The sequence below is a fragment of the Xyrauchen texanus genome, chromosome 34 (genome assembly GCF_025860055.1).
Source record: "Xyrauchen texanus isolate HMW12.3.18 chromosome 34, RBS_HiC_50CHRs, whole genome shotgun sequence".
Taxonomy (NCBI): domain Eukaryota; kingdom Metazoa; phylum Chordata; class Actinopteri; order Cypriniformes; family Catostomidae; genus Xyrauchen; species Xyrauchen texanus.
In genome coordinates, this window is record NC_068309.1 from 27008912 (window position 1) to 27153090 (window position 144179).

Sequence of the window (144179 nt, forward strand, 5' to 3'; positions counted from 1 at the left end):
GGAGGGAGGGCATTCACTATTTGTGGAACAATCCAATACATGGGTAAATCTATAATAAAACAAGAAATGAAAACATATGTAGAATTCAATTGAATTATTCGTAGAATAGTATACTTAAATAGTCACTTGAAAATTCAAAATGAGTCATTAAATGTAATTTGTGGCTTAGTTAATGAAAAGATGTTTATGTCTAGATATGTTTTGAATGTAAACAAGATTCCTATGAAAATGTCGGTCTCTACAGCTCCTGAAGTCCTTGGTGGTGTCCCCTACAACCACTCTGCTGATTGGTGGTCTCTCGGCATCTCGGCTTTGCATTGGCCAAAGGCAAGGTGAGGTCACAAAGTGTGTCAAATGCACGTGACTGAACACTTTAATGTCTACAATGCCTGGTAGGTCAAGCAGTCTTTCTCTGCCTTGCTTTTCATATTTTTGAACATCTTATATTTTACAACCTATCATGGGAAAAATCTCACAAAGGGGAGAAAAAAATAGGAAATATCTAGCTTAAGATGCAAATTCACCCAAAAATGTAAATTATGTTTACTTACTCACCACATCTTTCTACCATGTCACCATTATCTTGTGTGGAAATGCTGACAGAATTTTCATTTTTATGTGACCTATACCTTTATTACCTACTAGAACTTGAATTAGAATCCAAATTTTATGTGTGTGTCTGTGTGAATGTTTTGTTTCTTTTCTTTTTTTTTTGCCAAGTCATTCTAACCCATCCCCCACCTTTTTGTCTCAGTTTCCTGTGTCTCCAGAGCCAGAACACTGTAGCATGCTGAGGAGTGTACATGGCTTCCCTTATGAGATGCCAAAAAACTTCTCTCCTGCTTTTTCTCTCCTCCTTACAGAGGTCAGCGCTGGACTCTTGCTGGGTTTATTCCCCAAAATGTTCAAACTGACTGTAAATTTGATAAGCTAACATTCTGGAACAATAGAAATCTGCTTTTAACTTTATAATGTGTTGTTAATCACAGTAGTAAATGCAGAAAGACAAATAATTACATAATCATCAATAGATGCTCTTCCAAGAGCAATGATCAATAATCATGTAGAGAGAGCGCTCAGTTTCACTCACACAAACGCAAACATTATCAGGTTAACACATATGAAATTAAAATAATGCAATAAACATAAACTAAATTACCTCAAATATAACACGGAACAGCCTATAGTACTTAACTGATATTAAAGATAAGAAGAAACATAACTATTCCCATAAAATATAATGAAATGTGATGGGTCACGCAGGGAATTCTGGGAACGGACCAATATGGTTTTTATCATAATTTTAACAATAATTTTCCATAAAACTTACATGTACTCTTTTGTTAAACATAATTTACAATTTTACTGTTAGTTAAACAGTAAAATTATCTTTTTACATCCATGCACACCCACAGCTCCAGATCTGTCCCCGACTCTTGCCAACATGGAACGAGTAGAAGCACTCATGCAAAAGCATGTACCTCAGGATGATGCTTCCAAAAGAGAGGTGTTTGTTTAAAGACCAGAGAGAAAAATGTCAGTTATTGCTTTGTGAATTAGTGTAAGACAGTTTATTTAGGAGTTAGAATGTCACGTTCATTTAAGATCAAAGAATCAAAGATTAAACACTTTTGAAGCATGTGGGGAAAGATGGAAACGATAATTGGGTTGTGAAATGTATTTTGCTTTTATTGAAGTAGTCTTGCATTACATTTACATCCTTACATTTTGTTTAGACATTTGGTGAAATGCGGTTCATAGTTCTTCGTGTCCTTTGACAATATTTTACTGTTTTGTCATCATTAATAAGCCAATATTGAATTTCTTTTCAACAGATACAGTACCACAAATTAAATTCTTTCCAGATTTTAAGGAAAAGCAACATCAAAATCTCAGGGACATATTTTAATCCTAAAGCAATCATTGCTCATGTGTGAAATGGTAATATCCAAAAAGTGGCTACCTATAGCTTTATATGACATGTATGCTCAGAACTGTGTATTTTCTCAGGTAATGTGCATTACGCACTTTTCCCATGTGTTTATTGCTGTTGCTGGTTGAATATATTTTTTTAAAAGATTGAGTTATGACTGACAAAGGATATGATACATACTATGGAAGTTTTTGTCCTGAAAGATACTGAAGAATTAGCTCAAGCATGTATTAAAATGTTTGTTTTGTACATTAAATGTAATTTATAAGAAGAAGCGTTGTGTCGACTGAAGTGACACTAGGGGCTTCTTTTGGGAGCCACGGTTACCTCTGATTTTGAGGAAAGGCCAATGAGAAATTGGCAAACAGAATTTGCATGTCCCTCCCCCGGACATACAGGTATAAAAGGAGGGAATCATCATGCATCTGTTAGTTAGATTCTTTATTAGGAGCCGAATTCACTACTGTTCACTCGCCTCTACAAGAAGCATTGCTGTTGGATCATACGGCGCGTTTCCAGCGGCTTTCTCTTCTCTGCATGCCAGTGCAGTCTATGCCCCTGGGCACTTCCACAGCGCTTCCTAAAAGAGCATATTCCTCTAAAAGAGTTCACATTGGTGTCGATTTGTCTTTTTAAAGATGTGTCTGAATAAAGATACCTTTCCACCTCTGTGTTGTTCCTCGATGTGGCAGATGACGATCACACCGAGGCAGTGTTTGTGGATGGCTCTTGTTCCCATTGTTAGAAATTGACCATGGCATTGTTGCGGTCGCGGCTTTCCTTTCTAAAAGGAAACGCCACTCCAGCCGTCCCCCGCGTTGCACCTTCTTCCCACTGGATTGAGGTCGACCCGGCTGACGATGGAGGCGATTTGTGAACTTCAGTGGGCACAGTTTCGCCGGGTACATCCCCCAAACACACACACACACACACTCGATTGCTTCCATCCGAGCCCGTAGTGAGACCGGCTCGCCTCAAGGACAGTCTTTCTCCTTCGGACCTCCCCAGGTGGATGATGACATCACCGCTGCATTGGAGAGCGGTGCAGCATCTGATGCAGAGGACTCAACTGGGCTGCCATCTTCGGGACTGCCCGCCCAGCCTGAGGCTGATGCACAGATGTTTGACATGCTTGCCCAGGCCACTGTGGGTGTTGGGCTGGACTGGAACCCTCTGTCCTCCCTCAACCCTCACGGCTATATGATTGGTTCCTCGGTTTTGAGTGCTGCCACAAAGCACGGACACTTGGCGGAATCGGCCTGTACTCCTCTCCAAGGCCTGTAGGATGACGTCGTTCCTGACGGCTAAAGCCTACAAAGCCTCCAGACAGGCCGCCACCACCTTGCATGCTTTGGCCATCCTGCAAGTCCACCAGGCCAAAGCACAGAAAGATCTGCACTTGGGTAGTCCTGACCTGTGCTGCAGTAATTGCGCTCAGCAACTGACCTCGCCCTCTGGGCCACGAAGGTCACACCACGGCCACCCTCGTTGTCGAGGAACGCCATATGTGGCTGAACTTGGTCGAGATGTGGGACACCGACAAGGCGCATTTCCTCAATGCCCCCATCTCCCAGTTTGGCCTATTCGGCGACACCATTTAAGACTTTGCCCAGCAGTTTTCGGCGGTGCAGAAGCAGACAGAGGCGATTCAACATATCATGCCTTGGCATAGTTCCACCTCGGTTAGAGCCCCATTTGATCACCTATTATGTCCCCCTGCGTCTACAAAACAACAGGTAGCTCCACCACAACCCGGGCCCAGCTCTAAAACCACGCGTAGAGCGCCTCGCAGGAAGCGGATGCCCCCCGTCTCCAGAACTTTTTCGACGACCCAGAAGGCTCCCAAGTGTTCCTGAGACAGGCGACTCAATGATTGAGAGGTCCACCCTGGAGCTCCTCTCTTATTAGGCAGGACCTACCACCATGCCACTTCCATGTGTGGCTTGTAAGCCCATGTGACGTATTTGCCACATGTTTGACCTCCAAAGCATGGGCAGGCTGTGGTCTCCGTGGGGGCTTTTCCCCCTGAAAGAATAGGATTGGAAAAGAATGCCTTTCCCGATGCATGTTATAGCTTAAATGGCCCCATCGATCTATGAGAGAGAACATAGAGAGTGAAAAGGAACCATGTTATGACGTTGTATGTGGCGTTGGGGGAAGGTTACGTGTAGTCTGATGCACCTGCTCTTTTGGCTCGCAACAGCTTGCTTTGCACCTGCATCAGCAACAGAAGTTCACGTAACACGGTTCAGTGTTGTGGCATTATTGAATGAGACCCCTAGTGTCACTTCAATCTACACAACGTCGAGTGAGTGACAGACGTGTAACGTCGATGGAGGGAACGAGACGTTGTGTCCCCCTTGCCACGACACTATAGCAAACTGCTGTAATGGCCGAAACTTATTCTCGGCTCCTCAGAATAAAACCTAACTAAAAGATGCATGATTCCCTCCTTTTATACCTCTATGTCCGGGGGTGGGACATGCAGATTCTGTTCGCCAATTTCTCATTGGCCTTTTCTCAAAATAAGAGGTAACCGTGGCTCCCAAAAAAGCCCCTATTGTCACTTCAATCAACACAACGTCTCGTTCCCTCCATCAGGGAACGGGGGTTACAATAGTAACCTAGACATTATACAGCATGTTATCCCAATGAGATGATAATTCTTATTTTTGACACCAATGATCCTTCATTCAAATCTAAGCAAAGAAAATGAAAGTAAATATTGTTTAAAAAAATGCCCTATTAAGTATATGGAGCCTCTTTGTTTATGCATATAACATATTTGTTTAATAGTTATAGTAGAACCAGCTATTGCAATGATTATTAAAATAGTTTGTGACAGTGTCATAGCACAGAGAAGGTTTAAAAAAACACAATGAGAATGCAAAGAGAATGTCCAAACAAACACCTTAAGTCTTTAAATATTTGTGAATTTTATTTGAATTACATATGTACTCCAAACAAATATTTTTCAGAGCATTAATAACAGCGTGGGAAGCCTTACAGAAGATGCCTCTCAAAGAAGATGTTTGAGACAGAAGTGACTTTAGTGATTTAGTATGCATCCCTTTGACAAGGTCTGTTGGTCTGTACTGCGTCACAAAGAGACCAACCCCTTAGCCAGTACTGCTCAGTGTACAATTAATTCCACTGGCATTTTCCTTTTATTTTGTTTTTGTTTCATAAGTAGTTTGATAAATTATTTAGTGTTGAAAACTATAAGAATGGTATCATTTCCATTTTTATTTAATATAAATAAAAAGATTGCATCAAATGCACAAAAAAGAAAAAACCTCTATACCATGGTGCTAGTCTATTTTGTGTTAGCTCTCTTACAAACATTAATGGCATTATTTTATTAAATTAAATATTTTCACTGGGATTTAGCTTTGCATACTGTAAAATTGTTTACATTGACTAACTAGCTAGTTATGCTATATCATTTTTTTCACTGATTTCTCAATTTTCAAAAAGCCTACGTGCTCCCACGCCACACCTCAAGCTTGGAAACGTACAATGTGATGGTGACGCTGACAGTAGCGTAGGAGGTTCACTTTAAAGGCTCATGAATATTTCATACTATTATAATAAGGTCGTGCACAAAGCCCCGCCCCCGGCAGCGTTGATTTTTCTGGGCGGTCACGTTGCGTTGCGGCATTGAAACGGAAGACTGTCGACTGCAAAGCTTCTTTTGCATCCCTCTCCTCAGACAACTCTCATTTCCTAAATAGGTATGTAAACTTAATGTTTTATAATATATACATATATATACGTGAATTAATTGTGTTATAGTGAATAAGTGATTTTGCCTTTTACAATTCTATATTTTAATGTAGAAACTAATCTTTTGATAAATTCCTTCTGAAATAGTATTTTCAAAAAGTGCATCTGTATTTATTTGCTTTGCATCAATCGAATATAAGTGAATATGTATCATCCGACAGGTGGTTGTGAGTTACAGTATCTAAGGCCTTCTCCTCCATCAATGAACAATAATAATTATGTCAGACTGTTTATAGCAGATGTCTCTCGTGCATTTAACTGTAAAACATTATTTATTTATTTTTTTACGATTCAGAAAGCATCCAAAGCCAGTGTGAATAGATAAACATAAATAAATCAATATTCATGGCGTTCAATGTCACCCTGAGCACGGGCTTCGACATCAGCATCATATCTCTTCCGCATATTTGGGCGGAGTAGAGACAACATACAAACCGAAAATGGCACTCAAAACTATCGGTCTATAATGCAAATACTGTAAATGCATCATTGTCGGAACTCCATATGAATCTATGGATTGATGCGGCTGATGACTGCAGAAGGGTGTGCGGTCGTTCGGCACGTAGGAACTTCCTAGATGAGACGGCAGATTAGCTTAGCCTAGCTCAAAACAGCCAAACATGATGAAAAATAACGTTATCTAGAGCGATTTGATAAGCTAATACACACTCTTAGTGGTCGTTCAATCAGATCTTATTGTTGTTTTAAAAACGCTAAACGCAGCAGAACGAAGGTGTCTCGAAACGCGTTTTTAATAGCTGAAGGTAAAATAACCTGACAAAGCGTCTAAAAAACGCAACGCTCCTGCGCGAGATGCTGGAGGAACAGCGATACGCGGCGCAACGGTCAGTCTAGCGCAATGTGCGCACTGTTCCTTACAACATGATGTTATCACTAATTATATACAGTGAAAGTTCGTCATTCTAATGTACATTTGGTCAAAACTGTCCTTCACACTTAATGTTTCCATTTATATTTCTAAAATATAATATTATCCCAAATCCCATTTATATTGTTAGCGACGCAACTAGAACGCTCCTGTCGTAACTGCACGTTCTGTCGCGTCACTTGCTTGCAGCGTCAACGGTTTGAAATGAATCAGGCGTGCTGTGTTCTCATCCTCTCTTGTGTTGTGTACGTGCTGATGGTGGTGTCCCCGTTCTGAGGATGTTAAACGAACTAAGCTGATGACGGAGACTAAAGCACATCAGTATGTACTGTTCTTTAAACGCTAGCCCATTGCACTGACAAAACACAACCTTTCTTTCTACATATGTACATATTTTCTCTTTTACATGACTATTCCATGACATGATCTATTTCTAAGCCTGCACTGAGCTGGCAAAGGGTTTGGTCTCTTTGTGACGCAGTACAGAGCAACAGACCTTGTCAAAGGGATGCATACTAAATCACTAAAGTCACTTCTGTCTCAAACATCTTCTTTGAGAGGCATCTTCTGTAAGGCTTCCCACGCCGTTATTAATGCTCTGAAAAACATTTGTTTGGAAAACCGGACAAGAATTAATGATGAAATATTTATTACACTGAGTTGTAGTCTTTTTCTACATTTCTTTTCACCTTATTGAAGTTGTATCTGACAAACCATGACCTTTAGTAAAAGGAATAGTTCGTCCAAAATGTTTAATTCTCTCATCATTTGCTCACACACATCCCAGATGTGTATGACTTTCTTTATTATGCAGAACACAAACAAAGATTTTTAGAAGAATATTTCAGCTCTGTAGACCCACACAATGCAAGTGAATGGTGACCAGAACTTTAAAGCTCCAAAATCCATATAAAGGCAGCATAAATGTAATCCATACGACTCCAGTGGTTTAATCCAAATCTTCAGAAGAATATGATAGGTGTGGGTGAAAAACAGATACTTATTTAAGTCCTGTTTTACTATAAATCTGCACTTTCTCATTCTTCTTTTGTTTTTGTCAATTCACATTCTCTGCATATCACCACCTACTGGGCAGGAAGGCTAATTTATGGTAAAAGGACTAAAATATTGATCTGTTTCTCACCCACACCTATCAAATCGCTTCTGAATATAAAGATTTAACCAGTGGGGTCATATGGATTACTTTTATGCTGACTTTATGTGCTTTTTGAACCTTCGAAGTTCTGGCTACGATTCACTTGCTTTGTATAGACCTACAGAGCTGAAATGTTCTTCTAAAAATCATTTTTTGTTTTCAGCAGAATCCATACACATCTGGGATGGCATGAGGGTGAGTAAATTATGAGAGAATAAACATTTTGGGGTGAACCCTTTAAGCTCCTCAGGTGCATTGTGATGTCACCATTTTACGAGCTGAAGCAGCTGTTTTTCACGACCATGATTGATTAAAGGCTGGTTAGCTCCTTCCATCTGACTATTTTCATTCTGGTTACCCAACGATCATTCCAGATTAATGCCTTACAACCATTAATTTGATCTACTATGTGATTTGTTTAAAAACAGTTAAGAATTAAGACCAACTTGGCTAAATAACACAAACGTGCATTGTCTAAACCATGATTCATCAAAATGTATTAGCTTGCATTATAATTGCTCATGGCTCTTTATAAATAATAAGACAACACTCAAACAATAGTTATTTGGCTAAACTTGATTCAATCATGGTCAGTGGTTCTACGTGTTTAAAATGAGTTTTCTTAACTTAAATTTACTATGTAATCTCTACATAAACACATTTTGTAGAAAGAACCTAGTTTAAATGGGTAAACACAACACAATTAAACGTGTCAATGTAACTCAGATAAATCTCTATTATTTATTTATGTACTGATTAGTGTTTGTGCAATTGTGTTGCTTTAAGTAAATTAAACGAGCAGCAAAAATATTTTTTTTGAGTGAATGTATTTTTTTTTCTTGTAAGCCGTTGATTAAACAGTATTTGCATTTGACTTCTCATATTGTGTTGTATAATAAACTGATATTGGCTGGTAGTCTAATGCTAAAGAATATACTGTATGTTTACATGCATAACAGTATGCATTCACATGCTTGACTGGGACTTTCCTACTATACCATATGTTACGTTTTAGTGACATTGTGTTGCAAGTAAAGGGCAGATGGAGGTCACTATGAGGGCCATTGTCAGTGGGCACCTCCTGGTCATCATAGGTCACTGACTGTGGTCATACTTTAAAATGACCTCCATTTTCCCTTTGTTTGCACTATCACTGAAATGTTATAATGCCATTCTTGCCTTTAGCATTGCTATTGAAAAAAGACTCCTACAGAACATGAGATTGATATTATGTTGTTGTTAGAAGAATGGTAAGAGCATGCCATAACGCATCCCTCATGAAACTGATGGGTATTTAGAATTTTATATTGAATTAATAGAGTGTCATCCATAGGCCATGTTTTTCAGTGGAAACTTCCACTGTTAAACTGAACCATTGAAGCGGACTCATTCACTCGGCTTGAGTTTCTTCAGAGATAAATCCCAGCTTTTAGGGATTGATGCATCCTGTCACCTTAAATAATACCATGATAAACCATCTGCTGGCTGAGCATAGAAATGACAGTTTTAGCCAGATCCCACAGTGGAGTGTGTCTTGTTAATTAATTTCGGTAACATATAAATGTAGGTTAATTAGCCAAAATGTAATTAACATGGCTCTGTGTTTAACTTATGTTTCGGGTTCAGTACAAGTTAAGCTCAGCCAGAGACTGTTAAGTCAGACACAAATCATTTGTATTCAAATTAAAACAAATGGGCGTCGGTCGCTGGTGTTTTGGAGACTTCGCGCCAATTGATTAAAAATTTGTTTATTGATTTACATATTGAACACAGAAAAAGAAAACATATATACACAGAATCAGCAATTAACCCCACTATTACCCTCCCAATCCCCAACCACACCCTGGCCCCCAACAACATCCCAGTGGTCATAATTGATTATAAACACACACATACACAAAATAAAAAATATATATATATATATATATATATATATATCACACATATTGACAACTATCTCTCTTTCCACTGCCAATACAAACTAGAGGGAGTCCAATAGAACCGATGTAAAATCTTGAATTGCATAATCTTGCATCTCTAGATACAGACTTGATGTTTTTTGGAATCCTAGCTCACACTCCCTCCTCCAATACAAAGTTAAATCTACTCCCATAATCTCTTGATTGAAGTTAAAGCCCCCCACAATCCAATCTGACCAGCAGAAAGGGGATTTATTAATACATAATTTTGGGTTCAGCCAAATGCTTGAGGCAACATTTTTAAAAGTGCGAATTAAACTCTGGACACTTTTGTCCATACCGAGTGCAAATGCGAGATAGTGGGGTGTAACTTAACTTCTCGTAACTTAACATTTGTTTGATAGAAAGGCTTTGCTATGGCGAAATAGAGGCAAAAACTTTTCAATACAAAACCAGGGAGGGGATCTCTCAAGTGGGAGTGACCAATGAGCCAAATGTCTGAGACCAAATGCATAATAATAAAACAAAATCTTGGGTAGGGCTAGCCCACCTTTGTCAATCAGCCTAAGCAGTTTACTGAAATTTAATCTGGGATGTTTACCATACTAAATGAAGGATTTCACTATGTTATCAAATTGAATTTTGGAATACAATTAATTTTAATAACATTAACCTTCTAAATCATCGATAAATGTAATTAACCCACCTGCCCACATCGCTCCAAAACCTTTTTATTAAAGGGTCAATATTACCTCCAAATTACACAAATTTGCTGGGAATAAAATACCCATATACTTAATGCCCTGTTTGGGCCACTGAAAGGCACTCGGCTGAAAAGCTGTGATCAGACAGTACGCTGTCAGAGCCAAAGCTTCAGATTTAGATCAATTAACTCTGTATCCAGAGAGCTTAGAAAAGGAATTAATAATTCTGTAGAGGCAAGGCATAGATCTAGTGGGGTCGGAGACGAATAATAAAATATCATCAGCATAAAGCAAAAGATAATCCACTTCCTTTCTTATCGCGGCTGTTAATGGTTCCAGGGCAAGGCAGAACAATAATGGGGAAAGAGGGCAACCCTGTCGGGTGCTGCTATCCATAGTAAAGTAATCTGAAAGTCTACCATATCAAACGCCTTTTCAGTGGCAATTGAGATGGCAGTGACCGGAGTCTGGTCATTCACCACTGATCACATGATATTGATAAAATGCCTAATGTTATCAGAAGAGCTACAGCCCACACCTACCTTATTATTGATGCTCCAGTCAGCCGGCACAATCTCATCATTGGTGACCTTGTCGCCCTAGGCGACCACCTACTTCGCCTATGCCTAGAAACGGCCTTGATCTGAAATATGTTGTTTGATCGTAATCTTGACTAACCATTTTGGAGATTTCATTCTTTACCCATTCAAGTAGATAGGAGCTATACTTTTATGCCCTTCTTCTACAGCTTGTATCCATAGAAAATATTTCCAAGAAAGGTAGCAAAGTGGACTGACTTTGTGTCATAATGTTGATTAGCACAAACAATTATTTTGACTCGTCGCCGGTAAACCCTGTAGTCTTGCAAACACACTCTAATTGGTAACTATCTGCTTTTTTCACACTAAAATCATGTTAAACTTTATAATGTTTAGCCTGTGTCTTGTGGCTATACTTTTGAAACTGTTTGTATTTTAACTTTTGAGGACTGGCCCCATTCACTTCCATTGTAAGCGCCTCACTGTAACCTCGATTTTTCTTGTTTTTAAAGAAAAGGAGGGATGAGTCGAAACAATTTTGCAGTATTCAACATTATGTCACAAATGCTGTCGATTGAGCTTAACATGTATTGAAACTGGAATATACCTTTAAGAGGTTAATGTTAATTAGCCTAGATTTAGTCTCTCTCATTCTGTTGTTTTTATTAATATTTACTCTATAATATATATATCATTGCTTAAACTGGCCCATTTGGGTCTCTGTGCATCCAACTGTGATTTTCATCAACAAAGGCCAGCCAGTTTGTGCCAGTTTCAGCTCATTCCATTGAGCACAGAGATGGGGGAGCACTGAACCAGGAAGTGTGAGAATGATCAATATGCAGCCATAGAAAGGATTTAGACAAGCAATAAATTGCACTGTCACTGTGAAATATGACAATCGATCATGTGACTCAGAGAAAGAAAATGCAGTTTAGAAAAGAAACTATGTTTAAAATAAAAAAGGATGCCCTTTAAAGGAAATGTGTTGTTAATAAAGTGTTCTAAAAACATGTATTAACAGATTCCCTCAGACACTGGGGAATGTCTAATGGGGATTGACAGCACCGATTAGATGAGCATTATTGCATAACCTCTCCTGCCACAATTTCCTGAATGAGATGTGTGGGGGTGGCAGCTGGGTGAAAATGCTCTGCTGACCTGGCAGCACTTTTGTCTGAGTTATTATGCAATCCAGCCTCATTGGAGAGCTGGAAGGGAGAGTGGCCAGGAATTTTAACCAAACCCTTTTAGATACCCTGAAAAATGGGACACATTTTTTGTTTATTCATAGCCAGCTGTTGAGGGTTTCCACAAGACCGCTTGTTTTTCCTTGGGTGACTTAGTTTCCTTAGATAAAAGACAAAGGTTTCTAAGCTGCTGGGAGCTCTGCCAGATTTCCAAGCAGGTCTTGATTTGCTTCCCATATCAACTTGGTTTGTTAAATCTCTTTATAAAGCTATCTGTATATTTTACTTAAAGCTGAAGTGTGTAATTTTTGCACCAAACAGAATAGAAGAATAATGATTGTTTAATGAGGTCGCCTGAGTAACCCCCATCTACCATTGGTTACATTAACAGTTAGTCCTGCTCCTAACTCATACCATTGGTTGAGATAATATTGCATTGTTGGGTTGATCTGGATGCTTAACAGAGCAATATTTTGAGAGGGCCATGGGGTTTAACATTTTTCAGCGAAATCAGCCTATTAAGCCTACAATTCCAATGTGGTTGATGAAATTACATCTGTGTCTCTGTCGCTCTTCAGTCACAGGTTGCTTTGAGCTGCAGACATCATGACGCACCAGTACCCCGCACTCACAACTGAGCAGAAAAAGGAGCTGCAGGACATCGCTCAGCGCATCGTAGCTTCTGGGAAGGGCATCCTCGCTGCAGATGAGTCCACAGGTCAGTGAGGGCTGCACCTTATATCAAAATAGCCCATTTAGTAATACAATAATAGTGTGGTATATACCAGGGTTTCTTCAAAAAAATTAAAGAAATTACACATAACCCCAAATTTTTCACATTGTAATCTGGCAATTACATAAGTGACGGCCATTCACTTTCAACAATGGCTATTCATTTTATGTAAAATTAAAATTTATTATGTAAATACTGCCACAGTAATTTGTACTTCTTTGAAAAATCTAAATGTGATTTAGACAGGAAAGCATGTTTTGTAATGTGTTTTTCAAGAATAATCATGTCAAACATGTAAAAATGATAGGAAAAGCTGAGTCTTGAGTGTTTTAATAACAGGAAATTACATACTAAATGGCGTTTACTGTATGAACACAAATAATCTATAAACTTTCAACTTGGCTCGCCCATGTTTAACATGATTTGCCGCTGCATCACTAAAAGAGAACTTACATCCTTGACTAGAAGTATAAATGTTTGTAAGTTCAATAGAAATTTTCCGCAGACCCCTACTGTAAACAGACCCCTAAGTTTGAGAAACACTTGTATAGAAAGCAGCCTGTTGTCTGCAATGAGCAAAACTCCCATGTTGGATTTCTACCAGTTCTTCTAACACAACATTATGTATATGTGCGTCTGTACAGGCAGCATGGCTAAGCGCCTGAACCCCATTGGCGTGGAAAACACAGAGGAGAACCGTCGTCTGTATCGCCAGATTCTTTTCTCTGCTGATGAGCGCATTGACAAGTGCATCGGTGGTGTTATCTTCTTTCACGAGACCCTCTACCAGAATGCTGATGATGGCACAAACTTTGCCAAATTGATCAAGGACAGGGGCATTATTGTGGGCATCAAGGTACAAGGCTGTTTTATTAGTTTGATTTGACCAGTTTAACAAATGCTACCATGATGTATAAATAATTTATAAATACTTAATATATGATTTTATTGTCCATGGTACGGGAATGAGATTGGGTGGGGGGTTAATGGTCCTCAGGTGTCAATTATATACATTATATACTGTATACTTAAAAAACCCGGTAGCATTGTAAGCATGTATAATAGCAGTGCTTATCAGGAGAAGAGAATAGAGTTTATAAATAACACAGCAGCCAGAGGATTAGGATTAGATGATCAGGTTAAAGGAGATTGTTCATGTTTTCCACAACAGTGCACTGTTATTTTTGCATGTGTTTTGTAATATACAATTGTAAACATTTTAAATATTCTTCCAAATGATTTTTATAGTTGCTTTTTATTTATGATAATAGGTTTATTAATTTTAAATATAAAACTAGAACTATGTGATATTTGATTATTGAGTCCTTGATAATGCTGCCATGGTACTTTCATCCTAAAGAAAGCCCTTTTCTCCTCCATTACAGGTTGACAAAGGTGTTGTCCCACTGGCAGGAACAAATGGCGAGACCACAACACAGGGTAAGCTTGGAGAATATTCACTGTTTAAACATTAGCTAAAAATTCTGATAACTATCACAGCGACAAGATTTGTTGTTGATGGTATACTTGTGTGTCTTCAGGACTTGATGGTTTGTCAGAACGTTGTGCTCAATATAAAAAAGATGGTGCAGACTTTGCCAAGTGGCGCTCTGTGTTAAAAATTAGTGAGACCACTCCCTCAGAGTTAGCAATCATGGAGAATGCCAACGTCTTGGCTCGCTATGCCAGTATCTGCCAGCAGGTGAGTTCCTTAAAACCTTCACACCGTACTATATCTTAAGGCAAGGACTCCTGTATGTTTGTCAGGATACTGTTGCAGTCAGAATATATATATATATTAGGGCTTTCCATAGATTAACATTTTTTATCGAATCAATTACATGTTGTCCCGATTAATTAATCGTGATTAATCGCATATACAAATATTTGCTGAGAAAGCCCCTCATATAACAATAATTCAATATATAATGATGAAATAATTATACATAGTTATCTTTAAATATACAAAAATTATATATACAGGTGAAACTCGAAAAATTAGAATATCGTGCAAAAGTTCATTAATTTCAGTAATTCAACTTAAAAGGTGAAACTAATATATTATATAGACTCATTACAAGCAAAGTAAGATATTTCAAGCCTTTATTTGATATAATTTTGATGATTATGGCTTACAGCTTATGAAAACCCCAAATTCAGAATCTCAGAAAATTAGAATATTACATGAAATCAATAAAAAAAAGGATTTTAAATACAGAAATGTCGGCCCTCTGAAAAGTATAATCATGCATATGTACTCAGTTCTTGGTTTGGGCCCCTTTTGCATTAATTACTGCCTCAATGCGGCGTGGCATGGATGCTATCAGCCTGTGGCACTGCTGAGGTGTTATGGAAGACCAAGATGCTTCAATAGCGGCCTTCAGCTCTTCTGCATTGTTTGGTCTCATGTCTCTCATCTTTCTCTTAGCAATGCCCCATAGATTCTCTATGGGGTTCAGGTCAGGCGAGTTTGCTGGCCAATCAAGCACAGTAATACCATGGTCATTGAACCAGGTTTTGGTACTTTTGGCAGTGTGGGCAGGTGCCAAGTCCTGCTGGAAAATGAAGTCAGCATCTCCATAAAGCTTGTCTGCTGAAGGAAGCATGAAGTGCTCTAAAATGTCCCGGTAGACGGCTGCGTTGACTCTGGACTTAATAATGCACAGTGGACCAACACCAGCCGATGACATGGCTCCCCAAACCAACACAGACTGTGGAAACTTCACACTGGACTTCAAGCATCTTGGATTGTGTGCCTCTCCATTCTTCCTCCAGACTCTGGGACCTTGGTTTCCAAATGAGATGCAAAATTTGCTCTCATCAGAAAAGAGGACTTTGGACCACTGAGCAACAGACCAGTTCTTTTTTTCTTTAGCCCAGGTAAGATGTTTGACATTTGAAGCCCATGTCCAGGACCCGTCTGTGTGTGGTGGCTCTTGATGCAGTAACTCCAGCCTCAGTCCACTCCTTGTGAAGCTCCCCACACATTTGAATGGCCTTTTCCTGACAATCCTCTCCAGGCTATGGTCATCCCTGCTGCTTGTGCACCTTTTTCTTCCACACTTTTCCCTTGCACTTAACTTTCTATTAATGTGCTTTGATACAGCACTTTGAGAACATCCAACTTCTTTTGCAATTACCTTTTGAGGCTTTCCCTCCTTGTGGAGGGTGTCAATGATGGTTTTCTGCACAACTGTCAGGTCAGCAGTCTTCCCCATGATTGTGAATTCAACTGAACCAGACTGAGAGACCATTTAAAGGCTCAGGAACCCTTTGCAGGTGTTTTGGATTAATTAGCTGATTAGAGTGTGACACTTTGAGCCTACAATACTGAACCTTTTCACAATATTCTAATTTTCTGAGATTCTGAATTTGGGGTTTTCATAAGCTGTAAGCCATAATCATCAAAATTATATCAAATAAAGGCTTGAAATATCTTACTTTGCTTGTAATGAGTCTATATAATATATTAGCTTCACCTTTTAAGTTGAATTACTGAAATTAATGAACATTTGCACGATATTCTAATTTTTCGAGTTTCACCTGTATATATAATTTTTGTATATTTAAAGATAACTATGTATAATTATTTCATCATTATATATTGAATTATTGTTATTGTTATTGTTATTGTTATTTATATTTTCAGCTAGTGAATGGAAATATAAATTTTAGACTCCCAAACATTTATTTTGCAAATAGAATAGAATAGAAGAACAGGGAGCTCTGCAACAGATGGCATGGTCATTATCAAGGACTCAATAATCAAATGGACAGAGGCCCCCACTGAATATTGAGTCAGTCTAGGATTACAAGAAGAGACCAAAGCAATTGCATAGATAGAAGAACTGTGGCAAATTCTCCAAGAAGCTTGGAGTATCCTATCTTCCAATTACCAAGTATAACTGTATCCAGGTGTACCTAGGAGAATTGGTGCTGTTTTAAAGGCAAAGGTAGTCACACCAAATATTGATTTAGCTTTTTTTATGTTCATTGGACTTTGTATAACATTTAATTGATAAATGAAAACTATTTATGGCATTATTTTTGAAGACATCCTCACTATTTAACATTTATCCGAAGTGCCTAAAACTTTTGCACAGTACTGTATATTGAATGAATAAACTGTATATAGTTTTAAAGTTAACACTAATTGAGCATGTTGTCTTAGCAAGTCTTTTTAAAAAGTAACATTCTCTGTTTGTTTTTTCAGAATGGCATTGTACCCATTGTGGAACCCGAGATTTTGCCTGATGGTGACCATGACTTGAAACGCTGCCAGTATGTTACAGAGAAGGTACATGAAAAGTGAGAGGAGGGAATTATAGAAAAAGTTACATCAAATGATGTAATACAGACTACACTTAAAATAATGGAGCGTCTGTTTTAATGGGCCACGGCCAGTTTTATAGTTACATTTACTCAATGACAAGACAAACTAGAAAGGTAAAGTTTGACAAAATATGATGTTGGCTTGACAAAGCTTTTTATGAAAGTTAGTTTTAAATAAATATTGAAGTTTGAAGGTTATGGATGGATGGATGGATGGATAGCATTGTAAGGCAGGTCGGTAGTCTTTTGTGTAAGTTTTTGACAGTTGGACTTTGAATTGGTCAAGATTACGATGAAGGAACATATTTAAAATCAGCAGTAAATCTGACAACACTGATATCATAAATTATGCTACTTAACTTCAGATTTCGCTAATTAACAAAATTTCACGGCTTGTATTGCTACTGCGCATGCACATTCTCGAGTTGATTGACAGGCGTTGTCTGTATCTAAAAGGTGATTGACTCTTTTACCTGTAAGGCGGGACTTCCTTTCTATATCCATTGACTGTTGGGTTTCCAATTTCTCAAGCCAACATAATGATAGCTACAGTAAGCCAAAGATTATTTAGCCAAATACTAAGCACTTGTATTAAAATGAGGGGGAGAAATTGAAACACCAAATATTGTGCATGTAGAAATGGAAGTACTGCCTTACAGGCAAAAGAGCCAGTCTTCTTTTATTGTAGATACAGACATTGCCTGTCATTCAACTCAAGAAAGCGCAGGTGCAGTAGCTGGACCAGCTTGGAAAATAGTGTTTTTTGCGTAATATGAGCCAAAGAATAAAAAATGTTGATACGACCATCAGATCGAGCACCGATCTGTGGAGAGTGAGGTCCGGGAAGATTGAGGAGTTAAGAATTTACACCTGCTAACACCTGTTTGTTTTCCGAGTAAGCCATGACATGGAGAAAAAATTAGAGATCATCCAAAACCTTGCTGGCATCCACCAGATGCAACATCAGGCCCTCCTGAACAGGGGGTACTCCAGCAGCATAGGGGATTTCCCTCTGGAGCAGACAAGAGACAAGTCTCTCAGGCACACCTTTGACCAAGTGAGAGTAATTGATGGTCAAAAGTTTCAGCCTGGTGTTGCGCTTCCCTATCCATACTTTTCAGTTATTAAAGATAGGTTGTATCGAGTGACACTGGATGCTCAAACAAAAGCAGATACAACCCAGTTGTTAATTCAGAAAAGCCACAGGGAAATGGTTTTCCAGGCGGCCCATTATAACCTGATGGCGGGACATTAAGGGCAAGATAAGACAGTGTGCTCTCTCATGGCCTGTTTTTATTCACCGGGCATGCGTGGAGATGTACGCACGTGGTGTGCTGCATGTCACGAATGTCAGTTGGTGAATCCACAGGCCACTCCAAAAGCGCTATTGCGCCCTCTTCTGTTGATCGAGGTCCTCTTTGAAAGAATTGACATGGACCTAATTGCGTATTAGAACGGACAACATGGGGAATCGCTTTGTATTAGTCTTGGTGAATTATGCAACCCGATACCCAGAAGCAGTGCCCCTGTGCAACATTTCAACCCGCAGTGTTGCAGAGGCACTGTTCAAAATGATCTCCCGAGGTGGGATTTGAAAGAGATCCTTAATGAACAGGGCACCTAGTTAATGTCACGTACACTATGCAAACTGTATGAACTATTTTGGATTAAGTCGATCCACACCAGCGTTTACCATCCTCAGATGGATTGACTGCTCGAACAATTTAATCGGACCCTTAAAAACAATTTAATCGGACCCTGTTATTTTCCGTACGAGAGGTCGTAGAATACCACATTGAGACAACCCCAGGGGTGGTGGTAAGTTCTCACCCCTATAGGTTACCGGAACACAAGAAAAAAAAGTGGTCCAGGAGAACTGCCGTCCATGCTTGATATGGGAATAATTGAGAGTCCCAAAGTGACTGGTCGGTCTGGTTTTGTGTGGACAATAGAAAAGTTAATGCAGTGTCTACATTTGATGCTTACCCAATGCCTCCCATTGACAAACTGCTCAATCGGTTAGGTGTGGCTTGCTTTTTTTCGACACTGGCAGATCCTGTTTACTCCCATTTCCCGAGATAAAAATTTATTTTCCACTCCGTTTGGCTCACTTCAATTTGTTACCCTTCAGTTCGGTTTGTTTGGGGCCCTGGCTATGTTTCAGTGACTCATGGACAAAATTCTCCGCCCGCACACTGCATATCTCCCTGTCTACCTGGATGATATAATTATTTATAGCAATGATTGGCAGTGACATGTCCTGCTTCGGAGGGCCGTTCTGAGATCGCTGATATGGGCTGGACTCACAGCAAACCCGAGGAAGTGTGCAATTGGACAGGTGAATGTACAGTATCTGGGTTTCCACTTGGGTCATGGAGAAGTGCATCCCCAAATAGGCACGACATTAACTATTGCTGTTTGTCCATGACCCAAGACCAAAAAGGAGGTGAGACAGTTCCTGGGGCTGGCTGGCTATTATCGTAGGTTTGTACTTAAATATTCAGATGTCACCAGCCCGCTGACTGGTCTCATTAAAAAGGGAGCACCAGGGGTCTGGGTAGCTGAGCGAGTATTGACACTGACTACCACCCTGAAGTCCTGAGTTCGAATCCAGGGCATTCTGAGCTACTTTAGCCAGGTGGTTGCTATAATGTGTGATTTTCGCTCTCAGTGGGGCGTGTGGTGAGTTGTGCTTGGATGCCGCGGAGAATAGCGTGGGCCTCTAAACGCGTTACGTCTCTGCGGTAACGCGCTTAACAAGCCACTTGATAAGATGTGCGGATTGACGTTTCAGGCACAGAGACAACTAAGATTCACTATGGTGGCATAGAAAGTCACTATGCCACCACAAGGACTTGCATTTGCGCAAATTGGTGAGAAAAGGGGAGAGAGAAAAAAAGGGAGCACCCTACCCCATCCAGTGGACGGAGCCATGCCAACAGGCATTTACACAAGTGAAAGCTGTACTCTGTGGCAGACCACTTTTGCATTCCCCAACTTCTCTCTCCCTTTGTTGTTGCAGACGGACGTGACGTACAGGGGGTTGGGGGCTATTTTTTTCCAGGTAGTGGAGGGGGAGGAGCGCCGCTTTGCTGTACATTAGTCGGAAACTCTCGGTGCGAGAGATAAAGTACAGCACGATAGAGAAAGAGTGCTTGAATCTCAAATGGGCGGTCCTCACATTCTGGTACTACCTGCTTGGGAGGATCTTCACCCTCGGTTCGGATCACGGCCCACTTCAGTGGCTCCACCGCATGAAGGATACCAACGTGTGGATCACTCGTTGTATCTGGCACTTCAGCTCTTTAAATTCAAGGTGGTCCACAGACCGGGGAAGCAGATGGCTGTGGCTGATTTTCTCTCTCAAAATGGGTGTTTGGACGGGAAGGCAGAGTAGTTAAGGATTTGCACCTGTGATAACATCTGTTTGTGTTCCCAGTTAGCCATGACATAAAAAGATATAAAAGGTTAGAGAGATAAAAGGGGAAGAGATGGCGGCAGAGAGAGATAGACCCAGAAACCAGTTTTGCTGAAAAGCAAACATTGAGTGTGTAATGAATACTGAAATGTATCAAAATAAAATATTTGGAACAAGACACATGATTTCCCGCTTCCTCTTTCCGAGAACTAAAAGGGATTTGTTACACCATTGTTGTCAGATATTCTTAAATCATAATCTTTTTGGTCTTTACACTTTCTAGTAGATAGGAGCTGTACTTTTATGCCACTTGTATCCTGAGAAAATATTGGCCCAGAAGCGTATCAAAGATGGCGGCTGAGTGGACTGATTTGTTTTGAAAGGGACTTTGAGTGAGCCCAGTATCCAACCACTATCTTCTTTTTCCCATTCATCCTCAGGTCCTTGCTGCCTGTTACAAGGCTCTGTCTGACCATCACGTGTATCTGGAAGGTACGCTTCTGAAACCCAACATGGTGACTGCTGGACACTCATGCCCCACCAAATATAGCAATCAAGAAATTGCTATGGCAACAGTGACAGCCTTGCGTCGTACCGTTCCCCCCGCAGTCACAGGTGAGTCACAATGATTGCCTCGGTTTAATGCAGAATGATTCATTGGCTGAAATTTAACTAATAAGTAGTAGTATGTAGTGATGTCACAATACAATTTCAGAAAAGCTGCATTATCCATTTTCTCTGCCCAGGTGTGACCTTCCTCTCTGGGGGTCAAAGTGAGGAGGAGGCCTCTATTAACCTGAACGCCATCAACACCTGCCCTCTGACAAAGCCCTGGGCCCTCACCTTCTCCTATGGACGTGCCCTGCAGGCCTCTTCCCTAAACGCCTGGCGCGGAGTCAAGGAAAATGAGAAGGCCGCCACAGAGGAGTTCATCAAGCGTGCGGAGGTCAGTTATTCAAATTGTTTCCTCTTAACACAATTTTATTAAACCTACTTACTTATAGTAGTTTTCTGCATATTGAATATAATCACATAGTCAATTAGCATTGAGAACATTAGAATACTAAATGTCAGAGCACTGACAATTTATTGGGCTTGCAGTAATAACAGATTAAGAAATTGTTAGACCACCACTGAGCTAGAATCATTGTTTAGTTATTTGTCAATGTAAGGCCTGTCTAAAACTACTGATTCAGAAAACTTATACTCACTTTTGCAACCTTTCCTCAGGCTAATAGCTTGGCTGCTCAGGGCAAGTATGTCTCCAGTGGAACTGGTGCGGCAGCAGGACAGTCCCTTTACGTGGCCAATCATGCCTACTAAACATCCTGGTTTCCAGCTTCTGCCAGCCAATAGTATAGTGAACAGCTGCTACCCTTCCTGTCACCAACCAATCACAGGCCTATGCTGTCTTCTGTACTGTAGGGTTGTCATTGCAATGTCTCATACTGTATCTGTTTAAAATGTATTAAACTTTAGAAATGGAAAGGAGACAAAGAAAGGCATGGTTTCATTCCATAATAAAGGAAAAACAGTATTTTTGTGGCCCAAGAGCTGGTTTTAAATTATGTATGTATATGTATGTTTTTCAAAATTCCAGAGACCACGGTTTTATTTAAAGTCCTATAAAAGTCAATACTTTCAGTGCAGTATGGCCTCATCAGTCCTCATAATGAAGACACACTGTCTTGTGTTGGTGATTTGATGACTGAAGTTACACTTTAGTGTGTCCCAACAGGCACAGTTTATCACATAGGGAAAGACACAGAAAATATATATTTGCTCAGTAGTCTTGGCATTCTCTTAGCATGATGGAATATCATGTTGTGTTGACATAATATTAATGCTTTGACTGGGCTGTATGTGTTTACTGAAGAAATTTAATATAAAATACTTACAACATAAGTTTGAAAGCATAGACCATTATTTTAAAATTGTGATCCGTTGTATTGTGTGCTTTAGTGTATCTTGCTCTCTCTCTCTATGACAGTGCACCATGAATAATTCAGTTCCATTGGTTATAAATCAGAGCTTCTGGGGAGGGGAGCAGTCACTGCTCTGTTGAACAAGTTGTGGTATTGTGATTTTGTGTTGTTCTCTAAGCACTTTGTGTGTCAGATAGTAAAAATAAAAATAAAATTAATGTGAAACTTCAGATCCTGTGCATTATTAACTCACACAGACAGTTCACATTCAAACTGCTCATCTTGTGTCATAACATACAGTTACACACACATATCAATTGAGAGTTTTTCTGAAACAGTCTTAGTGTGATCACTACACAACTGAATACACAGCTCTGCTGAAATTTGTAAATATGAAAGGGCATATCTCTTTTATATATATATATATATATACAGTATATATATATATATACAGTATATATTAGCATTACATTTGAAAACACTAGTATCATAAATTGTGTTTCCTTACCTCAGATTATGCTAAAAACACAATTTGGCCAGATCGTATAACAAATGAGCATGTGCGTTCTCAAGTCAATTGACTGCCGATATCTGTATCTCAAAGGTGATTGGATCTTTTTGTAAGGTGGGGCTTCTTTCTACATCCGTTGACCTGACTGGAGTCACTCAGCACACCCTGGATTTGAACTTGCGACTCCAGGTTTGGTAGTCAGCATCTTTATTTGCTGAGCTACCTAGGCCCATATCCATTTCATTTTATTATAAATACTTTGAATCCTATCCACCTTATTTTTCAGTGAAACTAGGGCATCGCAATTATCAACTGAATGTTGACTTCTGGTATCAGCCACTTCCAGATATTTTAGCGATACAAAAATACTAGATTATTCTGCTTTATATTACGGCTGGCAATAAATGTCGACAAATTATTTTCATTAATTACGATTTTCATAAACTCATTGGTTTGAACGCATATAGTTTTACATTTTGCCATCGTTTTATCACACTGTTGCTTAGGCAGAATTAATGAGAGATCAGATGCTGACACGGACAGTCCTCCATGTCTTCTGACACACCTCAACAAACTTTTTATCCCCTTTTCTCCCAATTTGGAATGCCCAATTCCCACTACTTAGTAGGTCCTCGTGGTGGCGCAAGTTACTCACCTCAATCCAGGTAGCAGAGGACAAGTCTCAGCATTTTAGCATTTATTTTGGATTTGTTTACTTTTCACTAAAACCTATTGTTATGCTCTGTCATGCAGGGTCCAATGCAGCTTCCTCAAACCCTGTTTTAAACTTCCTGCTGTATGTGCCAGGTGCCCACCACTCTCCTCTCCATGCCAAAAGGGAGGTGCCCTCCAATGGCTTTCACAGCCCCCGCTGGTGTGGCATCATAGTACTGTCTAGTGAACAAATATTCCCTCAAACCTCTAGGATACATGTTGGATCTGTTATTTTATCTGTTTTGCAGGGATCCCACAGTCATCGAAAACCTGGAAATATCAGAGAATTTTAAAAGTATGATTTACAGGCCTGGAAAAGTATTGGAAATTGATCATGGAAAAGTCATGGACATATCTATAATGAATATACCTTTTACTAATTTTGCATGGACAAAAAATATCTCATCAACTAGATTTCTTCCACTTGTAGAGTAAACCCAGTTTGTAAGATATTGTGATTTCTGATTTGTCAGTGAATCGTTCTTTTGAGTCAATAGCCAATTTTCAACTATCGGGTCAATGTGAGCCAGGGCTATCATCTGGTCAGTCGGGGCCAATACCCTCCAGTCGCAAGTCCAGAATTAATCTTCATTCCAACCATCGGGCCAATAGCCTCCCAGTGTTGCCCTAAAATCCATCCTTAATCTGCCACCCTGGTGCCAATGTCACACAACCCACCCATTTCACAAGCAAGATGGAAACTCAAGCTGAGGTTCAGTCTTTGGAGACTTGCTAGGCTTCAATATGAACAAGGATTTGTATTGAGCCCGCATCTTTTTTTCCTTTCCCAAACCTGTACCATTGTGCACTGGATACACAACTTGGCAAGTTAGGCGACAATTTACTTAATCACGTCTTTTTTTCGGCAGATGAATGTTGATCTGACGTTACGCATTTTCATCAGCCAAATATTCAGAAGAGCCCTGAATTCATTTACTGAGCAGTACTGACAATTCTTTGTTTATCTGTTGAGGTAAGCTGGTAGCTAGATATGAAAAATTGGGAAATAAGTGTCTTGGGTAGGGTGGCACCTGCTGTGTGTGTAAGGTCTCATGTAAGTTGGGACATAAAGTTCACACTAAGACTTGTTAATTGTTAGTTTGTTACTAAGTCAGTGCTTAATTTGGTTGCAAAATGTGATTTTGATTTCGACCATGGCATGATTGTTGGTGCCAGATGGGCTGGTTCATCCAGCTGGCACCAACAATCATGCCATGGTAGAAATCATTGAGATCAAAATTTTTCCCCCATTCTGATGGTTGATGTGAACATTAACTGAAGCTCCTGACCCGTATCTGAATGATTTTATGCACTGCTGCCACATGATTGGCTGATTAGATAATGTTGGTGCCAGATGGGCTGGTTTGAGTATTTCTGTAACTGCTGATCTCCTGTGATTTTCACACACAACAGTCTCTAGAGTTTACTCAGAATGGAGCCAAAAACAAAAAACATCCAGTGATCGGCAGTTCTGTGTACGGAAATGCCTTGTTGATGAGAGAGGTCAACTGACAACGTCTACGGTAACTCCGATAACTGCTCTGTACAATTTTGGTGAGAAGAATAGCATGTTAGAATGCTATTCTGAGATGCGGGTTGGCGGTGTTTTGGGGGCTTGAGGGGGAACTATGCAATATTAGGCAGGTGGTTTTAATGTTGTGGCTGATCTGTTTATATCATATGAAGTCTGTATTGGCAGCAGTTGTAATTAAATGAGTTTTTGTTTGAGTTTTTGTTTTTTCAAACTTTTTTATATCACTTTCTCTCCTTCATCCTGCTTTCAGGCTTCTGTTGTGAGTACAGCATACTCATCCTCCCCCAGGCTTTGTGCAGCAGAGTCCAGGCAGTGCTGGACTGGCTGACTGGGAGCTGGATCGGCTCTTTTTGGATAACATTGCACAGCAGGTAGGAGGTCCACATGGAGTTTATCACACACATCAAATAATTCTGGTGTACAATTTTGGAATATTCGTCCTCTATAAATTCTAAAATGTACAATTTAGCAATTTCTTCCACAGGTCTCTAGTGCAATGACGTCACTGCAGTCTGCTGTCGCAGAGCTAGAGGCTGGGAATTTGGTTTTGGACTCCAGCACAGCAGGGAAGCCATTTTGGCTTCAGAGAGTTTTCGAGCCTTTTTCGACCCCTCTCTTTTGCATCTCCTCTATTTTCCAGATGATCAGAAGTTTGCCATTTACATTCCTCTTTTCCTACCATGTGTGTGCCTTTTAAACTCTCACTGCTGAAAATTGTCAGCGAAGCTAGGAAAAAGCAAGCAGATAAACAACCAAAAATGACTTTTGTCTGGTGTATACACACTTGCACTTGCATAGAGTGTGCCTTTTGTTGTTGTTTTAAACACACTTGAACTGATTCAGCAAACTATATCAAAAGGTGATGTGTGGGGTACATTTTCTCAATATTTATTACACCTGGAGTCTAGCAGAGTCATCAATTGAAAAATTAGTTTAAAGTAACTTGTCAAGTAAAGTATGTCACTTATGTAATGATATGAAATATGTGTCTTGTTGAGTGTTTATTTGGCACACATTGGTGTATCTTTTATTTAAGGAATAGTTCACCCAAAAATGAAGATTCTTTCGTCATTTATTCATGCTAGATGATGCTAGGAAGTGAAATCGAGCTTGAAATCATGATTGCAAAGGAGACTGCTGATGTCAAGCTTTATTGTTATATTTTGGTCTGTTTTCACCTAAAAACATTTCAGAAGACTTGGATTAAAACAGTGGAGACCTAAGATATTCTTCAAAAAAATAATTGTTTGTGTTCTGCAGAAGAGAAAAGTCATGCACATCCGGGATGGTGAGTAATAATCATGAGAGTGAGTAATTAATGAGAACATATTCATTTTTGGGTGAACTATTCCTTTAAGGGAATCTTGGAATTAAAACAGTCTTCAAGGGAGCAACACAAATAATTAGTTTGTGTTAACAGTTATGAATGTCAGGGAATGTTGGATTGATGGGAGTTTTCAATATAAATAGGGTCATGACTCATGTATAGCAAGAGTTTTTAACTGAAATTAATGGGAACCTTTGGTCAGGGACGATGCCAGAATGTAAAATGTAATATGAATTTCTTTTGTAAAAATCCTTTTGCTCTGATGTTGACATAAGTTTCAACCTTAGCATACAGTTTTCTTAAATGTAACATGGTCTGATATAATGTTTTATGCTTATGTTAACATTTTTAATACTTATATTATTCTAAATCAAAATGTGAGGAGTGGATGAAAGTATTATTCATGGAGCTAACTACAGTTTATTTCCCCATTCGCACAGCTCATGCAGAGTGTGTTTATTTAGAATTAATTACAGATGTTTCAATGGCTGTGTCTCGTTTGGAAGGCTGCGTCCTCTGGAGGTCACATTTGTCGGCCGTATACGTCATCGAGGCTGTCTGGTTTCATTTTTTTACGTGTTTATTTTTTTTAATTTTTTATTGGGAATGCAATAAAGGTTAACAATTGTATAAATGTAAGTGCACATACATAAAAGTCATTGAAAATAGATAAAAAATAAGAAAAAGACAACAACAAAAAATATTACTGAATGTTCCCAGGATAACAAAAATAAAGCTTTGTCATACAAAATAAGATAGTGGCTTGTTGAAATACTGAATACCGGATTGATAGACAGTTTGATTAGAAATTGATAATAAACTAATAACCGATGTACTGCATTTTTAGTGTACATGGAATTATGACACATTCGGGACTAGCCTTTGATAGATGGATTTTTAACTTTGCATACCGTTTATCCTTAAATGCGAATGTTGTTGTTAAAATATAGATTGCCAGATATTTTAATGCACACAGAAAAAATAAAAGTGACTTCAAATTTAATATCTTACATATATTAAAGGTGCTATATGTAAGATTGACAACAAGCGTTTGAAATGGGTACTGCAGTTCAGCCCCGCCCCAGACTCGAAGCTCACCCGTCGGGGTGGAAATACTAGGCCTATTGGTGAGTGTGCAGTGGGCGGGATCACACAGGCCAAAACATAAACATAAATTCCAGCCCAGAATGGAAACTTCAAAGTAGAATATACTGGAAGTAGCATTGTTATCGGAGAAGCCAGTATTTCAACTTAGCATGTTTCCTATATCTCTAATGACATATTATGGTTATTTTATGACTTAGTAGCTACATTAAACATATTACATATAACACCTTTAATGTAAAGGAATATTCAGGGTTAAATACAAGTTAAGCTCAATCGACAGCATTCATGGCATAATGTTGATTACCTCAAAAACTTATTTTGACTCATCTCTCCTTTTCTTTAAAAAAACAAAAAGCATAAATTCAGGTTAGAGTGAAGTACTTACAATGGAAGTGAATGGGGCCAATTTCTGGAGGGCTTAAAAGCAGAAATGTTAAGCTTATCATTTTATAAAAGCGTTTACATTAATTATTTTGTTAAAACTCATGTATTATTTGAGTTGTTTAAATTGTCACTTTTACAGTAATTTTAGGAGTTGTTGACATTACATGGTCATGCATTAAATACTATAATTTTACACTGAGGTTAGTAAGCGATTTTAAGGTTCACACACAGGATGTTATTTACATGTGACAACTGCATTCTGCACAATTTGTACACCAATCTGACAAAGTTTCATGTCTCACGTCTGCATTCTGGGCAATGTGATGTGTGAATGTAGCCTAAAATCATGTTAACCCACATATTGTTTATGTCTTGTAGCTAAGTCATTCTACAGAATAGTCCACTTTTTAGGTAGCAAAATGCATGAAAATATATTCTATTTTAAAAAATAAGGTAACATTTAAGCCCCTTGGCTTTATGAATCCACAGAAATGCCGTACTTTTGCCACATGGTGTTACTTTATAGTTTTTGGAAAAAATACATCAAATAAAATACTTGATCAGTGTCAGTGGCTCTGGGATGAAGCAAATCATCTTTAGATCTTGGCCAGAAGAACCTCTATACCATGTCTGGCCATATACCTGACTAAAACAAACAATGATAACGAGTGCTATTTTATGCATAATAACTCCATGAACAGCTTTTACTAAAGCTTATTCACACAAACCTGTCACTAGTGTTACTGGTCATCACTGAGAAAAGGTAACACCAGTGACAATTTTCATGAAATATGGATTTTAAAAAATGGCAGCTGCAGTACCGCAAATCACATGTTGCTAATTATTCTGTACTCTAAAGCATGTCATTTAACCAATTTGTATTTTATTTTTTGGCCATTCCCTTGTAATAAAATAAGTTACCAGTGATGACACCTAAAAGACTCAAAGGAAATTATGAGACAAATGAGGCACTTTCTGACTATATAAAAAAGAGGCAGTAGACTTATAATGTACCTTTTGACACAACTTCAGCAAGTGGATGCATCAAATAGCAGGCCTAAGTGACGTACAAATCTGGATATTTTTTTCCAATCAAGGATGTTTTGTTAAGTGGTAACACCACTGACATGACTCCAGGGGAGAACTATTTCCATCATATTATATATCATATTTATTTCAGATCTTATTAAGTTATGTCATTAATTTAATAAATGTGATATTGGTATACATTATTACATTTTAAATGGGAGAGAAATGTATTTTTAAACTCAAAATTGCCCCCTAAAACCCAACATTTATGGTACTTGGAATTTTAAATAATTGACTAAAAACAAATATTGGATAATTTGTGGCTCAAATAGGTATAACTGTCCAAAGAACATCTTATATTAATAAAGCATGCAAATAAATTGTGCCTAAATAGTGGATTCGAGGTGTATGATTTCTGTGGACGTTTCTGTTGAATGACCCAGCAACTTTTGAAACAGTGTGTGTTTTAAGGTTTACGGATTGCCCCCATTCACTTCTATTGTAAGTGCCTCACTTTGACCCACATTTTTGTCTTTTTTAAAGAAAGGAGGGGCAAGTCAATATTATTTTTGTGGTAATCAATATTATGCCATAAATGCTGTCGGTTGAGCTTAACTTTTAATAATCCCGGAATATTTCTTTAAACGCAAATCACCTGCCGCAGCCGCACAACTGTCTGTCATGCACTTATTCTTCGTGCGGCTCCTCTGCGCAGGAGCGAGTTGTGCCGAGGGACGAAGCAACGGCGCCATATTTCGAGGGAATGTATTGTTTTTCATTTCTCGTCTTGGGAAATAAACTGTAGCTTTATTTGGTTAATTTATATCAACACTAATTGCTAATTCTTTTGTTTGACGGACACAGCAATTCTCTACGTTATCAGCGTAACTTCTCGTTAAATATGTCTGGTGTAATTCGAGGCCCTGCAGGGAACAACGACTGTCGGATTTACGTGGGTAATTTACCCCCTGATATTCGCACCAAGGACGTGGAGGATGTGTTTTACAAATACGGAGCCATTCGGGATATTGACCTGAAAAACAGAAGAGGAGGTCCGCCGTTTGCCTTCGTGGAGTTCGAGGATCCGAGGTAAATACACCAATCAAACCGTCTGGCCAGTATCTACGCGTCCAAATGCCTGTTTCGGCCCATTTACAGGTGTTGCTAAACCGATAGCCAATAATATATTTAAAATGTTACCGCTATGTGCTATACGTACTTATAATGCAAAAACTGATGTATTAGGTCAGGCCTGAGTTACGTACTCAAATAGGCGCGCGAATCTGTCAGCCAGGTCATATGCCTAGATAGACTACAGGGGTCCTGTCAGTGCTCATGTATTTCATTGTACTTTTTATGCAAATAGTTTATTTTAGTTATTGCATTTCTTTTTGCTTTTTGTGCAGTTCCCCTTTCTATGCATTCTTATTTTATTTTAGCATTGTAATCAAATTAAACAAATTAAAATGTCCATATTGTGATGAACAGTGAGGTTACTTGGAAGTCCACAATAAGTCAACTGATTGCTTTCTATCTTTGCAGAGATGCAGAGGATGCTGTATATGGACGAGATGGCTATGACTATGATGGCTATCGTCTTCGAGTGGAGTTCCCAAGGAGTGGCAGGGGAGGTGGTAGAGGTGGAGGTGGAGGGGGTGGTTGTGTTGGAGCTCCCAGAGGCAGATATGGCCCCCCATCCAGACGCTCTGAATACAGGGTCATAGTGTCAGGTGAGTGGACGGGTGGTATGTTGCGTTGTATTTTGTCTTGTATCAGGAATGTGTCTAACCTGTTACTCTTTATTATGACATCCAAATGTGCTTCTCTGTTGTTTTTCTTCCTCAAAATGATTCTTCCTGGAGTACCACTAACAGTACTTTTTTCATTTTTGGTTATTGGGATTTTGGTTGCACAATAATCTCTTTGTGGGATTTAATTTAATTTGGACTCTTGTAACCTCTGTCTGGTTTGCCCTTTCACAGGAAGGAAATACTGAGAATTGTTTTTAACACATTCAATACTATATATTGATTTTAAAAACTATACAGGGTTTCCGTGGGGCATTAAAAAGCATTAAATGTCATTAAATGGATTTTGTGAAAATGAAGGCCTTAAATAGCATTAAAAAGTATTAAATGTTATTCCTAAAGGCATTACAAATTTTAGATAGTTTTGAAAAAATAATATTACCAATTTGTTTTGAATATAGCCTTCACAATTAATAACTTGTATTTGCTGTCGCAAAATATGTTCATTGGTGTGATAATCACGCGGATCCAGTTTGGTAATTGCCTCCGGCCGGTGCAAAATTGACGTACCGCCGGATATTTGGACAGCGGCTGGCTTCGCCGTGACCGACAAAGTAACATCTTCAGCTACTACTACTACCACCACAACAACTGCTGCTGTAGTGACCACCGCTTCCTGCGGAGCCACTGCCGAAGGAAAATTTATCGAACTTTGACCAGCGTTTGTTTCGAATTCGACGCTGTAGGCAGAGGTGCAGCACCACTCATACGCATCAAATGAAGGTGTTTCTGAGTTGTTCCAGGGAATGTTTCCTGATTCGCAAATAGCCAAATCTTTCACCTGTGGAACGGACAAAACAAGCTACATTTTAAAATGTGGACTTGCCCCCTGATTTCTGCGATTTAACAATACTGGCTTCTGTAGCCTCAGCCAGGAAATTATACAGGATCTTCCTAGATGAAGAGAGGAGCAAGAGAGAGGGTGCCATGCGTGGACTTAAGAGAATAGCTTTGGAAGATGAGCTGAAAGAACTGAAAAAGAAAAGCGAGGTGTCGATTGAGATGTGCGCCAGCCTTCAGAATGATGTCGATCAACTAGCTGAGCAGGCCAAAAACAAATCTAACACACTCATGGCTGAAATGATTACAAAATCTAATACTATGAGGAGATACAAGCACAAATGCAATGACTTGAAAAATGTTGAGTCAGAGTTGGAACTAAAAGTGAGCGAACTAATGCAATGGATTAATTCTCTTATTTACACAAAGTTAAAACTGTAATTTCTATAGCACTTTCATACATTCATTTCCAGCCTTAAAAAGTTCAGAGTTTTTCCTTCACTGTCCAGACTGATAGAATTTGTGGTTATAGTTGAAGGAGGTCACGTGTATTCGATGGCAGTACAATTTACACAAACAGAAACATAATGGCTTTTTTTCCAGTCATGGACTGATTTTTCAGTATGCCTATAGCATTCAATATCTAGTTGATTGGTACTATGTTAAATTAAATTTGACACATCTGCAAATACATTTTTATATTTTAAGCTGTCTCCTGAGCCATTGCTAATTCAGATCAGAGTGATACAGTTTATTTAAATGATGTAGATTGTCTCAAATATCCAAGATTATCATCATTGTCAGATTGAATGGTTACAATTGGGACATGGGCTTTTTAAAAATGTATCGGTTTTTATATGTGTGTATATATATATATATATATATATATATATGTATGGGATTAAAAATGGCATTAAAAAGCATTAAATTATCCTGGAAAACCTGGAATTTTGCAATGCAGATTTCCAGTAATGGAAAAGTCATGGAAAATGAGAAAAAATATCTAAATGTCCTGGAAAATATTAATTTAACCATTTGAGTGTGTTGCTGGCAAGGTTTCTGTTATAAAGCACAAAAACATGGTAACGATCTGACTCAGAATAGGAGTCAAATACACATTTGTATAGTTTTTTTTCACTGCTGGCGGCTGCACATTGTGAAACAACATCAGCTGTTAAGGGTGCTTACACCCTCATGATTGATTACACCAGCAGCCATTGTGGTGCAGTCTCATGCATAAACAAACTGAATGACCTGGTACTTGTACCGATCGACTGAATGAGAGGGGGCATGTTTTTCATTTACTTCTGCATCGGCATGTTAGTCTACCTGGTTCATCATGGAGCAAAAAGGGCGGAATAGCTGTTAATGTGTAAAAGTGACTGATGTTTCTGCATGTTGAGGGGATGTCACATGACTTGTGTCAGTGCTGCCGAGTACATTGACGTCAGCACAACCTCATCTTCAAAGTTTTTTTCACACACATTTTGCCTCACAAATGATGTCTTTGAGAGTACAAAACTACTCAACTCATGTGAAATGCACTTTACAATGACGAAGGATCATCATTGAATCTCAAAATTATTGTTATTATGCTATTATTGTTGTCTTTTCTGATAGGTCATGTTCAGCAGTTTAAATACTGTAGGAAAATGATACAGTACATCTGCTTTGTTTTTATAATGCTTAAATTCTGCTTATGTCAGTAGATTTGACATGCACATTTTTATAATGTAGAAGGTAAGGACATTATTGAAACTCATTATTATTAGACTATTATTGTTGTCTTTTTAGATCAAAAGTTCACAAACTTGAGTGGAAATTATTGATCTGCTTTTTTATTATAATGCTTAAATACTATATAGTCTCTTGGCAGATTTCAGTTTTGAACATTTCAAATGATTCAATGACTTGCTCATAGCACTTTAAACTTTCATTTGTTCCCACCTAGTGACATCTGCAGAAGGATTCACTAAACTAATCAATTTCACTATGTAACACAATTTTTTTTTCCTGGGTAGTAAGTGTTATTTCTTAATTGCTTATGCCTCAAAAGTATAGAAAGTTGCTATTCCACACAAACTTTGCTTTTGTGACCAGGACAGTGATATTTTGAAATGTACCAATTTCCAATGAGAAAACGGGCACAGTCTTTTCATACACAATGTCAGAATAAACAACATAAGAATCCAAATTAACATGTATTTATACTAAAGTAATACATAAATGACTACAAAAGATTTAGAAGCGAGTAGTTTTTTTAAATTTACGATTCTACTGTAAATCACTTTCACGAATCAGCCCCCAAATGTAGTCTCCCATCACGTTCTCATTATACTGTGCTTGATAGCGCCATTCAAAGTCCAGTATATCCTATGAAAGCGCTCTCCTTGCTCCTCCGAGTGTGCTCCCATGTTCTCCTTGAATTTATCAAGATGAGCATCAAGGATATGGAGTTTGAGGGACATCCTACAGCCAATTGTGCCATAGTTCTTCACCAGAGCCTTAACAAGCTCCACATACTTTTTGACCTTGTGATTGCCCAGGAAGCCCCGAACCACTGCGACAGCTGTTCCAAGCTGCTTTCTCCTAACTAGTGAGCTTCTTGGGGAATTAATTGCACTCCAGGATCTTCTTTATCTTTGGTCTGATGTAAACACTGGTTTTGACCTTTGCCTCAGACAGCTTAGGGAAGAAGTCTTGATGGTACTTGAAGGCTGCCGACTCCTTATCTAGAGCTCTGGCAAATTGTTTCATAAGGCCCAATTTGATGTGGTGGTGGCATCTGCACCTTCCGGGGGGTCCAACAGTGGTTCCCACTTGACATTGTTCCTCCCCACAGAGAACTCTGTCCGTTGTGGCCAGTCCCAACTGTGGTAGTGTGCCTTGGTGTCCGTGTGTCCCAAAGGCAAAGATGGCAGGGAAACTTGGTAAACCTGCCTTGTAGACCCATCAGGAATGACACTATTTTGAAGTCTCCTATAAATTGATAGATAATTTATTGTCCTCAAAGAGGAAATGTGTTTCCACTGTCGGTGCGTAGCAAAACATAAACACAACAACACCATACATATTAAACAATCAAAACAATCACAAACAAAGAGGGACAAAAAAAAGACCTCCCAGCCTCATCATACTCATCATACTTCAAGGCGTCCAGCAAGGTCTTGATATGTATCCACTTAGGCTGCTGGAACTAAACTGAACTGGTGGGCTTAAGGCCCCTGTATTTATTCTACTATTTATATTACTGGAAATTTCTTGAAAGTTCTAGAAGTTACTCCAATTTTTTTCGGCACTGAATCTATTTGGAATGTTCTGGAAAATGGGTACATTTTTAAATATCACTGTCTTGATCACAAAAGCAAAGTTTGTGGGGAATAATAGCCATTTTCTATACTTTTGAGGCATAAGCAATTAGGAAATAACACACTACTCAGGAACCAAAACAATAAAAAAAAATGTTACACAGTGTTATTGAATCTGAACATATTTGTGAAACAGAAGCAAGCCACATCAAAATACCTTTATTTTTGCAGCTAATTCTACACAATTGTGCAGATAATTTTCTATATTGAATCATTAAAATAGCTTAAGTTGGTGCTTTTAGCTTATTCTTTAAAAAAAATAAAAAATAACCCCAGAAAACATGTCTGTGGAGTAGTGTCTCAACTTTTTGGACCCTCATGAGTTCACATCCCTGTGAGTTCTAAACTTTAGACGTTGATGACAGTCGGACCACTGATTTAAATCAAATAAATTCACACTGGGTTCATAGCGTAATGATTCGGCCTTAACATCTCGGAATGTGAATTAATTTTCTGTATTTCAACGATCAGAATCCGCTTATTCTGCGGTTACAACATGTAGTATGCAGAAAACATGGAATATAGTAAAAAAAAAAAAATGGCATTGGCAAAAAAATCGCAGAATGTCATGGAATATGACATACTGTATTAGGACGAAAATTTATGTTCGAATGTACATTTAAAATTGCGACATGTCCAAGTGTGATAATTTTTAGTTTTTTTAAAGTGTCTGATTTAATTGAATAAATAAATAATCTGCAAGTGATGCGTGCTTCAAAATCAATGTGTAAAGCCGGCCACTTATACTGAAAACACCTCATCATGATCATGTGTACACTTGTGTGTGTGTGTGTGTGTGAGATGACAGAGACAGATGAATTGCACAGCACATACAGATAATGTATTTAATTAAATTACTGCTTTATGGGGATTAATAATCACACTATGCCATGGAGCATACTGCTTATCTGGAGGTGAGAAACTACTATCAAAAACCTCACAGAAACGGCAAAATAAAAGCTCTATTTAAATGGACGCATGTGTATTTGCTTAAATATTACACTTGTTGGTGCATAAAATGTCCTATGAAAATTGTGGCTTGAAAAGAGTGGGAACCCTGTTATCGTATCAGCAAAAGCCAGTATCGGTCAACCCCTAATTCATATGCTTTTATATACTGGTACATAAACTAATTTTAATATGATGTGTATATGTATGTGGAAAACATGTCTTGAGTACTTTAAACTGGGAAATTCCCTGTTTTACTGATAAGCAGTGCTACAAGTTCTAAGGCCTTGTTGAATCTGTTCCTCAGCCGGTTTAATTAAAAGAATCTGTGATGTGTGATCTATTTTGAGATTGTGTGGGTTTGTTCTGTATGGGCATACAGTATTAATTTTTTGTTCAGGTCTTAAAAAAAATCGAAAGTCTTAAATTAGATTTGAAAATTCTGCAGCAATGCTGATTTGTGTTTGAATCTTTTTACTCAGGACTTCCTCCTAGTGGCAGCTGGCAGGACCTTAAGGATCACATGCGTGAAGCAGGTGATGTATGTTATGCTGACGTTTTCCGAGATGGCACCGGCGTTGTGGAGTTTGTGCGCAAAGAAGACATGACCTACGCTGTTCGAAAACTGGATAACACTAAGTTCCGGTCACATGAGGTAGGTTTGAGTTCTTCAGAGTAGACCGCCATTGGAAAGGACAGGACAGGGCATAGCTTAAGCATTTGGAAATATCAAGGTAAGCTTGATGTCAGAGACCCATGATGGTGCCACATGGACTAGGAGGATCCATGGAATGGATCTTTTGAATGTAAGTGATTTTTTCAGTAGGCCACATACAGAAAGAATTGTCAGTTATGTGATTTGGCACAGTGCTTGTAAATCTAAATAATCTTTTTCAGAATTATGAGTAATCTGTCAATTCTTAGTTCTTAGTTAGAAAGTGTTCCATTATGTGTTCTTCAGGGGGAGACGGCATACATCCGTGTAAAGGTTGATGGCCTGCGCAGCCCCAGTTATGGGCGCTCGCACTCTCACAGCAGGAGTCGCAGCCGGAGCAACAGCCGCAGTCACAGCTACTCTCCACGCCACAGCCGAGGATCTCCACGTTACTCGCCCCGCCACAGCCGCTCCCGTTCCCGCACCTAAACATCCACATCACAACTAGTTGGCTGGCCAAACTCATACACCCTGTGTCGCCCTCTATTAGACCCTCTGTTATACTTCATTGCTCTCTTGGCTTGTTTTGTCTCTCCACTTTACCCACTTTGCATTCCACTTTGGTTTGTTACAGAATGTCCAAACATTACATTTTTATTTGATTGTCATTTCGCTAATTGTAGTTAAGTGGATGTTTTCCGTTCTTTCTCATCCTTCCCTGTCAGTCCTTTTTTTTTGTTCTCTTCTATCCCATGACCCTATTTTGTGTGTTTGTCTTGCATTTACATTTAAACTGGATATTTATTCTCATCCCTTATATACTATATTTGAGACAATAAGGGGAAATGTTGAAATGCTTTAAGTATTTGTATGTTTAATTTGCTACTGTTATATTGTTAATGATGCTTCAATTTTGGCTTTTTCTGGGGTGGAAAGTTTTTTATTTTGTTGGACAACTGTTCTACTTTTACCTTTTCATGTCTTTCTATAGACAACAGAAGAGCAGGATTAAAGAAAGCATTGGAATAAAGGATTTTGAAGCACAGTTCATTCATATTAGGATAAAGCATTTTTGGAGGAGGAGGAGCAGGCATTTCATTTAAGGAAGCAATGGTATGACGACAATCGGCTTAGGCACCTATAAAACAAGGCAGTTTTTTTTTTTCTAAAGACTTTCAATAGTCTGGAATCTCATAGCTGAGTAACACATTAGTTTTGCTTTGCCATTTTTCCTTCCTTCACAACACCCCCTTCCCCTCTTTAAATATATATTTTTTTTCACGGGTCGCTGCTAAGCATGCATGTGTACTGTCTGGATGTTGCAAAGCTTGTGCATACATAAAGACGGCATTGTTTTATTTTTTGGCTATTTTGTCGGATATTAAATGGACTGTTGTCCATACTGCTGGGAATTGGGTTTATTAGAACCTTATGTAGATTTAGCAATAGATACCCAAGATAAACTTTTGAAATGTGCAGTTCTAATGTAAAATGTTTCAGGCAAAGTGTGTCTTTTTTGTTTTTATATGTTAGTTTGGCTTGTTTTTCCAATGAAGTAAGCTCAATTGAATGTGTTTAGGTGGTGCTCTAAATTTCTGCCACAGCATATCATAGTCTGGTATCCTTTTTATCATTTACAATATATAAAAAAACACACATATTAACATACTACTCCTAAAATCAACTTATTAAATGGTAGATAAACCAGAAGCTCTTAATTTAGCTGTGATTCTAACTTGTTACCTCCCTCTTTTTGATTTTGCTGGTATTCAAAGGTTTGGATTGGAGGAGGGGCTCACTGTGTCCCGATCCTTGGAGCCGAATCATTGGATCAGTTCAGGATCAGGAGCAGAATTAGGATTAGGATAAGGATGGATACATACATGGAGCGGGATCAAATTAACCGGGAGCGGGAACCATATGAAAAGAGGATCCCAACCCCAGCCCCACATCCCCCACCAAATCACAATTAAAGGAGTTAAACGCAGAAAAGGATATTTGACGTCTTAATTGGCTTCTTTAAAACCAAATTCTTTTTTCCGTGAGTCGTCAATGATGCGTGCAGAAAGGATCCAGGCGCTTCTTTTGTTTTGTGAGATGAGTTTTTCGAATTTGATAAGGAGCAGAGCAAGGAACCAGAAGGCTGGATCAGTTGCTTTGGATGGAATCCACATGAAGAGCGTGGTAAATAGAGGGTAATTATAGTGGGAGGGTGGGCTAATAGGGATATTTTAAGGGGATATTGTAGTTTATTTAGGGTTTCAAAAATACAAATTACTTATACATTTGTTGGCATTTGCTGTGTTGGTAGTGATGTTTCTTTTCCTCTATTCTTAGTATTTAGTGCGTCCTTTTCTCTCTTTCACCCTTCTATAAATAAAGAATGAATGTCCATTTAACTTGCCTGTTGTTTTCATTGCTTACTTTTTCTGAAAATCCATTTTACACTTTGCATTTTTTTTGTCTAGGATAATATGAAACTTTGACACAACAACAGTATACATAAATGAACGTGTCCATGAAAAATGTTGATCTAATACATACTGAATAAGGAAGTTATACAGATATGTTAATGAATAATCTGGGTACAATACAAATTAAGCATACAGTTGCACTATAATAATAACAAACATTTTTGGTTTGGAAATGTATCGGGCTCTGTACAAAATGGAAGGAGAGTTAATTGAATTTCTGAGGACTCGAGACGTTCCTTAAGGATCAAGTGAGAGACTTAAAGAGGATAAGGTAAAATAGCGTTAAGGACAGGGTTGCCAGATGCCAGCATGGTTTTCCAGCCTAAAACCTCGTCAAAAACCGCCCAAATTTGTTTTGGCTTGTTTCTCGCTATGGTTTCTCGTTTAAACACATGATAATCATTAACGAGTTTTAAAATTACCCATTGGTCCGTGTACTTTGCGTCCATTCGTTTTTCCTTTTTTAACCTGTAATCAAAAATTAACGGTTGTTGTATTTTTAAAACACAAAGTTGAACACCAAAATTTGAATTTGAACTGCAAATGCTGCAGTAAAAATATATATGTATGTATATATATATATATTGTATAATAAATATATAATATTTATTTTTATAAAATAAATTTAAAAAAATATATTGACGCATTGTTTATGACTTTTTGCCCCTTTATTAAACATTTAAAATATTCACAAATTAATATGGAAAAAATGTCCATATTAATTAATTCTAAGGCCAAACCCGGAAATTATATTTTTCCCGCAGTGCTGAATGAGAAGAGCCATGTCTCTGGAACAATACAGAGAGGTGATTTAGATTTTTGTTCTGTGCATCTGGAATGCACCTGTCTCGTCTTTCAGTATATCAGATAGTTCATCAACAGCATTAATGGCAGTGTGGCACGCAATGTACGTTGCTATCCGCAGTTCTCGTCGTTTCTGGTCATTGTTGTCAGGGTTACTGGACTCACCCACTCTGCTAACTGTCTGACCGTTGGCTGGCACCTTGCCTTATGCTTCTTGGTGGATACATGATCTTTAAGATCTTTTAAATGAGCACGGAAATCAGCGTTGCAGTATATACAGTGTGCCTGTCTTTCTTCTGCACCCGGTGCAATCTATGACTTTAAGTCTGGATCTCTTTCCCACTCTTTCCTGTAACTTTTTCTATATTTTGCCCACTTTGGCATATTGTCAGTGTCAGTCAGCTAGCTAAGTTTGAAAACCCCGCGCAATCTAGTGTGTTTGAGGGGAGGGCGGTGCCGGCGTGCGTGACGTGAGCTGAAGGGAGGGAGTCTGTTGTGAGTTTAGGGGGCACGTCAGCCAGACCTGTTGTGTGTGTGTGTGTGTGTGTGTGTGTGTGTGTGTGTGTGTGTGTGTGTGTGTGTGAGTGAGTGAGTGAGAGTAGGCTACTGAACAGAGAGTCGCCGAAAGAAGGATCTGAAGTACCGATCTTTCGGCTACAAAAACCCGCCGAACTGATCCGAAACCAGCCCAATTTTTATCCACCCGCCCAAACCCATTTTTGCCCGCAAAAAAGATTGCAAAACCGCCCAATTGGGCAACCCTGGTTAAGGAGGCCAAACATCAATTTGTATTACAATGTGTATCGTTAGCACACATGTGCATTTACTTTAAGGTAGGCGGTTTCTAATTGTCATAGTAATCATCGACCTTTCATTTTAGACTGACATAAGTGTCATTGCAATTATGACTGAAGCAGAACTTGGAAAATATATCGTTAGATATGGGGACCGTCTTGCAATCAGAGCTTTTTGCCGCCAAAGACTCGCGGCCTGCGAAACTTCCAAATCGACAGTCCTACAGAGATTAAGAGACATTTACATTTATGCATTTGGCAGACGCTTTTATCCAAAGCGACTTACAGTGCACTTATTACAGGGACAATCCCCCGGAGCAACCTGGAGTTTTGCTCAAGGACACAATGGTTGTGGCTGTGGGGTTAGAACCTGTGACCTTCTGATTAACAGCCCTGTGCTTTAGCCACTACGCCACCACCACTGAGACAAGATGCATGAGGGTAAAGGGGGCAGTACATCTAATAATTTATTTAAAAATGCATGTATGGGAAACAGACATGCATCTAAGGAGACCATTTCATAATGGAGAATTCCACCGAGTTCGACAGGGAGGAGGAACGCGACATCTGTCAGTCAAAAAGAAGACATCGGTTGAGGAATTAATGATGACGGGAAAAGATTATTTTTTTTCCTAAAGGGATTTCTTCGAAAGTTCCCGCTGAAAAGTACTCTTTTGATATGCGTGATTTCAGTCCGAAAACAATCCCATTAAGCAATACAGTAAATGAACTGTATGAGCAGAGTAAACTCAAAATGCTACGATTGTACGTTTGCACGACGGAAGTAGACCTAGGGTGCTCCTCATGTGATTTCATCAGACTCATCGTCCTCAGATTTTATGCCTGAAGAACTGGATAGAGAGCCAAGAATGGTAAATTGGCAATATGAAAACATCATTTAAAAAGGCATGTAGGCCTGTGTTGTACTGTAAGGCAATTGATGAGTTAAATTCAACTTAAAGTGATTTTTATAGTTGTTCATGGGAAGAATAAATGCTTCACTTACATCAGTTTGCAGTATTTAAATTACTGAAGGGTTTACTTAGAACTTTTATAATATTGTTATTGATTCTTTTAACAGACTAAGAGAACCAGAAGAACTGCAAAAAGAACAAGACAAGCCCTTCTTCAAACAAGTGACCCTGTGCCTGTCAGTCATTCAACACCCTCTGAGCAGAAGGATAGCAATTCTGCCAATCAAATTTCTGAAAAGGAAAATGGAGGAGCCTCTCTGTATCACCAAGATACTGACAGTTTGGATGATTTTAATGAAGATTCAGGGCATCGGTTGCTGTTTCCATTGATCTATCCCTGGAGGACTCAGAGATTCAGTTTGGAATTGTTCATGATCATTATCACATCCTGATTCCACTCTTCCCTGGACTACAGAGGATGGTGTGGGTCCTAGACAGGTATTTATATTCAGAGGCGGCGGCAGCCGATTTTGCCGGGGCTTCAACCCCTAATGTTTTGAGTGTAGCCCCGAATGTATTTTGAAAAGTTGACTGACAAATATGAAACTGGACAATAGCCTATGTAAACCCCCGAAATCATAAGTTGCCTTATTTCATTGTGCTTTGGCTTTGCACATACTGCATACAGCCTGTAAAAATAGACATAGGCATAATCTAGCCTATAGAATAAGTTTCTATGCTGTCGGTAGCCTATGGGTGACTCCGTTTCTTCCTCTCTGTTGAATATGCAGCAGGTAGGGGAGGAGCTTGCACAGTCGATGACATCATCTAACGTTACTTAACAGCAGTTAGCAGGAAAGACAGCAAAAATGAAGCAAATTAGGCTTTGGGGATTTTTTTGAAAGAAGTCAGTTGGTAAGAATTCACATTTGTTTTTGTCCTTAAAGTCTGAAGATCATCATCTGGCTGGCTTTCACCCACAGTAGGCTAAACGTGAAGAGGTCCACTACCGACACATGTTGTAGCCTCTAGCCTCCTTGTTAGCGCATTCGCCTCTCATGCCAGAAACGTTGGTGCGAGTCCCGTTCAGAGTGTATTTTCTTGTTTATCAGGTGTTGTTTTTGCTATGGATAACCAATAAACATTAGCATAAAATGTATGTGTGACTTGTTTTGTGATATTTGTTTGTAGTAAATATACACTTTGATTTGATTAAATGGTTTTGTAGAGTGTAGCAAAGATGAGCTACAGACTGAGGAGCAGCAGCTGTGCCAGAATCAGGCATGGAAACTGGTAACAATTAATCAGTCACTTTACTTTAAAGTTAAAAGTGAAACATTGTTTATCTCAATGATCTTAATGAAAGGATTTTGACAGATGAACATGGAGAATTATATACCGTTCGATGCCATAGTGTGTCAATGAACTTAGACTAAAGTCATTCATGTATTGCTTTAACTTAGGGTCTTATACATCATTTTGACTATTTATGTCAAAAAATATAAATTATTTATATTCAATAAATTTTACCTCACTTTACTCACTATAGTATAACTCTTTTGTGATGACTTTATTGTAATGTACATGAAAATTCAAGAATCATGATAGATCTTAGGGCAATCCCATTGATCTGCTCTTCCCAATACATTTTCTTCAATGGTATTGGTCTACAATTTGAAATATGTAGCACTTGATGAATTAGTTGTTTGAAGCTGATTTGCAATAAGTTATGTGCTGTATCTGTTCTTTTGCATCACAGATGATTCAGGGAGGAGAGAGGATGTTGAGGATAGTACTAGAGTGGAAGATTTAGGAACTGTAGAAACGGGCCCAGGCAAAACTCAAAGAATACCCTCTCACCAGCTTTGGACTACAGAGAGGTGGTTGCTAGTGTGAAAATAAAATTGTCTGGGCTAAGCCCCGGATGTCCTTCAATGCTGGAAATGCCTCTGGTTATATTTATAATAAATATAAAGAAAAAACTTTAAAGGAATGGTTTAACCAAAATGAAAATTCTTTCATAATTTACTCACCCACAGGTTGTTTCGAACTTGTATTTTTTTTTCCTTTTCTGTAGAGCACAATCTTGGTTCAATCTTGGTTGCTCCTTGTCATATAATTAAATTGAATGAGGACTTGGTCTGTCAAGATCCTTAGATTATCAGTGAATAACGACTTAATTTTGAGTCTATTCCTCACAAACTATTGTACCACTTCAGACAACTTGGAAAATAGAACAAAATTGATGGTGCTTTTATCATTCAATTTGTTTTGACAGACCGAGTCCCCGTTCGCTTTCATTATATGGAAATGAAATCTCCAGGTTGCTCTGGGGGGATTGTCCCTGTAATAAGTGCACTGTAAGTCGCTTTGGATAAAAGCGTCTGCCAAATGCATAAATGCATAATTCATTTAGCAGACACTTTTATCCAAAGCGACTTACATATGAGAACAATAAGCGATTTAACATAAGAAGTCAATAACATGAGAATGATGAGAGAATTTAAATTTTTTGGGTGAACTATATGACCTGTGAAACATTACATCTTATAATGCCAAATAAATTTTTTTGTTTAGTGCCAATGTGGGCTGATGCTTTACAACAACTATGTATTTAGGCTTTATAACAACTGACACAATAAATGTATAGTAATTGTTTTAGTATTAACATGACTCATGAGATGGATTGGATGTGTTTCTAGATGGTTTAAATAAAAGCCCACAGTCACACTGGCACTGTGTTCTTTAATGTTATCTACACACGTAATACAAATTTTCCCATTTTTAATCCTATTGGATCCACCATTAAATGGTCAACCCCCCAATTAGATGGAGCAATCTCTGAACACCACCTTATGACAGCATTAGAAGAAGCATCCAAGGGAGTGAAACAGATTAGATATGTGAAGATAAGATGGGCCAATGTTGTAAAAGATGTTTTGGAGATCTTCATGGACCCCCAAATACTGAAAATAGCCCTGCGAATTGAACTCACAAATGAAAACGCTCTTGATGATGATGGAGTGTCACGGGAACTGTACACAGCCTTCTGGGAAGATTTCCTTGCTCAGTGTGAGGGTGAGGAAGAACGAGTTCCAAGACTGCGGCCAGACTACTCAGAGAGAGTGGCAAGCTGTTGGAAGAGTGTGGGTGACAGGATATGCTGATCATGGTTTGATTCCTGTCAGGTTGTCTCCAGCATTTATATTGGCATGTTGACACTGTGGGTGAAGAGCTTCTGATGTCCTCCTTTTTAAAATATTTGTCTATCTCTGAGCAATCCGTGGTTGAAAAAGCAGTTCAAGGCAGCATGGATGAAAGTGCTGAAGAAGATTTACTTGACCTCTTCTCACGGATGGGCTCACACTGCCTCCAAAACAGAACATGCATTCTGCTATTTTGACAATGGCTCACAAAGTCCTGCTTCAAGAGCCCACATTTATAATTGACTGCTTCCGCTCCATTATGCCAAGTGGCATTCTGAATCTAACCACACAAAGCATTCTGGAAGCTTATAATTCAAAGAAAGCTACAAACAAGAAAGTGGCTCAAATGTTTAAGCCATCAAAAGATTTTCTGAACCAGCAGGAGCAACTTACCCTTAATCATTTGCAACGAAGAAGCCTAGACCAAAGAAAACTTGAGACCTTCTTACGGTTCTGTACAGGATCTACTGCCATGTGTAATGACAAAATTGAAGTCATGTTTAATGGATTATGTGCTCTTGGATGGAGTCCTGTTGCACACACATGCGGAGCAGTTCTCAACTTACCATGTACCTACAACTCATACCCAGAATTTCGTGCAGAGTTTGACCATGTGCTAACTGGAGATTGCTTTGCAATGGACATACTGTAATTGAAAAAATCAGTGACTGTAGCTCATTTAGTTAATTAAGCGTATTGATGCACTGTAAATGTATGTTTTTTTACTACCTTTTATTATTTTTATGAAAAGTAAAGCTTTCATTTCAGAGTTTCCATTTACATCCTAAGGATATGGAATCAAAATTGGCCTGTTTATATAAAACCTGAAACTCAATTCAACTGAATGTTTTTCGAGAAAATACTACTGTGTTTGAAATGAGTACAGTTACATATGATTTGTAATTCAATGTTTATTGGTTACAAGTCAGAATCATATCAAATAGTCATCCGTTGGACAGTTTTGTTTGTATACATAGACACAGAGAGTACCATCATTTTGTTTCACTGCATGAAGTTGATGAGATGTTGTATTGCTGTTTTGCAGAAGTGTTTTATAAATCAAAAGTTTTTAATGTTTTAGCCAAACAGTTGTTTAGCTATGAAAAGCTATGCCTGTTCAATTATAATGCAGTTCAAGACTCAGACAAGTTTCTTATGCACTTTGATTTGAATTCATACTGTGTATACTTGTCATTTATTTTATGTTATTAGAATTGACTGTAATGCAGCAAACACATGGTCGGGTCTGAGTAACCATGTTTGTAAATGCTGTCAGTTGATGCCAGCAGTGTATTGTCTGTTTTAACAGTATACTGTCAATAGAATTACCCCATTTTGTTCATAATCCACAAATCCCTTACTGTTTTTACACGGCATTTGAAACATTATTAAATAGCCTACATCCAAGGAAAACACAGTATCCAGAAATTAAAATTCTGACATTTACTCACCCCTGTGTTGTTCCTAAATCACAAGACTTTCTTTATTGTGTAGGGCACAAAAGGATATTTAAGGCAGAATGTTAGGGAATGACAGCCTCAGTCACCATTCACATTCACTGCATCAATATTCTTTACAATGAATGTGAATGGTGACTGATACTGTTAGTCCCTAACATTCTGCCTTTCATATCCTTTTGTGCCCTACACAATAAAGAAAGTCATGTGATTTAGGAATAACGTGAGAATGAGTAAATGAAGAATTTAGATTTTTGGGTGAATTATTAATTTAATAGTTTATGACTGTTGAAGTAACAAACAAGGGGCATTGCTCACAGGTACAATGTAATATGTAAATATTGACAAAGAAAGAGGCGTGGTTTCTTCCATTTTAAACTTTGAAATAATTGTAACAAATGTGAACACTTTCACAATAACATTACATAAGTATGAATATATACATTTTATATCTGGATCTCAGATAAAAAAACATGCAAAGCACAGGTTATAATGAGGTTCATATCTCATTCTTTAAATGCAAGTACAAGTCTATTGCTTGATTAGAGTCCTTTGGAAGATCAAAGTGTGTCTCAGCCATGACAGTATTACAAATGTCATAGACAGTAATGTCTTTGTATTGAAGGTCAAGTTTAAAATATATCTCTATAAATGAATGGGCATCCATGCTCTCAGTAGCTTTGAGTAAATGAATGATGGCAATGATGCAATCGGAAAAGAGCTATACACACTGGAAACTGTAACGCGTGCCCACAAGAAACGTTTCACGTGCGCACGCGAAAGTCTCTGTGATGTTTTTTTTTTTTTGCACAGGTCACATTAGGGGCTCCGTACTGTTCACATGTAGATGCTGCCTAGTATTTAAATTGATTCACTTTTTGAATTCACATAAGAGAGGATGAAGTTGTCCTTAGAAGCAATTTGTTTCATGACAAATGTGAACAAACAGTGTATGCAATATTTTAGGTAGGAAACACTTATAGCCACAAAATTCATTACAAGCTTGATGTGATATTTGCAGGCCTGTAGCTAGTGGGGAGAATGTGGTAGCGATTATAGGGGCCTAAAGGTCCAGGGAGACCCACAACAAATTTGAAATGTTATTATTTTAATAGGAAGGTGCCCAGAGCAATATATTTTCACAGGGCCCAGAATTCCTTGCTACGGCCCTGTTTATGTGGATAATACCTCATAGAGATCAATAACATGAGGATGAGTAAAACACCCTGCTCCAAATTGGGTAAATCCGCCTCAAAAGGGGGAACAACCGTGGCCGCCATGTTGAAGGGTTGTTCCAAACCGATGGACTCTTCAAAACGGCCGTTTCCATAGGGTTCAACTGATGGACACTTTAATGCCAAGCGGACCGGAACCAGAGAATATGTTACAAATCTGGAGGTTTGCAAAGTGTATTGTGTAAATTAAACAATTGCAACTACAATCTGGTTCTAAAAAAAAAAATCCATTCAACCCTTCGTCTTTTAAAGCTTTTTTCTTTTAAACTGGCTAATGTTTGTGTTTTACTGTAAATTCGCTGGGTCTGCTATTCTAAAGCAGTTTAAATAAAAGAATTATACAGAGTGGCATTTTATTTAATTAATAAATCCTTGTCCGTTTGTCTATTATTTTATTATTGTTATTATTAAAATAGATAAACACTACTTTTGCAACATGAAGCTTACATTTCTTAATAAAATCATAAAGATTTCGAAAGCAGTTAGTGAAGCAAAATCATGTGCCAATATTTCTGATGAGCTGCTGTTGATGTTTAATAGCGTCCGCCTTTGTGCGACGGAGCTGCTGCTTTGGCTTGGATAGATAAAGCTAAAGGGTGTTTCGAATTACCCTTTTTTTTTTTTTTTTTTATCTCTATGCCCCTCAGCCCTCTGAAACACTCTCTCTAGAGCGTAAACCCTTTGAAGGGATTAGGGCGTAGGGACAAAGGCATTATAGCAAGTCAGTCCACTGTCGGCCAGTTTGGAACAATCCCGGGAGACTATTTCCAGTCATGACAGTGCAGCTCCTATTTACTTGAACTGAGAAAGACCAAATTCTCCTAAACGGTTTGTCAAGATTACGATCAAATAACATATTTCAAATCAGCAATATATTTTTATAATATTGGAATAAAAAATTGTGCTTATTTACCTCATATTACGCTTAAACACGCAATTTCCCCGGCTTGTATAGCTAACGCGCATTAGCGAGTTGATTGACAGGTGATGTCTGAATCTAAAAGGTGATTGGCTCTTTTAATTTTAAGGCGGGACTTCTTTTCTACATCCGTTGGGCGTTCCATTTTCTCCCATTCATTTAAATGGAAGTGGCCCATCTCTGCTAAATACTCTCTGGTAGGGATGACTCCATCACCAGTTAGGACTGGTGCATTGTGGGATTAAATAAAACGCAGAGAGTGGGAAGCTAGTGGAAAACGCTTGTAACACGCTGGGCGAAGCCCGAACTCAACCAATCAAGAGAGCCGGTGCAGTGCGGTAGGCGGGGCACGTAGGGTATCGTGGCGTGCAGTTGGATGTAATTTACGAGTATAGCCGCATGGGACGAGTTACGAAAAAAATAGTGTTTAGTGAAGTCAAGCGTGAAGCACAGCGTCTCAAGAAAAAAAAGCCTGAGCAGTGTACAATCATCAAAAGAGGGTGAGCAAAATGCATTTTATTTACTATGCATTCTGCTACATAGCTTATGAGGAAACATTATGTATTTCATTATTTAAATGCCTTCAGACAAGTTTAATCTTTAGTCCACAATTCAAATGAAGCACTATGGATACACAGCGAGACGCTACCTGTCGCAATAATGATATGCAGATATGAGTCTTTTAAATCATCATTGAAATGCTGGAGTGTTGCTTGACAGTAATTAGGGCGGTGGCGTGAAATGAAAGTTAAAAGTGCTCGCCGTCTCGAGAGAATTACTGTTATGTAATTCTGTCAAAGATGACCATGGAAAGCAGATGCTGAGGACATCACAGGCGTATGTTGTTGACATGGCAGCGCTTGGGTGAAAGTTACAGTAATTTGGCATGTAAAAAATGGCTACAGCTTTGTTATGCAAAGTTATATCATCCTTCTGTGATTCCCTCTTCTTGACTTTATCAACAACAGATACCTTTACTGTGTGAATTATTAATTGACTTAACTTTCCTGCCCAATGAAATGTAATTCTTAACATTTGCTTTAAGGTCATCTTATTTATGAAACTGCATAACCTATATATGTATATGTTTAAATGCCATTCTACAGAATGCAAGTGATTTTAATGGCTTTGATGTAGAGAACATCTCCGTTGTACGTGCCATAAGGATACATTTGGTTTCATTTAAAAATAAATAAGATGGATAAAGTTCTGATTTCTACAATGTCTTGCTGGATGGATTTAATCAACCTTGTCCTCCTGGGCCCAGCTGTGAGTGCTTGAGAGTCTTTTGAAAAAAGAGCTGATTGAGGTGGCCTCCTTTTTGTCAAATTATGACTGCAAATTTCCTTTTTAGTAGATATGCACTAGTTCCTTAATAAGGTAAATGGAAAGGTAGATGACTCTGTAATCTCAGACAGGTCCCAGAGCTGACCTTTCTCATCTATGTTTGTAACTTAAAGAACAACTGTTTTTGACCTAAAGAACTGATTTATAAATACAATGGATTTTGGCTCAGCTTTATTTATTAAGCAAATTCTGTCTTTGGCTGAGTGCAAAAATTGCAGATCTTCCCTCTTGAGACTTCTCCTCTGCTGGTTTACTGTCTACACCACAGAATAAAACCCACAGAGCTCTGAGGTTGTAAGTGGTCAAAGATTGGTTTCGCTAATTCATTTACAGTTGCCGTGTTAGTAGCTCTGATAATATTCATGATTGTTCAGTATTTCAACATCCAATTTGCCATTGCCAACATGGATCTCAGAAGACCTATGATCAAGAATTGTTGCTGGAAAGTGTTACTAAGTTATCTCAAAAAGCTTAGATCTGTCAACAGTTAGACAAATTGTCTATAAATGGAGTTGAATTTAGTACTGTGGCTACTCCCCCTAGAAGTGGACGTCCAGCAAAGATGACTCAAAGGGCACACAGGAATGCTCAATGAGGTAAAAAGATCCCTAGAGTGACCGCTGAAGACTTGAAGAAATCATTGGAACTGGGTAACATCTCCGCTCATGAGTCTACTATATGGAAAACATTAAACAGGCATGGTGTCCATGGCAGTACACCATGAAGGAAGCCGCTGCTTTCCAATAAAAACATTTCTGCATGCCTGAAGTTTGCCAAAGACCACCTTTACACTACACAATGCTACTAGGAAAATGTTTTGTGGTTTGATGATATTAAGGATACTAATTGTTTTGGAAGAACACGCAGCAGCACGTATGCCATAAAAAGTGCACCAGATACCAACAAGAAAACATCATCCCAATGGTGAAGATATCCTGCAGGATAATGTCAGTGTGGCTGTGAAGCTCATTAGAAGCTGGGTGATGCAGCAGGACAATGATCCTAAACATAGAAGTAAATCAACTACAGATTGGGGTGGCTGTGGCTCAGGTGGTAGAGCAGGTTGGCCACTAATCGCAGGGATGGTGATTCAATTCCTGGCCCACAGGACACTCCACATGCCGAAGTGTCCTTGGGCAAGACACTGAACCCCAAGTTGCTCCCAATGGCAGGCTACCGCCTTGTATGGCAGCTCTGCTATCATTTGTGTGTGTGTGTGTATGCGTTTGTGTTCTTGGGTCAATTAGTCACAGTGTAAAGCGCTTTGAAAGCCGTTAAGGTTAAAAAAAAAGAGCTATATAAGTGCAGACCATTTACCATTGGCTTCAAATGAAGAAAATTCACCGTTTGTCCCAGTCAGAGCCCAGACCTTAACTATTTGAGATGCTGTGGAATGACCTCAAGAGAGCCTATTACACCAGACATCCTAAGAATATGGCTGAGCTGAAGAAGTTCTGTAAGGAAGAATAGTAGAAATTTTCTTCTGAACATTGTGCAGGTCTAATCTGCAGCTACCAGAAGCTTGGTTGAGGTTATTGCTGCCAAATGAGTATTCACCAGTAGTTAAATCCAAGGTTTGCTTACTTTTTTCCCACTGCACTGTTAATGTTTTATGGGATGTGTTCAATAAAGACATGAAAGATTATAATTGATTGTTGTTCGCTTGCACATTTTTTTTATGACGAATCGATGCAGAAAGCCAGCTAATACAAAAGGGCTCACATACTTTTTCTTGCCACAATACAATGGAAGTACACAGGGCAAGGTAATAAACATGCCACACAGCTTAATTATATAAATGATAAAATGAGACATGTAAAATAATACAAATAGCTTATTAACCTTGTTTGTGGAAAGTTATAACCAATATTTTAACTCCTGTCCTGGACATGTACAGCCAGTAAACCCTGTAACTTTTGCATAATGAATGAAAGGATATGAGAAATTGACTTTTCCAAAGTAACACAGGAATCATGTTTGTGATGAATAACTAAAGTAACTGTTGTAGGTTTATTTGCTTAGAGAAGTAGGCACACTGCAAAAATGACGGTCTGGGCAATTTTATTAAACTCAATTAATAAATGTTATTTTTTAAGGAATAATTGAAGCGCTTTAACAAAATGTGAGTTTCTCATTTCTGCTTTTTAACCCTCCAGAGTATCAAATGAGCTTCATGATGCTGGCATGTTCTTCTTTGTACCACAACTTTAAGTTATGGTTCGCAACTCCCTTTACAGTTTTTTTTTTTTTTCTTTTTTTTTTTTTTCTCTCTCTTTGTGTTCGTAGCCATCATGACTGACAGGAAGGCAGTAATAAAGAACGCTGATATGTCAGAGGACATGCAGCAGGATGCAGTGGATTGTGCCACACAGGCCATGGAGAAGTACAACATTGAAAAAGACATTGCTGCATATATCAAAAAGGTAACAAATAAAGTAATATGTAGCCAAAGGGCTTTTCCACAAACAGGGCCAACCATTCTGAGCATGGTAAGGCAACGGTTCCTGTAGCATTTCCACTTGAGCATGGTATGATTGAGCACTGTACGATTACAAACCATTCTCAGCCTGGATTTCGTGGCACAGTTAGCTAACCGTGCTCAATCTTGATGGAATGATTGAAACATCTCAAGATTGTCAATTTGCCAATGCCATTGCAACATAGGTTTTCTAGGTAGCTGGCCAAGTTCGCTAATATTTGGGTGTTGTTAAAATAAATTAGTGTATGTCTTGCATATCTTCAAGATTTTATGATGATGGTTTAACTAGTCTTGTACATAATTTCTCTGCACACCATTTTTTTCTCATTAAAACTAATTTAGATCATATTAATCGTACAATATAGAGTCTTTTAAGCTAGTCTGGGAATTTTTAACCTGTATGTGGGTTCGAGTCCGGTGGTATATACAAACCCCTCAACAAATGATGGTAAACCTCTTTCCTATATCTCTTTGCATTCCATTTTGTGACATGGGACATGTCTTTTAAGTAGTCCTAAAATTTGTAATGTGTGATCATCCTCCATAGCGCACTCACTCCAATGTTTACCTCTCACACCATTGCCAACTGATGTATTTGTTAGGTGTATTTCTGATTTCGTAGCACCACAGTGGAAAAAGAAACCATAACCGTGATAACTGGCCCGGATCAGCTCTGTTTAGCAACCAGAACTGTTTGGCCCAATGGTGAAAAAGAGGCTATAAGAGAGAGAGACCTTTGTTGGCTTAATTGATATTGTAAAAAGCAAACCAATGCTTTTACTTGGTTCTTGCAGATAGAGTCCTTTTTATAGATATCATGTACAGTTTTTTGAGAGTAGTGAGATATGAACTAATCTTTTGAGAGTACTTTACCAGAAACACAGAATTCTGTTTCCATAAGTGTTTTTTCTCTTATCTCTCAACAGGAGTTCGATAAGAAGTATAATCCGACATGGCATTGTATTGTGGGACGGAACTTTGGCAGTTACGTGACGCATGAAACAAAGCATTTCATTTACTTCTACTTGGGTCAAGTGGCCATTCTGCTGTTCAAATCAGGCTGAAGGAAACGCTGTTATTCATGAAAGCTGGAGGTCAGCTCCAAATCTGGACTGTGATGCACTGATGGGTTGAGCCACACTCAAACCTCACACACACACACACACACAAATTTAGATATAGAGGCTGTGCATAAATGCATGGACCATGTATAATATTTAATTTGTTATTTGTATATGTTGCAAAACAGTAACTTTTGCTTTCTGTAGTTGCACGAGATAAAGCAACAAGACCATTTTTGTTATTTTTTTTTCCAAGTCTAAATATGTTTTGCCCTGAAGTTGTACAAAATGCTTTGACTGCTGCCTTTAAATTACATTAAAGAACGATATGTCATACATCATGCAAGACGTTATTCTTTTTACCCAATTCAGTCACATCCATACGGGATCTCTTAAAAGTCTGTATAAGAGTTTGTTTGTTGTTTTGTATTGTAACCCTAGTTAGATGATGTAAACTTTATTTACTCTTTACATTTAATCAATAATGTAACAGTTGCTTCTTGCGAAGTGCAAATTCCTCTGGAGATGGAAGCACTTGCTGCATGTATATTTTTGCTGAGGCAAGGAGTATACTGGGTTAAATTAATAATGAACAGACATGTCTGGAAACACAGAGCCTTAAAGGGATACAATGCCTCTCAGATTTCAAGGATAAACATTTACTAAAGGCTTTGATGCATTTTGAGTTTTTTGAGAACCAAATATCTGCACTGATTTTCTTTAGCTTTGCCTAGGACATGCACTAATGAACAATGAGCACCCATAATTGGAATGGATACTGTCATGAGCTTATTACTCAGCAAATATTACAAGGAATGCTAGAAAGTCAACCAAGGGCCCCACTTCTGATGAGAAACTTTCAGATTGCCTTGTCATGTGCTCTCATGGATATACTTGTACTTTCAAATGTTCAACATCGCTTTGTTGTCCTGATGAATACCTTGGCAATAACATGTAACGTTACTATTAATCTGTATGCAGTTGACACACAATTTGGAAAAGCTAGTAGAGATGTTCACAAGTCTCTGATGCAGAGTCCATTTCAAGGGCAAGTTTGGGTAAAGTCTCGGATCTGAAGTCTTTTTTTCCACAAGTTAAAGTGAAGTCTTAAATGTCTTTGGTAAGAAATGTTGAATCCGTTTACGGGGGTTTTAAAACATGAGCGTATTATGTTCTGTAAAGCTGCTTAAGAAATGATGAGTATTGTGAAAATGCTATACAAATAAAAATTACTTGACCTCTATATGCTGTAGGTAAATTTTTTTAAACCCTGTTATAAAATATTTATTTTAATATATATACATATTATTTCTAGAGAGATTTCCTATAATATTGACACATATTTTCGCTGGAAAAAGCAACATATAATGCACGAGAGACTACTTTGTTTTTGTTGTTTTTTTCAATATACTTGCAATATTTGTCCTTGCAGCCATAAAGACTTGTTTCTAATTTTACTTAAAGACTAAATAAAATAAGACAAAAAAAAAAAAAAAAGACTTCAAATATACAAACGAACATTTCCGGTTGACCTAGGATGTGGATCGTAGTCGCCATAGTAAAGCCGCTATTTTGACCCCGTAAAGATGGCTGGTAAGTTAACATATTTGGATTCGAACTTAAGTTTTTCTTCTCATCGCAACACACTGGGATTTCAGCCTCCATCAACCTCACTCAATGCATCAAGGTTTACCTCTCCATCAAAGGCGCAACATGAGCTCAATGTGGAAGCGCAGGATCAGATCAGTCGCTGCTTTAATAAACTCAGATCACTGAGACCGTCTGAGAGCCAGACTCTCAAAACTGAGCTCAATCTACTGTTTGATCAGCTAATCTCAGAAAACTACACAATTTATGACAACATTAATCCAGAGGTATGGTTTATTTTCCTTAATAGAGTCACACTCACAAAAGGAAAGATTTTGTTTAGAGTTTAGTTTAGGTGTGTTTCAAAACCTAGTTAGCCCAACAAATTGTGTGCGTCACATAACGTTCGATTCAAACGTTCACTCGGCGCATTGGAAAGTTTCAATCGAACGTTCATTTGGCGCGTTCAAAAGTCGAATCGAACATTTAGTTGGACGCATTCAAAAGTTTGAATGGAACGTTCATTTGGCATGCTCAAAAAAGTTTGAATGGAACGTTCATTTGGCATGCTCAAAAAAGTTTGAATGGAACGTTCATTTGGCATGGTCAAAAAAGTTTGAATTGAACATTTTGATACCCAGAAATGCTGTCTAGTTTGGCAGCTCACTAGGTTTCCAGACATATCACTGGTGTCCCTCAGTCTTAACAGGAGAAAGCAAATAAAAAGTGTATTTGAAAATGTTGCAGTTCCTGGTATCAACACTCAGCAGTAGTTTTTAAATGTACAGTTAGAATCTTGTGGCATACATATGGACTGTGTGTCAGCCTTTTTAGCTGCCTACCTATGTATGTATGTATGTATGTGTGTGTGTGTATGTGTATGTGTGTATTATATATACACACACACACACACACACACAGTCTCGGTCAACATTCACTTTCAATATATATATAACATTCTGTCTAACATATTTTGTGTTCCACATAATACAAAGCCTCACACTGGTTTGGAACAACATGAGGGTAGAGAAATGATGAAAGAATATTAAATTATGGCTGAGCTATCGCTTGGCTGAGCTATCACTTTTTAAAGAGATAATTTTCATTTTGTGTAAACTATCTCATCATTTGCTCACCCTCAGGCCATCCCAGATGTGTATGACTTCCTTTCTTCTGCAGAACTCGGATAAAAAAAATAAAAATATTTTAGCTCTGTAGGACAAAATTTGTATGATCCAAAAAGCACAAAGTATAAAAGTAATCCATAAGACTCCAGTGGTTTAATCCATGTCTTCAGAAGTGATATGATAGGTGTGGGTGAGAAACGGATCAATATTTGTTATTTTTTGCTAGACATTCTTCTCCCTGTCCAGCTGGGGGCAATATGCATAGAAGAATGTTAATCACCAAAACACAAGAAGAAGAATGTAAAGGTGATCTGTTTCTCATCCACACATATCATATTGCTTTTGATGATACTGATTTAACCACTAGTCTTATGGATTACATTTATGCTGTATTATATTTTTTTGTTTAGCTTTAAAATGTTGCCACCCATTCACTTGCATTGTAGAGAAATTCTTCTAAAAATCTTAATTTAAATTCAGCAGAAGAAAGTAAGTCATACACATCTGGGGTTGCACTAGGGTGAGTAAATAATGAGAATTGTAATTTTTGAGTGAACTAGCCCTTTAAGGGCTCTTGTCAGATATGGATGAATTTGTTAATAAGAAGAGAGGTTTGGAAAAATTTCTAGTAAATATTACAGTGAAAATGTGATAATGTCCCACAAGGACATTATATATAATGCTGAAATATAATGCCGCCTTTCGCTATTTCATGGCTTTTAAAGTCCTGTGTGGATCCTTATTTCAGTGTAGTTACAGTTTTCAGTTCTGTACACCTGTCTGAAACCACCCCCTATCCGCTATATAGTGCACTATTTCGAGTTTTTGCTATTTTGTAGGAGTGTCTGAATTCTGAGTGAGCACTCATTCCCTACTTCTGTTCACTAATACTTACCCACAATGCACTCTAATTTCAAGTGTACATTTCAAGTACACTCGATGACCATTCATTTCCCACAATCCACCACGGGGAACACGTAAGAGCTGGGAGTTTACTGCTTCCTTCACTCCTGCAATGTTTTATTTCATGCTGAATGTAGTAAATTACTTTTTGACAAATCATTACTGGATTAAAATAACATATAGAGACAAAACATACAGATACATTTTAAAATGTGTTTACTCTTTATATTAACACACAGTATATATTAAAAATGACAAACAGAATGACGATTTATTGTATTAATATATTTTTATTTAATAAGGATAACAAATAAGGCCCAAGAATTTAAAAATTTAATAAATGACGTTTCTGCACCAGCTCCAGAGCTACGACACTCTCGTCCGAATTCACTCATTTCGTTCACTTACTGCTGAGATATAGTGCACTAACTGCCATTTACTCTATAGGAAATAGTGAATAAGTGAACGATTGCAGACACGGCCACTCTTCGCCACGATTGCCTCGTGCCCGCACATCTCACATGCATGCACCTCACTGTGCACGTGCAGAAATGCTGTCTGTTCGTGCTCCAGTTGTTGAGCAGTGATTTACACTCAACTTGGATGTTTACATGGATTTATACAGTTAATCCTCCTGAAGTAGTTTCCAGTACCTCCTAGAGGGCGCAGAGTAAATGCATAAATATTGCTAATGATATGCGGGACAAAGCACACTAATATAATGCTGCACTGATTTAAAAATGTACACTTAAAAACCGATAACATAAGAGCCCAGTTACAGAATCACCCTGAAAATGACCATCTCATTATACAGAAAAGCCAGCGTTAGATTTAGAGCCAAAACTTACCTCAGCGTGCTGCCCTCAGTTGGAGCTGTGACTTTAATCTTGAAATATCAGCTTGTCTTTGTGTTAAATGAAGGCATTGCATGACGAATCTATAATTTTTTCACTGTGTGGAGTGACAGTCTCATCACTCAAGTGGGAGCGTCTCATCACGCGCAGCTCTGAACTTCCGCTCTCGTAAAAGTCCCATTCAATAATCTCTCAATAAACTACACATTAATTCAAATTTTAACACAGTAATGTAACAACTGTAACGCCACACATTGTAAATAAGTAAAAGTAAAAAAAATATATTAGAAATGTACTTGAGTGAGAGTAAAAAGTACCCGAAACACAAAATTTATGTCACTGCCAATCAGAGGTGGGTAGTAACGAGTTAAATTTACTTGAGTAACTTTTTTGTGAAAACGTTTTGTTTTGAAAGCTTAAATTAAAAAGTTACTCAAGTAAATGTAACGCTTTACTACCCACCTCTAATTGGCAGTGACATACATTTTGTGTTTCGCATAGTTTTCTGCTTTAGTTGTTTTTGTGTTGATTCAAATTGTTTATAGATTATTGTCCAGAGTGATCAGATGCATTTAAAATAATTGCAAATAGCTTCCACGGACCGTCGCCTCCTGAGGAGTCAGCTACAGAATCGTGTCACCACCAATGCAGAGCTTGCTCAATATTGGCAGCAGGTTGATGTGAGTGCATCTGCACACACAGTGAGGCAAAGACTTTTGGACAATGGCCTGGTGTCAAGAAGGGCAGAAAAGAAGCCACTTCTCCAATAAAAACATCAAGGACAGACTGAAATTCTGCAGGAAGTACAAGGATTGGACAGCAGAAGACTGGTGCAAAGTTATTTTCTCTGATGAAGCCCCCTTCCGACTGTTTGGGACATCTGGAAAATTGATAGTCCGGAGAAGAAAGGTGAACACTACCATGAGTCCTGTGTCGTGCCAACAGTGAAGCATCCTGAGACCATCCATATGTGGGGTTGCTTTTCATTCAAGGGAGTGGGTTCTCTCACAATTCTGCCCAAAAACACTGCCATGAATAAAGAATGGTATCAAAACTTCCTGCAAGAGCAACTTCTCCCAACAATTTGGTGATGATTTTCCAACATGATGGAGCCCCATGTCTCAAGGCAAGAGTGATAATGAAGTGACTCTGAGATCATTACATTGAAATTTTGGATCCGTGGCCAGGCAACTCCCCGGATCTGAATCCCATTGAGAACCTATGGTCGATCCTCAAAAGGAGAGTGGACAAACAGAAGCCCACAAATTGTGATCAAATCTGAGCACTAATAAGGCAAGAATGGATCGCCATCAGTCAGGATTTGGAACAGAAGCTGATATCCAGCATGCCAGAGCGAATTGCAGAGGTTATGAAGAACAAGGGTCAACGCTGTAAATATTGACACTGCATAAATTGTGTGTTTTTGCCAATAAAAGCCTTTAAAACGTATGAAACGCTTATCATTGTTTTCCAGTATACCAAAGAAACATGTGAAAAAAATGATCTACAAATACTGAAGCAGCAAACTTTGCAAAACACAAAATGTATGTCACTGCCAATACTTTTGGCCACGGCTGTAGGTAGGCAGCTAACTTCGTGTTGAGCCTAGTTGTGTGATGACAGATATGGGCTTTGTCTCAAAACCTTGTGAGTATCCTACTTAGACCACAGGTTTGGGCATTATAGGAGCCTCACAAGTTTGATGCCCAAAATTATGTTAACTGACTAGGGCTGCGTTTCCCAAAAGCTTTGCAAGCTTAAGTTGATTGTAGAGACCATTGGCGCCAATGATTTACAGTCTACTTAGGCTTTTGATGCTTTTGGGAAATGCAGCCCTGGAATGCATTCTTCCATTACCATATCCTAGTAACAACACTTATTTTTACCTGATATGTCTGGTTTGCTGGTCTGTTTGCTGCTTTTAAAAGGGTTTTGGGCACCTGTCAGCTGGTCAGGCTTGGAGACCAGCTGTCAGAACCGATAAACCTGCTGAGAACCAGAGCTGGTACTGTCCTACCTAGACAGTATTTTGGGGCATCAAAAATGCTGTATATGTTGGCAGTTAAGTAGTTTCTGAGACACAGCCATGCTGTCATCTTCCTTAGGTCGTGTGCGAGCTGCTTGTGCAAGCGAGTCGCCTGGTTCCTCTGAGCCAAGAGCATCTGGTTATTAAACTGTGCCAATTGATTCATCAACTTCTAAACCAGTTACAGGTATGTTGTAATTCTATTGAATGCAATTGTGGTTTCATACTATATAAGGATAGTTCACCCAAAAATGAAAAATGTCATTATTTATTCACCCTAAAGTTCTTTCAAGCCCATATGGAGACTGAAGGCCCAGGTATACTTCATTTTTGCACGTTCCGGATCGCCTCGTGCCTGGTTGACCCACATTGCCTTTATTATTGAGTATAGCTTTTCTTACCACGAATGAACAGGAACGTGTTCGACGCACTTGCGCTTCAACTGCTTTGTGACACTTTTCATACAGTCAATGGCCAGTGCATGCGCAGACGATACGCACAGATGAGGATCTCATGTGCAAGTCAAGAAAATCTAGGCAGCGCGCGGTCACTTTCACTGCATATTTTTTCCATACAATAAAAGTGAATAGTGACTCATTCTTTTTGCCTATCATCTCCTTTTGTGTCTTCCACAGAAGAGCATCATACAAGTTTGAAATAACAGGAGGGTTAATAAATGATTACAGAATTTCCATTTTTGGGTGAGCTGTCCCTTTGAGTGTCACAATCATCTGAAAAGTATCCCATGTTGCTTTTCAATCGCAGGTAATAGTGGATGAACAAACGCTTGATATTCTGGTGTCGTACAGCACACACGCTCTGCGGACATGCAGCTCGTGGACTCACCCAGAGGTGCTGCTTGCCCTCTCATCACTGGTGTATGGCAATGGATGCAAGTGTCAGCGGGTAAGAGCAACAGACCTGGCAAATTTCAGTTAATCTAAGTGTGTATGTGCCTGATGCACAAAAATGTATGTTTATTTGGTTGCTAGCACCTTCCAGAGCTCCTTGGGCCAAGTGGTATTCTAGTGAGGTACGGTGACCCCAATCAGCCTGACATAGAGCTGCGTCGCTCTGCCGTGCATTGCTTGGCTAATCTGTGCCTCAGGTGAGCAGTGTCCAATGTCTAATATTTAAAGGAATAAAGTGATGGTTACCTTGATATTTCTTTTTTTTTAGGTATCGCACGTCTCATATTACTTCATATATACTTTTCACTCATATCGTTCACTCCTTGCCAAATATTTATTGGGGGGGACCTATTTATTAGGGGCAAAATGTTTTTTTTAATTGTTAATAATTTTTTTTTTAAATGTTAAATCTTTTTCAGACAATGAATATTAAAATGCTTTTTTTTTTTTTTTCTTCAATAAATATTGAAAAACTATCATAATTTTAAGCATGTAATAATTAATATTTTTATGATGGATTTTCATTATTTAAGATAAGAAGGCTAAAACAATAAATTATATGTATAAAAGCCATTTTAAAGCTAAAACGAAGCAGAAATAAATGAATTAAACAAATTCTGTGTGTCTACTAGTGTTCCTGGTCAGCCATGTTTGGATGAGCCATATAAAGGTGTATGTTATGGAATCCAGCTGCGGACACTACAGTACCCCAAACCGCCTAATGTGGAGAATATTGTCTTCTGTACAGTCAGTACTACATGTTTATTTGATGATATTATACGATTATTCAGTCATGTCAATTCGACTGATGTAAAAGGCTACTGTCAAACTGTTCAAATGTTTCTGTTTCAGTTGTTGCATAGTGCTCTGAAGGGAATGCAGTGTTTTCTCAGTGGGGGGAAATGGAAAGCTGTGCAGAACCAAGATCTAGGCACCTTATTGGCTGTGCTCAAGGTAAATATACAGTTCTGTATGTTCTTACAGCTATATATTTACAGATTGATTGTGCAATTTAAAAGAAATCTAAAGGGTTTTCATGGTCATGGAAAACTTAGAAGTATCAAAAACTCTAAAATTGTGGACTAAGTCATTGAAAAAATGTGTAGTGGAAATTTCTATATTGCTCTTTTAAATATTTTTTGTTATTTTCTTGTCTAGTCCTTTTCTAGATATTGCTTCTGTGTGTAGTAAAACTTGCTTACAAATCATTGTGTATTTTTGAGTTCTCTTCAATGAATCACCCGGACTGATTTACAAAATGTTCTAAATTATTCATTAGCGAATCGTTCTGAATATAAATGATTAAAAAAAATCCTTAACCAGTTATCTCAAAACACTTAAAGGCAAGTTCACCCAAAAATTGAAATTCTCTCATAATTTACTCACCCATATGCCATCACAGATGTGTATGACTTACCTTTCTTCTGCAGAACACAAAGATTTTTTAGAAGATTATTTCAGCTCTGTTGGCCCATACAATGCAAGTGAATGGTGGCCAGAAATTTGAAGTTCTAAAATGAATATAAAGGCAGCATAAAAGTAATCCATAAGACTCCAGTGATTAAATCCATGTCTTCAGAAGCGATGTGATAGGTGCGGATGAGAAACTGATCAATATTTACGTCCTTTTTTACTCTAAATCTCCACTTACACTTTCATATTCTTCTTCTTTTGTTTTTGGAGATTCACATTCTTCCTGCATATCGCCACCTACCGGGCAGGGAGGAAAAAAGCATGTTAAATACTGACCTGTTTCTCACCCACACCTATCATATTGCTTCTGAATATATGGATTTTACTACTGGAGATTTATGGATTACTTTTATGCTGCCTATATATGCATTTTGAAGCTTCAAAGTTCTGGCCACCATTTACTTGCATTGAAAGGGCCAACAGAGCTGAAATATTCTTCTAAAAATCTTTGTGTTCAGTTGGACTGCAACTAACGATTATTTTGATAATTGATTAATGTAATGATCATTAGAACAATTATTCGACGATTATTGCAATGGTTATTAACCGATTATTGTGCTTGTGCCCCTACTTAAAAGGTTGTATTAAACATACTTACTAACAATAAAGAGGAAAGAAAATCATCTTTTAAAAATATCTCTAAATGACATTCACTGAATTAAAGGGAAAAAATACTTTAAAGTTTAATTCAGTAAAGAAATTCACTGTAAAATAAACTATTATTATCAAGTGTTTTTGTTTGGTTTTCCATTTAAAATTGTCTAAAAATCCTTAAAACAAGATAAATTTACTTGAGAAGCAACATATAAGATATTTAGAGTTGCTTTAGGAGAATGTATCTTAAATATAAGTATATTTTGTATATATGTGTATTTCTTCACTTTGTTATGCTTCTGCGAGTGCAATAAATACAAAATATACTTGTATTCAAGATCTATTCTCTAAAAGCAAGTCAAAACATCTCATGCTGCTTCTCAGGTTAATGCATCTTTTTTTTTTTTTAAAGGATTTTTAGATATTTTAAAATATTTGTATTTTTAATATTATATTCAACTTTTCTCAGATATCAATTTTCTCTTCTTCAGTATAGCTCCTAAAGAAAATGTGCATTGTTTAATGATATTTATATTTGAAAACGAGCCAAAACAAATCATAAACGTATTTTGTTGCTGTGTATAATGGGGCGAAGACTCTCTCACCTTTCTGCTCACTTCAATCATCAACCTTTTAAGTCTGGTCACAAGCTGAATAATCGGTTAAGAGCTAATGATTAATTGTTGCAATGATCGCTGAATAGTCGAATAATCATTAAAAGAATCGTTAGTTGCAGCCCTATTGAAAAGTCATGGAAATGAATTGATCAAATCAGTAGTTTGACATTATTATTGGTCCTTTGTCAGAGATTCATGTTCCATGGCCTGCCGGGAATAAGTGTGGAGATGCCGCAGGTGTTGTATCCAGCTCCTCTCCCTCAGTATGAGACTATTTCCTCTGCAAAGCCTGAACCATCACAAGATTCGACTGCACAGAAAAAAACTCCAGGGGTAAGTTGCCAAATAATTTTAGCTAAAAAAGTTCAGAAGGTCATGGCAATAAGTGGACATGTCTCAAAAATACAGTATGAAAGTTGTTTGTAATTTGCACCCTGTAGTTGTATTTCTACTTTAGTCCCAGCAGAACAAGAAACGGAAGTCTCGTGGGAAAGGAAAGAAAGCTGGAGCTGAGGGGAAGAGGGATGGAGAGGAGGGAGAGGGTGATGAGCCTCTTAAATCTGGGGGAGGAGGAGTGGATCAAAGTGGCTGGTCACTTGGCTCCCAGTCCTCTAGTCTGAAATCTGCATTAGGGGTGACTCCTCATCTCTACCCTTCCTGGAAAAAAGGAAGCTCAGACTCAGAATTCTCAGACCCTGAGGGAGGAATGCAATCTAAACTCAGGTTTGACCCTGTGCACCATTAATGCCTTGAAAGCTTTCTTACCTTATTAGGTCAAATAAAACATTGACAAGTGGTAAATGACCTAGAAAATTGACACATAAATTGATGTATACACATATTTTGGCATGTATTTGTTTTGTTACAAAACAACGTTGCAGATTTATTTATTTATTTTACATGTTGTAAATGTGTACTACCATTACCAGTAGTGACACCTGCACATTCTTTATTGTTACTTTTTTCCACATTTTACACTAATATTAAAGTTACCAAAACTATAAAATAACACAAATGGAAGTAAAGGAATTTGGGGAGACCGGGGCTTGTTCTTTCTGGTCAGATTGTTTTCACATTTGTATTGGGGCAGGTTGTCACATGTGTAATAAATGTCTTAATTACAATATGTTTTGGCCAAAACAATGTTTTGATATTTTTGTTCATAAACTTTTCAATTTTGTTGCTTAATTGAATGAATAATTGTGTCCTTTTGTAATTGTATTACTTTTTATCTTTTGATGAAAATCCTATAATAGGCTGTTTAATGGAGGCATAGGTTTAAAGAGAGCTGTAGATTTGTTTTGGTTGTGAGAGAGAGGACTTGTTCCCCCGTCACGCCACAAAGTTCACATTAAATCTACAGCACTGTGATTGTGACAACTTGCCCCTTGTAATGTGGTCCTAAAATGTCAACGATTGTCCAGTGAACTGTATCTTGAACACAAATGTTGAAATTAAATGTTCAATAGCTTTTTGTAGACAAGATTTTACTGAATAGAAATTGACTGTCAAAAATAAACTTACTCTGAAAAATATTTTCTGGAGTAAAAAGTGTCACAACTTGCCCCTGTCTCCCCTATATATCGACCAAAATATAGAATCACTTTATTTGCTATTTAGCTTCTTAAAAGTTGCCTCTATTTTCTAGATTACATCTCTGCACACTCTTGGCATTCTCTCAACAAACTTTAAGAGGTGCCACCTTGGATGCTTTTAAAACAGTATTGAAAGTGTTTCCATGTATTCAAGGCACTTGTTAAGTGCTTTTACTTTACTAGCCGGTCAAACAAATCCTTAAAAAAAGATGAATGAAATTCATACATAGGCACAATTTGTTATTGTCCACTAAACTATTTTCAAGTATTGAAGCATAAGCCTTATTAGCCTTTAGATCCATAGGTTTGTAAGTAGAGGTCGACCAATAGTGGATTTTGGATACAGTAACAAAGGTGGTGAAAAGGCACATAACTGATTAATTGGCCAATTGTTTTTAAAATCGATTTATAGAACGTAAAAACAAATCTTGGTCTTTCCTTTCTGTGGCACAGACATGGTGTCAAAATGAAAACAAATCCCAGATGCACTTTATAGTACAACCAATAAGGAACCTGGAGAAAAAAATGAATAAAAAAAACTATTGGCACAGATTAATCTGTGAAGCCGATATTGGTCTCCCTCTCTTTGTTTGATCATCCGAAATGTAAAATAAGTCCAAGTGTGTCCAAACATTTGACTGGTAGTATATGTTTGTTTTGTTTGCCGTCTAGGCTGTATCAAGCACGTGTGCGGCAGAGTGCGCTGCAGTGTTTCCTGGCTGTGGTGAAGTGTGTTGAAAAACGAGTTCTTTACGGCTACTGGTCCTCCTTCATTCCAGACGCCCCATCGATTGGTGGCCCCTCTCCTCTTACACTTTTGACCATTGCCCTAAAAGACCCCTCCCCAAAGGTAACACAAGCTCACTGTTGTTGCCTTTTTTTTTTTTCTTTGCACCCAGTAACACTAAAGAATACGTACTGTTGCTATTTGGCCCCTTTTTCTCACAGGTGCGGGCAGGCTCTCTGCAGGTGCTGTCTGCTCTTCTTGAAGGTTCTCGACAGTTCCTCTCCATCGCTGAAGACACCAGTGCACCTCGCCAGGCCTTCACGCCCTTTTCTGCCACATTAGCTGCCAGCCTCCGAGAGCTTCACCGCTGCTTGCTGCTAGCGCTCCTCGCAGAGTCCTCGTGCCAGACACTCACTCAAGTCTTAAAGGTAATAGAAGACATTCAAATAATTCTTCCAAAATAATCACAGTAAAAATGTGAAATATTACTGAATTGGAAAACAAAAAATTAAATCTGCAAAAATATTTAAGTGTTCAAATGCATTTTGTTTGAATTTTGAACATTATACAATTGTTTTGTTTTTTAAGTGCAAAACAAAAAATGCTTTAAAATCTGTAACCTGGTTTCCATTACTTTTTTTTTTTGCGAAATTTGTCCCACTTCTACCTTTTTCCATTCAAATGGCATTTTATCGATTAAAAATGGTGTGCGTGATGTCATGCTTAAAAAAAAAAGCACTTTGTCACATAAGTTTTGGTTTATCACATCTTTCGACTTCCCAGATGTCCCTAATTTTTGTTTCCCAGAAGTTTGGGTAAAATGGGGAGAGTATTGAGACAATTCATTGAACTAATTGTCATTAATTGTCAGCTTCCTGTCATTTTAATTTCACAAATAAATGCAATCAGAAGAGGAGGAATTGCAATCAAAAGGGAACAGTTGCCCTTCTGAAAGGACTGTAATATTGGTCCTGATGTTGCGCCTATCGCAGGTTGCCAACTTACTTTTGAAAAAGTAAGCTAAACAATACATTTATAGAATTGGGCTCCTAGTATTGTGTAACTATTTTTAATTTAAAACATCTTTGTGCATAGAAATTATGTTTTTTGTATTGTGGGCTAATTCCATGACTGCCATCTATTATTTTGAATGGTGTGCAACAGCAATTTGAATAAATAAACTGATTGCTACCGTGATTAAATTAATTGCAAAGAGTGGCCATTCATCTGTTCTCTGTGCACTTGTTGATGAGAGATGCATGAGAGATATTTGTGTTGGCACTCTTGGAAGTGTCATGACGCAGATGTGTTTGCAGCATCGGAGGTGTGCAGATATGCTTTTAAGACCAATCCATAACAGTGCGAGTAATGCTTCACGTACAATAAATTGGCTTTCAAAGATGTATACCTTGTCGTCATGATTAACACAGGCTAACGATTGGGGGAAATTCTGTCTTGTGACACTATATTTTTGCGTTAATGTACATTTTTAGACAAAACATTTTCCAAACCAGTTTTTCTGCATCTTTTGAAGTATTGACATAGAATTTATGCGCTAGAGTTAAACGGAAAAATATGTCGACACTTCTGAAATTTTTGCGATAATTTGCGTTTCCATCAGCTATATCGGTAAAGATATTGTTACAAAAAACCTTGGATGGAAACATTGTTAATGACACTTTGTTTGATATCTAATGCAATGTCATTCATACATTTTTAAATGTAACAACCCTTGTGCGTCTATTTATAAGTTACTCAGAGTCCTTAGAGGACAAAAATGTCTGCGTCAAAAAACTGCCTTAATAATATTATATATTAATATTATTTTCCACTTTCATTTAGTTAATTTTTTTAACGAACATCGGCCCTGATCTTAACTACCAAAAATGCATTCATTTTAACCATTTATGGTAAATGGTAAATGGTCTGCACTTATATAGTGCTTTTATTAACCTTAGAGGTTACCAAAGCACTTTACACTGTGTCCCAGTCACCCATCCACAGTCACATTCACACACCAATGGCGTTTAATTGCCAGTTTGTTAATATAATGCCTCTGTTGTTTTTCCATATACTAAATGCTATGGGGAAATTTTGTTTTTGGATGAGCACATTCTGGGATATATAAAAAAAAAAAAAACTCTGTAAATATCATATATTCATATTATTTCACTTTTTTTAACGAACATCGGTCCTGATTATAACAACCAAATATTCATTCATTTTAAGGATTTGAACCCTTTAAATGCCAGTTTGTTTTCATACTGCCAATTGTTTTTTTACACACACACACACATTTCTTAATACACACATTAAAAACACACTGGGATCCAACACACATACACATTTTTAGCATAATTTATTCAATTGGCCTGCAGTGCTGTATAATACAGCAAATAGAAAATAGGGAAAAAAGTGCGTAATTGCTCCATTGGCTAAACATGAAAAAAATGGTGCCATCTGGTGGAAAATAGTTAAAATTAAAATTTTGGGGGGCCTGGGTAGCTCAGCGAGTATTGACGCTGACTACCACCCCTAGAGTCTCCTAAACAACCAAATTGGCCCGGTTGCTAGGGATGGTAGAGTCACATGGGGTAACCTCCTTGTGGTCACGATTAGTGGTTCTTGCTCCCAATGGGGTGCGTGGTAAGTTGTGTGTGGATCACCGAGAGTAGCATGTGTCTCCACATGCGGAGTCTCCGCCGTGTCATGCACAATGAGCCACGTGATAAGATGAACGGATTGACGGTTTCAGAAACTGAGACTTGTCCTCCTGGATTGAGGTGAGTAACCGTGCCACCATGAGGACCTACTTTGTAGTAGGGAATTGGGCATTCCAAATTGGGGAGAAAAGGGGATGACAATATAAAATAATTAATTTTAAAGCCAGGTCTCCAGAATGAAAGCATAATATCATAGAATTCATGATTGTATGCTTTAATGGCACTGGGACTGACACAGTTTTAATAGGTTTCAATGGGGACATTTTTGTCCTTAAGGTCCTGAGTGTAATAGATGTATTATAGGAACTGAGGTTGAACTATCAAAATTACCCAAAAAATACACACCTTTGGCAAAATTTATGCCATTGGCATTAACACAGCCAAAATATTAGAAAAAACTAAAATAAAAACGATACAAATGTCCAGAAGGTCGCACAAGGGTTAAGTATCCAATTACTTTTTTCAGCCACTGTATCCTTGTGGGTACTTTCCATTCACATATATTGTTCTTAATATAAGGAAATATAAATACCATCGGCTGACCGTGACCCTAAAATTCAACTTTTTAAATTTTTAGGTAAGAAATAAAACATTATTTAGTCCCTATTTCCGTCCTGTCCCCACAAGGTGCTTGGGTCAAATATTGCTATTCTTCTGGAACATGTTCAGAAGTTTTGTACCCATATGGCCAAAAAACCTGCTTCTATTGAGTGTGAATGATAGTTTGTGTTTTGTACTCCAGTGCCTTGCTCACCTGGTATTCAATGTGCCCTATAACCGTCTGAGACCAGGCCTGCTGAGCACACTGTGGAAACAGATCCGTCCGTATGTGCGCCACAGAGGTAATATTTAAAGAACATTACTCATCCAATCAACAGTGTTGAAATAAAGCAATTTTATAGAAGGCTTATTGCTTTGATTAAAATTGTGGAAACAACAATATGACACAAAAAGCTGCCAGTTCAGATATTTACCATTCTTACTCTCCTCCCTTATGTTAGATGTGAATGTACGTGTGTCCAGCCTCACTCTCTTTGGTGCATTAGTCTCAACTCAAGCTCCTCTCCCAGAGATCCAACTCCTACTTCAGCAACCAGAGTCCACATCCACCCTCAGCACCCCTGGTGTCGCCACACCTCAGGAGCTCTCTCAGAACTGGAGGCAGCCGGTTCGGAGAGATGGAGATGCCTTGCCATCTCCTAAAGGAGTTGAGGAGGTTCTGGAGGGGCCTTGCTGGCTGCTGCAGCTGTGCATTAGTCTGGTCACGCAGCCTCGCGAGGAAACCTGTTCGGATAGTGACGCTGGGGGGTCCAGTGCTGGATCGCTGGAACCTTCACCTGTTCGTCTTGAAGCTCTCCAGGTGATTGTTCTGTTGTGCACTTGCAAAGACGTCTACAGCCACAGCATATGTGACCTACTCCATTATTTTGAGTCATTTTGGTCCAGAAACCCATTTTTGGATTTATGACCTAAAGTAAAAAGGAATGTTTCTTGAGATATAATCATTTAAATGTTTGGATGACTTTCCTTTTTACTTTAGTGCAAAAAACTCAGTGACAAAATGATAGAGCAGGTCACATTTGTGTTTTTTAAAACTCTCTACGTTTCACTATTATTTTCTTTATTTTATAATGAATAATTTAAGAATTCTAAATTAATTAACCACCCCTGGAGTCGGAAGTTCAAATCCAGGGCGTGCTCTGTGACTCCAGTCAGGTCTCTTAAGCAATCAAATTGGTCTGGTTGCTAGTGAGGGTAGAGGCACATGGGGTAACCTCCTCGTGGTCACTATAATGTGATTTTCGCTCTCGGTGGGGCGCACGGTGAATTGTGCGTGGATGACGCAGAGAATGCCGTGGGCCTCCACACGCTATGTCTCTGCGGTAGCGCACTCAACAAGGCACGTGATAAGATGTGTGGAGCGACTGTCTCAGATGCAAAGGCAACTAAGATTCGTCCTCTGCCACCCAGATTGAGGCGAGTCACTACGCCACTATGAGGACTTGGAGTGTATTGGAAATTGGGTATTCCAAAGAACAGAAAAATAATTCAAAATTAAGGGCATAGTTCCATTTCAACTGTTTGTCTTTACCACAAGCTAGTCTCTGTTAACCTTCATTGAGCAATTATGCATCTGCATCTATCAAACCAATCGAAAATCATTTTGATTGTGTTTTTGTTTTTCTTTATTTTCATATAGAACTGAGAAGTTTAAATTGTCCAGCTGATTCTAAACTTTTTAAACTACATACAATTTATATTGTAACTTTTATATTTCAAACTTTTTTGTACACAATGTATAGCATACAATCATTTGTTATTTAATAAATACATTTGAATAAAATACAGGATTTAACAAAATATCCAATTAATCGATTTATTGAAGAAATAAACAAAGATTAATCAATTATAAAATAAATAAATAAAAAAAACGTTATTTGCAGGCATCCCTAGATCATTCTAACAGAAATACAGCAGTCCGTGGCCTCTTTTCCCTGGCTTGCTTGGGTTTGTGCGGTATCATTTCAATTTTGTGTGTAAATGCAAATATCAGAACTGAGAAGGACTGGTAAATTAAATTAGCCAGTCAATGCCGTCAATCGTGACCAAAGCCTTCGCAAAAATGTGTATTGAGTAGTCGGTCATGAAAACATAGCTTTTACCGAAAAATGTCTCTGGGGACTTATCGTATAATCTGACAAGCAACAATCGTCAAGTACAGAAAAACAATTGCTTAAAGAGGCGAGAGTACAGATGTTTATTCCTAATTGGTTGTGTGTGTGTTTATTCAAGGTGCTGGCTCATCTGGTGAAGGGTTACTTCTCATTGGCTGAGATGTCACTGTTGGAGTTGGGTCATCTCAGCGCACTCTGTCTCACAGAGCAGGACACTTCTGTGCAACTTCATGGCACTAAAGTAAATCTTTATATTTTTGTCCCTGCCTGTCTCATTAGGGATAACATTACTACCATTGCTAATACTTGGAATTTGGGATTAGTGGCCAGTAATGACTAGTACGTAACTGCCATTTTTTTCCAGATTTCCAGGTCTATTTTAACATTTCTGTGTCTTTTTCCAAGCTTCTGGAAGAACTGGGAACAGGAATTATTCAGCAATACAGAGCTGATGGTAGCACTCCACAAAGTGCCAGACGAGTGCCAGTGTCCCAGGTAAACAAAGGTTGTTTTGGTGTAGCACGATATTTTTAAAATTGAACTTTCTAAATGTATGTGAACATTATTTGCACAATGCAATTCCCAAACTTTCGAGTTGGTTCTAAACACTTGGTTGTGAATGATGTTGCAGACCAGTGCAATCTGCTAGGACTGTACAGCATCTTTCAAATACTGTGATCCAGAATAGAGGTCGGCCAATATGGATATGATGGAAAACTAATGTGGTGGAAAATGCAGATTACTGACTAATCGGCCATTCATTTTTAAAATCTTTTTTTATTGAATGTTATAAATCTTAATCTTTCTTACTATGAGGGCACAGACATTGCAAGTCCAAAATGAGTAAAATCCCAAATGCAGTTTATTGTTCAACCAATCCTTATCCATATAATAACCAGAAAACTTAAGATTTTCTGTAGAACTTTTAAATATAAAAAAGCCTGAAATACAACAAGGACTCTTATTTTAAAAACGGGACTAAAAACTGTTCATGAATAAAAATGGAAAACGAAAACGAACAACATTTATAGCAGAACATAACCGAAAACCGGAACAAAGTGATTTTCAAGTGTTCCGGAGTGAAAACTTTATTTTTAAATGCTTATAATCGGTTATAACCTGTTAATTTTGTTTCGATAATTTTTTCATTAAACTAAAGGCCAAAGGGTTTATCAAAGTAATATTTTGGTACTGCACCACTTCATGTTGAAAAAATGAAACATGTGCTTTGTTCCTAAAGGAAAATGCTGCTTCACACATTTCTTTGCCTAATTGCCCGTTGTGGATATCATATTCTTTTTAACAACTGTGTATAATTTATACTGTACATGCACAACTAATCCAGATACAAGGAAAATATTATTAGAGGTAAAAAGTACATTTAACAGTTTTTTTTTTTTTTCACTGAATTATTGTTGCTGTGTTTTGACTCTTGAAGCAGATCTGTACATACAATATTGCTGAATGTTAATTAACTGCTTGTTATGATTTCTATGCTGATAAATCCACCACACAGGAAACAAATTAATTGCTTATTTTCACTTATTTTGGTGAGACAAAGTGACTTATTTTGTTTTCTTTTAATAACCTAATTGTGATAATTGTGAAATAGTCCATAAAAAGTGATAATCTTGGCTCCATTACAATGCTCTATATGTAAATATTCACTGTATGTATTGTAGCCAATATGTTCACCAGATGAAGGGTTTTGGCCACAGAATAACACGAAAGAATCAAAAATAATGTATTGCCGACGATTTTTGCAGATAACTGAACTATCGGCACAGATTTATCGGTAAAACAGATATATCGGTCAATCTCTAATCCAGACACCTTAATCGTCTCTTTAACATGCCAAAAGTGTGTGACTGCACTATATGCCAGGTTATAACACTTCTTCTCCTTCATTTGACTAGATACTACTGCCATAATAAAAATGTAATGCTTTGTAATGTTTTGTAAATAAATTTTTAATTTACACATAGATGCATTTGCCTTCATTTAAATACTTGAGTAAAGGCGCAGCTCTATTCAGCGTTGATTGCACCTGCTTAAACTTGGTGCTTCATGAATATGATTCAGGTTTTTACACTAAAATGCAAACAACTGCTTGGTGAATTTGCCTCTCAATTTTTTAAAGGTGTAATTACGTTGGTCTGTTTTCCTTTCAGGTGGTTCAGTTCTGGTCAGAGGTCTTGGGTGGTCCGCTGATTGGAGCTTTACAGAATGAGCAGCATCCTACTCTGCAGACCAGCGCATGTGACACCCTCTCATCTATTTTACCACAGGCTTTCAGCCAGCTGCCTGTGAGTGTGTTTCCCTGTTTTTTTAGTGTCCATTAGTCTGTTATGGCATTAAATTGAAAGTTTGTGCTCTTTCATGACTCCTGTGTGTTGATGTGTGTGTGTATATATATATATCTGCAGGATAAGACACAGGTTCTGTGTATCACAATACTGCTGGGTCTGACGTACAGTGAGAACTCTGTTGTGAAAGCAGCCGCAGTTAGAGCACTGGGTGTTTACATCCTTTTTCCCTGCCTTAGAGAGGTACAGTGTCCACAAACTCAGAGATTGACTCTTATTTTAATCTGTATGATTACTCTTAAAGGGGCTGCATCATACACTTATTTTATCAACAATTTTTTTCCAATGAATTCCATGTACTGTATAATGATATTCAAGCCTTAAAGAAATGTTCTTGGTTCAATACAAGTTAAGCTCAGTCGACAGCATTTGTGACATAATGTTTATTACCATGAAAAACTGACTTTTCCCTCCTTTAATTTAAAAAAGCAAACATCAAGGTTACAGTGAGTCACTTACAATGGAAGTGAATGGGGACAGTTTTTGGAGGGTTTAAAGGCAAAAATTTGAAGTTTATAATTTTATAAATGCACTTACATGAATTCTTCTGTTAAAACTCATGTATTATTTCAGCTGTAAAGTTGTTGAAATTGTAATTTACCAGTATTGCAGGGCTTACGCATTACAATGGTAAGGGCAACAAAGTTTTAAAATTGTCTAACTTTACAAAGAAAAGGTTAGTAAGCGATTTTATAACACTAAAATCATGTTAACACACATATTGTTTATGTCTTTGGCTATACTTTTGAAAAAAATTAAAATTTTAACATTTATGGCTTGGCCCCATTAACTTCCATTATAAGTACATCACTGTAACCTAAATTTTAGCTTTTTTTACAAGTAGAAATAATTTTTTGTGGTGATCAATATTTTACAACAAATGCTATCAATTGAGCTTAACTTGTATTGAACCCGGAATATTCCTTTAATTTAGTTTTTAAGGACCATATTCCACCATGTCTCTGTCCTTACTGCTGCAATGCCTTTAAGTATCAGAACTCAAAACTTCCTCCTCACTGCAAAAAGAACATTTGTTGAAACCAAGCTGCCAAAACGTCTCATACTCCACTTTCTCCACATTGTGATGTCACACTGTGGTAGACATTTGCATCTGACTGCCTCCACAACAACACTTCATTGCCTACTTTACCTTATCACTTACAAAGCCAGCCAAGTAGCAGTGAGCAATGAGCTGGCAAGAAGAGAGCAGGTGTTAATAATCTCATCAATGACGAAAAAGTTTTTGACTTCATCCACGATAACGAAGATGCAATGATAAAGGCCATCGTGACGATAATTAAACGATTTTAATATAAAGCATACTGTTGATGAAAACATGACGAGATAAAACATGCCACATGCAATATAATATCTTTTCGTGAAGAATTCAGAGTACAGTAGTCTAACTTCTAAAATGTTGCTAATACTTCAGCCTATTCTTTATTATTTCAGGAGCTCAGGTTTTCCACAACAAGGACAGTACACAAATGAATATGTTTAATATATGTTTCCATTAGAAAATGTTTATACATTTTTTCTAAATGTTTGAATATTTGATTAGTTTGGTCTTTTACAGTTACAATTTTGTCCATTTTGCAAGTCGTCATTATCAACAAAAATTCATTTTAGTTTTGCATTTTCGTCTGTGTAAAACTGACTAAAATGAATGAATATGAAATGAAGAAATATTGACTACTTTTGAAGGACATTTTCATTAAAAGACTAAAACAATGACAAAAACAAAAAACTGAAGATATGAACACTGAGAGCAGGTCAGTCAAGAGCAGAGAGCCAATCATAACAGTGTTCGTTTACTGTCAAGTCTTAAAGGAGAAGCAGCAACAAAACCAAGTGTTTTTGACAGAGGATCAGAATGAGGGTGGAAAATTATCATGTTTTTTTTGTGCAAGAAAACTTTACTTATATTATAAGTTAACCTTAAGGAACATTTTAGGGCACAAATTAAGGGCATGTCATCACCCTTTAAAATGTAAACATGTAATTGTTTAGTTTCAAAAGATCAAGGGAGAGTCTTATTTAATCACCTCTTTTAATAGCTATTCTTTGCTAAATATTGTTTTTAAATGACAATGTATCACTAGATTGCCCTTTATTTAGCCAACATAAAACCCTTCTAACCAGATTTAATCATGAAGAATCAGACTGATAATTGTAATTTTTTTCCGGATACAGGATGTGATGTTTGTGGCAGACACCGCTAATGCCATCCTCACTGCTCTGGATGATCGCTCTCCCAATGTCCGTGCTAAAGCAGCCTGGTCACTCGGCAACCTCACAGACACACTCATCGTCAACATGTGAGACAAGCGTTCACATTGCATTTATGTGTTTGTGAGCTGAGGCGGGCAGAATAATCATTCTCCTCTCTGCTCCTCAGGCAGTCAGTGGGGCTGGAGTTTCAGGAAGAGTTCTCTGGTATGCTGCTGCTGAATATGCTCCGATCAGCCACCAAAGCCTCAGGAGATAAAGACAGGGTATGTTGAATTGCATGTGTAAGTCACTTTGGATAAAAGTGTCTGCTCAATGATGAATGACCTTGTGAAATCAAGATTGTCTATATGTTAGTGTACTTGTGGACTTTATCAGAATTCGCTTTTAGCAGATCATTTTTAGATATACTTGACATGGTCATAGCATATTCAAAAGATTTCTAAAGCATTTTATTCAACACTTCTACAAGGATGAAGGCTGAATCTAGAAATTTTCATTACATGCCAATACTAATTATATAAATGTTGGAGATTCCAAACAAAGGAAACAAAAGGCACCTATTAATAATGTATCATAGACTAATTCTTTGTGATAATGGATTGTAAACATTGGAAGGGATTTGCGTGTTATAGGTAAAGAGCAATGCAGTGCGTGCACTGGGGAATCTGCTTCACTTCCTGCAGCCAGTGCACTTGGGCAAGCCGGTGTTTGAGCAGCCTCTTCAGGAGGCCATGAGGGCTCTAATCGACACGGTCAGAGGGGACGCAACCATGAAAGTGCGCTGGAATGCCTGCTATGCACTCGGCAATGCCTTCAGAAATAACAACCTGCCTCTGGGTGAGTGCAGACACACAAAATAAATATTTTTGCTTAATGATCAGATGCACAATTTTCACTTGGCATTAAATGGCTTTGAAAAAAATTTGTAGAATTAAATTGAAAGAAGGTCCCGAGCCACATCTAGGGACTAAAATATCATAATGATTTGTGGGTGGACACATTTGACATGGGCCAGTAAACAACTGCCCAAACACCTTAGCAAATGCATAGCAACACCTTGTGGCAACCACCAAGAACACCCTAGCGACCACATAGCAATGTGCTAAACGCCACTTTAGAACATGTTAGCAACTGTGCTAAAGACCAATCAGAATACCTTTAGCAAGTAACACCCTGGCAACCACCAGAACACTTTAGCAACTGCATAGCAACACTCTGGCACCCACCCAGAATACCCTAAAAACCACATAGCAATGTGCTAAACACAATGCAGAATACCTTTAGTAAGGAACACCCTAGCAACCTCCAGAACACCTTAGCAACCACATAGCAAAGTGTTAAAAATCACTCAAAACACCTTAGCAACTACTTCTAAAGTTTTGGAATTGGCATCATTTTATAAATAGAGTATTAAGCTACTATTCATGTTAACAAATGTTTAACAAGCAAAAAAGGCCACTTACATATCACATACAGTACACTGATGACCCAAAACTTTATGATCACCGGCCTTATATGCTGCTGGTCCTCTGCATGCTGCCAAAACAGCGCCGACACAATGAGGCATGGACTCTACAAGACCCCTGAAGGTCTCCTTTGGTATCTGGCACCAAGACATTTGCGGCAGATCCGTCAAGTACTGTTAGTTGCGAGGTGGAACTGCTGTGGATCAGACTTGTTGGTCTAGCACATCCCACAAATGCTCAATCAGATTGAAATCTGGGGAATTTGGAGGCCAGGGCAACACCTTGAACTGTTAATCATGTCCCCAAACAGTGTGCGCAGTGTGGCAGGGTGCATTATCCTGGTAGGTAGGTAGGTGGCACGTGCCAAATTGACGTCCCATAGCATCACACTCCCTCTACACTCAGTTTTCCCACAGTGCATCCTGGTGCCATCACTTCCCCAGGTAAACGATGCACACATACACAGCTGCCCACGTGGTGGAAAAGAAAAGGGACTCACTGAACCAAGAACTTCTTCCACTGCTCCAAGGTCCAGTTCTGATGCTCACGTGCCCATTGTTGGCACTTTCGACGGCGGACAGGGGTCAACATGGGCACTTTGACCGGTCTGCTGCTACGCAGCCCCATACGCAGCAGGGTGCAATTCATTCAGTGTTGTGAAACTTTCCTCCCTTAACCATCATAACATTTTCTGTGACTTGTACCACAGTAGACCCTCTGTCGGTTTAGACCAGACAGGATAGCCTTTGTTGCACTCGCGCATCGATGAGCCTTGGGCACCCAACACCCTGTTGCCGGTTTGTGGTTTGTCCTTACTCAACAATGTTGCCCTTGTCAAAGTCGCTCAGGTCTTTACTCCTGCCCATTTCTCCTGCATTCAACATGTTGACTACAAGAACTGATTGATCACTTACCATCTAATCTACCCAGACCTTAACATGTGGCCTTGTTAGGAGATGGTCAATGTTATTCACTTCACCTGTGAGTGGTCATAATGTTTTGGCTCATTGGTGTAAATCCAATATACAGAGTTCCCACAATTATGGAAAACCAGGGAATTTTAATATTGTAATTGTTTGTCCTGGAGAAGTCATGGAAATGAATGCAATCTTAAAAAATCATGGCAGTTTATATAATATGACAATATTTTTTTAAGGTCAGAAACCTGACATGGGTTGTATGACCAAAATGTTGAATCAATAATTTAGATACTGTTAGAAAGAAGCAGCGTTTGGGATTTTTTTTTCTTGTTTATTGTCAGCTCTAAAAATTTTAATCTACTAGACAATGCAATGCAATCTCTATAAAATGTTTTTTAAATTCCTTCTAGTAATCACAAATGCCATGGAAATTCATTAGTCAAAGTGTTAAGGGAACTCTGAATATAGATGTTTTTCATAACAAACACTCCATCTTCCCCTTCAGGTACAGCTATCTGGTCTAAGGAAGCCTACTCTGCCCTATCCTACGTCGTGACTTCCTGCAAGAACTTCAAAGTACGCATCAAATCTGCAGCTGCGCTCTCCATTCCTGAGACACGGGATTGCTACGGAGACACTCTCCAGTTCGCCGAAGTGTGGCGTGCTTTGTCTCAAGCCCTGGAGCACAGTGAAGAAACAGAGGACTTTCTTGAATATCGTTACTGCGCAAGTTTACGCACTCAACTCTGTCATGCCCTCCTGCACTTGCTGTCCTTATGCCTGCCTGATGACCTTCCAGCCCTGAGGTCAACGCTGAGTGACCAGTCCAGACCAGTTCTTCAGGGCTTCCTGGTTCGTTACCTTAGTGATAGGGGAGTGGCTTTGGTTGCCGGCGGTGATGGTGATGCTGGGGAAGAGGTGGGGGATCACAAGGTGCCTGAAGATGGGTTGATGATGCTCAGTGAGACTTTAACAAGGCTGAAGGCACTGCAAGGAGAGCCTGTGTTTGAAAGCAGTGAGGATCTGAAGACCGTGTTGAATTTCTTACAGGAAGTAGTGAGGGATTTGGAGGTGATGAAATAATCCAACAGCCAAAATTCCTCTTTTACAAACTGCCACAGAAATCAAAGTGAAATTACAGATACAAGAGAAGCCATATAACAAAAGTGTTTGATATTTAAAAGGGGTAGTTCACCCAAAAATGACAATTCTGTCGTCATTTACTCATCATGTTGTTCTAAACCCGTATAACCCCTGTTTCTTCTGTGGAACACAAAAGGAGATGTTAGGCAAGTCTTGGTCTTTAATCATTTTTATTTTATAGAAAAAAGATGCAATGAAAGGGAATGGTAACTGGCTAACATTCGGACAAATATGTGCTCTGCAGAAGAAAATCATACAGGTTTGAATCAACATTTTTTTGGTGAACTATTCCTTTAAAAACACATTTTAGAATTAATTTAAATGTATATACTGTATATCATATATATGGGATATTATTTCTTTGGACTTAACAGAGTGTGTAGACTGATGTCATTGTGATTTTCCAAATGAATGAATCGTGACATCATTACTCTGATTTTGAGTTGTTTTATGGAACATCATTTTATGTGAGCTCCATTTAAGAAAGAAAATAGGCCTGGTAATTTTATTGATCCTAAAAATACTAAATAAACTCACATTTCCCTGCAAGTATCAAAGGCATTTCCTTTGCCTACCAATACAAAATAATGGAGTTTTAAGTTGCACTGTAAAAATAATTTCAGGGCCCATAACATCCAAAAATAAAAAAGCTTTACATGTAGCTGACTCTGCTCTTTCTTCAACTTCCTTTAAAGTTAATATTATACATCAGGCTTTAACTCAGAGGAAGATAGTGAATCATACACACACACACACACACACACACGCATCTAATAATGAGCATGTATCACTCAGCACAGCATTTGAACAGTTAACATAAATTAACTTAAATATTTTATATATAAATATACGCATGTATACTGTATATGTGTGTGTGTGTATAAATACAGGTGCTGGTCATATAATTAGAATATCATCAAAAAGTTGATTTATTTCAGTAATTCAATTCAAAAAGTGAAACTTGGATATTATATTCATTCATTACACACAGACTGATATATTTCAAATGTTTATTTCATTTAATTGTGATGATTAAAACTGAAAACTAATGAAAATCCCAAATTCAGTATCTCCGAAATTAGAATATTACTTAAGACCAATACAAAAAAAGGATTTTTAGAGATGTTGGCCAACTGAAAATTATGAACATGAAAAGTATGAGCATGTTCAGCACTCAATACTTAGTTGGGGCTCCTTTTGCCTGAATTACTGCAGCAATGCGGCGTGGCATGGAGTCGATCAGTCTGTGGCACTGCTCAGGTGTTATGAGAGCCCAGGTTGCTCTGATAGTGGCCTTCAGCTCTTCTGCATTGTTTGGTCTCATGTCTCTCATCTTTCTCTTGACAATGCCCCATAGATTCTCTATGGGGTTCAGGTCAGGCGAGTTTGCTGGCCAATCAAGCACAGTAATACCATGGTCATTGAACCAGGTTTTGGTACTTTTGGCAGTGTGTGCAGGTGCCAAGTCCTGTTGGAAAATGAAATATGCATCTCCATAAAGTTGGTCAGCAGCAGGAAGCATGAAGTGCTCTAAAACTTCCTGGTAGATGGCTGCGTTGACCTTGGACCTCAGAAAACACAATGGACCAACACCAGCAGATGACATGGCTCCCCAAACCAACACTGACTGTGGAAACTTTACACTGGACTTCAAGCAACGTGTATTCTGTGCCTCTCCTCTCTTCCTCCAGACTCTGGGACCTTGATTTTCAAAGGAAATGCTAAATTTACTTTCATCAGAGAACATAACTTTGGACCACTCAGCAGCAGTCCAGTCCTTTTTGTCTTTAGCCCAGGCGAGACGCTTCTGACACTGTGTCTTGTTCAAGAGTGGCTTGACACAAGGAATGCGACAGCTGAAACCCATGTCTTGCATACGTCTGTCCGTTGTGGTTCTTGAAGCACTGACTCCAGCTGCAGTCCACTCTTTGTGAATCTCCCCCACATTTTTGAATGGGTTTTGTTTCACAATCCTCTCCAGGGTGCGGTTATCCCTATTGCTTGTACACTTTTTTCTACCACATCTTTTCCTTCCCTTCGCCTCTCTATTAATGTGCTTGGACACAGAGCTCTGTGAACAGCCAGCCTCTTTAGCAATGACCTTTTGTGTCTTGCCCTCCTTGTGCAAGGTGTCAATGGTCGTCTTTTGGACAGCTGTCAAGTCAGCAGTCTTCCCCGTGATTGTGTAGCCTAAAGAACTAGACTGAGAGACCATTTAAAGGTCTTTGCAGGTGTTTTGAGTTAATTAGCTGATTAGAGTGTGAAACTTTTCACAATATTCTAATTTTCTGAGATACTGATTTTGGGGTTTTTCATTAGTTGTCAGTTATATTCATCAAAATTAAAAGGAATGAACACTTGAAATATATCAGTCTGTGTGGAATGAATGTATACATTATCCAAATTTCACTTTTTGAATGGAATTACTGAAATAAATCAACATAAATCAATATGACCAGCACCTGTATATAAACACACATGTATATCAGCCACAACATTAAAATCACCTGCCTAATATTGTGTAGTTCCCCCTGGTGCCACCAAAACAGCGCCAACCCTCATCTCAGAATGGTCAAATAATTTTTTTATAGCGCTTTTCACAACATGCATGTTTCAAAGCTGTTTTACAGGAAATCATGCATTAACAAAAAATACAAATTAAACCATAATATCTATAATGAATTACAGTGATTATTGTGTAGTTTCATTAAATATGATTGTAAAATATGTATAGAAATTAAATCATTAAATAATAATTGTATTTAGAACCCCTGTAAGCAAAGATGCTATTCTTCTCTACAATTGTACAGAGCGGTTATCTGAGTTACCGTAGACTTTGTCAGTTTGAACCAGTCTGGCCATTCTCTGTTGACCTCTCTCATCAACAAGCTGTTTCCATCCACAGAACTGCCGCTCACTGGATGTTTTTGGCACCGTTCTGAGTAAATTCTAGAGACAGTTGCAGAATATATATATATATATATTATTATACACATGGAGTGGTGGTGGCGTAGTGGGCTACAGCACATAACTGGTAATCAGAAGGTCACTGGTTCGATCCCCACAGCCACCACCATTGTGTCCTTGAGCAAGACACTTAACTCCAGGTTGCTCCGGGGGGGACTGTCCCTGTAAGAAGGACGCTGTAAGTCGCTTTGGATAAAAAGCGCCTGCCAAATGCATAAATGTAAATATATATATATATACATACATACAGTGCATCCGGAAAGTATTCACAGCGCTTCACTTTTTCTACATTTTGTTACGTTACAGCCTTATTCCAAAATGGATGAAATTCATTATTTTCCTCAAAATTCTACACAATACCCCATAATGACAACGTAAAAGAAGTTTGTTTGAAATATTTGCAAATTTATTAAAAATAAAAAATCACATGTACTCAAGTATTCACAACCTTTGCCATGACACTCAAAATTGAGCTCAGGTGCATCCCGTTTCCACTGATCATCCTTGAGATGTTTCTACAAATTGATTGGAGTCCACCTGTGGTAAATTCAGTTGAATGGACAGGATTTGTAAAGGCACACACCTGTCTATATAAGTTCCCACAGTTAACAGTGCATGTCTGAGCAAAAACCAAGCCATGAAGTCCAAGGAATTGTCTGTAGACCTCCGAGACAGGATTGTATCAAGGCACAGATCTGGGGAAGGATACAGAAACATTTCTGCACCATTGAAGGTCCCAATGAGCACAGTAGCCTCCATCATCCATAAATGGAAGTTTGGAACCACCCTAGTTTGGACTCTTCCTAGAGCTGGCTGCCCGGCCAAACTAAGCGATCGGGGGACAAGGGCCTTAGTCAGGGAGGTGACCAATAACCTGATGGTCTCTCTAACAGAGCTGCAGCATTTCTCTGTGGAGAGAGGAGACCCTTCCAGAGGAACAAACATCTCTGCAGCTCTCCACCAATCAGGCCTGTATGGTAGAGTGGCCAGACAGAAGCCACTCCTCAGTAACAGGCACATGACAGCCCGCCTGGAGTTTGACAAAAGGCACCTGATGGACTCTCAGACCATGAGAAACAAAATTCTCTGGTTTGATGAAACAAAGATTGAACACTTTGGCCTGAATGGCAAGTGTCATGTCTGGAGGAAACCAGGCACCACTCATCACCTGGCCAATACCATCCCTACAGTGAAGCATGGTTGTGGCAGCATCATGCTGTGGGGATGTTCTTCAGCGGCAGGACCTGGGAGACTAATCAGGATTGAGGGAAAGATAAATGGATGAATGTACAGAGATATCCTTGATGAAAACCTGCTCCAGAGCACTCTGACAGCTCACCTGGGGCAAAGGTTCATCTTCCAACAGGACAACGACCCTAAGCACACAGCCAAGATAACAAAGGAGTGGCTACGGGACAACTCTGTGAATGTCCTTGAGTGGCCCAGCCAGAGCCCAGACTTGAACCCGATTGAACATCTATGGAAAGATCTGAAAATGACTGTGCACTGATGCTCCTCATCCAACCTGATGGAGCGTGAGAGGTCCTGCAAAGAAGAATGGGAAACACTGCCCAAAAATAGGTGTGCCAAGCTTGTAGCATCATACACAAAAAGGCTGTAATTGGTGCCAAAGGTGCTTCAACAAAGTATTGAGCAAAGGCTGTGAATACTTATGGACATGTGATTTTATTTTATTTTTTTTCCGTTTTTTATTTTTAATAAATTTTAATAAAATAAAGATTTCAAACAAACTTCTTTCATGTTGTCATTATGGGGTATTGTGTGTAGAATTTGAGGAAAATAATGAATTTAATACATTTTGGAATAAGGCTGTAACATAACAAAATGTGGAAAAAGTGAAGTGTTGTGAATACTTTCCAGGTGCACTGTATGTATATGTGTATATATTGATATAAATATGTAAATCATTATATATTGAATTATTGTTATATGAGGGGCTTTCTCAGCAAATATTCGTATATGCGATTAATCACGATTTAATTAATCGGGACACCATGTAATTAATTTGATGAAACATTTTTATCGATTGACAGCCCTAATATATACACTCACCTAAAGGATTATTAGGAACACCATACTAATACTGTGTTTGACCCCCTTTCGCCTTTAGAACTGCCTTAATTCTACATGGCATTGATTCAACAAGGTGCTGAAAGTATTCTTTAGAAATGTTGGCCCATATTGATAGGATAGCATCTTGCAGTTGATGGAGATTTGTGGGATGCACATCCAGGGCACAAAGCTCCCGTTCCACCACATCCCAAAGGTGCTCTATTGGGTTGAGATCTGGTGACTGTGGGGGCCATTTTAGTACAGTGAACTCATTGTCATGTTCAAGAAACCAATTTGAAATGATTCGAGCTTTGTGACATGGTGCATTATCCTGCTGGAAGTAGCCATCAGAGGATGGGTACATGGTGGCCAAAAGGGATGGACATGGTCAGAAACAATGCTCAGGTAGGCCGTGGCATTTAAACGATGCCCAATTGGCACTAAGGGGCCTAAAGTGTGCCAAGAAAACATCCCCCACACCATTACACCACCACCACCAGCCTGCACAGTGGTAACAAGGCATGATGGATCCATGTTCTCATTCTGTTTACGTCAAATTCTGACTCTACCATCTGAATGTCTCAACAGAAATCGAGACTCATCAGACCAGGCAACATTTTTCCAGTCTTCAACTGTCCAATTTTGGTGAGCTCTTGCAAATTGTAGCCTCTTTTTCCTATTTGTAGTGGAGATGAGTGGTACCGGTGGGGTCTTCTGCTGTTGTAGCCCATCCGCCTCAAGGTTGTGCGTGTTGTGGCTTCACAAATGCTTTGTTGCATACCTCAGTTGTAACGAGTGGTTATTTCAGGCAAAGTTGATCTTCTATCAGCTTGAATCAGTCGGCCCATTCTCCTCTGACCTCTAGCATCAACAAGGCATTTTCAGCCCACAGGACTGCCGCATACTGGATGTTTTTCCTTTTCACACCATTCTTTGTAAACCCTAGAAATGGTTGTGCGTGAAAATCCCAGTAACTGAGCAGATTGTGAAATACTCAGACCGGCCCGTCTGGCACCAACAACCATGCCATGCTCAAAATTGCTTAAATCACCTTTCTTTCCCATTCTGACATTCAGTTTGGAGTTCAGGAGATTGTCTTGACCAGGACCACACCCCTAAATGCATTGAAGCAACTGCCATGTGATTGGTTGATTAGATAATTGCATTAATGAGAAATTGAACAGGTGTTCCTAATAATCCTTTAGGTGAGTGTGTATATATATAAAATGAATTACACTGATTATCCAAAACACTATGACCACCTGCCTAATATGCTGTTGGTACTCCCTGTGCTGCCTAAACAGCATCGAGCCACTGAGGCATGGACTACAAGACCCCTGAAGATGTCCTGTGGTATCTGGCAGCAGATCCTTCAATTCCTGTAAGTTGTGAGGTGGAGGTGCCGTGGATCGGATTTGTTGGTCCAGCGCATCCCACAGATGCTCAATTGGATTGAGGTCTGGGGAATTTGAGGCAGGGCAACACCTTGAACTCTTCATCATGTTCCTCAAATCATTCCCGAATAATGTGTGCAGTGTGGTAGGGCGCATTATCCTGCTGAAAGAGGCCTCTGCCATCAGGGAATACCATTGCCATGAAGAGGTGTACCTGGTCTGCAACAATGTTTTATGTAGGTGCATGTGTCAAATTGATGTTCACATGAACGGGCATGATTAAAAAAAAAAAAATGGGACTCATCGGACCAGGCAACCTTTTTCCACTGCTCCAAGGTCCAGTTCCGAAGCTTACATGCACATTGAAGGCACTTTTGACAGTGGACAGGGCTCATCATGGGCACTTTGTCCGGTCTGCGGCTATGCTGCCCCATACACTCCAGAGTATGATGCACTTGTGTTGTGACACATTTCTCCCATAACCATCATAAAAATGTTATGTGCCTTGTGCCACAGTAGACCTGTTGGTTCAGACCAGGCGGGATGGCCTTCCTGGCCTTCACACATCGATGAGCCTTAGGTGCCCAACCCCCTGTAGCGGGTTTGTCCCTCATTGGACCACTGTCAGTAGGTACTCACCACTGCTGACCGGGAGCACCCCACAAGCTTTGCCATTTCAGAGATGCTCTGACCCAGTCATCTGGCTATATTTGGCCCTTCTCAAAGTCGCTCAGGGCTTTACTCCTGCCCGTTTCTCCTGCATTCAACATGTTGACTACGAGAACTGATTGATCACTTTGCATCTAATCTACCCAGACCTTAATATGTGGCCTTGTTAGGAGATGATCAATGTTATTTGCTTCACCTGTGAGTCATCATAAAGTTTTGGCTTATTGGTGTTTATATTAAAGTGTTTTTGTGTTCTAAATATATATGTGTATTATTATTTTACATTAAAGCACTGTATAATACCATGTATAGAACATTTTAGACATTGTCTCGCCCACATCAATGTTTCATTTGCTGGTGTTTCTGTTGATTCTGTCAGAATTTAGGAGCTGTCATGAAAATAAGATGAGACACCTGGGTTCAACTATGGAGCTTTTGCTCTACCACAGATATATACACTCTGATGAGATTGTAACTCTACAGATTTTAGGTCATTCATTCTTGGGACTGAACTGGTAACTTGTATTAGCAGACAATATTTTAATCATTAGGTTAAAACTTCACCTAATTCCTTTAACCTGGTTTTTCACAGATGCATCATTAAGCAGGACAGTGATGCTCACTCTAATGTCTTGTTCAACAGTATAATTTAAAGTAAATTATATAAATGTCCAGAAAGGTTCAAAGGGTTCATGATATGTCCATAAATTACATCCATATCTGAAGAAGGCCCATTCTTTTATAAACTAGGTTTTAGAGGTTCTCGCTGCAGTCAAATGTTGGGGACATTTGTCAAAATATTATATTAATTCCATTCTTTTAGCAGAGATTGGGACAGATGCCTGATTTAAATGCCATTTTCCCAGTGGTCTTTATAGTCACATCTTGGGTACTTAAGCCACCCTGTAAACCCTGATAAGTTGGCAGAACATCACATTTTTAAAGTTATTAAACTCCCAATTTTAAGTTAATAGAACTTTCAGATTTAGATTTTGCACTACACATACATGTTCATTACTCTTTACTTGAAATACTGAGTAGGCTAACTCGTACGTTTTAAAGGAATAATTTGCCCTAAAATTAGAACTCATTATTTACTCACCCTCATGTCATTCCAAATCAAGTCACTTTTGGAGCTAGACAGACATGTCAATATGAACTATCATTGTATGGACAATAGCTGTGTGAAGATTCTTCCAACATGATCTTTTATTGTTCCAAGAAAAACATGAAATCTTACTGGTTTCTGACAGAATTTTCATTTTTGGCTTTATTATTACTGTAAAATGAATTTTCGTGAATGTAATTCTGTTTAATTGTATTTTATTAAAAATCATGACTATCGGTATACTATTGCATAAAATCATTTTTTATTTTGATTTGACTCTCTAAACACCAAAGGAAGAGAAAACTTGCAAAGTTGCAATGAAATTAGCAGTGAATTTTGGTTTGAGCAGACCTTGATTGACTTTGGCCCTCAGGGGCCCTGGGATCACTGATGCATGAGAGAGAAAGCAGCAGGAGGAGTTCAATCAGCATGAAGAAAAGACAGAACGTGTGATTCCTGTGAAGATCAGATCAAGCAAGCGTGAGGTTTAGCGGGCAGAGTCCACTCATCTTTAACAGGAGGAGGAGTGCTGATTCAACCATGTCTGTTCCTGAGCACTCACCCTCAACCCCCTCTTCCCACTGGGGGGGGGGGGCTGATGACAACTTGATGAGGGACAATTAAGAGCTATAAAACATATAAAAAATATTTTGTACTTAATGTTTCAGGTTAAGAACAAAATAGAGGCTGTAAATCCCAAAACACCTCGGTACGTGATTTGATCACATAGAATGCTACAAATACTAAACATGTTATTAAAAGTGCTGTAAATCTAATGCTTTATGGGTTTGCATGAAATACGAAGTACATATGGGTAGTTGAAATGACCTGCGGTGTGACATGTTATAGTTCATCTAAATTTATTAAATTACTTTTTAGTAAAAAAAAGGTAGAGTAATGCATTACATTTTAAATTCTTGTAATCCGATTACAGTTACTGACTTTTAATGAATTACTTTTAAGTACATTGTAGGGTTATGCTTATTTCTAATATATTATTTATGTAGAATACATGAATTATGGCCCTGTAACTAGTCATCATTGTGAAGGAGAAATGTGAGGTGTTGTGTTTATGACTTGTGTGTAACAATGATAAGAAATATATACATTATTTTACATTTGCTGAGTGGAGAAGAGAAGCATTTTAAAAAGTAACTTTAAAGTAATTAGTAATGTAATAAGTTTACAATTTTTGAGAAATAATTAGTAATTTCAAGTGGATTACTATTTTAAAGTAATTTACCCAACACTGTAATTGAGAGACATACATTTGTAGGCTACTAAATACATTTTTGAAATAAAAACAATGAAAATCTTAAAAGAAATGGTGACCAGTTACACCCCCTGAAATGTACAGTTTTTCAATTATGCATGTATTTTAACATAAAATATTGATATTGATTAAAAAAAAGTGTGTGTCAACTACCCACAGTAGGCCTACTTGTAGTCAAGAAAGATGGGAGGTGTTAACATGATCATTGATTGTGTTGGTTGAACGATTCACACCACATTAGTTAAGAAATACCTGAGTAAACATTTAGCCAAATAACTGTGTATGGTATGGGTGAGTGATGTCCCTTCAATTGAGAGTAATGAGTAAAAGAAAGACAAAAAGAGCTGCCAAAATCATGTTGCACCAATACCTCTCCTGGCTTACTGGACATATGAATCTCAGACATTTGAAGTGTCTGGAACTGTGCCCTCATCACATGCTCGGCCTGAAATTATTCACTTCCGTAGGTTTAGTGACACTTGTCTTCGGATTTTGACCCCTCATGAAGAGCCATCAAAGTCTTTTTTTGAACATTGTATCCATAAAAAAAGGCCATGAATTCTTTACTGTGTTGTAAAACCACAGTACTGCTTCATACCTTTTCACTTAAGCATTGTTATAGTCTTGGGATCTGTGCAATTTACATTAAAAGTCAATAGATGTTAGCAAACACTTTGAATGGGAGGTCAAAAATGTAAAAAAAATAAAATAATAATAAATTCTGCTGTGTGTGAGTGATATGATTTGTAAAAGTATTTTTTTAAATTACGAAAGTAACCATAGTTTACGGCGATATACCAGTTTTTAGGCCTGCTACAACCGTTTAACCATAACAAATGGATATGTGTCTCCTCAACAGTGCCAGTGGCCTTTAACACCGAACATGTGTTTACGTCCCTCAGCGCTGTTTTCCGTTGGGTTTTCTATGTATACATAGAAACGTCTTTGACCGTTGCACCGCCTCAAGTTAAAAATAGTGTCAAAGTTGTTAGAAACACGACTCGTGACACTTGTTTTATGCTCTAATCGTGACGCTACGTCCAGTTTTTATCAGCGCCTGACAAGCTTTTCAAAATAATTTTGCCATTTCGCTTGATTTCTTTTTGTGATGACAGTGGCTGCTAATACCAAGTTACCAGTTTTATTGTAAAAACAACGACTGTGGTTATTTTGGTGAATCCTGTGGTTACCATGGTAAATTGTTCTTAGGGGGATGTTTAAGACGATGTGTGTGTATGTGCATATCTGTGGGGGGCTTTAGAGCTGCAATACGTTCTGGGAGAGTAGCTTCACCCACACTCCTTATTTCCTCTACAACTGATATCATTTACTCCTCTGCCTCCTTAAAGGAAATGAGTGAAATGTCTCTCAGTTACTTTAATTTTGACAAATGCTCTGAGCTTGCATTGAATTTCAGGCTGCCTCATGTATTCATTAGACTCAGTGCATAACGATGATTACAAATGAGTCAATTAATTAATTATTTTATATATATATTCTCCTAAATTAAAATAGAAAATGACAATATAATATGACAATTAATTTGTTTTAAAATAAATGAGTGGAATTACTGTAATAAGGGAATGGAGTGTTACCAATATGTTACAAACAATCTCCATTTATATAAGACAACACACACACACACACACACACACACACACACGTAGCCTAACCCTAAACCCTAACCCTGATGGAGCAACAATTTGTGTGAAGAGAAATAATAACAAAAGGTTGTCTGAATTATTTATTCACAGAGGGAGCCTCTGCATGGGGTTATAGTGATATCTTGTAAATATAGGGACAAGAGCAAGATGCTTTATAAGTAACAAATTAAGATAATGCTTATTCAAAATAACTACTTCGGAAAAGGGTTAAACATTTTCTGTTCATTTCAATCACATTTGTCATTTCATAACATCTCAAGTATTCTATAAACAACTTAATCTCTGTTGTGACTGGAGCAGTCAATGTGAGACCACTTTTTTAATAACAAATATATTTGCCCCACTTAAGAAAAGGAACAGGGTTTTTTTTTTTTTTTACCCTAAATGACAATTTTTTTTATTGGACAGTTATTAAAAATCTTTTGATTTATTCACCTTGAACAAAACTGAAAATTATAAATAAGGGATGATTGAATCAAAATGATTAGTATTAGACCAAATTACCTCAAAATCATACTTTAGACATTGCACGCAATTATCTCATGGATCAGGAATATTTTGCTATTTATAGTGACAAACAGGTGTAAAGGAAAGTGCTGTGGTAGTTTTTGTTCCTGTTAAGTTTTTTGGTAGAAAATATAGTGAAATGTGCCTGTTTCCCCAAAGGGGCTTTAGCACCATTGTACCCTAATATTCTATAAACTTAAAGAGTTAGTTACCCAGAACTTAAAATTCTGTCATTACAGGCTAATATCCACTCAATGATGGAAGTAATTGGCTTGGAACGACATGAGTGTAACTAAATAGACAAGAAGTTTAATTTCTGAGTGAACGCCCATTTAAATGAGCAAATACATGCTTTTGGCTGTAATTTTTAAATTATACTGCAATATACGAAACGTAAATATCTACAGTGCATATATTGTACATTGAGGTTTTATAATCCATCATTGCTCATCATCATGAAAAGGAATCTCATGCAAGTAGATTACTACAGTTAATGTCTAACAGGGTGATCAACAATCTTTATATGGTTTAACACCTGTGGACACTGCTCTATCACTGCAAATGCACACACAATAAATACCTGGAGACTTCACATTAGTCTCAGAACATCAGTTGAAGAAACCTTTTTCAGAAGATATAAAGTTCTCTCCATCTTTATCAATGTGTGTTTGTGTGTGTGTGTACACTTGTGTTAATGTGTCCTTTTGAGTCCAAGTCAAGGTCCAGCTTACTGACCGGAACTCATCTCACTGGTCACTGATTCCCCAGCTTGCCCATCACGTCTAAAATATCTGTGTGTGTGTTTTTTTGTTTTGCTAACACACACACACACACACACACACACACACACACACACACAAAGAGCCCCTACAGTCTGTTCAGGCTAAATGGGGGATCTTTGTGTGTGTGTGTCTGTGTGTGTGTGTGTGTGTGTGTGTGTGTGTGTGTGTGTGTGTGTGTGTGTGTGTGAGAGAGAGAGCATGTATTTATCACATTGTGGGGACAAATGTCCCCATAAGGATGGTAAAACCTGAATTTTTTGACGTTGTGGGGACATTTTGTCGGTCCCCATGAACAGCTTATAAATCATACTAAATCATGTTTTTTGAAAATGTAAAAATGCAGAATGTTTTCTGTGAGGGTTAGGTTTAGGGGTAGGGGTAGGGTTAGAGGATAGAATATAAAGTTTGTACAGTATAAAAACCATTATGTCTATGGAAAGTCCCCATAAAACATGGAAACCCAATATGTGTGTGTGTGTGTGTGTGTGTGTGTGTGTGTGTGTGTGTGTGTGTGTGTGTGTGTGTGTGTGTGTGTGACAACATATATTGTATAACATTTGCTTTAACAAAACAAAAAAAGCTTAATTTTTGCATGTCAGCAAAACTGTTGCTTCACTGTAAAATCAAATTAGTTGACTGATTTTTAAGGCAATCAATTTGCATGTATTTTCTAAGAAAACATACTTATTTGGCTCAATTAAAATTAACTTAATTTTTTAAGTAAAGTTAACTAGTTACAAGTAAACTTATCTAATAAGTGATGAAAGTATCATTGTTTTATTTCATCATTTAAATGTAGTTATAGCAAGTCTTATACTGTATAAGGGAAAGTATAGCTGGAATCTTGGTTAGTCACATCAAACATTGGATTATCCTCAGTACTTCTTATTGCACATAAATCTGCACTTTTGAAAAGTACAATTAAATAGAGATGAATTACTTAAATTTAACAGGCTAAACGTTCACCAGAGTTAACATTAATAACCCTAATAGTGACTTCACACAAATAACAACTATCAACCAGCTACAATAAAACAACAACAATAGTCATAAGGATTACAACTGTATACATGTTAACCCTTGTACTGTGATGACATTTTTAACCTAATTTGGTGTTCCGGGTCAAAAATGACCAGCCTATTAAAAATTGCTTACAAATCTCTTGTTATGCTTGTTATATTATCACCAAATATTGGATTAAATCTTTTTTTTTTTTTGTTCAATGAGCACAGGTTTAGTATTTCTTTTTGGAGCTTATTGATCATAGGCCTCATTGACCAGAGCATATGCACCTCCGTTTTTGAGTGAAAAAAAAGTATTATTTGTGGATAATTTTGGCAACATTAAATAAAATATGAAAACAGAACTGTCTTTGCCGCACAGTGACCCCTCTCCAATAGAATCTTTCTTTGATGACCTTTCTTTCATCAAGCATTGTGCATTTCAAATGCAGAGCACACATTTGCAAGGCACATGCAAAAAGCTATTGTCAATCATGTTCACAAGGACACAAAACCACCAGGTGTTCATTGATTTGGTTTGTTATTGATTAGAAAATATAAAATTAATATCAACTGTATTGTTATTTTTGTTCCATGAAATGTTCTTTATATGACAGTGTTCCGGTGTAAATAGGCTTAGGCCAGTTTTCTTTGTCACAATGGTCAGATTGGACAGGGAACACCACAAGTGTTACTTTGTGCCCCTTTTCAGAAAATAAAAGCATTTCAAAATAAAAACATTTCAAAGTAAACGTTTTTGTGATCTTCCCCATTCATTTTCAATGGCTTGTCATCACTGGAACACCACAATTATATTAATTCTATTGGAGAGGAGTCAGTGTGGGGCAAAGACAGTTCTGATGTGTGTGTGTATGTGCATGCTTGTGTGTGTGTGTGTGTGTGCGTGCGTGCGTGCATGCGTGCGTGCACAGATCCAACAATCATGCCATGGTCCAAATCACTGAGATCACAGTTTTCCACATTCTAATGGTTGATGTGAACATTAACTGAAGCTACTGACCTATATCTGCATGATATTAAACACTGCACTGCTTCCACATGATTGGCTGATTAGATCACGTGGATGATTGTTGGTGCCATGTGAGCTGGTTTGAGTATTTCTGTAACTGCTGATCTCCTGGGATTTTCACACACAACAGTCTCTAGAATTGACTCAGAATGGTGCCAAACACAAAAAAAAACATCCAGTGAGCAGCAGTTCTGTGGATGGAAACAGCTTGTTGATGAGAGAGGTCAACAGAGAATGGTTCGAACTGACAAAGTCTACAGTAACTCAAATTAACGCTCTGCACTATTGTGGTGAGAAAAATAACATCTCAGAATGCTTTTCTGAGATGTGGGCTGGTGCTGTTTTGGCAGGATGAGGGGGACCTTAGGCAGGTGGTTTTAATGTTGTGGCTGATCGGTGTATGTGAACATGAATATGATGAACATGCTCCTGAACACTCAATTTTTCTCTTATTTTTATTTTGGCCTACAATCAATAAGTTCCAAAAACAAATACAAAAACTTGTGCTCATTAAAAGAGCACAAGTTGGCAAAATGTTATAATCCAATATTTGGTGATAATATAGCATAATGATATTTATAAGCATTTTTATAGGAACATCAAAAGATGCCACTTACAAGGACCACTTAAATGTTTTTATTAATGACAACATTAGGGTTTAGAGAGTAACGGTAACTGAATTAAAAGTAGAAAGAATAGCAAAAAATTAAGCTTAAGTTGAGTAAATTATAATTATTGTATTTTTTTTCAGATACTGTAAATATTAGTATTTACAGTGTATCTGGCAAGTGACTGACAACTCTTGCAACTGAAACCAAATATCAATGAATGGTCAGTCCTGTCAAACAGTCCACTGTCATAGACTGGTCAAATAAAGAATCAACCCTACTTTTCCTTTAAACCATAGGCAAATCACCTATATTCAGTAAAAATTTCAGGGGTGTAAAGAAATGGTGCTTTGTTAGGGAGACAGCAAAGCCTTTGATTGAGTCAAGAAACAACATAACTACCTCCATTACCTCCTGGTAGAGAGAGAGAGAGAGAGAGAGAGAGAGAGGGAGAGATGAACATATTATTCATCCGATACAGTCACACTCCAGAGCAGATTTCACAACAGAAGTAGTTTCACATCCTGGAAAAAAATATGGAATTTCAGTAAGTTTGTTATTAACTACTGTTAATCATTGAGAACTGACCAGTCTCCAAAATGTGTGAGAAGGGTTGAAATGCAGCACGCATTAAAATTCTATCAGCCTAAAGTTATTACATTTAAGCATGCGGGGCATAAGAATGATTTAAAGAGTAGGTAGTAAAAAGTAAAGCATATCTCCCAAAAAGTGGAATTTTCTTATTTCATAGGAACACACAAAACATGCTAAAAGTTTGAAGAACACAAATTGCACATTTGATCACTTTTTATTTGAAGACTTTGGCAGGACAAAGAATTTTTTATTTATTTTTAAACTGAAAATAAATCTCAAACTGTAATCAAAACTGGCATCACTTCATGGTAAAGCACTCAATTAGGTTATCAATCAGTTCTAATAATGATACATACAGTAGTCTTACATGAAGTAATAAAGATGGATATACCAAATTAATTAATAGCCTTCTCACACAATATGACTATATTTGATTTAAGAGCTAATAAATACATACTCAAGACAAGCTAGATAAACAGTGTGTAACATGTAGAATATTTTTCTAGTGTAAATAAAATAAATTCTCCATATGTATGAGATGTCAAAAGACAATCATAGCACCCCATAAAACACATAATAATAATAATAATAATAATAATTAAAAAGTTGAGTAAAACATAGCAACGAATTATGAATTTGTACCAGCATCATTCATAAAAAGAGCAAATATAATTTGCATAACATGCGACAGCATGATAAGTCATTTCCAGAGCTCCGCCCCTCAGGAACGTGGGACTACTTCCTCTAGCAGGTGCGCTCCAACCCGGGACAACTGCTAAACTTTGCGTTAGGACAATTTGGTCACCTCTGCCCCCACTCTTTGTCTACATTTCAGTTTATTTTAATTTTACGTGTATTTAACGAGTCCGCGAGGATTTTCAACGAGACCGTATTGATGTTTACTGACATGGTGTCCAAGTTGACATCGCTTCAGCAGGAGCTCCTGAGCGCCTTGTTGGACTCGGGGGTCACCAAGGATGTGCTGGTCCAGGCGCTGGAGGATTTGTGTCCATGTCCCCCAGAATTCGGAATAAAAGTGGAAAAACCCTTATCCCCAGGTAGTGCCCATGGCGGTAGCGACGATTCAAAGCCGGTGTTTCTGACTCTGAGCAGCGTGCAGGGTAAAGGGAGCAAACTGTCCGGTGATGAAGGCTCGGATGACGGGGATGAGTTCGACACGCCGCCGATCCTGCGGGAGCTGCAGTCTCTGAACACGGAGGAGGCGGCGGAGCAGCGCGCTGAAGTGGAGCGCATGTTATCGTGAGTCATTTACACCTTGTCAGAGATTGCCATTGAGTTCTGCAAACAATGCAGGGCAACATTTCACAGTGTCCATGTTACACATTAGGCCTATATGTTATTATTATTAATTTGTAGGTATAACTGACAATCAGAACAACAGTGCCTAAATATGAGCAGCTCCACAAAATAAACATGCAGCTTATTGTAGTTCATTAGTTTTAATCACTAGGCTTCTTATGTAATTAAACTGGAATATAAAAACGAATGTAAAGAGTTACCGACTCTAGTAAAATAGACAATAGGTTTATCCAATTATTCAACTATTTATCAAAAAAGGCCCGAAAAAAGATCTGCAAACCTATTCCAAAATTGTGTGGTTAATTGTTTTTAAAATATTTGTTATTCCTTCTATCTTATTGTAGGCTAGTTAATATTATTTTTAATTATTTAATTATTGTTTTAATTACCACATCCACATAACTTGCCGTTTTGAGTGAGCAATAGGCCTTTTTGACATAATTCGATAGGCTATTATCGCGAAAAATAGAAATAGTACAACGCGCAAAGACAAAACGAAACCACGTGTTGTTGTTATTAATTTATTTCTATAAATCATCAACAGAAAGATACACAATATCGAATAGAGGGAAAAGATATCTAGTTATTCATTGTCCAAAGTTATAGTCTTAAATCAACATCCTCGACCACACTCTAATGTGAGGGTTTATTTCCGAATACAAACATTTGCGGACTACCTCATATTTATTTCATTTTTTCTTTAATGGATATTAAAACAAAATATGGAGTTAGTTTTATGAAGGTAAATTAATATCTTCTGGTATTAAATGGAACGTGAAACAAATATAGTTCTTATTTTAAATAGTTTATGTAACATAGCTTAAATTTTAAATAGCTTACCTATATTATCATATAGTCTTGCTAAATTGCTACATTTAGGTCCTATTTATTTATTGTTTTTGCATCTATATAGCCTACGCTTAATAATCCCAGTGATAGTCAACGTAATATTGAAAACATATTCTCATGGTGAAATAGATTTAAGAATACACTTCTGAAAGACTAACTAATTTAATTAGTAGGCCTACTCGTGATTTGAATTACTGATGTCCCTGCGTGTTTAAGTTTTTATGCAAGATACAGTAGCCAGGCTACTTCTGTTGCTTGCTAATTTGCTAATTTAAGCATTTTCAAACGTCAAAACAACCGTAGTGTTAAAGGGACATAGGCTAATTCTACACACAAACGCAAATAAATGTCAAAATAATACATTGTTGATTATGAATGCTAATAACATTAGTTTGTGTTATTGTCAGAGAGGACCCGTGGCGGGTCGCACGCACTGTCAAAGGCTACATGCAGCAGCATAATATTCCCCAGCGCGAGGTGGTTGATGTCACGGGTCTCAATCAGTCGCACCTGTCGCAGCACCTGAATAAAGGAACACCGATGAAAACTGCCAAACGAGCCGCGCTTTACACCTGGTATGTCCAGAAACAGCGCGAAATCGACCGACGTAAGTCAACTTCTCTTTTTGCAATTGTTCACATTATAACAACTTAATCTGTGACGCAGCTAATTAAACTGTTATGTTTTGATTTTCTTTTAATATACATACATTCATATATATATATATATATATATATATATATATATATATATATATATATATATATATATATATATATATATATATATATAATATATATATAATAATATGTATATATATATATATATATGAATGTATGTATATTAAAAGAAAATCAAAACATATTATTTATTATTATTATTATTATTATCAAACTGAATTGTTTAGGCTATAGACCGGTCAGTTTAGCCTATATATTATGACACATTTTAATGCATTATTATTACAAATATTATGCATTTTAATTATTTACATTTTAAAACATAATACAAATACAGTAATACATCTACAAATTAACCATGGGGTATGTTGATCAATATAAAAATCTTTAGTGAATATTTTCTATTTGTGATTTAAAAAATAAAATTAATAATAATTTTTCAGCTACTTTTTTTAAATAGAGCAGAGACTTTTAAAAATGCTGCTATTTACAGGAATGCATTTGCCGTTGACTTGCTCTGAACAACTTACTTTTATGAAGGTCAACCTTTTTGGCCAGGTCAATGGATATAATGTGAACTCTGCTCTGTAAGCCCCATCATAACAGCACTCATAATTGGGCCTTCTTTATGGGACTCCCCATCCAAGCACTATCTATCATGAATCTGCCTTACTCTGCCCCAATGGTGTCCCCCTCTTATTTCCGCAGAGTTCGACCGTGTTCAGGGCTGTGACCCCAATGACTCAGGCAGTCAGGATCAGGTCCTGTTTTTTTTCCCAGAATTCAACCATAGCGGACACAGTTCCGGGGCAGTGGGAGGTTCAGGAGCGCCAGTTGGAGAAGAGGGGGAGCCGGGCTCTAAGAGAGTGAGGCGAAACCGTTTCAAATGGGGTCCAGCCTCTCAGGAAATTCTCTACCAGGCTTATGAACGACAGAGGAACCCCAGCAAAGAAGAGAGGGAGGCACTGGTCGAGGAATGCAACAGGTAACCTTTAACCATGGTCAGAAATTATTATTACGTTTTTTTTTATATAGCGGCTTTCAAAGCTCAAAGACTAGAATCAAATATGAGAACAAAAAATCACAAGGCAAATAAGTGAAAAGAGCATAGATCAGTGATATACAAATTAAAGATTATCAAAGATGATCATTTAGCAGTAGGAGGAGGAAAAACTATGATAATGAATGAGTTCTGAGCTGAGATTTGAAGGTAGTGATAGAAGAGTGTATTAAATAAGAGAGTATTATTAATGGGACTTGGGGCAATAATGTCACCGACAGTGACACAAATGCCCCAGAAGTTTAAAATGTGCAGGCACAAACTGCCCCAGCAATGAATTCATATATATTTTTAATTTGTTAGATTTTATAATTATACACATTAATATATATATATATATGATAAAAAAATATAGAACTTATTATATATCACTTGATACTGTTTTAATTTTATCGATAACATGATTATGAACTGATTAAATTCCAAAAATTTAATTAAGGATGACACACAGTGTGATTATTATATGGTTAGAAAAAAATGCCCTTTAAAGGTAGAAAAATGCCCCTGAAAATTAACTCTAGGGGGCAAACATTGCCCCTTAATGAAAAAATTATGTCATTTCTGACACTAAAATCACTTTTTGGTTGTTTTTAGAGCAGAGTGTGTGCAGAGGGGTGTGTCGCCCTCTAAAGCTCATGGACTGGGTTCTAATCTGGTCACAGAGGTTCGGGTGTATAACTGGTTTGCTAACCGGCGTAAGGAAGAGGCCTTCAGACAGAAGTTGGCGATGGACACGTATACTCCCCACAGCATGAACCCAATGCTGTCCCACATGTCCTCACACACTCAGCACCATCACAGCAACTCAGATTCTAGTAAGATTTCCCTGCAGTTCAAATACTCACATATAACACACACATGCCCACGCACTCACAAAAGCAAATTAGTGTGAGTGTGTTTCATTGGAATTCAACGGTACCTTTGACACACCCACAAGTGAGATTTGAGAACATAAAATCACATGCCACAATCTTTAGGGTCAAACCAGGGTCAAGTCAAGGTTTGAGCTTGGTGGCTAGGAGCAGAGCCAGCCCATCTTACAGGTCGATACAGGCTGCCGCTTAGGGCCAGACATGCCTGGGGTGCCCCACGAACACATGGAAAGTAAATTAACTAGCCATAAGATTAAGAAACATTGATAACTGTAATTTTGATATTCTCTGAAGTCCTATGATCCCATTCATGCACACATTTGGGAGTATGTGCAACATGTGTGGACCTGATAATTTAACATAAATACAAATCATAATGACGGTGAAAACTGAAAACAACATATTGAGTATAAAACGAGCTCTGAATAATCACAAAAAGACCTATTACATCAAATAAAATAGCAGCAATGTTTCTAAAATCAGCAAGAATTAAAGCTAAGCAGTTCACACTAATCTGCATAATTTATTCATAATGCAAAGCATTGCTGGGAATTGGAGCACAGCTTCTTTATTAGACAATTATTAGACACAGTTCACACATCTTGCTGAGGTGAAACATATAAGCATTTAATATGGAAAATAACCAAACCATCCTATCTCTGCTCACTAATAGGTATGTGTTTATTATTTACTTGTGTATTTATTTGTTTAGAAATGTATATTTTGAGGTGTTGTGTTTATAGGCCCAAAAATATGTAATTTTATTTATACAAAATTATACATTTTACATTTATTTATTTATACATTTTAGTTACCTTATTTTCCCTGATGTTTTAACTTGTATTCACTTTTACACACAATCTGGACAACTTTTGGTTTTCACTGAATTTGCTGTGTAACATTGTAGTGTAATATTTACAAATAGTTATGTGGGTAGTTGTAATGGAATTTCAATTATTGTCAGTAGTATCCTATACAATTTAAACTATCTAAAACTATTTTAAACAGCATTTTCTTATTTTGTGTTACTTAAATGCTAATGGTTGTATTTGTTAACATTAGTTAACTATATTAATTAACATGAACTAACAATGAACAGTACTTAATAATGTTAGTTAATGTTCATGTCTACATATACTAGTCCATTTTTAACATTAAAATTGTTTAAGTTAACGTTAGATAATACATTATGAACTAATATGAACAAACAATAAACAATCCATTTTTATAAATCGACATCGGCCAAGATTAATAAATACTGTTCAGTTGTATTATACATTGTTAATGAAACCTAATGCAAACCTTGTACCCAGCAGTTTCCATGACCTCAAATTAATTTTGAGACCCTAGTTTATTTGTACTTCTAGAAAAAGGAGATCAAATCAAGGCGATAAAATGGTGACCTATCACAGCACCTAAAATACACATATTTCCTTATGCATACATGTACATTTTAACCTAACATCTTTATGTTGGGAAAAAAAGCTACTGGACATGTTATTTGTTATTGCTATACCGTATAGTGCTTCTTTTGTAGTGCTTTCTATTTAAAAAATCTGCTCAAAACATTTGCAGTGGTTCTATGGATGTTTTAAAGTTATGTCAATTTTCACACCAGGGGGCCCATTTTCATGAACCCCACGGGCTGGCCCTGCTAGGAGAGAGTGAATGCATAAAAAAACAACAACACTTGAGCACATATGTTTCCCCTAAATGATTCAGTATTTTTAAAACAGTGTAGATGTTTTAACATGATCGTACATATTTTTTTTATGTTTGCAGCTAAACTTTAGTTGGGTAAAGGAGCACACAGTTGCGTTTGGTTGAAAAGCTGTAAACCGTCAGCCTGTGAAATGGGGCGAATTCCGCAGAATGTTTACAAATGGATTTATATTACGTCAGGCGAGTGAGTCAGAGATCAGTGTGTTTGCTCAAACTGTGTGTTCTGCTACAGTCACTGACCTCAAATTGTTCAGAAGCTTTTGATTGTATTTATTTCCCTATATGAAGGAAGAAAGCAACTAACATGTAGCATAAACAGGTATGTTTTGGGGAATGCATTTTGTTTATGTAACAGAAGAATGAGAATATGTCAGTCTTATAAGACAGTTTTTATAAATGCCGTATATAGGAGTGTTTGGGCTGTGCAGACTCTTATCATTTTTGTTGATATACAGCTATGCAACAAGGTCAAATAAAGATAGACAGAATCAGGTCAATATGTGCAACAAGGAAAGTTTTCTGTCTTTTTCCACTATTTTAAACTTCCTTGTGATATTATGCAAATGTATTGTCAAAGCTTAGTAGTGTAATTAATTATATACATCGCTCTCGCTCTCTCTCTCTCTCTCTCTCTCTTGTCTTTTTCAATGCAGAACTCAGGTATAGTCAACAAGGAACCAGTGAGGTCACTTCCTCAACAACCATCAGTCACCATGGTAGCAGCCAATCAGTATTGCAACAGGTGTCTCCAGGTAGTCTGGACCCCTGCCACAGCCTGTTATCAGATGCCAAAATGGTAAAGCAAAAAACTAGTATCTAGTGTCCTATGTATTAATCAAAATGTAATATAATCATGGACATGTATGCTTTGACAAATATAGTATAAAAAGTGCTGTTCATTCTACCCGTCTGTTTCTTATACCAGAAATATCATATGCGGCAGAGATCAATGCACATTTTACAGACGTGTTTGATAAAGCCTTTATTTGAAAACTGACTCAGCTAGGTCAAAGAGAACATTGATCCAGCATGTGGAGGCAGTGCATATGAAACCCTGCCTTTCTTCACTTTTATGACTTGTGTAAATTATCCCCCTCTCCCCCCCGATAAACATGAGTTATGTTAGTGTGCTTGCATAGTCCAAAAACTCGGACACAAAGACACACATTGCATACTGTGGATGTTGTTTCCTAAGGGGAAAAGAAACCTTGCCCTTACTTGCAAAGTGTTTGTGTACCTTACATGTATTTACAGTGTATGTGTGTGTGTTTCCAGATCTCAGTGTCAGGTGGAGTCTTGCCTCCTGTGAGTACTCTGACAAACATTCATAGTCTGTCTCATTCATCTCATCATCACCAGCAAGCACAGAGCCTCATTATGAGTTTGGCTGCTCAAAGTGAGTGTATCAACTTCTAATTTCCTCTTTCTTTAAAGCTTGTATTTTCTGGGTTAATCTCAAAACTTGAGATTAGAAGAACATGTCAAGGTCATATTTCTTCTCAAAGTCAAGTATTATATTTAGAAAATAATCCCTTTTTTGTACCATTATATTTTTTTGCATTGTGACATTTTCATGACAAATAAGCACCCCCAATACTGTAATGTGAAAATAAATCTAATTCTCATTAGTGTAAATGATATAAAATATAAAAAAAAATATAATATTTAAATAAATAGAATAATTAAATAATAATATATTATATATATATATATATATATATATAGATATATATATGTATATACAGTATATAGACACACACAACAGTTAGTTCTGGTCCTCGAATCTGATTGGACGTGAGATGTTCCATGAGCACTGATGGTCTGACACCATCAGCACTCGGACACTTCACTGTGTGTGTATACTGAATCCATTAGTCATTGTTTACATAGAACAGTGCTCTGTGATCGCTCGTATTGCTACTACATTACTAAAGCCAGGAAATAAATAGCTAATAATTAAATAGCTTTAAACAGATTTAAACGAACAACTTCAGCATTAAGGCTCATCACAGCTGAGAAACACAACAGACTGATTGATTACAGAAATCAAGGTGCTTACCTTTTACCAGAGATTCCACATTGGATAGATACTGTTTAAAATGACGGAGGACATTGCGGTTTCTTTAGTGAATGACTCTAGTGCACCAGCTACCACGAAATAGGGATAAATCCCTCTGCTTGGACGGCTTTTTTTCCACTGAGAAAGCTGATCTTCAGAAAGCTGACAGCATCTCTGCTTGGATGTGGCAACCAATGATTGCACACGCTCCATCTCTCTCTCTCTCTCTCTCTCTCACACACACACACACACACACACACACACACACACACACACACACACACACCCATAAATCCTTGTTTATCCAATAACATGTTTGAAACAGCATAAGCTGTGATACTATTTCTAAAGTGACATTTTTTAATTAGTAACGGAGGCTTGGATGCATCATTTGGTTTGAACCAGCAACAACAAATTCTGATCCGCCGCGTAAGAAAGTAGTTCCATGCACAAATGATCTTTTTATGACCGTACTCAGTTTTTCCTAATTTTTTAACATTTAGTTGTTCATTGAACTGTTGTATATAAGCAATATTACTCTCGCAATCATGCTATATGGACCTAAATCAGTACAGCTGTGATTACTTACGGCACTCGGCCTGCGGCCTCCTCTCTGCGTCCGAATCCCAGCAGTGCTGATGTAGGGCCATATCACACAATTGCTCGTATGATATTGCTTAAATATATATATGATACAGTGTTTTACCTATGATTTTTTTCAGCAGCAGTGCTGTTGTGCAAGTGTCCACTTGCCTGCAACGTCATACCCGTATTTACATGTGTTGGTGAAGAAAAAGATTGAACTGACCTTAGAATCATTATAGATGCATTTATTTGTGTTCGACTTGTCATGTGTGTTAATTTACTGGGAGCTTTTGACACTTGAAGGGCTCTGGAAACCCAAATAACTGTAATAGTAATAACTGTCAAACAATGAAATGCCTCAATGCTAAAAATTACTTGCACTATTTTTATAAAACATAAATACAAATAGATAATATAGCTGCAAGCAGCCATGAAGGGGCCAAGCCCCCCAAATTGCCTATATGGCCTACAGGATCTATAGGACCCTCAGAGTGGCTATGGTGTATTTTTGCAAATGTACGCTGGTATACATGTCATCCCAAGCAGGGAGTGAACTGTGTACCTTTCCATTTTACAGCTCTGTGTACAATCCACTGAACCCTGCTGCCTCGTGGTTGACAGCCAGCCAGAGTGTCATACCATGCTGACAGTAAGCACAGCCAAACACAGTGGTTACCATGATCAATTTCATATTGAAATAACTTTACAACAAAGATGAAAATAAAAATTAAATTAGTCCTGCAAACATTCAGTAAGCACAGTACAAAGACTCCATAAAAGAGAAATCAAACCAGATTACCTACTTAGGTTGGGGATTCGAACCCATGACTATTAGAATTATATTCCAGTGCTTAACACACTGTGCCACTCTGAGTGTAGAGTAACTATATGTGTGCCGTCTTCAAACAACTCAGTTAACCTCAGGACTTGACGCATCCCAATTTTCTTTCAAACCTGACAAAGCATTCAAAAGCTAAAATCGATATATCAAAATGACAGTTGTGATGGAATCACATCAATACTGAATTGTGTCAACATAATGTACAGTCTATTTTATAAACAGCTACTGTCATCATCCACCAAATTTAGCTAACTTTTATTGATAAAGCTGGCTAGCAAGCTAACACTAATCGTATAAATGCAGTCAATGCATCATTCAAAGAAAAGTGATTACAGTCTTGCATATTCAGACCTATATCCACACTTTGTTTTAGCCCTGTTTCAGCACTGGAGAGTCAAATATAATATACAGTCTCAAAGTTTGTAGTAAAACAATCACAACTGTGTAATTTTAATTATGCTACCTCATCTGTCAGCATGATGCCGGTAAATCACGTTCAGCCTCTTTTTACGTTACGTCATTGTTTTGGTCAATGCTCACATCTCGCGAGCGCGAGCAACAGGCATCTGGCTGCAGTTCACTTAACGACCACAGGTGTCATTAATAACTAGGGTTTCTGAATCTTACACACAGCACCTTTAACGTATTTCACTCTGGTGCATTGATGGTGTTTTTTATTATATATATATTTTTATATATAATTTAAGCAAGCTAGCTAAATTTTCTATAATAAAGATTTATAAATTTATAAAAATAACCAAAATCGCTTGAAGAATACAGACAAACAATATATTATCTTTCTATTAATTGGCAGCATTTTTCATCTGTCCTAATCATTCCCTTTTGTTCTCTGTTTATTATAAAAAATTATAGAACATTAATTAATAATTTCTCAAATGCTATAATTTAAAGTTATATCAAACACTACAAAAACCTATTACTACAATAAATGTCCCAGTTATTTAGTGGAATGAATTAACTCTAGATGATGTTTGTCTGTCTGTCATTCAGATTTGTTCACTGATTCAGTCAGTGAAATTTTTTTGTCAATCACACCTTAACCAGTAGGTGGCAACAAATGAACTTGTTATATGTGTTTAAGTGAGTCATTAAACCTTTGTAAAGGACAGAGTCATTCACAACTGAAACAAATCTAATTTTATTCAAATTTGTGTATATACTAAAAGAGTTCAGTAGAGTGTTTAAGCATCATAAGTATTTTCCCACAAATGACAACAGAACATAGCTAAAATTTTGCTGCTGTGCATGACTATACAAAAAGACAACGATATTAGCCTAAAAATAATTATAAGTGATTCAATTGCGTCCTGATGTCTTAATGTCATCAGTCACTTTTACTCAAAATTCATGCAGCTACTTTCTCTCCTTTTTGAACGAGAGTACCAAAGTATACAAACGACAAACCTCCTCCTCTCCTTCAGTCGATCAACAGATCCTGATCATTGCTTATTCAGTAATGAGACATATTCGTTCAGTGTGTCAAACCCATGAAATGCTACTTATCAGCCTGCACTCGAATGCTATTGTCTCACACTATAGTGAGTCTTTACTGGCATGAAAAGCACCAAAGCAGTCTCACGCTTTAAACTAGAGCTTATTTACTTAGAAAGGGAGAGATGTCAGCAACAAGAAAAATGAGTCAGTGTATGGAGGTGAAAGAAAACGATTCATTGACTAAGAAGATTCGTTCAAAAAGCCAGATTCATTCATAACAGAAAAATCACTACTGTGCGCAGTGTAGAGAGTGAACAGCTGACTGGGTCTAGCAAGCGTTACTTTGCGTGAAGAGTTTTAATAAACCATGTGAAATTTCAGCAGCGGTGCTCAAAATGTAGCTGACTGCATATAGTGGAAACACTGTGATTGTATTTGTTGTACTAAATTCTATTTGTTGACTGAAAGATTTAACAGGAAAATGTAAGAAATGTATTTCAGTACTGAGAATGAGTGCAGAAATGAAAATGTACAGTCATGAAAATGTCACAATGCCAAACATTTTAATGGTGCTAAAATAGGCTTCATTAATGCAAAAATATAATCAGATTTTTTTTTTTAGAATGTATAAAAAATATGAAATATGTGAAATGTGAAATATGTCTTCAACATTTCTTTGTAATATTCATCCTCTTCAGTCATTAGTTTGCAGGACCACTATAATTGAAGGGCAAATATCATGGAGATAGGATTCTTTTGCTAGTTTAAAATAAAAACTGTTCAATGTGCTATGTAGACATATGCTTACTTTCACAGCATAAAGCTCCTAATCCACCCAGACAATTTATTAAAAGAAAACTGCAAAAGCTTGAGATCATATCAATGCATATTTAGTATTTAGCTAATTTGGACCTCTATGATAAATGTCAGTATGAACTACATCGGTAAGCGAAGCTTAGCCAATCTTAACTTAGATCATTTAAAAGTCTTAGTGGCCTTTCACTCAGAGCTTGTTTTTTTGCATCCATTCGCACTGTTTTCCAATTTATTTCTAGTTTAAAATAACTTTTAAACTTTTAAAAATATATGTCTTGAGACACCTGCTTTCTGTTTTGTGTCTAGTGTTTTTTTTGAGCACTAGGATGTGTTCGACCTGAATAGGTCCTTGCAGGTACAAAACGAAAAAAGCCTGCTTTATTCTAAGGATCAGAAAAAGATTGGAAAATTGTCCTTAAATTTAAAATTAAACAATTAAAATCTAAATGAAAACTGAGGATAAAAAATAAATTGCAACTGTTTTTGGTTCAAGGGAAACATTATAAGTGAACTTCTGGGAAATATCAAATTCTTTAGGATATAGCACTTTTAATCATTTGATTACAATTTTGTATTACATTCACATAATCATTTTGCAGATACTTTTATCCAAACTTACATTTGAGAAAAAAACGATATCAATTACAGCAAAACTGAATTTCAAGAGTATGGTAAACAGAGTTTAGATCACTTAAAACTATAACTGGTGACTTTGACAGCATTTTTATAATTGTTTGTCAGGTCTGGCATCTCCTCAGTCTCAGAGTGTGCCGGTCATCAACAGCGTATCTGGGCTCACCACTCTGCAGCCAATGCAGTTCCCCCTGAGCACCAGCCTAACGCCACTGACCACAGCACACATCTCCACACAGCCCTTCTCACAGTCACACAGTAAATAAACAGCACACACATGAGCACACACAGAGCCTGAACTAACAAAGAACAAGTAATTGCATACAGTTCTTTGATATTTGCAAATTTTTCTTTTCTTATGAATGCAGAAATTGAACACTGATGGTCAGCTCACATTTTGCTGTTGTCTTTTTAGTGTACTCTCCAAAACAGGACATTGCTCAGTTTTCCCATCCCTCTCGATACATGACTATGGACACCAGCACTATCACACATCTGGGCTCCAGCAAGCAGGTCTAGCTCAGCTAATTTTCCATCTTGACATGTTGACATTTCTATATTTACATAAACTGTGTGCATCTGTCCATACAAGGACACTTAAAGGGATAGTTCAGCCCCAAAATGAAAATTCTCATAATTTCGTCACCTTCATGCCATCACAGATGTTTATGACTTTCACTTTTTTCAGCTCTGTAGGTCTATACAATGCAAGTGAATGGTGGCCAGAACTTTGAAGGTCCAAAAAGTAAATAAAGGCAGTGTAGAAGTAATCCATATGACACCAGTGGTTAAATCCTTGTCTTCAGAAGTGATATGGTAGGTGTGGGTGAGAAACAGTAGGTGGCGATATGCACAAAGATTGAATTGCCAAAATAAAAAAAAGAAGAATGTGGAAGTGAAAGTAAAAGTGGAGATTATATAGCAAAAAAGGACTTAAATATTTATCTGTTTCTCACCCACACCTATCATAGTGCTTCTGAAGACATGGATTAAACCACTGGAGTCTTATGGATTACTTGGATGCTGCCTTATTGTGCTTTTTGGAGCTTCAAAGTTCTGGTCACTATTCACTTGCATTGTGTAGATCTACAGAGCTGAATAGTGGTCTAAAAATCTTTGTGTTCCAGCAGAAAAAAAAATCTGGGAGTAAATGATGAGAGAATTTTCATTTTTGGGTGAACTAACACTTAATCACTGTATGTCATTGCATTAGATGGCAAAACATCGAACCAACTGGCATTTGTTTTAATTAAAGATAGCACAAGCAACATTTCAAGCAAAACCGTTTGCAAAAAACAGTTTGTTAGGCTTTTAAATCATATAATACAAAAAGATTTATACTCTTCAAAATTAATATTAAAACATATTTGGACACTCTCTGGTTGTCAAATGTGAAACATGTCCAACTACACATGTGGTTACTCTATTTGCTCTGAGAAAATGTCTAGCATCATTTCATGAGTTCACTGGTTCATATATATTCCTGAAGCACATTAAGGTAAATTAAATCAGTGTGCTGTCCATGATTTAGGGGCTCGAGCACGGAACTGGGCTTGACCTCTGAGACCTCTGATATAGATTAAAACTATAATTTAATATCACAGAATCAGCCTGAATACATATTTTAAGGATTCTATCAGGTAGAATTAGCTCTTTAAGGTAACAATAACAGGTTACCACTTTTTACAGTGTATGTTTTATTTATTTTATTTATTTTTTTCTTTTATTTGATAGGGACAAAGCATGTTGATGAACATTTGTACAGAATACAAGATGTAAACAAGCCGGATTATAGCAGTATTGCTCATTTACGTCCGTAGTCCCTACAGTGTATGTTTTGAGCCTATAGTTGTAGTCATGATGGATAACCGCTACTCTCTATCATTTTTGCAGTGTCCTTTGCAGGCCTGGTGAATAAACACATGAGTGAGAACTTCCTCGGCAGCTTAGCAACAGCAGTGCCTGACATCTGCATTCATCAGTTACTGTGGTAACCTCTCAGTGTGGAGAACCGACACGAGCGGCAATGCCTTTGGATTCTATGACAAATTAATAATAGTGATTTATATATAACACCTTTAAGCCATAGTGGATGACAGAACAAACTGATGGAACTAGCTGGAACAATTGAATACTGAGCCAAAGTTTTCACACCAGTCAGTTTTAGGTGATGAAATCTTCCATTATGCTGTAAATACAATTTAATGAGGAAATATGGTATATTATAAAATACAAGGTCAACTTTTCAAGCAAAACCACACAAATAGTCAGTCGATCACAAGTGAGTTTTTTTTAACATATATGTTTTGAGATTTTAAATGTATCCCATATTCTAAAAGAAAAATAATCACTTTACCATGTAAATTCACGCTCAGTGGTTTCTACATTTCATTGCATGGACTTGCACATAAAAGCTATCCCAAAAGATCCTTCAAATGTAATTGCTTCTCAGGGATTGATTTCACACTACTCCATTGTAGCTAATATTATGAAAATGTGTATAACTTCCTAAAGACTGTGCTATTTTTATATATGTTTTGGAATCACCTCAATCATATTTATATTTGTGTAAATTGACAGAAATAATACATTTTTGAAGAATATTTCCTGGTTGTAGTGCTCATTTTTACTTGTAGTCAAAATGTGTTTTGTTCATAAAAGTGTTTTTTGCATTTGTGTCAGTTAATGTACACTATATACAGAGCCACTCTTTGCTTCTTATGGCTTAAGAAAGCTTTCACACACTAGTTAAAGGTGTGAAAGAGGGGTGGGGACTGATATGGGCAATAAAAGGGTGTGTTTTTGTATTCCATGCCCCATTAGGTCTACTTCCTCTTTTGTCACACAGGTCAAAGGGCCAAGTAAGTATCATCTTAGAATAAACTTTTAGTAAGTAATTTCCTTTACTCTCTTCACATGACTTCAGTAGCATGTGACTGCAATTTCCTTCCCCATAGAAGCTAAATCAGCAAAAGTTCCAGTCGGTAGAGCGAAAAGGAATATTCTGGAGCTTAATTTCACTCAAAGAAAGGGGATTCATTCCTAATTAACTGCACTGTTTCTGGGTTTCTCAGTGCATGCAAAAGCTGCCACAGTGAGGAAACTTTTTATGTTGAATAAGAGGGTATTTATAATTTTTTTTTTTAAAAATACCTAAAAGCAAAACAAAAATAAAACAAATTGAAACACACCCTTACACAAGGAAAAGATACAAACAAATATTGCTCACACAAAAAGGTAATTATATCTAAGATTCCTAAAATATATTCATTCAATTTAGCTATGTAATTCAGTTCCAGTAGAAGATGACCCTCATTTTACTTTCAATAAGCTAATGGACATCAGTGATCGAGACACTTTTTAAAGCAATGTGATTCAGTACATGTTAAGCTTTATCAACAGAATTTGTGGTATAATGTTGAATACCATAAAATTCAAACTGAGAACGCCCCCAAAGTTGTTGACCGGGGGGGTCCCATTATCCCACTAGTCTGTTAACAAAGAGACCTCTTGAGCAGAATCAGTTGCATTGTAATTGTAGGCCATTAGCAATTAGCATGTAGAGGCTTCAGCATGACAGCAGAGGTTACATGCTGGGAAGTGGACAATGTGAGACAACGTGGAGGTGTGCTCTTCAGAAAAGTTCTGCAGAAAGATCTTTGTCAGCTACTACTGGACACATGGTGTCAAAGGTTAGAAAGATAGAAGACAGAAAAGCTGACTCTAGTCCTGTAACCCTCTGCTGTCCTCACACACTTCCATAACTTAAGGTAAGTGATAACAATAATTTTTAATGATAACTTTACTGTAACCTTTTTATATAGCATGTGGCTATTTGCGCATTGTTCTAATGCATTGAGAGAATAGCACTCTCAGATTTCGGATTCTGTTTGGTTTTTAAAGCCATCCTCAGCTTTTGCCAGAAACTCCTGGTATCTTCTCCAGGTTTGGGCCGGCGCAGGTAGGTTTGCTTCCTTACCAGCTTTTGCATCCTGTGGTATGGCGATAGCTTATGTGTAGGGATATCCTCCAGGAACACCAGAATCAGCACATCTTTCTGCTCATCAAAGAGTCGGAAGATGGCCACTTGGACCTCACTGGAGCACCAGTTGCTCTTCAGGTAGTTTCTGATGATCAGGCAGATGGACTTACGGCTGCTGTATATTCCATCAATGATGTTGTCCATGATTGGCTTTCCTGGCTCAAAGTCTCTGTGGTGCAGGCACAACCTCCAGCCCAGTTCTCCCTCATTTTGGCAGAATTTCCTCCATGACCCAAGGCTTATCTTGGGTGTTGTAGGAAATGAAGGCGTTATACTGAAAGGCATGTTGCTGGAGCATCTGCTTCTTCTTGCTGTCGTAAAGGAAGGCTAAGAAAAGGTAGTATACGTAAACCAGCTGCAAACGCAGAAATTGCCAGATAAAAGAAAAGAGCAGGGTGGCAATGACTATAATATTGCTGCAAAGAAAGCAGATAAATTCAATACTGACAGTGCAGGAATCAGTGTTGAAATCAGATAAGCTCATGCCTCGCAAAGTTGGAGGATAGCTACAGGTGTACTTGTTAAAATAAAAGACTTGGGTAGTGTTACTTTTCAAGGCCCAGCTGATGAAGAAGGTATTGTTACAGTCACAAGTAAAAGTGTTTTTCTGCAAGTCGAGGTCTTCTAGTTGAGGCATAGACTCAATCAATGTTTTGTTGATGCTGTCAATCTCATTTCCTTGGGCTCTTAAGGAAGAAAGTCTTGAGAGATTTGCATTCAACAAGAAGTTCAGCGAGCGAAGTTGTTACGTTCCCGTGTTGTCTGCCCCGTGTTTTCTGTTTCACTCGTCACTGATCACATTCCATGTCACGTGTTCCTTCTTGTCTGCCCCGTGTTTCACTTGTCTGTCTAAAAACTACACTTCCCACAATTCCCTGATCTCATCACTGCCATCATTGCATTCATTGTTCTCACCTGTGTCTCGTTTAGTCTTCATTGTGTCTGTGTATTTAAACCCTTTTCCCTTGTCCTTTGTTGTATGGTTTCTTGTCGTACCTTTGCCCTTGTTTCCTGCCCTTCGTGTTTGTTCTTCCAGCTGTGTGTTCTTTTGTGTTAAAGTTAGTTTTTCCCATCGTGGACTTTTCTTTGTGTTTACTTATTTGTTATTTATAAAATAAACCGCTTTTGGATCCAAGCCACCTGTCTGCCTTCTCCTGCTTCCCACATCCATAACAGAAGTTGAGTTCTTGAGATAATTAGTTTGGTTAGCCCTGAGATGGGATGGAAAAGCTCAGAGGAGATTGCATTGTCATCTGAAAATGCGTTCTTGGAGAGATCCAAAAACCAGAGTTTAGTGCTAAACTTGAATATGTTGGGATTTAGATGATTAAGATTCATGTTTCCACCATAAAACATTTTCAAGGAGGATAAACCTTGGAGCAAGTTTGAGGGTGCTTTGCCAAATCCTTGCTGTTAACTGTGGATAGCCAATATCTAAGTAACTTCAGGTCTGTGAAGATTTAAATTTATTATCAGTAAATGAAATGCTATTGGCAAACAAATGTAGACTCTCAATATTGGGCATCCCTGAGAACACATTTGGGTGTCTGAATGTTCTTGCTGTTATCTTGTTATCGGTGACAGTGACCGAGAGGTCAGCTTCTGAAGTCCTCTGAATGCATTAGCTTCAATTTCTGAAATCTGATTATCTTGTATCTCCAGATTGTTGGGTTGGGATACATTTATGAAACTGTCCTTCACGATTTTGCTAAGCTTGATAAAATTCAGCTGCAAGTCCTTCAGGGAATGAGGCCCATTTCTAAAAGCATCACCAATCTTTAATAGATCATTTGTTCCAAGCTTCAGGACTTCAAGACTCTTCAGGTTTTTGAAAAGACAGGGACTAATATGTGAGATTTTGTTATCATACAAGTACAGAATTTTCAACTGTGCCAAATTGGTAAAATCACTACAGATTAGCTTGTTGATGCTGTTTCTACTGAAGTCTATGAACTTGAGAGTGGTGAGCGCCTGAAAGGAATTTGTAACTTCAGTTAGTTTATTGATTTGTAGACGCAGTATTTGTTGTTGTGTAAATCTTCTGAATACACCTTGTGACAAATGGAAAATGTCATTGTCTCCTAAATCTAATTCGGTCAGTTTAGAACAGGGCTCAAACATATCATCAGTAAGGTCTGTTATTTTATTAACCTGAAGTCGTATATTCCTCAAAGCTGGAGAACATGCATTCAGCAGCAGGTCTGTCTTGTTAACCAACTTAATGTTTTCATTAAGTCTGATTTCATTCAAATACTTTTTGAAGCTCTGAAGCATGTTAGCAACACTCTGGTGTGAAATGTGAACAGCCATGAAGTATACAATTTTTACTGAGGAGAAATAAGTCTTTCCTGTAACATTCCATGTCATGGATCCATTTTTTCCACAAAAAGACAAATAAAGTTGGTTGCGAGTAGGACATTTATTGTCGGTGAGCTGAAAAGTTCCCAAAGGGTTGTTGGAAAAATCCAGCTTTTTCAATGACAAGGGCTTTGTTGACATTGCAGTTGAGTTGAAAACATCAAAATGGTTGCTTCCAATGTACAGTTCCTCTAAACCTGTAGATGCAAGAACAGGTTTGACTCTTTCTATGTAACATAGGTGGTAGTTTGTGAGGTTCAACACATTTAAATTTTGAAGGGTGCTAAAAGCGGACTCTTCAATGTCTTTAATGTTATTAGCATCAAGAAGTAGTACCAGCAGATTAGTTAGACAGAGTAGCATACCACTTGAGACCCCTTTCAATTTGTTGTTGGTCAGATTGAGATGTGTTAAGTTAGAGAGACCATCAAATGCACCCTCTTGAAACCATGCAATCTTATTGTTGGATATATTCAAATCTCTCAAGTGTACAAAATTCAGATAGTCTCCGACTTTGATTTGTACAAATTCATTAAAGGAAACATCTAATATTTGGGTGTTGTTGGGTACCTGTGGAGGAACACTAAAAAAGCCCATTTTGTAGCAAAGCACTTTAGACTTGATAGTATATCGGGAAGAAGTGATGGTGCAATTGTTCAGGGAAAATGAAGTAACTGCAGAAAAAAATCCAAAGAGAGCAACATATAAGGCAATTACTTTTAGACTTCCCATGCTTTCCAAAGATTTTGCTTTCATGTCTATATTTCACTTATTCTGTTCCCATTATCCTGCCTTCAGTCAGCCTTTGGCTCCGTAGTACCTACAATGAAAATTATTATTCATAGAGTATTACATAGATTAGATTAAAGATATATTTAATGGGGAAATGTAGCAATTGTTACTAGTGAGTGACCCATAATTATCTTATCAGATTACGTACATTACCAACATTATATATGTTATCATATATTTATATATGTTATCATATTATGAAAACAGATAATTACAATTCTTTTATAAAAAAATCCTTCCAATGTGTGATTAAAGAGACTATAGCCACATAGTAGGTCACATAAATCCATGACAGTAAATAATCATAATACTTACAATGTGCTTTCAACCAGAGCTGCTGACATACAGAAACGAAACATTTTACAATTTACTCTCAAAGACTTAACTTTTCATTGCATTCCTCTGAACTACAATCAGGATATACAGCAGACAGTTTTTCTTTACTATGTTGTGTATCACAAAGTGAAAAATCTAAGACAGACAAAGCAGAAGTAAAAGCCATACAGATCCACATAGTTTCTAAACTAATTGATTCACACTTAATCCGACAGCTTTGATGACAAAGTATGCACTCAGTCTGAAATTGCTAAAATAGATCTTATATATATATATATATATATATATATATATATATATATATATATATAATTATTATTGTGTTTTCCTTATTGTGTTTTCCTTATGTGTTTTCCTTATGGAATTACACTTAAATTATTATTGTCACAATTCACTGTTGTCTGTCCTGTGTTTTGGCTGTCATCCATTCCTCCCGGACTACATTTCCCATAATTCCCTGCCCTCATCACTGCCAGCTGTCCTTGATTGTTTCTCACCTGTGTCTCATTCACCTCATTAGTCTTTGTGTAATTAAAGTCCTATTATTTGCTCACTCCTTGTAAGTTTTTGTATGTGTTTGACCTCCTGTGTATTACCTAAGCCCATAGTATATGGTTCCTTTGTTCCTTAGTTTATCTTGTTGTGGATGTTTTCTTTGTTATTGTGTTTATCCTGTTATTCTGTAGTTTGTTTATTTTATTAAACAGTTTTAGCTGCATTTAGATCCTGCTCCTTTCATTTTGTAAACGAAATAAGACTTTAGTTCTTTGGACTTTACCAACTTCACCAAACACTTAAGAGAGATGACAATGGGTTACATATACAGTGTCTCATCAACAAGAACACTTATCTGAATGACAACAGAATTTGTTTGTTTTGGCTCATCTATTTCTCACTGCCATAGGAACCAAATTTAAATTTAGTTAATGATTATTGTTCTAGAAAGTTGAACGTTTAAATTCACTCAAGTATTTGCTCAATCCAAAACAAATAAAGGAATAAATGAAACAATCTTGAGTATCATTACAATAAAAATAAATTATACAATACAAGTGTGTGTGTGTGTGTGTGCGTGTGTGTGCGTGCGTGCGTGCGTTTTGGTGTCTGGCATTTAAATTTAGCTTTACATGAATTTCAGAATATCTTTGGTATATTTCTCTCTTGCTTTCATTAAAATATCTATAAATATATAGTCAACCTGGCATGGACTCAAGAAGTTTGTATTAAACTTGATGATCATGTTATCGCAGCATGATTGTTCCAAAGAGTATCATCTGTGCTTCAGTGGAAGCAAGGAAATCTGAACATTTGTGTAAAATATTGATATGTTTCTCACCCACACCTATCATATGGCTTCTGAAGACATGGAATTAACCACTGGATTTTTATGAATTACTTTTATGCTGCCTTTATATGATTTTTAGAGCTTCAAAGTTTTGGTCACCATTTACTTGCATTGAATGGACCTACACATCTGAGAGTATATGAGAGAATTTTCATTTTTGGATGAAATACCCCTTTAAACCACACCAAACTTCTAATAATGTTGCAGCTTTTTTTCACTGGCTAAGATAAAATAAATTAGATCATGGGAAAAATGTATTAATAACAGTTATAGTAAAACTTTTTCAAATTGCCTGCTAAATACATGCGTTCCTAAAATGTGTTTCTTTTGCGGGTTGTTTTTAAGGACTCTATGCCAAAAAAGCAAAATGCAATATATAGGCTTTACGTTTTCTGCAAGACAATTCCAATAGAATGTGCCAATGTGATTTTGTAACAAAACAGCAACATGGCATTGAATGAACTTTCAGTTACAGTAACATGATGTTGACGTAATGCAACAGTGAACTTGACTGGACAAGTAAAACACTATTAATATGGATGGCTTAGTTCCCCCTGTAACAACAAATGTATTAGACAAATATTTCAATCAAAACTCAATGAATGCTCAAGTTTCTGACATTGATTGGAAAAAAGCTTAGCTAAATCCTTATTTATTCCGTATTACTTACAAGGTGAAAGAAATGTACTTTATAATACTGCACAAAATTCACCCCTGTAATGCAGCTTTATCTAAATATATGGATATTGATAAAAAAATGTATATGTTGTGGTGTAAATGAGGAAGACTTGGTTTATTTATTTTATAACTGTGATGTATCCTCAAAATCTCAGAAAGGTGTCATATGTACCAAAAAAGAAAAACAAGATGGAGTCTGTGGTATACTTTTATATTCTGCCGACCAAAATGCCACTTAATTCTGTTTGAAATGGAAAGTCTTTTAAATGTATTATGGATAAGAATAACAATTTACTAAATTTAATTGAGAAATTATTTGTGCTGTAAAGCACCTAACTTTGCATCTTTATCATATATTTGCCCTTAAATAAGGTATATATTTTGAAGAAAAGTATTATCTTTCTTTCTTTCTTTCTTTCTTTTATACTAATGTCATTTTGAGAAAAAAAATCTTAAAAAAAAAGAGGAATAAATAAAATAAAGGCGTAATAATCGAGCCCCGGTCCGGTGTCATCTATAAATACGAGATCGACTAGTCATGTCTGTAAGATGTTTCAATGGACGCCTTTGACTTGTTCAGAAAACTTGGAGCTGGAGCAAAGTTTGATCTGAAAAAGTTTGCTAAAGATGCGGAGCGATTTAAGGTACGTTTTCATGTAAAGCTTATTATAAAGTTAAGGTATATTTAGGTTATTGTCAAATAAAATTACGGAAATTCATGGATTAGAAAAGGTGCCACATGGCTACCATGTGTTGCCAGTTTCCATTGAATGTGCCTGGAAATGCTAATGCTAACAACACGAAGAGAGTGCCTGAACAAATTGTGTGACATAGTAACAGTCCAACTTGAGTTTGGTGCCGAGGGAAATAGCACAACTGACTACTATTGTATTTCGATTTACTAAATAAACACACGCTCGTTTGTTCAGGATTAATTATTGTGGTGTTCTCTTAGGTAGTGAAATCACAGCGCAAAGATACCTCAAATCAGCTGGCTGGTATCAGTTTCTTTGGCACAGAGAGACATGAGAGCGCATCTCTGGAGTCCAGGCTCAATGAGGAAGAGGAGGAAGGAGAAGATGAAGACGATGATGATGATGCTGCACTGGAGGAAGAGGGAGGTGATGGAGAGCAGGTCTCTGATAAACGGAAACGGTCTAAAGTGGATGAGCCAGTGAAAGCAGCACGCAAGAAAAGGAAAGGTGATAAAAAGAAACCTGAAGGTAAACGATCTCTTTTGATATGGACATTGTTTAAGGAGAAATGGAAATTTGTCAATAGACAAATTTGCCACAACTACCATTCAAATGTTATTGGTTTTCAATCTCTCCTGAAACAGAGCATGAGACCAACAGTGGTGGAGAGCAAGAGGGAGTGGGGATCCAATGGATGTCATCACAAGACAAGGCAAAGGATCCCAAGACTAAAGACAAAGAGTCCAAAGGCAAGCCCTCAGTGAAAAGACTAAAGCAACTTCATAAGGAGAAGGTACAGATGGGTTCTTATTGTTTTTACATGGGATACTTGATTCTGGTTGCTCAGTAGTGGCGTTCAGTAACCGCATATCATCTCTGTCAAGAAAAAAGATTAAACTTACTATTTCAAATTAGTCAATCAATATTCATTTCCCATATGTTTATTTATGTAGCCATGTCAGTTACATCAGGGTCCTGATCCCCCTTTTTTCCTGTATATTTTGTGACAATGACCGGCTGACTGTGCATCATCCTTTACTTGTAACACAGCTCTTTTGAACATCCTGTGGTCAGATGTTTTTGTATTGTGATTGCTAAACCAGTCAGTCGATTTACCACATAGCTGTGCTAGTTTCTTGTCTGTTGTATCACTCCGTGGTCTCATTCTTCTCACATATTACAATAATTTCAACTCAAATCAATATTTCATGGCCATTTAATTTCCAATATTTCATATTCGTTTTGCGTCGGGGTCCTGATCGCCTTGTCTGTGTTTATTCTGATATACGGACTTGTTAGATGCCTCCATTAATGGGATTGTTCACCCAACAATTATAATTCTCTCATCTTTTACTCACCCTTATGTCATCTCAAATTCGTATGACTTTCTTCTGTGGAACACAAAAATATTTTAATGGAGTTATGATGTGTGTTTGTCTATACAATGCAAGTGAATGGTGACCAAAACTATGAAGCTCCAAAAAGCACAATGAGGCAGCATAAAAGTAATTCATATGACTCCAGTCATTTAATTCCTGACTTCTAAAGCGAACCAATCAGTTTTGTGAGAGAACAGACACAATTATAACTTTTTAGAGAATTATAATTATTGGGTTAACTGTTTCTTTAATTTTACTGATTGTGTGTTGGTTTAAATAAAAGCAGATGTTTAAAGCTGCTTCAGATAACTATAAAATCATCTAAATGTCTGTTTACATAATCAGGAAATAAAAATAAAAAAACGGTTCAAGAAAATATGCTTTATTGCACATTTTAGATTGTATATTTGAAATATTTTAAGTCAAGTCAATTTTATTTGTATAGTGCCTTTCACAACACAGATCGTTTCAAAGTAACTTTACAGAAGATCAGGCATTAACAGACGATAAAACTATAATTTCTATAATGTTGATGAAACATCATTGTGTAATTAGATAAAATACGATTGTTAATCGTGTTTAAAAATAAGTAATTAAATAGTAATTGTATTTATAACTCCAGTGAGCAAGCTGAAGGTGGCAAGGAACACAAAACTCCATAAGATGTAGATTAATGGAGAAAAATAACCTTTGGAGAAACCAGACTCACTGTGGGGGCCAGTTCCCCTCTGGCTAACATCATGAATATAATGTAAATATTACTTATGTATAGTTAAAGTCATGGTATAAAATTATTAGATTAGATTCAACTTTATTGTAATTGTGCAAAATACAAGTACAGAGCCAATGAAATGCAGTGGAGTGAATGAAATGCAGTGCGTCACCCTTTGTTTTAAACTAAGTAAGTGTTAAGGGTCAGTGTTTAAACATTGATTTTGTTTGAACTGTAAGATTACATTATTTTGAGAATTTTGTATGTATTAAATATTAAGAATACATTTGTTAAAAAGAGTTTCATTTATACAGGCTGCTGTATACTATACTTGTAATGCTTTCTATGCTGATAATTACCCCACATGAGAAAGAATTTAATTGCTTATTTTGGTTAGGCAAGTCCCTTATTTTGAGCTTGTTTTTACAGACCAGGTCGCGTTTCTCTTGTGAGATCTGGTCACACTACAACTGGTATAAGGGTGATCATATGCAGTTTTTGGCACAGGGTACTGTCATTTAAAAAAATTACCTTATAAACTATTCTTTTGTTCTAACCGGTTACCATTTGTAAGAACCAAAATTGAAAAAATGCAGTTTGATGCATGTTACTGATATCACAATTGATGGAGTGGTGTAGATCTTAAAATTACTTGTTGATGAGAAACCGAAACAAACAGGGTTGGGTGTCCCCTAGGATCTACATTACTTGATGTGATGATCTGATGGTGGTATGGAAAAAAACACTTGTTTTAACTGAATGTCTGTTTTAGATGAATCAGATACGGCACAAAAACCGGATTAACGTGCATGGGGCAGACATCCCAGATCCCGTCTGCAATTTTGAGGAGCTGCAGAATGAGTACGATCTGGACCCACGAGTCATTCAGAACATTAAGGCAGCTGGTTTTCAAACCCCCACACCCATTCAGATGCAGGCCGTTCCTCTCATGATGCATGTATGTTTTCTGTTCATATTTTACACCTAATATAATTGTTTTAGTTTTCCTTGTTCCTCATCCTTAATTGGAGCGTTTTATCATTGACTCCACTGATCTCTGAGTTTTAGGGGAGAGAGATCCTGGCATGCGCTCCTACGGGCTCTGGTAAGACTATGGCCTTCTGCCTGCCCCTGCTTGCCCACCTTCGCCAGCCCCTCAATAAGGGCTTCAGAGCCCTCATCATCTCCCCTACCAGAGAACTTGCCAGTCAGGTAAACTTTAAGCCTGCTGTTAATCAGTTCTAAGTAGATAATTTTGATGTAGTAAAATCATGTACAGCAAAATATCAACACTGTTTGAACATTGACTGATGTAACTATAGCTATAAAGAGAGTTTGTTTTGATTTTTAGACCCACAGAGAATTGCTCAAGCTGTCTGAGGGAGTGGGCTTCAGAGTTCACATTATCAATAAAGGAGTTGACGCAGTTAAAAAATACGGTCCCAAATCGGCAAAGAAATTTGGTATGTGCAACATTTTGACATGAGCGCTTGGATAATATATTGGTTTATTTTAAATGTGATGGGTGTTATTTCTCTGCCATTAGAGGCAACATATGTCTGATGTTGATTAGACAAACAGATTGCACTGCCCCAACTCTAGCAATGCTTTGATAGAGCCACAGTATTTACACTTTAATGGAAAATCAGCTTGAAAATAGGTAACTTATAGTTGATTCTGAATATTAAGCTGGTAGATGAGATTCAGTGTGATTCACTTTCTTATTCTTATGTTTTATTTGCAGATATATTGGTTACCACTCCAAATAGATTGATATACTTACTGAATCAAGACCCTCCTGCTGTCGACTTAAAAAGGTAAGTCTGTATTGCAACGCTCTGAAGTTTAGTTTAAGATGGGCAGCAATAAACCACTACTGTCGTGCTTCGTAGGCGCATATATTTTTAATGGTTTTTATTTATTTTTTTATGCCCTTTTCTCCCCAATTTTGGAGTGCCTAATTCCCACTACTTAGTAGGTCCTTGTGGTGGCGCGGCTACTCACCTCAATCCGGGTGACGGAGGACAAGTCTCAGTTGCCTCCGCTTCTGAGACCGTAGGAGTCACTCAGCACACCCTGGATTCAAACTAGTGACTCCAGGGTTGGTTGTCAGTGTCTATACTCATGGAGCTACCCAGGCCCCCATATATTTTAAATGTTAATTTATAAACCTTTAATGACTGACCTACCGTGAGCTCTGAGGTTGTTAATCGATGGTATATTCTTCCTCTAAAGCCACAATTTTCTCCAGCAATCAGAAAGTCTTACCAAGCAACCATTGATCCACTGTGAATGATGCAATCAAACCGGTATTCCTACACTCTACAATTATATATATTTGCATATACACTCACTGAGGACTTGATTAGGAACACTACGGTCTTAATAAAGTGCCTGACGTGGTCTTCTGGTGTTTCAATGTGTTGTGCATTCTGAGATGCTATTCTGCTCACTACAATTGTACAGAGTGTTATCTGTGTAACTGGAGACTTTGTCAGCTTGAACCAGTCTGGCCATTCTCCGTTGACCTCTCTCATCAACAAGTTATTTCCGTCTGCAGAACTGCCGATCACTGGATGTTTTTGGCACCATTCTGAGTAAACTCTAGAGACTGTTGTGCATGAAAATCCCAGAAGATCAGTAGTTACAGAAAGACTCAAACCAGCCCGTCTGGCACCAACAATCATGCCACAGTCCAAATCACTGAGATTACATTTTTCTCCCATTCTGATGGTTGATTGTTTTTGTCTCTAGTATGATTTTATCTTTCTATCTCTGGTGTGTGTAGTGTTGAATGGCTGGTGGTAGATGAATCAGACAAGCTCTTTGAGGAAGGCAAGACAGGTTTCAGGGAGCAGCTTGCCACCATCTTTCTAGCCTGCTCCTCTCCCAAAATCCGCCGGGCTCTTTTCAGTGCCACCTTCGCCACAGATGTAGAGCAGTGGTGCCAGCTGAACCTAGACAATCTCGTCTCTGTTAACATTGGACCAAGGTATCAGAACTTTGCTTTGTCAATTTGGTTTGAGATCATTTATTATATTTTTTTTGTGATGTTTCCTGCTTGCACCATGTGCAGCAACATTAAGACAAAAAACACAATGGTTGATTATTTCCACAGGAACTCTGCTGCTGAGACAGTGGAGCAGGAACTGCTTTTTGTGGGCTCAGAGAACGGAAAACTGCTGGCTATGAGAAACCTTATAAAGAAGGTCAGTGAAGTTATCACTTCATCAATCAAATGATTAGATATCAGTTCTTACCTCATGCCAATGAAGACAGGTTTGAATTTCAATAGTTAGGAGTCTTATAGGTGAGTTCAGAATAACATGTTTTCCTTTCAGGGATTTCTGCCACCTGTGTTGGTGTTTGTGCAATCTATTGAGCGTGCCCGAGAGCTGTTCCATGAACTGGTTTATGAGGGAATAAACGTGGATGTGATCCATGCAGATCGCACGCAACAGCAGGTTGATGAAATAAAATGTATTATCATTCCCAAAATAATGTAATTAATCATTAATTAGCACATTTAAAGCATTCGTAGAGAGACTTACCATCAAAAGTATAAATAGTTTATACAGTTTGTCTGTGCATTTTGTGCATCTTAAAGTATTGCAAATGCATTCCTTGATTTTTGTATCTCACATTTATATGGCCTCAGTAACTCATCTTTTTCTTAATCTATTCATGGATCCTCTCTTTAGAGGGACAATGTTGTCAGTAGTTTCCGTTCAGGGAAGATCTGGGTGCTGATCTGCACGGCTCTCCTGGCTCGTGGAATTGACTTCAAGGGTGTCAACCTGGTCATCAACTACGACTTCCCTACCTCTGCTGTAGAATACATCCACCGGATCGGTTGGTCTACTATAATATAATAACGGAGTAGTGTATTAGTTCACATTGTGCACCTTGGTTGTACTAAGCCGGGTTTCTTTCATCTCTTCCCCTTATAGGGCGCACAGGAAGAGCAGGGCACAAAGGAAAGGCAATAACTTTTTTCACAGAGGATGACAAACCTCTCCTACGCAGGTAATAATAGAGCTTATTTAAAATGTACAACTAGATGAAATGCAAGCAAATTAAACAACTCTGAATTTCAACTTTTGTTCACTTTCATTTTTTTTTTATATGGATCAGCGTTGCCAATGTCATAAAGCAAGCTGGATGTCCAGTTCCTGACTACATGATGGGATTCAAGAAAATCAAGGGGTGCGTTTACTCTTGTATAACATACAGTTTGTCTTTCCTCGGGTCTCTTTTACCCTGCATTTTTTCTACCACTTTTCTTATCGCAACTTTTGTGAAACTGGAAAGAATCAGTCTAGTATATGTTCCTTGATCATTACAATGGTTTGGAGATAAAGACCACATGCCTAAATGTGTAAAACACTGTTTTATGGATCATCACAAGTTCGATAGCAATTTATGATCTCACATTTCTATCCTCACAGGAAAGTTAAACGACAGCTTGCAAAAAAGCCACCAAGACGGTCAACAATTCGTACAACTCCTCGTTTTCTCATGAAGAAAAAGCCTTTCAAGGGAAAAAGGTATGTTCTTTTCCTCAGTGCAGAAAATCCTTATTGAATAGTAAAAATAGTTTGATTCATTATCACAGGACAGGACTGCAGTCACATGGTTTCTGACTCCGTTTAGGAGAGATTTTCATCATCCTACCATTGTGAGGAAAACAATTTTGGGTGTTATGCTTTTTGACAATTATTTGACTGTAGATGCAAACATTTGAGTAGTTTAAAATGTGATTATAATAGTAAAATATTCTTGTAACTTGTATATAATGGTGGTTTTTGACCTTTTTTTGTTTTCTAGGAAAAAAGGAAAATCAGCCACAAAAGCAAGTGGAGATACATCAGAAATCAGTTCAAAGAGTTGAGATTCAAGCGCGTTGTACAGACTGCTTATTTCCTCTTACTAATGTTATTGTCTCTAATAAACAAAAATGTAACCATTTTCTGTAAAAATTCTCCTTGTTGTGGCAATCATAGCTCTTAGTGCTCTTCAGAGTTAAAAATATACTTCCAACACATAGCACTAAAACATTACAACTATCTCTGTAGGCCTAAACAATGCAACATACAACTCAGAAGATCCAAAAAACATATAAAGGCAGCATAAAAATAATAAAATTTCACATTAATTTTATGGGGAAAGACCGAAATCTCCAAAACGGTTTGTCAAGATTTTAAGAAAGTAACGTTTCAAATCAGTAATAAAATCTGACAACAATGGCATCATACATTTTACAGGCTGGTCCAGCTAATGTGCATACGTATTCTCAAAAACGAACAGGCGATGTCTATCACAAAGGCTCCTTAAGTTTTAATGTGGGACGGACGTTCGTACAGTCTTCAGCATTTCGATTTCTCCCATTCATGAGCACCAGTGTCCCATCTCATCCAATAATATCTCTGTTTGACACCTTTGGATTAATGTTTCACATTTGAGACAAATAGCTGATCACTACAGGAATTAGTAATATACTGGCAAAAAAAAGTATGTGAATCCTTTATTATTAGCTGGTTTTCTGCATTAATTGGTCATATAATGTGATCTTAATCGAAGTCACAAGTATAGACAAACACAATGAGCTTTAGCTAACAACACACAAACAATTATATGCTCACCGGTCATCTGAGATGCTATTCTGTTCACTACAATTGTACAGAGCAGTTATCTAAATTACCGTAGTCTTTCTCTCAGCTCGAACCACTCTGGCCAGTCTCCGTTCACCTCTCTCATCAACAAGGCATTTTTGTCCACAGAACTGCCGCTCACTGGATGTTTTTTGTTTTTGGCACCATTCTGAGTAAACTCTAGAGACTGTTGTGTGAGAAAATCCCAGGAGATCAGCAGTTTCAGAAATACTCAAACCAGCCCATCTGGCACCAACAATCATGTCACAGTCTAAATCACTGAGATCACATTTTTCCCAATTCTGATATTTGATATGAACATTAAATGAAGCTCCTGACCCATATCTGCATGATTTTATACATTACACTGCTGCTACACAATCGGCTGATTAGATATTATCATGAATTTGTTGATGCACAGGTGTACCTAATAAAGTGGCCGGTAAGTGTAATCTTTCATGTTTTTATTGAACACATCCCATTAAACATTCACAGTGCTGTGGAAAAAGTAAGTGAACCCTTGAATTCAATGACTGGTGGATCTACACTTGACACCAATAATTTCAACCTAGCATTTCAAGTAGCTGTGGATTAGACCTGCACAACATTCAGAAGGAATTAATTTTTACCTCAATGATGTTAAGTGGTCCAGGCCCCGAAGCAGCCCCAAATCATGATGGTCCCTCAACCGTACTTCACTTTAGGGTGATGTTTTCATGTTGGTATGCAGTGGCCTTTTTACGTCTTACGTAGTGCTGCATGTTCTTCCCAAACAACACAACCGTAGTTTCATCAGTCCACATAAAGGTTTCTCAGTAGTGTTGTGGAGTGTCAAGGTGGTCTTTGGCAGTCTTCAGGTGTGTGGCAATGCTACGGACACCATGCCTGTTTAATGTTTTACGTATAGCAGACTCCTTTTAGTCATATTGTCTGCACGGCTACTTATATGGAGTGTACCTAATCGTCTCCATTTATATACAGTTTTTCTAGCTATGGAGAGATGAATATCAGAGCTCTTCGATATAACGATATAACAATTCTTGATCGTAGGTCTTCTGAGATCTCATTTTGTGCAAGGCATGTTCCATGTCAGCAGATGCTTCTTGTGAATAGCAAACTCAAAATGTTTGAGTGCTTTTTATAAGTTAAAGTAGCTTTAGCCCACACCTCCAATCTTGTTTCATTAATTGGATGCCAGGTTTGCCAACTCTTGACTCTAATTAGCTTATGTTGACGTCATTAGACTAGGGGTTCACATTCTTTTTCCAACCTACATTGAATGTTTGAATAATACGTGTAATATGTACAAGAACAATACGATAATTTGTATCATTAGATAAAACAGATTGTGTTTGTTCATTATTGTAACTAAGATGAAGATCAAATTTATAAATAAATGCAGGTAATTCCAAAGGGTTTACTCTAACAAAGGTTTGAGTTCAGCAGATAAAGGAGGAAGTGGGAACGGGTTTCCATAGTTCACGTGAGTCCGTGTTATTCACAAATAACCAGCAATCACTCTACAGCTTCACTTCAAAACACAAGAAGGCTTTTCAGCGTCACTCAAATAAACAGTCCGCTTTTTAGCTTCACAAAACACAAAGCTCTCTCTCAAGGGACAGATACGAAGACTCTGGTCTGTGTGTCTGTCTCTGTGAACTGGCCATCTTTTTATCACCCCCAACTCTCACTGTGAACATAGAGATGTTAATTAATCACAATTCATCTTTCTCTCTCCCCAGAGGGGCGCTCGACCACAACCTCACCTCCACATTTACATACTTTTTCTTGCCACTGTAACTACTCAGAATGCAAAGAAATGTTACAAAATACAATAATTTCAGGAAAAACACTCATTGGAATTGAGATGTTTAACCACTGAAAAGAACTGGACAGGACATGGTATAATTAAATAGTTAGCCTAGGATGAATTGCAATGGCTGATCAGGCATGGATCTGAAGGTGGAGTAATTCAACATTTTATTTAAAATTGAAGTTGTTATGTTGAACTTATGTGGAACTGTGGCTCAGGTGGTAGAGGGGGTTGGCTGCTAATCGCAGAATTGGCCCACACAACTCCATGCCGAAGTGTCCTTGGGCAAGACACTGAACCCCAAGTTGCTCCCAATGGCAGGCTAGCATCATTTGTGTATGAGTGTGTGTGTGTGAATGGGTGACACAGTGTAACGAGTTTTGGTAACCTCTAAGGTTAAAAAAAACGCGCTATATAAGTGCAGACCATTTATCATTTATATTTACCAAATCAAACTACTCAGACAAGAACCTGTGGTTTGTTGCTTACTCAATTTGAGTAAGTGATGTGCTCAATTTGATGTGCTGCTGGGTTTTGCTCAAGTGTGCCGCATCCTGTTCTTGCATACTTTTTCAGTTTCAGTTAGAGCAAGCAAACTGTCACTATCCAAGGATAAATGTGTAATTTGTCAAAATTAGTTTTCTCATTTGTCATTTTCTCTAAAAACCCAACCTCACGTAGGGACATTTGGAAGACATTTCAAGGATTGATTTGAAGATTAAAGCCGCCTCCCACAGCTTTTGCAATAAATGCATTGAGTTAATATGCGTTATAAATAAAAATTGTATAACTTTTCTTACATGCTGAAATTAGAACTTTCCTTCACATGTACTTGTCTTTATGACTTAGTGATTGTTTTCATACATTGTTTTATCTTAATGAACATTTATATAGAAAAACATCCACAGTTTTAGCACCATTTGTGGACTTTTCGGATGGACCTTTACCCACCATAGGCACATTCAGTTTTATCAATGTTAAATTAGCGATCTGGAAAGATTTCACCTTAATGCCATCTGACCAGCTTTAATACGGGACAAATCACGTCCTGTATTGACTCGATACGGACGCATAATTTTATCTTTAAAAATGGGACGATCCTATATTTTACAGGACGGGAATCCTGCATCCTTGTCCCTTGTCCCATTACCCATCAAACCAAACCTCTCCAAGTTGTACCCATCACTCGAAGACCCTATCTTTCCTCATCCTGGAAAGCTCCAACACCAATGTCATTCTGGGGCTGCCATGGTTGACACATCACAAACCGGTCATCTCATGGGCAATGGGGAAGATTCGATCCTGGAAGGATTATTGTCACCTTCACTGCCTTTCCATTCCCTGTCAAGCCACCTCCATCGAAAGTGATTCCCTTGGCAGCAGGGAGACATCCCCTCCAAGTACCATACCTACCTTGATGTCACCAAACTCAACCTTCGCAGTACTTACAGTCTTATCAGAATCCGAAAGGGGGACAAGTGGAAGACACCCTTCATCACAACCATATAGCCTGGTCAGTGTTTCAGGCCTACATGAATGTGGTGCTTCTGGAGCAGGGTAGGGGTGGTGCTCTCCCAATACCATGGCAACCACCATGAACTCAATCCCTGTGCATTCTTCTCCAAGAAGCTCACCACCACATAACAGAACTGCAACATCGGAAACCATGAGCTCTTGGCCATTCTCATAAAATGACTTTGGAGGGGTTGAGACAATGTGTGGAGGGATCCCAGTTCCCTTCCAAGTCATCACCAGTCACAGCAACCTGAAGTACTTTCACTCTGCCATACGCCTCAATCCACGGCAAGCACGATGGGCCCACCTCTTCACCTGATTTCAATTCACTGTTACCTAACGTCTGGGCTCCAAAAACACCAAAGCTGACGCTCTCTCACATCTCCACTCTCCAGAACCACCTTCCTGTGACCCTTAAGCTATCAGCCCAACTTCTGTCATTATTAACCCATTCAGTGGGATTTTGAACGGGAAATCGCGTCGTTCACAGCTTTTGCCCACCAGGTCGTACCTATGTCCCCAAAACTCTTTTTTATCCCATACTGAAATGGCTGCACTGCACATCCGGTTTTGGACATCCAGGGATAACCCGAACATTGGCTTTGGTCCAGCCTAAATACTGGTGGCCCAACATGGCCTCCAAGGTTCCAACTTCTCTTCCATTTGCAAAGTTACAACCTCTTCCTGTTCCTCAATGCACCTGGTCCCATATCGGCATGGACTTTGTAACCAATCTCCCTCCATCTGACAACAGTACTTGCATCCTTGTGGCAGTGGATCTGTTCTCAAAAGCCTGCTGGTCAAAGCTCCACACAGCAATGGAGACGGCAGAGGCCATGTTCTACGATCTGTTCAGAAATGTCGGCCTGCCAAAATACATGGTTTCTGATTGAGGGTCCCAGTTTAACTCCAGAGTGTGGCATAACTCCTTCCGCCTCTTTGGGGTCTCCATCAGTCTCTCCTCAGATTATCACCCCCAGACCAATGATCAGACAAAGAGCACCATCCAGGAAATCTCCCTTTTCTTATGGACCTATTGGCACAAAAACCAGATGGAGTGGAGTCAGTTCCTTCCATGGGCAGAGTGTTACCAAAAATCCCAGTCGATAACTGGTTAATGTGAACGCCACCCATGTCCGCCTCCAGAGGACTGTGAGACCTACCAAACATCATGTGGATGCCCAGCAGCTGGAAGCTCCTAAATATCACCCAGGGGACTTGGTCTGTCTATCAACTCGGGACTTCCATCACCGACTTCCTTCCAAGAAGTTAAGTCCCTGCTATATTGGGCCCTTTCCCATTACCCATCAAATAAATCCAGTCACATATCATTTACAGCTTTCCCTCACTGCAAAATCTTACCTTCCTTCCATGCCTCCGTTCTCAAACCTTTTGTCTCTTCTCCTTCTACCCTAGAGAATGGAGAGGAAAATAACCTACGCTGCTTCTGGAGGATGGTGTGCCATCATGGGGTGCCATTTTTTATGTTCCTGGTCAATGGCTGTAAAGACGCCCCCCCACCCCCCTCCAAAAAACAAAACAAAAACATGCGCATGTATGTGATTTTCCAAAGTTTGAGTCCAATTGTGAAAATGCTTCTATTTTGCATTTTTCTATTTTAATTGTTTATTTTTCATTGCAAATTATATAATCAGCATAACATTTTGAGTAAAAAATTCACGCAAAACCGCATGTGAAAAATCTTGCATATGAATTTTCACAGAGCATATTGAAAGTGTTTTAATGAAAGAAAAAATCCATCCTTCAGTACAAAATGAGTTAACACAGTTAATGTCACAAATTTGCTTATTTGATTACTGATCAGGAAATTGTGTGGAATCTTAAATATTTCTTATATTATGTCACACATTTTTCAAAATCACACAGAGGGGTTATCACTAGCACGCAAGCAACAGCAAGTGAGGAACCGATTATTTTAATTATGTGAAGTTTTTTGCGCCTGACCTGCATTCAAATCTACATCTTGATGTAATCGTCATGTTCACACAGCATGTTTTCATCAGCTGAATGGGAGACTAAACGCTATTAAAGTGTAATGAGACTCGCACGGCAAGTGCAAGCGATTCGCGCATCACGAGCTGATCAACTGTTCAGCCCTTTTTGGTGAATCGCACCTGCAAAATCTTAAAACAGTGTCGCTGTCCTTTTCTGCATATAGCTAAAGAGTGTTCTGCTGAAAAGTCCCTTTGAGTTGTTTATTTATTTATTTGTTTATTTTCTCCCCTTTTCTCCCCAATTTAGAATGCCCCATTCCCAATACACTCTAGGTCCTCAAGGTGGCGTAGTGACTCTCAGTTGCCTCCGCATCTGAGACAGTCAATCTGTGCATTTTATCACATGGCTTGTTAAGCGCGTTACCATGGAAACATTGCGCATGTGGAGGCTTCATGCTATTCATTCAGACAAAAAAAAGTTGGGTTCCGGAAGTAAAAAATAAATGTATGTACTTCAATGAGAAATTGATATTTAACAAAAACTTACAAACGTTTAAGACAGTGTTGCATCCCTTCGCAATACGCTTTGTGTCCCCACGCAATAAGTTTTGATTTCTCGTGCAATAAGTTTTGCATTCCCACGCAATACGCTTTGTGTTCCCTCGCAACAGTTTTGCGTCCCTTCGCAATAAGTTCTGCTTTCCCTCGCAATAGTGTTGCATCCCTTTGCAATAAGTTTTGCATCCCCTCGCAATAGTGTTGCTTCCCTTTGCAATAAGTTTTGCATTCCCTCGTAACAGTTTTGCATCCCCTCGTAACAGTTTTGCATCCCTTCACAATACGTTTTGCGTTCCCTCGCAATATGTTTTGCATCCCTTCACAATAAGTTTTGTGTTCTCGCACAATACGTTTTGCGTCCCTTCGCAATAGTGTTGCATCCCTTCACAATAAGTTTTACGTTCCCTCGCAACAGTTTTGCGTCCCTTCGCAATAGTGTTGCATCCCTTCACAATAAGTTTTACGTTCCCTCGCAACAGTTTTGCATCCCTTCGCAATAAGGTTTGCATCCCCTGGCAATAGTGTTGTATCCCTTCACAGTAAGTTTTACGTTCCCTCGCAACAGTTTTGCATCCCTTCGCAATAAGTTTTGCATCCCCTGGCAATAGTGTTGCATCCCTTCACAAAATGTGTTGTGTCCCCTCGCAATAGTGTTGTATCCCTTCACAATAAGTTTTACGTTCCCTCGCAACAGTTTTGCATCCCTTCGCAATAAGTTTTGCATCCCCTGGCAATAGTGTTGCATCCCTTCACAATACGTTTTGCATCCCTTTGCAATAAGTTTTGCGTTCCCTCGCAACAGTTTTGCATCTCTTCGCAATAAGTTTTGCATTCCCTCGCAATAGTGTTGCATCCCTTCACAAAATGTGTTGTGTCCCCTCGCAATAGTGTTGCATCCCTTCGCAATAAGTTTTGCGTTCCCTCGCAACAGTTTTGCATCCCTTCGCAATAAGTTTTGCATCCCCTCGCAATAGTGTTGCATCCCTTCACAATAAGTTTTGTGTTCCCTCGTAACAGTTTTGCATCCCTTCACAATATGTTTTACGTTCCCTCGCAATATGTTTTGCATCCCTTCACAATAAGGTTTGTGTTCCCGCACAATACGTTTTGTGTCCCTTCGCAATAAGTTTTATGTTCCCTCGCAACAGTTTTGCGTCCCTTCGCAATAGTGTTGCATCCCTTCACAATAAGTTTTACGTTCCCTCGCAACAGTTTTGCATCCCTTCGCAATAAGTTTTGCGTCCTCTCGCAACAGTTTTGCGTCCCTTCGCAATAGTGTTGCATCCCTTCACAATAAGTTTTACGTTCCCTCACAACAGTTTTGCATCCCTTCGCAATAAGTTTTGTGTCCCCTCGCAACAGTTTTGCATCCCTTCGCAATAAGTTTTGCGTCCCCTCGCAATACTGTTGCATCCCTTTGCAATAAGTTTTGCATCCCCTCGCAATACTGTTGCAACCCCTCGCAATACTGTTGCATCCCTTTGCAATAAGTTTTGCATCCCCTCGCAATAGTGTTGCATCCCTTTGCAATAAGTTTTGCATCCCTTCGCAATAGTGTTGCATCCCTTCACAATACGTTTTGTGTTCCCTCGTAACAGTTTTGCATCCCTTCACAATACGTTTTGCGTTCCCTCTCAATATGTTTTGCATCCCTTCACAATAAGTTTTGTGTTCCCGCACAATACGTTTTGCGTCCCTTCGCAATAAGTTTTATGTTCCCTCGCAACAGTTTTGCTTTCCCTTCGCAATAAGGTTTGCATCCCCTGGCAATAGTGTTGCATCCCTTCACAATAAGTTTTACGTTCCCTCGCAACAGTTTTGCATCCCTTCGCAATAAGGTTTGCATCCCCTGGCAATAGTGTTGCATCCCTTCACAATAAGTTTTACGTTCCCTCGCAACAGTTTTGCATCCCTTCGCAATAAGGTTTGCATCCCCTGGCAATAGTGTTGCATCCCTTCACAATACGTTTTGCATCCCTTTGCAATAAGTTTTGCGTTCCCTCGCAACAGTTTTGCATCCCTTCGCAATAAGTTTTGCGTCCCCACGCAATAGTGTTGCATCCCTTCACAATACGTTTTGCGTCCCTTCGCAATAACTTTTGCGTCCCCACGCAATACATTTTGCATCTCTTCGCAATAAGTTTTGCATCCCCTCGCAATTATTTAGCATTCCCTCGCAATAGTTTTGCTTTCCCTTCTAAATAAGTTTTGCTTTCCCTCACAATAAGTTTTGTGTTCCCTCATTATTAAGCATCAAACCTGGACGAGGGGGTTGATTGTGGAAGTAGAGGGATGTTGCATATTAAATGACCAATGCCACACATTTTCATCAAGACAACCGTAAATGGATGTTGTCTTGAGAAACATTGTGAAAATACAAGGTATGTTTTTAGTTTCATGCTCGTTAGCTGTGCAGTGTGGTGCAAATGCGAGCAAATCAGATTAGCTTCGATTTAGTCGGGTTGGGCTCGGAGGACTCAGTAGAGTTGTGTGTGTGTGTGTGTGTGTGTGTGTGTCGGTTTGACCTACAGAACGTTATGGGAAAAATTGCCTCACGATGTGGGAAAACCTGATATTTTCCAAGAGCAATGTCTAAGAACAAAAATAAGAAAAAAAAAAATTATGTTAAGTTAAATTTAATGATTTCACATTTGTTTACATTTTCTTGACTAGATACATTAATATCAAAGAAGAAAGATCTTGTGATACAATCATATTCTAAACATCCCTGAATATTCATTTGCAATTGATGTCGATAAGAAACTAATTCCCCTGAGGTTTGTATTTATTCTGTTTATGATCTTTAGCAAGGTCTTCTACACTGGAAAGACAGAAGAAGTTTGTAAAGGGGTTCAATGGGAAGGAGGAGGCGAGAACCGGCTTTTCAATATAAATAATGGTTTAATATAAAACTTAAACAGAAGATAAACACACACACATGACGGACATCTCTCTCTCTCGTCACATCACTGTCTGCCATCGGCCGTTATCCCTCCCGGAGACTTAATTATCCTGATAAGGGACCGGGTGTGTATAATCACAACCCGGCCCCGCCCTCCACCCTGCCACAAAGTTGATGATGGGAAATGTCTCCATGTCAGATACCACTATTCCATCTTGACCCTCAGGGTTTTCCTTACAGTGGACAGAAATCTGAAAGACATTAGCCATACGTGTAGGCATTTGTGCCATACTTAGAACGCATTATAAGTAATTATAAAACAAGTATCTCTAAAGTGATATACCTTGGCCTGACCAACAGATGACAGTTCATCAACTTCAACCTCTTCGATGAGGGGGTGCATTTCTCCCTTTGGTGAAGTTCTGGAACAAATTTGCAGCACCTTGTACCCTAATTTATTGAGAAACATTATTTTTGCTATCTAAGTAAAAACACAAACTTTGCCATTTAAAATAAATAAGATGTTACAACTCAAATCTTGAAATTTTCTTTGTACAAAATTGAACAAAACACTTCAACGTTAGCATTCAATGCTAGTTCTGTCTTACCATAGCGAGGACAGCTTGTGCAAAGCTCTCTAATACAGTAAGTTATGAAAACTATATTTAATGAAGTATTTTGGTGACTGCTGTATTTGGAAAACACTCTGGTGTTTTTTGTCGATTATCTTTCTAGTGATTCTTTAGGCACTGTGGTCACCGACCAAACGGAAATCACAATCACACTTCGAATTATACAGGCGTGTCTAAATCAGCAACGTCAAGGATTTTTTGTTTTTGTTTGATTAAATACATTTTGCAAAAGAGTAATCTCATTAAAAAAAAAAGTTTGGTGATTTTTCTTTTCATAGGTCGCCAAATGTCTTAAAGCAGCAACGACAATAAACAAATCCAAACTCATCAAAATGTGCAAGTGTTTTACAGCACACACTCGATGAGAAGCTATGTGAGAAACGTGTGTAATTTAAAATCATGAAAACACACAAATGAAATCAAGAGCAACTTCAATATTAGCTTTGGTTGTTGTCCAGCTATTGTGCAGCTTTGAAAGAAGGAATCAAATAGAAGGAAAAAAACAAATCTCTTTTCTATGATAAAATGGTTGAATGAAAACCCTTACAGACAGCATTATTCATAACTGTACAGAGCAAAATTAATTTGCAGAGCAATATAAAAAAAAAATCACATTGACACATTACATTTGAAATAAAATGTAAAATATAAATCAAATCATATATATTGTGAGAATTTTCAAAATCATATTTTCATCTACATAAGCTCTTGATTTGTTTTTCTCAGCATTAAATTGGTAAGAAAATGTTTACATTAAAATAACTTTTATAGGTTTTATTGACAAACCAAACAACAACAAACTGTAACTACAACTCAATACATTAACAAATACTGTCATTTAGCAAATGTTGTATAAATCTTACAGAAATACATTATTGCAGGCATAACACTTTACCAGTTGCCACTGCACAAGCAGAAATGTGGAGTAAAAAATACTATTCTTCTATATGCATGTCATCCAATCTAACTCTGATTAAATTATTATAATAATATTTAATGGCAGGACTGAAAAAGCATGATTACTTGTAAGAACTCACCTATAAATTGCACACGTACATTCCAATTTAGTTCAAAAATAGTTGATCCAATTTAGTTCATTTTCATCTTTTTCTCATGGTCCGGTAGTAAAAATATATTACAGTGATAATAGAATCACAATTGAAGTTAAATAGAAAAATATACTGTATGAAGAAAACTAGAACAGGAGAAGTCTCAAACAGTGTAATAAGTATAATGGTAATTCTTCTAAGAGCCTCTAGTACATTGCTTTCAAATCGTGTCATCACTAACAGTTAATGTTATCTTTACCACATCACTGCAATGTTTACTGTTGCTAGATATTCTGCAGAACATTGGTTAAACACTCCTACATGGCTTGCATGTCATTTAGCACGTGAAGATAAGAAACTAGATTCCCAGAGCTTAACTATTGATGATTCATTTAAAAAATACTACAACTCATAGACAACTAATTAGGAAAACATGTCCATCCCAACTGAAATGTCCTGAGGTGAAACAGAGAAAATGTGGTCTTGCCTTGGTAATTCCACAGAAACTCCAGGATCAAGTTAAAATAACTGTTAACCAATGTTTATCGACTTATATTAGACTAATCTAGGACTCATAATTCTAGTGATAATGCTATGAAATCTAAAAACACAAGTGAAAACACAAGTTTATCTTTGTTAATATAATAATGATGAAACTTCAACTTCAGTAAAATCCATAAAAAAAATGATCCATGAAACTGAGAGTAAATATGAATTCCTATTTTGAGTAACTCAACCACCATAAACAAGAAAGTGAAAGCCCAATGAGAACCAGTGGGAAAAGCTTAGCGTTTCTGTGAACTGGAAATCTAAAGAGAATTTTCAAAATACATCCATAAAGGGCACTTGGATAGTGGCGAGTCCTGCACAGTTTTTAGTACCCTTGATCATTAAATAAGGTAAAAATGTGTACACAACTATCCATTCCTTTAAAGTGTATGTCAACTACAGCCTGGTCATGTAGATTTACACTCTACAACATCAGGAAGATAAGGCCCTTCCTCTGAACATGCCGCACAACTCCTTGTTGAGTCTCTTGTCATATCTAGACTGGATTATTGTACTGCGTTAATGCTTTTCCAAGATTCTTATTGGTCGACGCATGTCTATATCAGAGTGCATTGCAGCAAATGTTGAAATGTTCTCAGCTTTAGGGCACCTACTGTACACACAAGAAGTAGTAAATGAAAAACATTTCCTTGGCATCATCCTCTCACGGGTTAATCACAACAGGTAAGGACTCCATAATGGCAATTGGAAACAGGTGGTATCAGTACCTGTTAGAGAAGAGTGGGAGGAGCAACAGGAAAGGTGGAAAGCAGAGACAACAACACACCAAACAGTGGTGAATGACCCACAGATGTAAATGCTAAACCCTATCACACCCAGTTTTTATGGACAGAAGAGGAGATGATAGAATTTCACCATATTCTGACTGTCTTTAAACTAAACTAAAGTTCTAGTAGATTTCTGCCAAAATAAAGGTTTGAGGTTTTAACCAGACCCCATAGCAATGCCATGTATAATGCTGTCTTCATGTGCTATTGGAATTATCATAAATACGAATTTTCCACTTAGAAGTTCCATATAGATGTCTCCTCAAGTTGTAATTACGACTGGGAAACTCTGAGATAATTTTGATCAGGGACTAAAAAGGAAATGTTTTTAATTCTGGTTCATTCTAAGCAGTACTACCTCTTATGTGTACAGTAGGTGCCCTAAAGCTGAGAACATTTCAACATTTGCTGCAACACTCTGATATAGACATGCGTCGACCAATAAGAATCTTGGAAAGGCAATAAAGCATTACAGTAATCTTTCAACTGCTGTCTCTACCTCCATCCAAAATGTATTTTCCACCCTGGATGTGAACACTGCCACAGACACTCTAAGCTCTACTTTAACAACCTCTCTAGACATCATCTGTCCTCTCTCCTCTAGGCTAGCACATACTACACCACCCAGCCCCTGGCTCTCTGATGTCCATCGTGAATATCGGACTGACCTCAGGGCAGCTGAGAGGAGATGGTGGAAATCTAAATATCCAGCAGATCCAGGTAAGTATCAGTCTCTGCTTGCAACTTTTTCAGATAACGTTAAATCTGAAAAAAAAAAACGTCCTATTACCAGAACAAGATCAACAGCACCACAGACACTCGCAGCTTGTTAAAAAATTCAACACACTTCTCTGCCCTCCTCCTCCTCCGCCTGACACATCACTGACAGCAGATGTCTTCATCACATTTTTCATAATAAGGTTCCAACAATCAGCAAAACATTCTCAGCACCACACCCTGTCAAACACCCGTCTCCTGTATGCAACTCTTCTGTCTCTATGTTCTCTCCTCTGACTGACACTGAGGTCTCTAAACTCCTCCACTCCACCACCCAACCACTTGTTCCCTTGACCCCATTCCTTCTCACCTTCTCCAGGCCATCTCTCCGTCCATCCTACCTGCCCTCACACACATAATTAACACATTTCTACCTACAGGCACTTTTCCCACTACATTTAAGCAGACTCGAGTAACCCTGCTGCTGAAGAAACCTGCACTTAACCCCACACAAGTAGAAAACTACAGACAGTCTCTCTCATCACATTCATGGGAAAAACACTTGAAAGGGCAGTTTTCATCTCTCACAGAACAAGCTGCTGGGTAACAATCAGTCAGGCTTCAAAAGTGGACACTCCACCGAGACTACCCTGCTGTTTGACACTGAGTCTCTAGGACATGCGAAAGCTGAATCCAGATCATCCGTCCTGATTCTGCTGGACCTTTCTGCAGTCTTTGACACAGTCAACCATTAGATCTTACTTTCCACACACTCTTCGTTGGGCATCAAAGGAACTGTGCTTGACTGGTTTAATTTCTATCTCTCAGGTAAGTCCTTCAAGGTAGCCTGGAGAGGTAAGGTGTCCAAACCACATCAGATACTTACTGGGGTACCTCAGGGTTCAGTGCTTGGGCCACTTCTCTTCTTTATATACACAGCATCATTGGGATCCATCGTTCAGACGCATTGTCTTTCCAGCCCAACAAAACCACAGTGACTGCTCAAATCTCTGCCTGTTTGGCAGACATCTTGGCCTGGATGAAGGAACACCACCTGCAACTTAACTCAGCCAAGACCGAACACCTTGTCTTTCCAGCAATCACCTTGCAGTTGGGTGTAACTACAGTAATGCCTTCCAAAACGTTCAGAAATCTAGGGGTAACCATCGATAACAATCAAAATTTCACAGACCACATCTCAAAGACTGCAAGATCATGTAGACTTACACTCTACAATATCAGGAATTAAGACCCTTCCTCTCTGAACATGCCACACAACTGCTCGTTCAGTCACTTGTCATAACTAGACTGGACTACTGTAATGCTCTCATTGCAGGCCTCCCTGCACGTGCAAATGATCCAGAATGCATTAGCACGTCTGGTCTTTAATGAACCAAAGAGAGCACATGTTACACCAGTGTTTCCCAACCTTTTTACTGCCACGGCACACTTTTTACAGCTAAATAATTTGACAGCACACCACGATATATTTTTTCTTTTCAAGAACTTGTCCATGTTTTCTGTCCATCTTAGTAGCATGTTTACTTGTAATGTTTGAAATTCGGCTATGAAAAAATAAATAAATAAATAAAATCACATACAGTGCTTGCGTTAGACTTTCTCTTCGTCAGTTATTTTGATGGACAGGGTCGTAAAATTCTGTCAAAATCTGTTATTACCCGTCATTTTACCTTTAATATTTTAATGATTACAAGACATTTAATAGCTTTTATTTTAGTTCACATTTTTAATCACAAACTTACAGGATGAGTATATAGCAGATTATGCTTTTATTTATTTATGAAGAGAACAGATGAACAACAGAGACTCCACACGAGGCAGATTAATGTTTTTCCCCCCGCAGTGACAGTGGAGGCCACTAAAACATGACATATGAATAATGCAATATTACAAAAAACAAATACGATTAAAATATGAACAAAACACGTAAAAAACTCAATCGACAACACAAACCTTCCTCCTGGTCCGCATCGACTTAAACTGGGTGCTCGTCTGTACGTAAACACATCAAGGGAGACTGATGCTGAGGCAATTGTCATTAGATTGTACATCTCTGCCTCGGACAGATGACTTCTCGTGGCAGTTTTAATTTGGTTCTGGAGGCTTAGCCCAGCGCCATGTGCCGCATTGCCCTCGACATGACAAGAGTTGCAGAGGGGTGATTTTACCATGGAAAAAAGTGGGAGGTGTGCAAAATAAACATTGAAAACATGTATTTGGAAGACAGAAAAAAGCTTGCAGTTGCTTTGATAGCAGAAAGTAATAAAAGGACTCGTTTATGTTTAGGTCTAAGCATTTTCTTGGTGAAGTTAAATTAGTTCAATAACTGGGGTCTCTGATTTTCGTAAATGATAAGGTAATATTTAAGGTAAAAGTTTTTAAATATTTCTTGTTGCTTAGTACTCTTGATGAAGCAAAAACGTGTGTGTGAAAAACACTTTGGTGTAAAGTGATGTCACTTCATAGACTTCAATGTATTCTGCAGCGCTGACACGAGTCATGTGAAAGACCCTTAACGTGTATAAATGTCAGTCACTTTTGCACATTAATCATTGCTCTTCACAATCACAAAAGTGACCGATTATGGTTTCAAAACAGCAAATTTCTCAGAAAGGTGAGGAGTTTGGATCCCTGAAATTATACATGTCTGTTTTCATGCATTTATTTATTTTGTGGAATTTTATAATTTTCCACGGCACATCTGACAATCTTTCATGGCACAGTAGTGGCCATGGCACAGTGATGAAACACTGTGTTACACCACTCCTTGTCTCTCTTCACTGGCTGCCGGTTGATGCACGTATCAAATTCAAGACTCTGATGCTGGCATACAGAACAGTCGCTGGGTCTGCTCCAGTATACCTAAAATCATTTCTGCAGAATAATTTCTATGCGCCCACTAGAAGCCTGCGTTCAGCTAAGGAACGTCCCCTTGTTGTACCAACACAATGAGGCACCAAAACACTTTCCCGGACTTTTGGCTTCATCTTACCACGTTGGTGGAATGACCTTCCCCACTCCATCAGTGAAGCTGACTCGCTTAAATGAATCATCAATAGTTAAGCTCTGGGAATCTAGTTTCTTATCTTCACGTGCTAAATGACATGCAAGCCATGTAGGAGTGTTTAACCAATGTTCTGCAGAATATCTAGCAACAGTAAACATTGCAGTGATGTGGTAAAGATAACATTAACTGTTAGTGATGACACGATTTGAAAGCAATGTACTAGAGGCTCTTAGAAGAATTACCATTATACTTATTACACTGTTTGAGACTTCTCCTGTTCTAGTTTTCTTCATACAGTATATTTTTCTATTTAACTTCAATTGTGATTCTATTATCACTGTAATATATTTTTACTACCGGACCATGAGAAAAAGATGAAAATGAACTAAATTGGATCAACTATTTTTGAACTAAATTGGAATGTACGTGTGCAATTTATAGGTGAGTTCTTACAAGTAATCATGCTTTTTCAGTCCTGCCATTAAATATTATTATAATAATTTAATCAGAGTTAGATTGGATGACATGCATATAGAAGAATAGTATTTTTTACTCCACATTTCTGCTTGTGCAGTGGCAACTGGTAAAGTGTTATGCCTGCAATAATGTATTTCTGTAAGATTTATACAACATTTGCTAAATGACAGTATTTGTTAATGTATTGAGTTGTAGTTACAGTTTGTTGTTGTTTGGTTTGTCAATAAAACCTATAAAAGTTATTTTAATGTAAACATTTTCTTACCAATTTAATGCTGAGAAAAACAAATCAAGAGCTTATGTAGATGAAAATATGATTTTGAAAATTCTCACAATATATATGAATTGATTTATATTTTACATTTTATTTCAAATGTAATGTGTAATTTTTTATATTGCTCTGCAAATTAATTTTGCTCTGTACAGTTATGAATAATGCTGTCTGTAAGGGTTTTCATTCAACCATTTTATCATAGAAAAGAGATTTGTTTTTTTCCTTCTATTTGATTCCTTCTTTCAAAGCTGCACAATAGCTGGACAACAACCAAAGCTAATATTGAAGTTGCTCTTGATTTCATTTGTGTGTTTTCATGATTTTAAATTACACACGTTTCTCACATAGCTTCTCATCGAGTGTGTGCTGTAAAACACTTGCACATTTTGATGAGTTTGGATTTGTTTATTGTCGTTGCTGCTTTAAGACATTTGGCGACCTATGAAAAGAAAAATCACCAAACTTTTTTTTTTAATGAGATTACTCTTTTGCAAAATGTATTTAATCAAACAAAAACAAAAAATCCTTGACGTTGCTGATTTAGACACGCCTGTATAATTCCGGAAGTGTGATTGTGATTTCCGTTTGGTCGGTGACCACAGTGCCTAAAGAATCACTAGAAAGATAATCGACAAAAAACACCAGAGTGTTTTCCAAATACAGCAGTCACCAAAATACTTCATTAAATATAGTTTTCATAACTTACTGTATTAGAGAGCTTTGCACAAGCTGTCCTCGCTATGGTAAGACAGAACTAGCATTGAATGCTAACGTTGAAGTGTTTTGTTCAATTTTGTACAAAGAAAATTTCAAGATTTGAGTTGTAACATCTTATTTATTTTAAATGGCAAAGTTTGTGTTTTTACTTAGATAGCAAAAAATAATGTTTCTCAATAAATTAGGGTACAAGGTGCTGCAAATTTGTTCCAGAACTTCACCAAAGGGAGAAATGCACCCCCCTCATCGAAGAGGTTGAAGTTGATGAACTGTCATCTGTTGGTCAGGCCAAGGTATATCACTTTAGAGATACTTGTTTTATAATTACTTATAATGCGTTCTAAGTATGGCACAAATGCCTACACGTATGGCTAATGTCTTTCAGATTTCTGTCCACTGTAAGGAAAACCCTGAGGGTCAAGATGGAATAGTGGTATCTGACATGGAGACATTTCCCATCATCAACTTTGTGGCAGGGTGGAGGGCGGGGCCGGGTTGTGATTATACACACCCGGTCCCTTATCAGGATAATTAAGTCTCCGGGAGGGATAAAGGCCGATGGCAGACAGTGATGTGACGAGAGAGAGAGATGTCCGTCATGTGTGTGTGTTTATCTTCTGTTTAAGTTTTATATTAAACCATTATTTATATTGAAAAGCCGGTTCTCGCCTCCTCCTTCCCATTGAACCCCTTTACAAACTTCTTCTGTCTTTCCAGTGTAGAAGACCTTGCTAAAGATCATAAACAGAATAAATACAAACCTCAGGGGAATTAGTTTCTTATCGACATCAATTGCAAATGAATATTCAGGGATGTTTAGAATATGATTGCATCACAAGATCTTTCTTCTTTGATATTAATGGTAATCTAGTCATGAAAATGTAAACAAATGTGAAATCATTAAATTTAAATTAACATACATTTTTTTTTTTTTTTTTTTTTTTTTAAAGTTTTCTTGTGTTCTTAGACATTGCTCTGGGAAAATATCAGGTTTTCACATATTGTGAGGCCATTTTCCCCATAATGTACTGTAGGTCAAGCCGCACACACACACACACACAACTCTACTGAGTCCTCCGAGCGTAACCCAACAAAATCGAAGCCAATCTGATTTGCTCTGATGTGTACCACACTGCACAGCTAAAGAGCGTAAAACTAAAATGACACCTTGTATTTTCACAATGTTTCTCAAGACAACATCCTTTTATGGTTGTCTTGATTAAAATGTGTTGTGTTGGTAATTTAATATGCAACATCCCTCTACTTCCACAATTAACCCCCCGTCCAGGTTTGATGCTCAATCATGAGGAACGGGATTGTGAAACAATACGATTTTG

At 37.9% G+C, this 144179-nt stretch overlaps 6 protein-coding genes and 1 pseudogene across 9 annotated transcripts; 6 read left to right on the forward strand and 1 right to left on the reverse strand.

Moving 5' to 3' along the window:
* Positions 1–5538: 5538 nt before the first annotated feature.
* On the forward strand, positions 5539–22754 carry LOC127627616 (fructose-bisphosphate aldolase C-like). Its single transcript, XM_052104068.1, has 9 exons — positions 5539–5667; positions 12695–12834; positions 13494–13705; positions 14235–14289; positions 14391–14551; positions 17063–17146; positions 21040–21214; positions 21346–21545; positions 21830–22754. The coding sequence occupies exons 2-9, from the start codon at positions 12723–12725 to the stop codon at positions 21920–21922; spliced, it is 1092 nt and encodes a 363-aa protein (XP_051960028.1). The 5' UTR covers positions 5539–5667; positions 12695–12722; the 3' UTR covers positions 21923–22754.
* Positions 22755–29846: 7092 nt separating this feature from the next.
* Positions 29847–46143, forward strand: LOC127627868 (serine/arginine-rich splicing factor 1B-like). 3 transcript variants are annotated; one of them, XR_007968588.1, is made up of 7 exons: positions 29847–30219; positions 30673–30860; positions 36517–36689; positions 36996–37802; positions 38465–38873; positions 41843–42173; positions 43435–46143. XR_007968588.1 is itself a non-coding variant. In XM_052104464.1 (4 exons), exons 1-4 carry the CDS (start codon positions 30032–30034, stop codon positions 37176–37178), a joined length of 732 nt encoding a protein of 243 aa, XP_051960424.1. In that variant the 5' UTR covers positions 29847–30031; the 3' UTR covers positions 37179–39078. The 3 variants fall into 3 exon arrangements, 1 of the variants encoding a protein (XP_051960424.1); XR_007968587.1 differs by lacking the exon at positions 43435–46143 and having other exon boundaries at positions 41843–42834; XM_052104464.1 differs by lacking the exons at positions 41843–42173; positions 43435–46143 and having other exon boundaries at positions 36996–39078.
* A 2684-nt stretch (positions 46144–48827) lies between these two features.
* LOC127628253 (dynein light chain 2, cytoplasmic) lies at positions 48828–54615 on the forward strand. Its single transcript, XM_052105038.1, has 3 exons — positions 48828–48992; positions 52126–52262; positions 53245–54615. Exons 2-3 carry the CDS (start codon positions 52131–52133, stop codon positions 53380–53382), a joined length of 270 nt encoding a protein of 89 aa, XP_051960998.1. The 5' UTR covers positions 48828–48992; positions 52126–52130; the 3' UTR covers positions 53383–54615.
* A 349-nt stretch (positions 54616–54964) lies between these two features.
* heatr6 (HEAT repeat containing 6) lies at positions 54965–79971 on the forward strand. Its single transcript, XM_052104470.1, has 20 exons — positions 54965–55253; positions 59956–60063; positions 60642–60782; positions 60869–60984; positions 61420–61534; positions 61640–61741; positions 63661–63804; positions 63929–64194; positions 65739–65916; positions 66015–66221; positions 69259–69358; positions 69518–69876; positions 71310–71432; positions 71597–71686; positions 73363–73497; positions 73618–73740; positions 75751–75875; positions 75956–76052; positions 76422–76626; positions 78681–79971. Exons 1-20 carry the CDS (start codon positions 54966–54968, stop codon positions 79256–79258), a joined length of 3600 nt encoding a protein of 1199 aa, XP_051960430.1. The 5' UTR covers position 54965; the 3' UTR covers positions 79259–79971.
* A 15769-nt stretch (positions 79972–95740) lies between these two features.
* Positions 95741–110590, forward strand: hnf1bb (HNF1 homeobox Bb). Its single transcript, XM_052105036.1, has 9 exons — positions 95741–96248; positions 97565–97764; positions 98546–98822; positions 99492–99712; positions 102145–102287; positions 102767–102887; positions 107989–108138; positions 108296–108393; positions 109774–110590. Exons 1-9 carry the CDS (start codon positions 95884–95886, stop codon positions 109792–109794), a joined length of 1596 nt encoding a protein of 531 aa, XP_051960996.1. The 5' UTR covers positions 95741–95883; the 3' UTR covers positions 109795–110590.
* Positions 110591–111727: 1137 nt separating this feature from the next.
* Positions 111728–114196, reverse strand: LOC127627567 (toll-like receptor 13; annotated as a pseudogene).
* Positions 114197–117983: 3787 nt separating this feature from the next.
* Positions 117984–125183, forward strand: ddx52 (DEAD (Asp-Glu-Ala-Asp) box polypeptide 52). 2 transcript variants are annotated; one of them, XM_052104474.1, is made up of 15 exons: positions 117984–118075; positions 118387–118654; positions 118771–118919; positions 120990–121175; positions 121286–121429; positions 121569–121680; positions 121962–122034; positions 123006–123209; positions 123336–123426; positions 123559–123681; positions 123919–124069; positions 124168–124243; positions 124352–124423; positions 124666–124764; positions 125045–125183. In XM_052104474.1, the coding sequence occupies exons 1-15, from the start codon at positions 117989–117991 to the stop codon at positions 125106–125108; spliced, it is 1899 nt and encodes a 632-aa protein (XP_051960434.1). In that variant the 5' UTR covers positions 117984–117988; the 3' UTR covers positions 125109–125183. The 2 variants fall into 2 exon arrangements, with proteins under 2 accessions (XP_051960434.1, XP_051960435.1); XM_052104475.1 differs by having other exon boundaries at positions 118387–118633.
* The last annotated feature ends 18996 nt before the right edge of the window (positions 125184–144179 follow it).

Excerpts from the sequence above, each read along its gene's own strand:
- LOC127627616 (XM_052104068.1), top strand. The coding sequence starts at position 12,723 with ATGACGCACCAGTACCCCGCACTCACAACTGAGCAGAAAAAGGAGCTG. Across the intron at positions 21,215-21,345 it reads CGTTCCCCCCGCAGTCACAG|GTGTGACCTTCCTCTCTGGG; the intron begins GTGAGTCACAAT and ends TTCTCTGCCCAG. Across the intron at positions 21,546-21,829 it reads AGTTCATCAAGCGTGCGGAG|GCTAATAGCTTGGCTGCTCA; the intron begins GTCAGTTATTCA and ends ACCTTTCCTCAG.
- LOC127627868 (XM_052104464.1), top strand. The coding sequence starts at position 30,032 with ATGTCTGGTGTAATTCGAGGCCCTGCAGGGAACAACGACTGTCGGATT. Across the intron at positions 30,220-30,672 it reads GTGGAGTTCGAGGATCCGAG|AGATGCAGAGGATGCTGTAT; the intron begins GTAAATACACCA and ends CTATCTTTGCAG. Across the intron at positions 30,861-36,516 it reads ATACAGGGTCATAGTGTCAG|GACTTCCTCCTAGTGGCAGC; the intron begins GTGAGTGGACGG and ends CTTTTTACTCAG.
- LOC127628253 (XM_052105038.1), top strand. The coding sequence starts at position 52,131 with ATGACTGACAGGAAGGCAGTAATAAAGAACGCTGATATGTCAGAGGAC. Across the intron at positions 52,263-53,244 it reads TTGCTGCATATATCAAAAAG|GAGTTCGATAAGAAGTATAA; the intron begins GTAACAAATAAA and ends ATCTCTCAACAG.
- heatr6 (XM_052104470.1), top strand. The coding sequence starts at position 54,966 with ATGGCTGGTAAGTTAACATATTTGGATTCGAACTTAAGTTTTTCTTCT. Across the intron at positions 55,254-59,955 it reads ATGACAACATTAATCCAGAG|GTCGTGTGCGAGCTGCTTGT; the intron begins GTATGGTTTATT and ends CATCTTCCTTAG. Across the intron at positions 73,498-73,617 it reads AGGCTTTCAGCCAGCTGCCT|GATAAGACACAGGTTCTGTG; the intron begins GTGAGTGTGTTT and ends ATATATCTGCAG.
- hnf1bb (XM_052105036.1), top strand. The coding sequence starts at position 95,884 with ATGTTTACTGACATGGTGTCCAAGTTGACATCGCTTCAGCAGGAGCTC. Across the intron at positions 98,823-99,491 it reads CTGGTCGAGGAATGCAACAG|AGCAGAGTGTGTGCAGAGGG; the intron begins GTAACCTTTAAC and ends GGTTGTTTTTAG. Across the intron at positions 99,713-102,144 it reads TCACAGCAACTCAGATTCTA|AACTCAGGTATAGTCAACAA; the intron begins GTAAGATTTCCC and ends TTTTCAATGCAG.
- ddx52 (XM_052104474.1), top strand. The coding sequence starts at position 117,989 with ATGGACGCCTTTGACTTGTTCAGAAAACTTGGAGCTGGAGCAAAGTTT. Across the intron at positions 121,430-121,568 it reads CCAGAGAACTTGCCAGTCAG|ACCCACAGAGAATTGCTCAA; the intron begins GTAAACTTTAAG and ends TTTGATTTTTAG. Across the intron at positions 124,070-124,167 it reads AGAATACATCCACCGGATCG|GGCGCACAGGAAGAGCAGGG; the intron begins GTTGGTCTACTA and ends TTCCCCTTATAG.